At 41.5% G+C, this 144,179-nt stretch overlaps 2 protein-coding genes across 3 annotated transcripts in view; one reads left to right on the top strand and one right to left on the bottom strand.

The window, feature by feature from the left end:
• Positions 1-62,159: 62,159 nt before the first annotated feature.
• SLC9A6 (solute carrier family 9 member A6) lies at positions 62,160-112,003 on the bottom strand. The gene is made up of 16 exons (XM_055393837.2): positions 111,652-112,003; positions 103,373-103,572; positions 101,706-101,783; positions 101,355-101,431; positions 100,938-101,050; positions 98,590-98,695; positions 92,000-92,141; positions 90,067-90,172; positions 89,680-89,768; positions 87,266-87,379; positions 84,333-84,444; positions 83,254-83,407; positions 77,521-77,551; positions 75,222-75,301; positions 69,554-69,659; positions 62,160-64,845 (listed from the first exon to the last, which is right to left on the bottom strand). Exons 1-16 carry the CDS (start codon positions 111,977-111,979, stop codon positions 64,573-64,575), a joined length of 2,109 nt encoding a protein of 702 aa, XP_055249812.1. The 5' UTR covers positions 111,980-112,003; the 3' UTR covers positions 62,160-64,572.
• Positions 112,004-132,158: 20,155 nt separating this feature from the next.
• Positions 132,159-144,179, top strand: part of MMGT1 (membrane magnesium transporter 1) — a 12,907-nt gene continuing 886 nt past the window's right edge. The window contains exons 1-5 of one of the 2 annotated variants that reach the window (XM_055393836.2): positions 132,159-132,514; positions 133,930-134,031; positions 137,292-137,344; positions 140,385-140,488; positions 142,104-144,179. The exon at positions 142,104-144,179 is cut by the window's right edge and continues 886 nt beyond it. In XM_055393836.2, the coding sequence (XP_055249811.1) occupies positions 132,436-132,514; positions 133,930-134,031; positions 137,292-137,344; positions 140,385-140,488; positions 142,104-142,263 (498 nt within the window). In that variant the 5' untranslated portion in view covers positions 132,159-132,435 and the 3' untranslated portion in view covers positions 142,264-144,179. The remainder of the gene's footprint in view (positions 132,515-133,929; positions 134,032-137,291; positions 137,345-140,384; positions 140,489-142,103) is intronic. The other variant, XM_055393835.2, reaches the window with a different exon arrangement.

Below are 144,179 nucleotides of genomic sequence, written 5' to 3'. Positions count from 1 at the left end.
ACGATGGAATACTATTTGTCAATAAAAAGGAATGAAGTACTGATACATGTTACAGTATGGATGAACCTTGAAAACATGCTAAGCAAAATAAACCAGTCACAAAACCCCACATATTTATGGTTCCAGTCATATGAAATGTCCAGAATTAGAGACAGAAAGCAGGTAAGTGTTTGCCTAGGGCAGGGTTTTGGGGGTGGGGAGTGTCTGCTGATGGCTCCAGGCTTTTGTTTTGTAATATTTGTTTGTTTATTTATTTGACTGTGCCAGATCTCAGTTGTGGCACATGGGATCTCTGTGACATGAGAACTCCCAGATGCAGCATGTTGGATGGAACCCTGGGCCCCTGCATCGGGAGCATGGAGCCCCAGCCATTGGACCACCAGGGATGTCCCCAGGGTTTTGCTTTGAGGTGATGAGAATGTTCTAAAACTGTTTGTGGTGACGGTTGCATAAGTCTATGAATATACTAAAAACCATAGAACTATGTACATTTTAAATGGATGAATTGTCTGGTATGTCAATTATATCCCCATAAAACTGTTAAAATGTGATGGTATTCTTCCACATTTACAAAAATTGTTTGTTCTCACAAACTTTGTTCACTGTAGTATATTATCATCTAGCATGGTGATGGCACTTGTAGAAATTTGATAAATATTTGTTCAATGAGTATTCAATCTTGACACATTTTAGCAAAGCCAAATTGCATTCCTTCTGATTCCTAAGGTGTTGCTTATTTATAAAACAAATGCTTCCTTAGGTGGCAACAAAACTTAGGTGGCTACATCACTCTTGTCTCTCCTGTCCCAAGAAAAGACAGAATGGAGTGAGACCCAGTTAACCTTATGGAAAGCAGAGTGACAGCTCTCTACAGGAGCACAGGCAAGCTCTGGAACACTGTAGCCCCAGGTGAACGGTTAGTGGGGATGGTGGGTCGGGCTCGTTCTTACAGGACCTAAGAGCTTCAGGGTTTCCAAGATTCCATTCTCTTCATCTTTAGCAAACAGACCAGGATCAAATACAGGGTTGAAAAACCATGATCCAGGTATTTTCCAACAAGGTATTTTAACAGAATTTTGTACAGAATCCCTATAGACTTTATTGGAATTTGAGAAAACAATAGCTCAAGACACTCAACACCTGAGAAGTATCATATCAAGCTATACAACAGTCTATAAATAATGACAATGGTGTTTTGCATCAATGTATTATTACATAAAATAAGAAAGACTTGTTGGGATTTTTAGCTGAAAACAACTGAGGGTACATTTAGTCTGCAAACCTGCCTACTTCCTGAATCTTCTTGGAACTCTGAAGATTTAATAACTTTACCAGTGGTAAAGGACACAAGCAAGGCAAGGTTCTATAGAAATCCCACCATCTCAGCAATTGCTATGCAAGTTATAGTCTAAATCAATTAACCCATGTGAAGTATCTGCAACTACATAGACATGCCTAGAGTCTTACTATTTGAGTATGACATAATTTTGTGTCTGTATAATAAAAAAAAATCTGTTAACCTCATGAAGACTAGTTACCAAGGCAAGAAGTCAGATACAGGGGTGGAAGACAAAAGAATCATGTTATTGCTGTGAGGGGCAAGGTGGGGAGCTGGGTCCACCCCACCGCAACTCTCAGCAGGTGCTCCACCTCAAAAAAAAGTCTCCGTCAAAATTTGGAACTCTCCCTATTTGCTGCAACTTATAGCAGTTAACTCCATTAATCTCTAGAATGTCTCAGTTCGTCAATGTAGCTTGTATTATCTGGTTTTGTTTCATGGCTACTTTCATAATATGAAAAAGATTTTAAAAATTAAGAGCTGGAAGAACACTCAGAAATGAAACATTGTATTTTTACAGTGAACACAAGACATAAAATATGTTTCTCAACATTACAGCTGCTAAGTAACACAAATGATTTTCCAATTTCCTAAACATTTGTTTATGCACTTCTGCTTTACAATGATAGCATTCAGAAGTCATGCTTAAGTCTTCCACAATTTAGGTGTACAACAGGCACAGGAAAGGTCATTTCTTGGTTACTCTTATTTCTTTTGCAAGAATGAATTGTATGCCCCACCCCACTCCCAAATTCATATGTTGAAATCCTCTTAATGTGAACTATGGACGGAGGTTCATAATATTGTACAGAAGGCAGTGATCAAAATCATCCCCCAAAAGAGGAAATGCAAAAAGGCAAAATGGTTGTCTCAGGAGGCCTTACAAATAGCTGAGAAAGAAGAGAAGCAAAAGGCAAAGGAAAAACGGAAAGATACATCCATCTAAATGCAGTTTCAAAGAAGAACAAGCAAAGAGATAAGAAAGACTTTCTAAGTGATCAATGCAAAGAAATAGAGGCAAATAATAGAATGGGAAAGACTGGAGTTCTCTTCAAGAGAATTAGAGATACCAAGGGAATATTTCATGCAAAGATGGGCACAATAAAGGACAGAAATGGTATGGACTTAGGAGAAGCAGAAGAGATTAAGAAGAGGTGGCAAGAATACACAGAAGAACTACACAAAAAAAAGATGTTAATGACCCAGATAACCATGATGGTGTGATCACTCACCTAGAGTCCAGACATCCTGGAGTGCGAAGTCAAATGGGCCTTAGGAAGCATCACTACGAACAAAGCTAGTGGAAGTGATGGAATTTCAGCTGAGCTATTTCAAATCCCCAAAAATGATGCTGTGAAAGTGCTGCACTCAATATGCCAGCAAATTTGGAAAACTCAGCAGTGGCACAGGACTGGAAAAGGTCTGTTTTCATTCCAATCCAAAAGAAAGGCAATGCCAAACAATGTTCAAACTACTGCACTATTGCACTCATCTCACACGCTTGCAAAGTAATGCTCAAAATTCTCCAAGCTAGGCTTCAACAGTACATGAACCAAGAACTTCCAGATGTTCAAGCTGGATTTATAAAAGGCGGAGGAACCAGAGATCAAATTGCCAACATCTGTTGGATCATCGAAAAATCAAGAGAGTTCCAGAAAAACATCTACTTCTGCTTCATTGACTACACTAAAGCCTTTGCCTGTGTAGATCACAACAAAATGTGGAAAATTCCTCAAGAGATGGGAATACCAGACCAACTTACCTGCCTCCTGAGAAATCTGCATGCAGGTCAAGAAGCAACAGTTAGAACTGGACATGGAACAACAAACTGGTTTCAAATTGGGAAAGGAATACGTCAAGGGTGTTAATTGTCACCTTGCTTATTTAACCTATATGCAGAGTACATCATGTGAAATGCCAGGCTGAATGAAGCACAAGCTGGAATCAAGATTGCAGGGAGAAATATCAATAACCCTAGATATGCAGATGACACCAGCCTTATGGCAGAAAACGAAAAGGAACTAAAGAGCCTCTTGATGAAAGTGAAAGAGGAGAGTGAAAAAGTTGGCTTAAAACTCAACATTCTGAAAACCAAGATCATGGCATCTGGTCCCATCACTTCATGGCAAATAGATGGGAAAACAATGGAAACAGTGACAGATTTTATTTTCTTGGGCTCCAAAATCACTGCACATGGTGACTGCAGCCATGAAATTAAAAGACGCTTGCTCCTTGGAAGAAAAGCTGTGACCAACCTAGACAGCATATTAAAAAGCAGAGACATTACTTTGCCGACAAAGGTCCATCTAGTCAAAGCTATGGTGTTTCCAGTAGTCATGTATGGATGTGAGAGTTGGACCATAAAGAAAGCTGAGTGCCAAAGAATTGATGCTTTTGAACTGTGGTGTTGGAGAAGACTCTTGAGAGTCCCTTGGACTGCAAGGAGATCAAACCAGTGAATCCTAGAGGAGATCAGTCCTGAATATTCATTGGAAGAACTGATGTTGAAGCTGAAGTTCCAATACTTTGGCCACCTGATGTGAAGAACTGAGTCATCAGAAAAGACCCTCACAATGGGAAAGATTGAAGGCAGGAGGAGAAGAGGATGACAGTGGATGAGATGGTTGGATGGCATCACTGACTCGATGGGCAAGAGTTTGAGCAAACTCTGGGAGATTTGTTTGTTCCAGGAGTTGGTTACGGACAGGGAAGCCTGGCATGCTGCAGTCCATGGGGTCACAAAGATTCGGACATGAATGAGCAACTGAACTGAACTGATTCAGTTCCATTGATCTCTTTGTCCATCTTTATGTACCACACAGTAGTTTTAGAGTTGTTGTTTAGTTGATAAGTCATGTTCAACTTTTTTGTGACCCCATGGACTATAGCCCACCAGGCTTCTCTATCCATGGGATTATCCAGGCAAGAATACTGGCGTGGATTGCCATTTCTTTCTCCAGAGGATCTTCCCAATCCGGGGACTGAACCCCGATCTCCTGGGTTGTCAGGCGATTCTTTACCTGAGCCACCTGGGAAACCCAGATTTAGCGTATGTATGTATTAATTCAGATAGTGTGCATCACCCAAAGTTTTTATTTTTCAAGATCGTTTTGGCTAAGACCTTTGCATTATCATATAAATTTTAGAATCAATATGCCAATTTCAACAAGATAAATTTCTTGGGCTTATAAATGTAACTTCATTAAATCCATAGGTTATTCCTGGGAGAACGAACATCCTAACTATATTGATTCTACCAATCCACAAACATGAGGTATCTCTCCATTTATTTAGGTCTTCTTTAATTTCTTTCAGTAACATGTTTTTTTTTTCCAATCTTGAGAGCTTAAATGTCTTTTATGAGATTTTTTTCTTGATGTTTGAAGTTTTTTGATGATATCATAAATAATAATGTTTTAAAATTTTAATTTCCAAATTTTTCACTACTATTATTTATATATAGAAATACAATTAATTTTGTATATCAGCCTTGTATCTTGTGACCTTGCTTATTAGCTCTAGTGACTTTTTTAGATTTCTTACATTTTTATACACAATTATGTTATCTGAATTAAAAGTTTTACTTCTTTCTTTCTAATTTATGTGCTTCTTATTTCTTTTTCTTGACTTATTGAACTGGCTAGAACCTCCAGTATGCCAGTATGATAACGAATAAAAGTGATAAGGATAGACATACTTGCCTTATTACTAATCTTAGGGGAAAGTGCTCAATATTTCAGCTGTAAATATGATGATATGTAAGTCTCAAAAAGAATACTCTGCCTACTGTTTGAAAAAAGGGCTCAGTGGATATAAAAGATAGAAATTTGTGACTCATAATTATGGAGTCATAATTATATAAATCATAAGTCCTGCAGAGTAATGAAATTTAGAGATTGGGTAATAAATTAAAAATAAATCAATAGCAAAACTGGTAAAATAAAAAAGATGCCATCAGAAGACCTGACATAATAATAAATATTATTTATTAAGTGCTTACTATTTATCATAAACTATTATAAACACTTTTCATGTGTTCTTATTTACTCTCTGTACAAACAGAGAGAGAGATCCAGCAAAAGACATTGAAGGAGAAGCTTGAAGAAACTCAAGATGTGGGGTGTCACAGGAACCAAGAAAAGAGATTGTGCTAAGAAACAATGACTGACTTCTGGATACTACTGAGAGGCAAGATAGAAAGACATTCCTTCGATTTGCCAACAAGGATGTTGGCTGCCTCAGCAAGAGCATTTTCAATAAAGTACAGTCTGGAAGATAGATCAAAGTGGGCTGAGGAGTGGACTGGGAGCTGAGGAGGAAGAGGCAGTGTTAAGGAGATGGTTCTTTGGAGAAGTTGGGCTGTAAGAGGGCAGGAAAAAAGAGTATCAGATGGAGAGGGCTTTGGGGTCAACAGAAGAATGTTCATGCTCCAGGGCTCCTGCATTGCTGTCCTTCTCAGGTTTCTTCCCAAGTTGCCTTTGTCCATACTCTGTCTAAGTGCAAAGTTCTGTCTCCACTCTTCTCTATCTGACAAGCTCTTATTCTTTAATATCCATAACAAATGTCTCTCTCCTCTGTGAGGACTTCATTAAGTTGTGGTAAAATGAGCCACTTTCTCCACCAAGTCCCTAGGTACTATGGACACAATTCTATTAGACCATTCAGTATGTGGATTATAATGTAACCATTTTGTCATCTGTCTCCCCTGTTGTCATCTGTCTCACCTCCTTCAGTGCAAAGAGCATGTCTGACTCATTTTTGCTTATTCCTTTGTTAAAAATCCTCCATTGGATGGAATATTACTCAGCCATAAAAAAACCATTTGCAGCAACATAGATGGGCCTAGAGACTATCATACTAAGTGAAGTAAGTCAAAGATAAATATATGATGTCATTTACATGTAGACTCTTTAAAAATGATACAAATGAACCTGTTTACAAAACAGAAAAATACAGAACATAGAAAACAAACATGGTTACCAAAGGGGAATGGCGTGGGGAGGGATAAATTAGGAATTTGGGTTTACAGATATCAGTTCAGTTCAGTTCAGTCGTTCAGTCATGTCCAACTCTTTGCGACCCCATGGACTGAAGCACACTAGGCCTCCCTGTCCATCACCAACTCCCGGAGTTTACCCAAACTCATATCCATTGAGTCGGTGATGCCATTCAACCATTTCATCCTCTGTTGTCTCCTTCTCCTCCTGCCCCCAATCCCTCCCAGCATCAGGGTCTTTTCAAATGAGTCAGCTCTTTGCATCAGGTGGCCAAAGTATTGGAGTTTCAGCTTCAACATCAGTCCTTCCAAAGAGTATTCAGGATTGATTTCTTTTAGGATGGACTATACTATACTATGTGGCTTCCTTAGTGGCTCAGAGAGTAAAGCGTCTGCCTGTAATGTAGGAGACCCGGGTTCGATCCCTGGGTCGGGAAGATCCCCTGGAGAAGGAAATGGCACCCCACTCCAATACTCTTGCTGGGAAAATCCCATGGACAGAGGAGCCTGGTAGGCGACAGTCCATGGGGTCGCAAAGAGTCGGACATGACTGAGCAACTTCACTTCACTTCATATTATACTACAATTTAAAAAATGAAGAATAAAAATTTTAAAATTAAAAAAAGATGTGATATTAAAAATATCTGGTTATACAAGTGTGGTTAGCTTGTGAGAATTCACCAACCTCTACACTTACATTCAACAAAAGGGTTTTTTGGTTAATGCACAAACAATAAGAAAATAAAATACTGTTTCCCCTCCCCATTGTCTTCAGGTTAAAATCCAATTACTGAGCACCTACTTCATTCCCAGCACTGTGCTAGGTTCTCAGGTGATCCCAGCAGTTGATCTCCCTGTCCCTCTCCAACTCTTAGATAATGCTGACTGGAGTCTAAAGAGACCATACACATGTCCTGCTCTGGGACTTTGGGTTTCAGAGTGGTAAAATCCTCGCTTGGCTCTGTATGATACTTTATAAGGAGCTCAAAACTGCTGGATAAACAAACAGGATGAATTTACAAATGTTTTGGACTGAATGTTATACTTCTGTTAATATATTCTGGAAAATACTAAGGTTTTTTGCAATAATATCTTCATATTTCACATTCTGCATGTGAGCAATTATCTATACATTCCTGTTGGGCTACATGCCATTAACCAAAGTTCTGAGAAACTGATTTCAGGACCAGTGTGATGGAATGTTCTACCTACTTTTTAAAGGATCAACATAAACTTTCATATATTACTCCAAAAACAAAGAGGCAAACATCTTATTTCTTCATTTATAGCATTGGAGTGTATTACTCACACTTAATCTGTGTTTAGCAATCTGAAACGGGGCCTTAAGGTTGTTTGAATTCCTGGAGCCATTTCACATTTCCGGACTTCAATTGAGTGAGATGAACACACAACAAGAGTAGCCATCTGTAAACAGGGAAAACCAACCCATATTAAGCAATTAGAATCAGAATATGGCTTGTGTAACAGTTCAGTTTTGAAGTCTAGCTCTGGCTAAATGTCTGACTTCAGCTAAATTGTTTAATTTCCCTGCTCCTTAGGCTCTCTGTTTTATAAGATGGAACAAATACTGGAATCTTTAAGATGACTAGTTTGAAGGAATATGCTAGCAATTATAGAGCTGTTTGCTCAGAGAGTATGATTACCCATATGAATCCCTTTATTTGAAGGAAAAATAAAGCTTCTGTCCTCTGCTTACAAATCTCCTTAGTTCTCATATAGATGTCTTTAAGAAAACATAGGGACACAGAGAATTATACACATAAAATGGGTGAATTTTACGTATGTAATTGATACCTTGGGCTCCCCTGGTGGCTCAGTTGTAAAGAATCTGCCTGCCAATGCAGGAGACAAGGGTTCAATCCCTGAGTGGGGAAGATCCCCTGGACAAGGAATTGGCAACCCTCTACAGTATTCTTGCCTGGGAAATCCCATGGACAGAGGAGCCTGGAAGGCTACAGTACATGGGGTTGCAAAAGAGTTGGACACAACTGAGCGACTGAACAACAACAAGTTTATTCTCCTTTCAGACTTTTCATATTTCTCACTGACAACCTGTACCCATCTGTCCAGTGAAAGTTTACTGAGAAAGACCAGTCTGTACCAAAAGGCCAAGGAACAGCAGACTGCAAGCAACTGTTTTCTTCTCTCTGTGCATTTATAATAAGAATCCTGCTCCTCACCCTGGCCCTTGTGGATCTCACCAACCTCATTTCCTTCCAAACTGCCTTTTGTTCACTAGGCCACACTGGCCTCCTTTCTGGAAATGACCAGCTTTTCCCCATCCTGGAGACTGGATTTTCTGTTCCCACTGCTTGGAATGTTTTTACCCAGCTCTGGGGTTAGCTTGTTCCTTTTCACCCACGGGGTCTCAGCTGAAATAGCACCTCCCGGGAGAGACTTTCTCTGACCATCCTTTGATTCTTTGCTTGTTTCTTTTATCATAACCCACAATTAGGTTAATTCTTTTGTCTACTTGTTTGTAGTCTGGCTCCCTCATTAGAATGAAAACTTCTCAAAGCAAGCTTGTCTTATTTCTATGAAAAATGCTGACCCTTCATAGTGGTCCCCCTCCCCCCATGACTCTCCCCATACCTCCCTCTCTATTCCCATCATAGCTCTCCTTACAACCTGAAGTGTTCTTTCTTTGTTTTCTTCTTAATGGTCTGGCTTTCTCTACTAGACTATGAGCTTCACAATCACAGAGAATGGGTCTGTCTTATTCATTTCTGTATCCCCCATACCCAGCACAGGCCCTCACACTGGATGAATATCAGAACATTAGTGTTTGTGTTTAGGACAAAACACCATGGTCACCTCTTCCTGAGTAAACACTGCTTGCTTTTGGCCTAGAATTGCGGAGGTGTTGCTGTTGAGTCCAAACCCATTTCAGTCTAGGCTGCTATAACAAAATTACCACAGACTGGGTAGCTTATGAATCACAGAAGTTTATTTCTAACAGTTCAGGGGGCTGACAGTCCAAGATTAAGGTGCTGAGAGATTTGGTGTCTGGTAAGAGAACTGTGGTGTTGGAGAAGACTCTTGAGAGTCCCTTATACTGCAAGGAGATCCAACCAGTCCATTCTAAAGGAGATCAATCCTGGATGTTCATTGGAGGGACTGATGCTGAAGCTGAAACTGCAATACTTTGGCCACCTCGTGCGACGGGTTGACTCACTGGAAAAGACTCTGATGCTGGGAAAGGTTGGGGGCGGGAGGAGAAGGGGACAACCGAGAATGAGATGGCTGGATGGCATCACCGACTCTGTGGACATGAGTTTGAGTGAACTCCGGGAGTTGGTGATGGACAGGGAGGCCTGGCGTGCTGTGATTCACGGGGTCACGGAGAGTCGGACAGGACTGAGCGACTGAACTGAACTGAGCTGAACTGAAGAGCACTTTTTCTGGTTCACAGATGGCCATCATCTCTCTGTGTCATCACATGATGGGGCGATAAAGAGAGAATTTTCTGGTGTCTGTTTGGACAGGGAGGCCTGGCGTGCTGTGATTCACGGGGTCGCAAAGAGTCGGACATGACTGAGCGACTGAACTGAACTGACTGAACTGAACCCATTGATGAGGGCTTCACCCCCATGACCTAGCCACCTCCAAAAGACCTACCTCCTAATATCATCACATTCACTTCACTACAGTCCAGTAGCTCAGGCATATCTGACTCTTTGCGACCCCATGGACTGGAGCATGCCAGGTTTCCCTGTCCTTCACTGTCTACCAGAGTTTGCTAAAACTCACATTCATTGAGTTGGTGATGCCATCCAACCATCTCATCCTTTGTCACCCCCTTCTCCTCCTGCCTTCAATCTTGCCCAGCATCAGGGTCTTTTCCAATGAATCAGTTCTTCACATCAGGTAACCAAAGTATTGGAGTTTCAGCTTCAACATCAGTCCTTCCAATGAATATTCAGGACTGATTTCTTTTAGAATTGATTGGTTGTATCTCCTTGCAGTCCAAGGGATTCTCAAGAGTCTTCTCCAACACCACAGTTCAAAAGCATCAATCCTTTGGCACTCAGTTTTCTTTATGGTCTAACTCTCACATCCATACATGACCAATGGAAACACCATAGCTTTGACTAGACAGAACTTGTTGGCAAAGTAATGCCTCTGCTTTTTATTATTCTGTCTAGGTTGGTCATAGCTTTTCTTCCAAAGAGCAAACGTCTTTTAATTTCATGACTGCAGTTGCCATCCACAGTGATTTTGGAGCCCCCAAAATAAAGTCTGTTTCCATTGTTTTCCCATCTATTTGCCATGAAGTGATGGGACCAGATGCCATGATCTTGGTTTTCAGAATGTTGAGTTTTAAGCTAACTTCTTCACTCTCCTCTTTCACTTTCATCAAGAGGCTCTTTAGTTCCTCTTCGCTTTCTGCCATAAGGCTGGTGTCATCTGCATATCTGAAGTTATTGAAATTTCTTCCTGCAATCTTGATTCCAGCTTGTGCTTCATCCAGCCTGGCATTTTGCATGATGTACTCTGCATATAGGTTAAATAAGCAAGGTGACAATTAACACCCTTGACATACTCCTTTCCCAATTTGGAATCAGTCCATTGTTCTATGTCCGGTTCTAACTGTTGCTTCTTGACCTGCATGCAGATTTCTCAGGAGGCAGGTAAGGTGGTCTGGTATTCCCATCTCTTTAAGAATTTTCCAGTTTGTTGTGATCTACATAGTCTTAGGATTTAGTGTAGTCAATGAAGCAGAAGTAGATGCTCTTCTGGAACTCTCTTGCTTTTTCAGTGATCCAACGGATGCTAGCAGTTTGGTCTCTAGTTCCTCTGCCTTTTCTAAATCCAGCTTGAACATCTGGAAGTTCTTGGTTCACATACTGTTGAATCCTAGCTTGGAGAATTTTGAGCATTACTTTGCAAGCGTGTGAGATGAGTGCAATTGTGAGGCAGTTTGAACATTCTTTGGCACTGCTTTTCTTTGGGATTGGAATGAAAACTGACTTTTTCCAGTCCTGTGGCCACTGCTGAGTTTTCCAAATTTGCTGGCATATTGATTGCAACACTTTCACAGCATCATCTTTTAAGATTTGAAATAGCTCAGCTGAAACTCCATCACTTCCACTAGCTTTGTTTGTAGTGATGCTTCCTAAGGCCCACTTGACTTTGCACTCCAGGATGTCTGGTTGTAAGTGAGTGATCATACCATCGTGATTATCTGGGTCATTAACATCTTTTTTGTATAGTTCTGTGTATTCTTGCCACCCCTTCTTAATCTTTTCTGCTTCTTTTAGGGCCATATCATTTCTGTCCTTTATTGTGCCCATCCTTTCATGAAATGTTCCTGAATAGAGAGACTGTAAAAAACATAATAAATATTATATGTATATATACATATATACATACATATGGCATACATATATGTATATATACAATGGCATATATACATACTTTTTATTACTGTAAAAATATAATAAATATTGTATGCATAGATGCGTGTATATATACATATGGCATATATATATGTATGTATACATATGCCATATGTATATATACACATATATGTGTATATATATATACATACAGTTGATTTTCAATGAAGGTGCAAAGGCAATTATACAAGGAAAGGATAGTCTTTTCACAAATGGTACTGAGAATAGATAGACAGATATTTTTAAATTTATTTTTATTTATTTATTTGTCTTCACTGGGTCTTAGTTGCAGCATGCAGGATCTTTAGTTTTAGCATGTGGGATCTAGTTCCCTAACCAGGGATCAAATGGGGGCCCCTGTGTTGGGAGAACAGAGTCTTAGCCACTGGACCACCAGGGTAGCCCCATAGCCAAATATTCTTAATAAAAATAAAAATGAACCTTGAACCCCTACATCACTGTTTACTTAAAAATTAATTTGAGATGCATCACATACCTAAATTCAGTTAAATATAATTAAAACTATAATGCTTCTAGAAGAATATGTAGGAGAATATTTTCATGACCTAGGGATAGGCAACAGGTTTTTTACAAGACATACAAAGCACTGACATAGAAAAAAAAAAAAAAGGATAAATGAAACTTCCTCAACATAAAAAATTTCTCACCAAAAGGCACCAGTAAGAAAATGAACAGTCATGCCACAGATTGGAGAAAGTGGTCATAACACACATAACGGACAAAAGACCAAAAACATAATAAAAAATGGGCAAAAGTCACTTTACAAAAGAAGGTAGATGAAGGGCCACTAAACACATGAAAATATTCTCAATGTTATTAGTCATCTGGGAAATGCAATGAAAAATCATTTCACACCCTCTAGAATAACTAAAATAAAAATAATTGACAGCATAAAATGTCAGCAAAGATGCGGAGCAATGGAAAATCTCATGAATTGTTGGTGGAAATGGTAAACTACTTTAGAAAACTGTTTACCAGATTATTCTAAAATTAAACATACATCTTCCCTGTGACCTAACAATTTCACTCCCTATGTGTTTATCCAAAAGAAACATAATCATAGGTCCACAAAAAGACTCGTATAAAGAATGCTTACATCAGCCTTATTCATATATTAAAAAACTGGCTGTTGTTGTTTTTCAGTTCCTAAGTTGTGTCCAACTCTTTGTGACACCAAGGACTACAGCACGCCAGGCTTCCCTGTCCTCCACTGTCTACCAGAGTTTGCTCAAATTCACGTTCATTGAATTGGTGATGCCACCCAACCATCTCATCCTCTGTTGACCCCTTCTCCTCCTGCCTTCAATCTTTCCCAACATCAGGGTCTTTTCCAATGAGTCAGTTCTTCATATCAGCTGGCCAAAATATTGGAACTTTAGCTTCAACATCAGTCCTTCCAATGAACACCCAGGACTGATCTCTTTTAGGATGGACTGATTGGATCTCCTTGCAGTCCAAGGGACTCTCAAGAGACTTCTCCAACACCACAGTTCAAAAGCATCAATTCTTCGGCCTCATCTCTCTTTATAGTCCAACTCTCATATCCATACATGATCACTTGAAAAACCATACCATCACTATTGACTATTAGTAGGTGTGATCTACTCACCTACAGTCAAAAATCCTGGAGTGCAAAGTCAAGTGGGCTTTAGGAAGCATCACTGCAAACAAAGCTAGTGGAGGTGATAGATTTCCAGCTGAGCTATTTCAAATCCTAAAAGATGATGCTGTGAATGTGCTGCACTCAGTACGCTAGTAAATTTGGAAAACTCAGCAGTGGCCACAGGACTGGAAAAGGTCAGTTTTCATTCCAATCCAAAAGAAAGGCAATGCCAAAGAATGTTCAAACTACCTCACAATTGCACTCATCTCACATGCTTGCAAAGTAATGCTCAAAATTCTCCAAGCTAGGATTCAACAGTATGTGAACCAAGAACTTCCAGATGTTCAAGCTGGATTTAGAAAAAGCAGAGAAATCAGAGATAAATTTTCCAGCATCTGCTGGATCATAGAAAAAGCAGGAGAATTTCAGAAAAGCATCTACTTCTGCTTTATTGACTACATTGAAGCTTTTGACTGTGTAGATCACAACAAACTGTGGAAAGTTCCTCAAGAGATGGGAATACCAGACAACCTTACCTGTCTCCTGAGAAATCTGCATGCAGGTCAAGAAGCAACAGTTAGAACCGGACATGGAACAATGGACTGATTCCAAATTGGGAAAGGAGTATGTCAAGGGTGTTTATTGTCACCTTGCTAATAACTTACATGCAGAATACATCATGCAAAATGCCGGGCTGGATGAAGCACAAGTTGGAATCAAGATTGCAGGGAGAAATTTCAATAACCTCAGATATGCAGATGACACCAGCCTTATGGCAGAAAGTGAAGAGGAACTAAAGAGCCTCTTGATGAAAGTGAAAGAGGAAAGTGAAAAAGCTGGCTTAAAACTCATTCTGAAAACAAAGATCATGGCATCTGGTCCCATCACTTCGTGGTAAATAGATGGGGAAACAATGGAAACAGTGACAGACTTTATTTTTTGGGCTCCAAAATCACTGCAGATGCTGATTGCAGCCATGAAACTAAAAGACGCTTGCTCCTTGGAAGGAAAGTTATGACCAACCTAGAGAGCATATTAAAAAGCAGAGACATTACTTTTCCAACAAAGGTCCATCTAGTCAAGGCTATGGTTTTTCCAGTGGTCATGCATGGATGTGAGATTTGGACTATAATGAAAGCTGAGCACTGAAGAATTGATGCTTTTGAACTGTGGTGGTGGAGAAGACTCTTGAGAGTCCCTTGGACTGCAAGGAGATCCAACCAGTCCATTCTAAAGGCGATCAGTCCTGGGTGTTCATTGGAAGGACTGATGCTAAAGCTGAAACTCCAATACTTTGGCCAGCTGATGTGAAGTACTGACTGACTCATCAGAAAAAACCCTCAAGCTGGGCAAGATTGAAGGCAGGAGGAGAAAGGGGTGACAAAGGATGAGATGGTTGGATGGCATTACCGACCTGATGGACATGAGTTTGAGCAAGCTCTGGGAGTTGGTTATGGACAGCGTAGCCTGGCGTGCTGCAGTCCATGGGGTCGCAAAGAATCAGACACGACTGAGTGACTGAACTGAATGGTTTACACATAATGGTTTATAGTGATAATATATAAAGCAATAATAATATATACAGAATTATAGTTAATAATCATTATATTCTTTTCAGTTAATCTCTTTTGAGTGTGCCATCTGCTTCCACTTTTGCCTTGTATGGCACAGGTGACTGTTACAGGCAAAAAGATGCTGATGGCTTGAGCTCCAATAATAGTGCTGAAGAAGTTGAGAAGAAGGCTGATTTGAGATATATTTTGGAGGTAGAAATCAGAGGACATCCTTAGCTATTGGTGGGAAATCCTTAAGGACTGGTTGTGGAGGATGGGATAAAGAGAGAAATGGAGGGAAATTCCTGGGATTGGAGCTGATTGGTGGTGCTGTTCATTGAGGTAAGACTGTCTGAGGAAGATGGAGGCTTGTAGGAGCAGAGATGAGGAATCAAGAATTTCTTATCTGCCATGAAAAGTTTGAGTTGCTAATTAGATATCCAAATGGAGATGTCATGAAGGCCTGTAGACATATGAGTCTGAAGCTCAGTAGAGATGTTGGCTGGAGAAAGAAACATGGGTCCCATGAGTATGTTGTTGTATTTGAATGCAAGGGACAGGATGAAAACACTTCGGGAGAGATTATGTTAGGGAATTCCATTGTATGAATTGTGACGGGAGGCAGGGCCCGCCTTCCACTGCGAAAATTGAAAATGCCAGACATTCACTCCCCCTGACCCCTGGCAGTCTAGCCATGGGCAATGACCTAGGCTCAGTCAACCAAGGCCTCCTGTCCAGGACTTTGAATCTGAAGCCAGTGTTGCAAAGAAGCAAGAGACACTTCCGAATTCCTTCTGATGGCAGCAGCTGTAGCATCCAAGTTGTCGTTGGCAGTGGTTGGTGGTAGCAGTGTTAGTAGGCAGTGTCCAGTCTGTTCCTGGGTGTGAGCTTGGTTGGGATGCTGACCCCTGAACTTCCCTCAGTTTCAGAACGTTTCCAAGCCTGGCTTATCGGCCTTCCTGTCAACTCTGTTTGCTACCTGATTTCCTGCCAGTGAATTCCTTTTCTCCTTAGGTTAACCAGAGTCGGTTCCTGTTGATTGAGACTAAGAACCCTTTTAGCACAATGCCTTGAACTTGGTAGGCATCCAGCAAATATGTGCTGAACAAATGTCTGAATAAGTTTCCTCCTAACTTGAAATTAGAAGGGAGTCTCAAGCTTTTCCACCATGGCTGCCATGATCTAATGGAGAGTATCCTTTTTTGTTAATCGACAACTTTCCTTGGAGTTTTCAGAGGACAGAGAAACAAGAGGTCAGCAGCTGAAGTAACTGTCATCCTAATCTAATAGGAATAAACATGGTGACTCATGGGTGAAGTCAGTTTCCTTCTAAAAATGGCATATGGGAATTATTATTCATGGGGAATAATTCTTCTCTGGATCCTCTGGTATTTAAGGATGCTCCAGAGCAACCCACCCACCATTCCCCATATTTTGAACAGCAGTTATAGAAACCCTGTGAACTCTTGATTTTAAGATATGTAGCCACAATGAAGGGCTTCCTTGGTGGCTCAGATGGTAAATAATCTGCCTGTAATGCAGGAGACCTGGATTTGATCCCTGAGCTGGGAGGATCCCCTGGAGAAGGAAATGGCTACCCACTACTGTATTCTTGCCTGGAGAATCCCATGGACAGAGGAGCCTGATGGGCCACAGTCCATGGGGTCGCAAAGAGTCAGACATGACTTAGCGACTAACACACACAGGTACACAGACACATGTAGTCACAGTGAAAGCAAGGAAACCTTTTGTCCTTTGCAACTAGAATAAAGAGGTCACATTTTACTTCTCCAAACTTCTCAAGGTAATTCAATTCCTCCCTCTCCTCCAGTGTTTTTAAATGAAAGTCAGCTGCTGTCTTTGAAAAGACTTAAAGAAATTATTGAAACTGCTGTAGTCCAAATCTGCTGTGGTAAAAACAAACAAACAAAAAAGCATGGAATTATCCTATACTGTTCTATTTTATATTTTATCTATTTTGAGCTGCATCAGGGGCCATCTGCAAGGGCTTCTGTAAAAAAACCAACTTTCTGTTTTACATATAGCTCTGAACCCACAGAGAGGCCAGCTCCTCCGCTGTGGTGTGAACATACTCCAGGGGAGTGTATTGTCATTCAGAGCTCTTGCTGATGAAAAATGGAAATGTCAGTAGCTGGAAAAATAAGTTAATTTTGAAAGAATAACTACATCTGATACCAGATCCTGTCAATTCCACCTTAATAGCTCTCTCATGTCTATATCCTCCTCTCCACCCCACTGAGTCTTGGCCAATGCTTCTCTAATTTTCATATGGACACCTGGGGATCTTGTTATACTGCAGATTCTGATTCCACAGGTGGGGAATGGAGCCTGAGATTCTACACGTGTGACAAGTACCTAGGTGACATACACACTGCTGATCTTGGACCACACTTTGAATAACCAGGGTCTAGGCCACCATAACACATCTTATGTGGGTATTTACAGCGGCTTTCTACCCGGTCTCCTGGCTCCAGGCTTGATCTTATTTTCAACTTATTATTCCTACAGGAGATAGAAATGATTGGTTTAGAAGTTAATCCTGCTCTCACCTCCCTCCTCCCTTTATCCTCCCTCTGGGTCATCCCCGCGGAGGTGAGAGGGGGGTTCAGGAGGGGGAACTCATGTACACCTGGGGCGAATTCATGTCAATGTATGGCAAAACCAACCAATATAATATTGTAAAATAAAAAAAAATAAATTAAAAAAAAAAAGAAGAAGTTAATCCTGGATCTGTACCATTCTCATTTCTCTCCACTTAAATTCCCCCAATGGCTTCCAGTATTCTTAGAATACCACCCGGACCCCTTCCTATGGCACCAAAGGTCTCTGTGCCCGTGAGCCTCCAAATCCCACACTCCTCCACAGCACTGAGCACTCTGGTCCTCCCACATCGCTGGTGTTTTCTCATATCTCCTTGTCTTCGCAAGTCTTGCTGGTACTTCTTCAGCTGGAGCTGCTTCCATCTGTTTGCCTAGTGAATTACTCTGCTAAGGCTTTTCTTTTCCTCCACAGCTCCTGCCTCTTTCACAGAGTGGGGACCTCTCCCTATGGGTACCCTGAAAATATCTCTACCACCAATTTTATCAAACTGCATTTTAATTGTTTATATGCTTATCCCTAGTACTACTAACCTGTGAGCTTATTGAAAGCAGAGACTTCCTTTCTTCCTTCCTTCCTGCCTCCCTCCTCTTCCTCCTTCCCTCTCTCCCTTCCTTGTTTCTTCTTCTTCTCCCTCCTCTTCCCCCCTCCCTCTCTTTCTGCCTCTCTTTTCTTTCTCCCTCCTTCCCTCCCTCTCTCCCTCCATCCTTCTTCTCTGTCATACTGGAGTCCATGCCCTGCTTAGAATACCATATGGCATTATGTTCTTGGTGATTCTTTTTTTTAAAGTATTTATTTTATTTTCGGCTGTGCTTCAGGCATAGCCAAAGGCTCTAGGGGAGAATCCTCCCTTGTTGCCCCCAGGTTCTGTTAGCTTTAGATGTTCCCTAGCTTGTGGCTGCACCACTCTATTCTCTACCTCCATCCTCAAACAGCTTTCTCCTCTTCTCCTTGTTATCTGTGTCATGTTTGTCTTATATTAGGGCACATCATTAGATTTAGGTTCCAACCAGATAATCCAGATGATCTCTGAACCCTTAACCTAATTACATCTGTGAAGATCTTTTTTCCAAATAAGATTACACTCATGGGTTCAAAGGTTAGATAGTAGACATATCTTTTGAGGGTCACCGGTCAGCCTACTACAGTTGGTGACATAACATTAACAGGTCCTGCCATGACCATCTCAACTGCATTTGAGTCCCCACACTTCTGAATACTAGTCCTTTTCAAATGTGTCAGTCCTTACACAGGAAAAAGAAAAACAAAGTCAAATTGCTGCTGTTACTGCTACTGCTACTGCTGCTGCTAAGTCGCTTCAGTAGTGTCCGACTCTGTGTGACCCCATAGACGGAAGCCCACCAGGCTCCCCCGTCCCTGGGATTCTCCAGGCAAGAACACTGGAGTGGGTTGCCATTTCCTTCTCCAATGCATGAAAGTGAAAAGTGAAAGTGAAGGCGCTCAGTCGTGTCCGACTCTTCGCGACCCCACGGACTGCAGCCCACCAGGCTCCTCCGTCCATGGGATTTTCCAGGCAAGAGTACTGGAGTGGGGCACTTCTATGCTTGTGTCTATTGGCAACAAAGCAGCTGTAACTAATTCCTCACATTTAGGTAGTCACTTGGTTTTCAGTGATTTTTCATACTATTGATACTATTTGGTTTCCACAATGGCACTGTGAAGATACTGGGGCATGTTATTTCACAGATAAGTGAACAAAATCAGAGGAGTTGTCTGACTCACCTTGGATTGCTCAGTGATGTGAGGCAGATGCCAACCTGGAGCCCTTTTAATTCCTAGTCCAGGACTGACTTTCCTTCACCAGGTGGGGCCTGCTAGCATAGACTTAATTTTCTTTGCGATGAAGATAACATCCATAGAAGATGAGGGCCAGACATCTCTTTAGGAAATTAATGGACGAGCCAGGCCAATGGCTAAAACCCAAAATACCTTCAGGAGCTGGCAGATAAACTGAGTGCAGCCACCCACGTAAGGCAGACAGAGAGCATGGTGGAGCATGTGCTCATCTGGAAAGCACATGTCCCTCCTAAAGGTGTTTAAAATCAGATTTTTAGTAACTCTGATGTAGCCAGAGTTATAAACAAAACAACTCTGTTGGCCTTATTAAACCCGTAGGATACCTGTGTGTACCCTCTGACATACCAACCATCTCAATGACAGATGACAGAATGGAGGTGCAGACAGGCCAAGTAATTCACCCAAAGTCAAATCACTTGTTACTGACTGCTGAGATTAAAGAACAAACTAGTGATGACCAGTGGGGAGAGGGGAGGAGCAAGATAGGGGTAGGGGATTAAGAAGTACAAACTAATATGTATAAAATAAATAAGCTATAAGATATATTGTACAGTAGAGGGAATTGAGCCAATATTTTATAATAACTTTAATTGGAGTATAATCTATCAAAATTTGAAATCAGTATGTTGTATACCTGAAACTAATATAATACTGTGAATCAATAATACCTCAATAAAAATACATTTTAAAAATATTCGTTCCGTTCCGTCGCTCAGTCGTGTCCGACTCTATGCGACCCCGTGGACTGTAGCCTACCAGGCTTCTCCGTCCATGGGATTCTCCAAGCAAGAATACTGGAGTGGGTTACCGTTTCCTTCTCCAAGGGATCTTCCCGACCCAGGGATCGAACCCGGGTCTCCCACATTGGAGGCAGACGCTTTAACCTCTGAGCCACCAGGGGAATATTACAATGTTTTAAAAAATGAGCTCTTCTCACTCTCTGCCCAGTCCTCCTCCCATCCTTACCTGTGAGTGGCACTTCCCTCTCCACTGCCCTGATAGGCCTACCACCCTGGGATTGTGGCTCATAATCCAGGTTTTTACTATCCCTCATGGCTCAATTGGTAAAGAATCTGCCTGCAATGCAGGAGACCCAGGCTTGATTCCTGGATTGGAAAGATCCCCTGGAGATGGAAATGGCAACCCACTCCAGTATTCTTGCCTGGAGAATCCCATGGGCAGAGGAGCCTGGCAGGATATAGTCCACAGGGTCGCAAGAGTTGGACATGACTTAACGACTAAACCACCACCACTATCCCTGTGGTGCCATACTCCCTTGCTTCTCCTAATCAAAATTCCCCAAACCTTCTCCCTGTTCTTCATAGCCCTGCTCCACATTTGGTTGAAGCTGAAAAAGAAATTCATGCTAAGGCAGCAATGAGATGCAAGAGCTTAAGGTGAATTAGTGTAGCCAGTTGGGTCAGCTGTTATGCCAAGTCAAGGATTCAGTCTGTTTATTGCAAAGCCATTAAGGAAAGCAATATATCATCATGAGGAAGAGTTTGGGATCTCTAGTTATAGAGACCTGCATTCAAATCCTGACTGTGTGACTTTGGGATAGTTACTCACCCTCTCGGTGCCTTAGGTGCATTCTCTGAAAAATGGTTATTATACTCATTTCTTTTTCCTAGCACTACTGCGAGGATTAGAGAGAGTATATGCAAAGCTCTTAACACAGTGTTTGGCATTTGGTAATTCATCGGAAATGATAGATTTTGAAAATAAAATCTTAGATCATAAGAAAAGATTTATCTCATATGAGCATTCCTTGGCAGTCTAGAAGCTTCTGTGCTCCAGGCCTGACTGAGGTTCAGAAGAGAAGGGTGAGGAGGGAGAAAAAGTCCTCTTGGTCAAATGGTGTTCCCACATGCTAATGTATATAGAGAGTTACCACCATCACATCATCTTTTTGTAAGCAAGAGGTTTTTCATGTATTTTAACCATAAATGGGAGTTCCTTGGCAGGGCTATTTTGTGATGGACCAAGAATAAATTCATAGGAAGAGAGTAATCATGGAATAGACAAATTGGAGCCAATAGGCAGAATTTGGGATGTGAGCCAGAAAATACTAAGAGGCCAGAGATAGACAATAAATAAAGCACAAGTGAAAGAAAAGAAGGACAGACTCCATAACTCTGTGTTCTGCTCAAGATTTCTTATCAATAACTGAAATAAAGACCAGAGGACAAATTCATTGAATTTGGGAGGGGCATATAACTTGGAAGGGATGGTTAAATAGCTTATATGACAGAATTAGGTTTCAAAAAGACCCAGAAAGAAATCTGACTTCCTGGTCTAATCAACATGGAAAAATCCCTCTAACGACTAAAAAAAAAAAACCTGACATAAAAAATTATATATAAAGACTTTAAAAGGTCTAAAGAAGAAGATGGACTTGATTAGGGACCCCAGTACGTCAGGAAGGACAAAGCCGTGAGTTCTCTGGGTTTCCCCTTGCCTCTGATGTATCCAGAACAGAGAGTCAGGAAAGTCTGCAACCTGGAACCATCAACAGGCACAAACAAGAAAAGTTCCTTGAGGGGCTTTCTCTCCCTACCCAAAGGACTAGAAAAAGGGTGGCCTAATGGAGATCCAACCAGTCCATCCTAAAGGAGATCAGTCCTGGGTGATCATTGGAAGGACTGATGCTGAAGCTGAAGCTCCAGTACTTTGGCCACCTCATGCAAAGAGTTGACTCACTGGAAAAGACTCTGGTGCTGGGAGGGATTGGGGGAGGGAGAAGAAGGGGACGACAGAGAATGAGATGGCTGGATGGCACCACCGACTCCATGGACATGAGTTTGAGTGAATTTTGGGGGTTGGTGATGGACAGGGAGGCCTGGTGTGCTGTGATTCATGGAGTCGCAAAGAGTTGGACACGACTGAGAGACTGAACTGAACTGAATGCAACAGAAAACCTTTTTGACAACACCTGCCCCATCCCAGCTAAACACCAGTCTGTGTGTCTACACCTCCACCTATACCACACTGAATGGATTACTGAAGCTATATAGTAAGGCTTCCATGGGATGGTAGCATTATCTCTCCCAGTTCATGCTTCTTTTTCAAAACTGGTTTAAGCTCAAGTTCTTGCCTTTCCATTTCAAGTGGGTGCTTATATTATTGATTTGCTTTATTTCTTCTTGTCTAATGTAGTGCTATAAATTCTAATGTAGAATTTAGTGCTGTAAATTTCCCTTCAGTACTACTGTAGTTGTGTCCCACAAATTTTAATGTGTTATTCTTTCATTGTCATTTTGTACAATGTTTTGTTTGATTTCCCTTGAGCCTCCTTCTTTGACCCATGGATTATTTAGAACTATGTTGCTTAGTTCCCAAGTGTTTGGAGATTTTTTATTATCTTTGTGTTAGTTTCTAGTTTCTAGTTGGTTTATAGTTTGATTCCACTGGGGCTAGAGAGCACACTCTGTGTGATTGGAACTCTTTTAAATTTGTTGGGGTTTGTTTTATGGCCAAAGATAGAGTCTATCTTGATGAAAGTTCCATGGGCACTTCAAAAGTATGTGTATTCTGCTATTATTGGCCAGACGGTTCTATAAATGTCCATTAGATACTGTTGGTTAATGATACTGTTGACTTCTTCTGTACCCTTGCTGATTTTCTATCTAATTTTTCTATCAATTGCTTAGCATATGGCACTGAAGTCTCCAACTATAATTGTGGATCTCCTGTCCCTCCTTTCAGCTGTATTAGTGTTTGCTTCATGTAGATGAAACTCTGTTGTTTGATGAATACATGTTTAGCATCACTGTCTTCTTCATGGATTGATCCTTTTATCCATAAGTACATTTCCTCTTTTAGGTGATGTTTCTGTTTTCATTTGAAGTTTACTCTATATGACATTAATACAGCCACTCCTACTTTTACAGAAAATTAATCAGTGTGCAATATATCTTTTCCTACCCATTTACTTTCAACCTACTTATGCTGTTATGATTGAAGTGGGTTTCTTGGAGAGAGCATTAAGTTGGGTCATGCTTTTTAATTTACTCTACCATTCTCCTTTAAATTAACAGATTTAAACCAACTAAATCTAATACAATTATTGATGTTAGGATTTAAATCTGTTAGTTTATTGTTTTCTCTTTGTTCTGTTTTTTCTTGCCTACTTATGGATCACTTGAACATTTTCTAGAATGACATTTTGACTTATCTGTATTTGATGCTTTTGAACTGTGGTGCTAGAGAGGACTCTTGAGAGTCCCTTGGACAGCAAGGAGATTAAGCTAGTCAATCCTAAAGGAAATGAGCCCTGAATATTCATTGGAAGGACTGGTGCTGAAGGTGAAGCTCTAATATTTTGGCCACCTGATGTGAAGAGACAGCTCATTGGAAAAGACCCTAATGTTGGGAAAGATAGAAGGCAGAAGGAGAAAGGGATGACAGAGGATGAGATGGTTGGATGGCATCACCGACTCAATGGACATGAGTTTGAACGAACTCTAGGAGATGGTGAAAGACAGGGAGCAGTCCATGGAGTGGCAAACAATCAGACATGATTCAGTGACTGAACAACAACAATATTTGAAAAATGAAGAGGATAAATTATCCTACCAACATTCTCTTTATGATGACATATAAATTCTCTAAGATGATACAGGCTTTCTCTCCAATGCTAATCTTTAACATTGTTATTTCTATCAACAGGCTGTCCAGGCCAATATAGGATTTTTCTATCATGCTTTCCAAAAATTTTCCAGCCTCCACTCATTACCCACTTACAAAGTCACTTCCACGTATTTAGTCATTTGTTACAGCAGCACTTCCCTGATAGAAAATCTATATCACTAAGGTTTCAGAGAAACAGAACCAATGTAAAATATATTTTGAGATTTATTGCAGGAAATTGGCTTATGCGATTGTGGGGGCTGACTAGACAAGTCTGAATTCCACAGAGTAGACCAACAGGAAGGGAATTCTTGGGACTCTCAGTCATGAGTTGAAGCTGCTGTCCAGAGGCAGAATTTCTTCTTCAGGGAAACCTTAACTCTACTGTCAAAAGCTTTCACCTGATTGAACTAGGCCCACCCAGATTATCTAGGATAACGTCCCTTACTCAAAGTCATCTGATTATACACATTTACCACATCTACAAAATATTTTCATAGCAACATCTAGATTAGTATTTGATTGAATAATTGGGGTCTGTAGCCTAGCCAAGGACACATGAAACTGGCCATCATAGACTGTAAATCGCCACATTCATCTTTTAAAACTGTTTGATGGCATATACTAAAGTTAAACCTATATGTCCTTTATGACCCAGCAAGTATCCTTCTAGGTTTAGACCTAAAATAAACCCATATATTCACCAAAAGTCACGTAAAAGAATGTTCATGACAGCATTTATTTGTATTAGCTTGAAATTGGAAACAACCCAATTCTCCATCAATGGGAGAATGAATTAACAAAGTGTGGCAATACATTCAATGAACTACTACTTAGCAACAAAAAAGGACTCTCACAGACATAATGGATGAGTCATTCATCAATATGAATGACTTTGAAAGAAAGTCATTCAAAGTTGAGTACATTCTGTATGAGTCCATTTATATCAAGTTCAAAACCAGGCAAAACTCATCTACAGTGTTAGAAATCAGAATAGTAGTTATTTGAGGTGGGAGTTACTGACTGGAAAGAGGCACAGGGGAGCCTTTTGGGCGCTGGTAATGTTCTGTTTCTTGATCTGAATGGTGGTCACAGTGATGTGTGTGTGTGAATGTGTGTATGCCATGAGTGAAGATCAATCAAGCTGTATAATTAAAACCTATGTGCTTAAATTATAGCTTAAGAAAAAATTAAAATAGTAAAAACATCCAGACAAGCTAGGAAAATGAGTTTAAACTAATAAAAACAGTCTTTAATGTCTAACAATTTTAAAGTAGAGCCTGAAGAAGACCTGATTTGGCAGCATGGGGAAAGACTTGGGGGCTTCAACTGATCACAAGTTCTGTGAGTAAGCAATATGACGTGGCAGTTTTAAAAGTGCAAGTAATTTAATTCACTTTAACAGATACAAAGTCGCTCTTATATTTCATCTTGTTGGTTCCAGCCCATCATTTTCAAATCTCTTTGGATCTTAATTCTGTTATGTAGGACAAAATGGGGTTGTAGAAAGAACACTTGGAAAATAAAGTCTTGGAATAATCTTTCTAACTAAGACAACAATCTAAAGTTGAGCAAAAGTCCAATGAGTTGTTTTCTTTGTAACTGGACTTAGATTTAGAGACCAGATGCAACACATTTCAAAAGTTGTTGACAAATTTAAGAGGAACCAGAGGCCAAGAGTTAGGATGTTAATGAGAAGTAACCCTGCCATATATGGAAGCGCTTGAGACAAACAACTAAGGAAGGATGTGGAAGAGTTTTTATTCTGAATATTGGAAGGGCTGGCATATGAAAAAGGGCATATCTGTTCACCACTAAGGATGGAGCTAAAGCTGCAGTAAGTGTAACCATGAAACTGACCTGGTTCCACTATATTAAGAAGGAAGCTTAAAAATCAACATTCAGAAAACTAAGATCATGCATCTGGTCCCATCACTTCAAAGTAAATAGATGGGGAAACAGTGAGAGACTTTATTTTTGGGGGTTCCAAAATCACTGCAGATGGTGATGGCAGCCATGAAATTAAAAGACAATTGCTCCTTGGAAGAAAAGCTATGACCAACCTAAACAGCATATTAAAAAGCAGAGGCATTACTTTGCAAACAAAGGTCTGTCTAGTCAAAGCCATGGTTTTTCCAATATGTATGGATGTGAGAGTTGGACTATAGAGAAAGCTGAATGCCGAAGAATTGTTGCTTTTGAACTGTGGTGTTGGAGAAGACGTTTGAGAGTCCCTTGGACTGCAAGGAGATCAACCCAGTCAATCCTAAAGGAAATCAGTCCTGAATATTCATTGGAAGGACTGATGCTGAAGTTGAAGCTCCAAATACTTTGGCCACCTGATATGAAGAACTGACTCATTGGAAAAGACCGTGATGCTGGGAAAGATTGAAGATGGGAGGAGAAGGGGATGACAGAGGATGAGATGGTTGGAAGGCATCACCGACTCAATGGACATGAGTTTGAGTAAGCTCTGGGAGTTGGTGATGGACAGGGAAGCCTGATGTGTTGCAGTCCATGGGGTCACAAAGAATTGGACATGACTGAGTGACTGAACTGAACTTTCATGCTAGGGTCTTTGTGAAAGAAGGAGAGCTGGGGACTTCCCTGGTGGTCCAGTGGCTAAGACTCCGTGCTGTCAATGCAGGGGACCCAGATTCAATCCCTGGTCAGGGAATTAGATCCTGCATACCACAACTAAGGCCCAGTGTAGCGAAATAAACATTAAAATAAAAGAGAGTTGGCCATCATTCAAGAGTTTAACCAGTTGCTGAATGACCTTGGGCTAGGCGGTTTTCAGAGGAGTCCAGGTGCATTGTGCTTCTTTCCAGATATGCAGAAGCAAAGAATATCACTGAGGGGAAGGAAGGTGAAGTCTCAAAGAAAGGAAAATGTTGACACCTATGTTCAATCATTGGGCTTCCCAGGCTGCGCTAGTGGTAAAGAACCCAACTGACAATGCAGGAGATATCAGAGATGAGGGTTCAATCCCTGGGTTGGGAAGATCCCCCAGGGGAGGGCATGGCAACTCACTCCAGTATTCTTGCCTGGAGAATCCCATGGACACATGAGCCTGGCAGTCTATGGTTCATAGGGTCACAAAGAGTTGGACACGACTGAAGTAACTTAGCACGAACATATGGTTAATCATTACTCTCCATTTGCAATCTCTTAAATGTGGTCATTTGGGATGCCTGTAAAGGTAAAGCATCATATATTTTTAACTAGAAATGGATCAGAAATAGAAAGTAAGGTTGTTGTAACTTCCCTGAGGTGCTTCTGTAAAATGGAGCCAATATCAACCTTCAGCATTATGTTTCCAGAAAAGAGAGATCACTTTCAAATGCTGTCTAAACCCTCCAGTTTATTTATAGGACCACGCATTTAAAAATCTTGCCTCTGTGAAGCAGCATAGAAAACACCTTATTGTGACTATTTTTGAGAATGTTCGCTTTAACTACAATCCTCTTGTCCCTCCCAAACTAAAGTCCAGCTATGTAGAGAATCCACCAGATCTTTATGCTCATGATAAAGTGACCTTGCTTTCACTGTGTTTAATTTAGCAGTTTTGTTTAGTTGCTAAGTCATGTCCTATTCTTTCATCACCCCATGGACTGTATTCCGCCAGGCTCCTCTGTCCATGGGATTGTCCAGGCAAGAATACAGAAATGAGGTGCCATTCCCTTCTCCAGGGGATCTTCCTGACCCAGCGATCAAGCCCGGGTCTCCTACATTGCAGGCAGATTCTTTACCGCTGAGCCACCAGGGAAGCTTATTTAATTTAGTAAAGTTGGCATCAAATATAAAGGATTATGCCAGCAATTGTTGGTCAATCTGACCCTGTCCAGAATACAATGCTTATTTTATTATATGGCTGCAAAAATATTGTCACAAGTATCTGTGACTATCTGTAAAGTACATAAAGTTATTAAAACACATTCTTTTACTGAAGCAGTACAAAACATTACATAAACAAATCAAGCTAGAAGCAAGCATATTTCATTTGCTTAACTAGCACTAAGGAAGTCACCGAAGCAAAGCATCTGATGGGCTGGCAGGCAGAAGGGAGACAATTTCAGGGATGGTAGGACATGATAAATTGCTGTACATAATTTTCACTCCAGAAAATAATTAATCTCCCACTCTCATCACATTGTTCTTTCGATGCATATGTCAGTTCCATCATCTCCAGTGCCTCAGCAAGACCAAGTTTGTCCTTTATGGCTGGAATTCCAAAGATGAAAAATCATGAAAATAAAATAAACTCACAAAGCACAGCCTAATTTTGGACATCTTCTAAAATGTAAATGTCATTATTTGGGTCCCTTTTACTTGTTTTCATGGAGAGTCTAGAGCGCCCCATAGAATAATACCGTTTTGAGACAAGGCAGCTTGAGAGGAGGTATAAGCATCCACACCGTGACCCAGTGGAGGCTTGGTTTAGAGTTCTAGCACTTATCAGATGTGTGAGTTTGAACAGTTCACTTAACTCTTCCTCATCTGCAAAATATGGATATAATATGACTGATTTCTTAGGGTCGTTAAGAAAAGGGTGTGCCATCATGTAAGGTGTCTATACACCATTTGTGTCTGTTGTTAGTAAATGGTACTTGGTATTAGGATTCAGTGGTTTAACGAATATTTATTGAGCACCTATTTGCCTAGCACTGTTCTAGGTGCTTGGAACACAGTAGTGAATAAAGAAACCAAAGTCCCTTCATTGTTCTAATTCTCTGAAAAATACCATTGGTAGCTTGATAGGGATTGCATTGAATCTTAATAGATTTTAAATCAACTGAAAGGAAACAAATACAAAAAAAGAAAGTAAAAAGTGTAGCTTGTCAGAAAGTGATAATGACTATGGAAAAGTCGTGGCAGGGAAATTGAAGATGGAGAGCTGGGGTTCAGAGTGGGGTTGCAGGCTTTGATGGGTGGTCACCTACGATGGTGACATGTAAGCAAAGATCTGAAAGAGGTGAATGAGTGAGCCAGGAGCCAGGAGGCTATCTTCAAGAAGTATGTTTCAGGCAGAGGGAACAGCAACTCGAAAATCCTGAAAGAGAAATGTATGTGGGGTGTTTAGAATAGCAGGGAGGTCAGTGTAGAGTGGTATGAATGATGGGGAGAGGAGGAGGAAATAAGGTCAGAAAAGTAATGCAGACAAGATCATGTAAGGCCACATATTGTCTGGCATGTTGTAGCAGGTGCTATGTATGTAAAAAAGTATACTTATATAAGATCAGCATCATTACCAGACACAAATATTTAAAGAAGCACCTTTTTCTGAGTTAAAAGCTATAGAAGGCACAGGGTGAGAGCAGAGAGATTTTTAAAATAACCAGATGAGAGACGATAGCAGCTGAGACAAGAGAAACTGCAGTGGAGGTTGTGAGACATGGTCAGATTCTGGCTATAGTTTGAAGTTAGAGTCAACAGAACTTTCTGATTTAGTAAACATGGGGTGTGAGTGAAAGAGAGGAGTCAAAGATGAATGCAAGGTTTTTGTGCCCCAGTAACTGGAAGGTTGGGCCTGTTGTAATCTGACCTGAAGACCATACAGGTGGAGCAGATTCTAGGAGATCGGCAACTTCTTTTGACCATGTTAAAGTCTGTGATGTCTGTTAGACACCCAAGCGGACAGGTTAAGTAGGAAGTTGGATAACCAAGTCTAGCATTTGGGGCAGAGGTCCATGCTGGTATTATCAGTGTATGAATTGTGTTAAAAGTCATGGAACTGGATCACTAAGGAGTAAGGACAAAGAGGAAGAGGAGCTGAGCCCTGGAACACTCCAATGTTAAGAAGTCAGGGAGAAGAATAGGCAAAGTCATGGAGATGGAAAGTAGATATATGGTTGTCAGGGGCTGAAGGTAGGGATGGAGACTGACTGTTGATGGTTAAGGGGTTACTTTGGGGGGAGATGAAAATATTCTGGAACTGGATCATTGTGATGATTGCCAACTCCGTGACTATCCTGTAAACCACTATAAAAGGGTAAATCTTATGGTATATGAATTAAATCTCACTTTCAAAAAAAGAAGTTGGAGAGAAGAGGAGGATTCAACAAAGGAGACTGAGGAGTGGTCAGTGAGGTGGAAAGAAAACCAAGACAGTGGACTGTCCTGGAAAGAAAGAGGAAAAAATGTTTCAATAGAAGCATATCAAATGCTGTGGAGACCTTGCCTACATTGCAGCTACATCATTGTATTTAACATCACGAAGGTCACTGATGATCCTGAGAAGAGCCATTTAGCTGGAACAGTGGGATTGAAGCCTTGACTGGAGTGAGATAGGGGAAAAAATCCATTGGTCACTGTTGGAGGATGATGGGGATCCAACTCATTATTTTGAAAACTGGAAAATAGAAAGAATCAACCCCCTCTCCTGCCTTTCGAGGAAAATGGTACCACTATAAAATCATACAGCAGATGAGGGGGCATTTTTCTCTATAGAAGTATTTCTAGCTAAAAAATGAAGATAGGATGATGGAATTCTAATAATGCCATGTTGCAATCCTCAGTGAAAATCTATGCATTAGATTAGCAATATTAGCAATAACTGCTAACATCAACCAGGAGGCATTATCATACTCCTGTACCTCTTAAAGGAAGCACATGCAACCATCAATGAAGCAGTCTTTCTTTAAAAAATATCAAACTAAATCTGATTAAACCTCTAGATTTGACTACCAATGTACAGAAAACACAAGAGACAAAGGAGTATGTTAAATAAAACTACAGGGCTGCAGTCAGTAAGCTAGAGGACGTGGAGGATTTTAAAGGATAAACAAGTTCTTTCCAATCAATGAATTCTAGGGGCAAAAAGAGAGATAGAAGTGGAATACTGATGACACTAAATGCTGGCAAGGATTTAGAGAAGCAGGAACTCTCATTCATTGCTGGTGGGAGTGTAAAATGGTACAGTCACTTTTGAAGACAGTTTGGTGATATCTTACAAAATGAAACATACTCTTACCATATGATCCAATAATCATGCTCCTTGGTATTTATCCGAAGGAGCTAATTTATATCACATGGATATTTATAGCAGCCTTATTCATAATTGTCAAAACTTGGAAGCAAGCAACCAAGATGTCCTTCAATAGGGGAGTGGATAAATAAACTGTGGTACATCCAGAAAATGGAATATTATTCAGCATTTGAAAAGAAATGAGCTATAAAACCATGAAAAGACTTGAAGGAACCTTAAATGCATATTACTACATGAAAGAATCCTATCTTTTAAAGCTATATACTGTCTGATTCCAACTATATGATATTCTGGAAAAAGCAAAACTCTGGAGACTGAAAAGATGAGTGGTTGCCAGGGGCAGGGTATGATGAATAGACAGAACACAGGAAAATTTTAGGGCGGTGAAAATACTCCACATGATATTATAATGATAGATACATGTCATACATTTGCTCAGATCCATAGAATGCACCACACAAAAAACAAACCCTAATGTAAACTATAAACTGTGGTTGATAATGATGTGTCAATATACATTCATCAATTGTAACAAATGTCCCACTCTGGTGGGGGATGTTAATAGGGGAGCTCTGCATGTGTGGGGGTGGGGGTACATGAGAAATCTCTTTATCTTCCTCTTATTTAACTATGGACCTAAACCTGCTGTAAAAAATAGTCTTAAAAAAATCCATCATGCCATGTGTCAACTTGACTGGGGAACAGTGCCCAAGGGTTCAGTCAAACATTGTTCTCGATGTTTCTGTGAGGGTATTTTCGGATAAGATTTCCATTTAAATGGGTGGCCTTTGACTAAAGCAGATTGTCCTCCATAACATGGGTGGGCAGCATCCAATCAGTTGAAGGCCCTAAGAGAACAAATGGCTCACCTCCCATGAGCAGAAGGGAGTTCTGCCAGCTTACTGCCTTTGGACTTCCTCTGCAGCACTCATCCTTCCTGGCTGGTCAGCAGACTGCCTTTGGATTTTAACTGCAACTCTTTCCTGAGTCCTCACCTAGCCAGTCTCTCCCACCAGATTTGGGATTCACCACCCTTATGGCAGAAAGTGAAGAGGAACTAAAAAGCCTCTGGATGAAAGTGAAAGAGGAGAGTGGAAAAGTTGGCTTAAAGCTCAACATTCAGAAAACTAAGATCATGGCATCTGGTCCCATCACTTCATGGCAAATAGATAGGGAAACAGTGGAAACAGTGTCAGACTTTATTTTTGGGGCTCCAAAATCACTGCAGATGGTGATTGCAGCCATGAAATTAAAAGACGTTTACTCCTTGGAAGGAAAGTTATGACCAACCTAGATAGCATATTAAAAAGCAGAGATATTACTTTGCCAACAAAGGTCTGTCTAGTCAAGGCTATGGTTTTTCCCGTGGTCATGTATGGGTGTGAGAGTTGGACTGTGAAGAAAGCTGAGTGCCAAAGAATTGATGCTTTTGAACTGTGGTGCTGGAGAAGACTCTTGAACGTCCCTTGGACTGCAAGGAGATCCAACCAGACCATCCTAAAGGAGGTCAGTCCTGGGTGTTCATTGGAAGAACTGATGCTGAGGCTGAAACTCCAATACTTTGGCCACCTCATGCGACGAGCTGACTCACTGGAAAAGACCCTGATGCTGGGAGGGATTGAGGAAGGAGGAGAAGGGGACGACAGAGGATGAGATGGTTGATGGCATCACCAACTCGATGCACATGAGTTTGGGTGAACTCCGGGAGTTGGTGATGGACAGGGAGGCCTGGAGTGCTGAATTCATGGGGTCACAAAGAATGGGACACGACTGAGCCATTGAAGTGAACTGAACTGAAGCCTCTGTAATCCTGTAAGCCAACTCCTTAAGATAAATCTCTTTATATAGTCACATCCTATTGGTTCTGTTTCTCTGGAGAACACTGACTAACAGAGCATCTAATGCTGTATCCTTTGGTCTGCACCTGATTCTTTTTTGTTTAATAAATATCAATAAGGTTTTTAAAAAATCCAACAGAGGAATTTCAATATATTGCTTTACACTTTTCTGGATCTATGGTATCTAGAAATCTTTGATGGTACAATTGGAATTTGCTTTCATGGAATTACATTTGTAAGGAATTCTCAAGATTAGATTTTTATTACAAAGTTTTTATGTTCCTCTTGGACATTAGAACTCAGCCATTGTTCAAGGCAACACTCCTTTAGTCTTAACTTTGTACAGTTTCCATTTTCACTGCCCTTTTGAACTTTATGCCTTCCTTGCTAACATCTTTCTGCATCTTTTCCATATATGTATTATAAATTAATGAGAAAGAGACACAGAGAAAGAGAGAGACAGAGAGATGTGATATGAATGGGAGGAGGGAATTTGGAGGCAATGAGTATAGACAATTCTTTTAAGGCACTTTAGCATGAAAGGGAAGAGAAAAATGAAAAATGGTGCAGTTGTTAGAGAAGAAAATGAGTCAAGAGACATGTTTGTCAGAAATATAGATCAATGGAACAAAATAGAAAGCCTGGAGATAAATCCATGCACCTATGGGCACCTTATCTTTGACAAAAGAGGCAAAAATATACAATGGAGAAAAGACAGTCTCTTCAACAAGTGGTGCTGGTCAACTACATGTAAAAGAATGAAACTAGAACACTTTTTAACACCATACACAAAGATAAACTCAAAATGGATTAAAGACCTAAATGTAAGACCAGAAACTATAAAGTTCTTAGAGGAAAACAGAGGCAGAACACTCTGTGACATAAATCACAGCAAGATCCTCTATGACCCACTTCATAGAGTAATGGACATAAAACCAAAAATAAACAAATGGGACCTAATTAAACTTAAAAGTTTTTGCACAACAAAGGAAACTATAAGCAAGGTGAAAAGAAAACTCTCAGAATGGCAGAAAATAACAGCAAACAAAACAACTGACAAAGAATTAATCTCCAAAATATACAAGTAGCTCAATACCAGAAAACAAACAATCCAATCAAAAAGTGAGCAGAAGACCTAAACAGACGTTTCTCCAAAGAAGACATACAAATGGCTAATAAACACATGAAAAGATGATCAGCATTGCTCATTGTTAGAGAAATGCAAATCAAAACCACAATGAGTTATCATCTCACACCAGTCAGAATGGCCATTATAAAAAACTGTACAAACAATAAATGTTGGAGAGGGTGTGGAGAAAAGGGAACCCTCTTACAGTGTTGATGGGAGTGCAAACTGATACAACCACTTTGGACAATAGTCTGGAGCTTCCTTAAAAAACTAGGAATAAAACTACCATACAGGGACTTCCCTGCTGGTCCAGTGGTTAACACTTCGCCTTCCAACGCAGAGGGTGCGGGTTCAATCACTGGTCGGGGAGCTAAGATCCTATATGCCCTATAGCCAAGAAACCAGAACATAAGCAACAGAAGCAATATTGTAACAAATTCAATAAGGACTTAAAATTAAAAACAAACAAACAAACTACCATACAACCCAGCAATCCTACTACTGGGCATATGCCCTGAGGAAACCAGAGTTGAAAAAGATGTATGTACCCCAGTGTTCATTGCAGCACTACTTACAATAGCTAGGATATGGAAATAACCTATATGTCCATCAGCAGATGAATGGATAAAGAAGTTGTGGTACATATACACAATGAAATATTACTCAGATATAAAAAGGAATGCACTTGAGTCAGTTCTAATGAGGTGGATGAACCTGGAGTCTATTATACAGTATGAAAAAAGTCAGAAAGAGAAAGACAAATACTGTATTTTAACACATACATATGGAATTTAGAAAGATGGTACCGACAATCCAGTATGCAGGGCAGTGAAGGAGACACAGACATCAAGAACATACTTTTGGACTCTGTGGGAGAAGGAGAGGGTGGGATGATTTGAGAGAACAGCCTTGAAACATATACATTACCATATGTAAAACAGATAGCTGTTGGGAGTTTGATGTATGATGCAGAGCACCCAAAGCTGGTACTCAGTGACAACCTGGAGGCATGGGGTGGGGAGGGAGCTGGGAGCGGTGTTCAGGAGGGAGGGGAGACATTTAGACCTATGGCCGATTCATGTCAATGTATGTCAAAAAATTACAACATTGTGCAGTAATTATCTGCCCATTAAAATTTTAAAAAGATATTAAAAAGAGACATGTTTGTTCACTGAACAGAATGATGTGGTAGAGCAGGAAAAATGACTTGCTTGGAAGAGAGATAGGGGATTGTTATAGCTAAGCCCTTCAGTAGGTAACAGAGGGTAGGGATCTAGTGAGGAATTGGAATGGCTGCCCTTAGAGAGAACACATACATTTTCCAAAGTAACAGATTTGGTTGTGGGAGCTTTAGGAAGTTCTTTTTCTCTTCGGCTCACTTCTGTTTTCTCAATAAAATAGGACACTGGATCACTAGCTGAGAGTGAAAATGGGAGAAGAGGTGTTGGAGGCTTAAGGAGAGAGGAATAGATGTGACATGGTCTTCCACAGTGGGCTTCCCCAGTGGCTCAGAGGTTAAAGTGTCTGCCTCCAATGCGGGAGACCCGGGTTCGATCCCTGGGTCGGGATGATCCCCCGGAGAAGGAAATGGTAACCCACTCCAGTATTCTTGCCTGGAGAATCCCATGGATGGAGAAGCCTGGTAGGCTACAGTCCACGGGGTCGCAAAGAGTCGTTCACGACTGAGCGACTGAACGGAACGGAACGGTCTTCCACAGCAGTTGGAGAGTGAATCTGTAGGAAAATAGTTTGGTTGCCAGACAACTCCAAGGATCCACTTGTGGCTAGCGGCCATGAATTTAAAGTGAGATCAGATAACGTGGTTTTGCATTTTCCTTCAGCCACAGTTCAGCTGCAGGTGCAGAGCAGGTAGAGAGGTGCACTTAACCAGGTTTGGGTTTTGCCAAGTAAGTCTGCAGATATGAGAAGGGCATTAAGCTGGAGTGTACGCAAGAGAATGATTACAATGATCGAGACTGGAGTGCAGGTTCAGTAAGGAGGGGACAGAAGACATCGAGAAGATACAGGACAGGGAAAAGGTAGCGGGATCAATGGATGGGAAGTTTCATGGGGGCAAAAGATAGTTGGGAGTGAGCTGGACAGACAGGAGATGCTAGACTCCTATCTAGGCTTGCAATGAAACATTGTAAAATTGGGTAGAAAAATTGGTAATGACCAGGTCTAGGATATGGTCATGGAATTGAGAGGCTGGGGTGGGGCTGAGGGCAAACAAGATCACTGGAGGAAAGGAGATCAAGGAACTGAGAGGCTAGGGTGGATACCAAACTGGCTATGATGGTGTTAGTGGAAGAGGCTATGGTTGCGGTGGCAGCTCCATACGGAGTTCAAATGTCTCCCCATCTGAGAATTCTGCTTTGACTCCTGAGATTCAATGAGCCTCTCCCACACCTGTCTCTTCCCCTTCCCATCACTGTGCATCCTATTACTTTATTTTGCTTTCTTTAATGCACTCATCATTGTCTGGAAAGATCATGCTTCTTCAGTTACTTTCTGTCTCCTTATTTTCTGCCTTTTAAGCCAGAATCCAATGAATTTGTCTTCTCCAATGCTTCCTCCATGTGCTGTGCTTAGTTGCTGAGTCATGTCTGACTCTTTGCGACCCCATGGGCTGTAGCCTGCCAGGCTCCTCTGTCCATGGACTGCTCCAGGCAAGAATACTGGAGTGGGTTGCCATGCCCTCCTCCAGGGGATCTTCACAACCCAGGGATCAAACCCAGGTCTCCCGCATTGCAGGCAGACTCTTTTATTGTCTGAGCCACTTTTCTCCATATACTGTACTTAATAACTGGCCATTAGAAAATAATGAAAAAAGCTTGAATGAGTTTGATCATGCATATGCTGCCTCCTCAGCCTACAGGAGGGGCCTTAATGAAGCCTTTGCAAAGTTGGGTGAACAGGATTCATTTAGGGTAGGTTGAGCCTGTGTCAGCTGGTGAGGGTTTCTGGGAAGGGGGTTTTTGCAAAAAGCAGAGGACTAGTGATGAGTCCTCAATTTCTGTAAAGTGTGGCTAGTATTTTTTGCATTCAGGGGAGTGTTGACTGTTACATGTTGAATGAATACAGAATTCCCCCCAAGGGGCTCCTTGTGCACATCCTATGGAAGGTTCAAGCTTAGTTTCCAGCCAGCAGAGGAGTAATGCGACCTTGGGCTGACCTCCAGCTGCAAAATGTTGCCTTTCCTCTGGGGCTCTATCTTCACCTTTCCACATCCCATTCTTTTTTATCTCCACTGACTCCAATCAGGCTTCACCTCCCCTTCCTCTACTGAAATAGGTCCAGTCAAGGACACCAGAGACTTCCTGCATCCAGTCATTCTACTGTCTCTGCCTCAATGCTCAGTGGCAGCCTGAGACACATAGACAGCTCTCCCCTCCCTGAAACATTTTCTTCTCTCAGCTGCTGTGAGATACCTAGGTTTTACCCCACCCACCCATCTCGGGAGCTACTCCTTCTCCTCTGCTTGACCTCTAAATGTGGTGTGAGGGCCTCAGGGCTCAGTCTCTGGTGTTCTTTTCTCTGCCTTCATCCTGCTTCTGACTATTTCCCTCGGCTTTGCCTCTCTACTCCTATGGTCTCCACTGCCACCACCTCCATCCACCTCCTGACAGCTCTTACAACTCCAAGACTCTTCTCTGGGCTCCAGACTTCAGTATTTCTGTCTGCCTACTAGACATCACCTCAAATTCAAACATCCAGAACAAAGCTATGCATCTTCCCTCCACCCCTCACCAAATCTCCTCCTCTGCGTTGCTCATCTCTTTAAATGGCACCAATATAGCTCCAATAGCTCTGGCCACAAACCTAGCAGCAGCATCAATTCCTCTTTCTCCTCCCCCACCTCAATTTACAAATCCATCATCAAGCCCCATCAGTCTTACCTTCTAAATAGCTCAGGATTCCATCTACTTGTCTACATCTCCACTCATTACCCCAGCCAAGCCAGCATCCTCTCTCACTTGCATGGCATGTCCTAACTGATCTTCCTGCCTCCGCTCTTGCTCCCCCACTGCAACCAGATCAATGGTGGTTTCAAAACATAAATTGGATTGTATCTCTCTCCCACTCAATACTGTTTAATGGTTCTTCCATTGTCATCAGAATACAAATCCCAAATCCATGACATGCCCAAGTTACCTCTCTCTGGTATCCCCTGCATGACTCCTTCCTCTTTCTCAAACTTTGTGAACTTTTCTTTGTCCCTCAGTTTTGCACAGTGAGCCCAGGCCCTTCACATGTGTTGCCCGTCTTCTCCCGTATTCAGCTTCACCTTCTTGACCTAGCTAACTTCTCCTCATCCTTTATGTCACAGCTCAAATGCCACTTCCTCTGGGAATCCACACTGACCCTCACATTCAGCCTTCAGGGTCCTTGCTCTATCTTTCTAGAGCACACTACATGTCCTCCTTGTCATAGCAATGATCTGGCTGCATTGTAACTGCCAATTTTCCATCTCTCCATCTAGACTAGAAGCTCTGGAGGGCAAGAAATTCTAGTCTTTTGTTCCCCTCTGGATGCCATGTGTCTAGCTCATAGTAGGCTCTTTGCATCAGTTATCTTTATACTGGAATATTCCTCACACTCATCTTTAAAAGTCTGCCTGCTCATCCTTCAGATCTCAGGCTAAAGGTCATCTCCTCACAGATGCTGGCCCTGACCACCGATCAGAGCTACAGTCACATCATCTTTCTTCTTTTCTCTGCATTGTACTTGCCATTCTTGGATATTTTCCTTGCCTGTGTGCTTCTTTTTTTATATCTGTTCATGGCCTATCTTCCCCAGCAGGAACATACACTCCATGGGAACAGGAACCTTGTCCAGTTGTGCCCCACATTATAGCATAGCAGCTAAGTTAAAGTTTAGCTTGTGGTAAGATGAATGTTGGATGAACACCCTTTGGATGAATTGAATGAGTGAACCAAAGAATGAGTCAATCAATCATTCAAATGTAAGCCTCAGAGGAGAGTTGAACATTCTCAAGTGGAAGCTGTAAATTAAGTGAGGAGCTTGTAAAACCGCCTTCACAAGTTGAGGCCTAAGATGGGTGATCGTTGGATCCTGAAGGACCATGGCCAACATTCACCTAGCATGAGTTGTCTCTGGGACTCATGAGAGAAGGATACTAAGGAAGGTTCTTTTTTCAAATTTCCAAATGGGGCAGACCCTTGGTATGGAGAGAAGAAAAGTAGCCCCTTGTGGCCTCCTATGGCTTGCTAATGGAAGGCACTGGCAGGGAGTGGCTTCTCAGAACTTTTGATGGGTGCTGAAGGTTGATCAACCGGTGACAAGTAAGGCCTGGGACACAGATGTCACATGAGCACTCATGAAAATGAGTGGACCATTGTCTACACCCAGGGCAGGACTGGGATTTTGAACAGTCTCAGCTTTGCTGGAGGGCAGTGAAGAAGCATACTGGCCAAAAGTCCCCACATTCCACTGCTGCCCTGCCTCTCCCCACCCCCGACCCTAACATCCTCCGCTCCCAGACCGCCAACAGCCAGAACAGAAAGTCATCACTCCACCTCCAGAAGCTCTGGCCACAGGAACTTGTCCAACTTACTAAATCAAGCTCTTCACTTCTATGAATACTAAGAAGCAAACCTAAATGGAGCCCTTGCCAACAAAACTTCTCACTTGCTCAGCATTGAAGTCGAGCTTCTGAGCTTTCCAACTAACCTTTCTGAAGCCACCCCCTTTCTTTTTTAAAACTGCAAACTATAGAGCTCTCTTGCAGAGTCCTCCTCCCCACTACCCCCTTGATGGTGAGCCATGCCAGTTTGGACACCTCCCAAGGGCCAGACTTTTTATAAGTTCCTTCAAATGCTGCCTGATTGATGGAAGTCCTGTGGGATTCGACCCTTAGAGGATTCACATTCAAAGTCTCCTTGATTGTTAAGTACCACCAGAATAGACACTAAGCCCCCCAGTATAAAACCAAATGCCCTAAAGTTCCATTGGCTTGTTGTTGCACACACTGTTGTAGGCATTTCAGAGCATTATGTGCTCTCTGGTCCAAGGCACCATGTGTGGTGCTGCTTAAACAATAGAAGACATAATTCTACCCTTAAAAGGGTCCAGTGGGGCCAGATCATCATACGTGCCCAGGACATACATGTTAATGAAGACACTTGTAGTATAGACACAAGGAGTGAGCAGTATTCTCTCTCTATGCCACCTCTGGTGAGTGGGCTGAGCTCTCAGGTATCCTTTGGGCCCCATGACACAGAAGACCCAACTCCAGAACATCACGAGCAGGCCGCATCCCTCACCCAGGACTAGTGATAACAGCTCAAGTTTAAATTCTGGTCCCTGGGACAAGAAAATCTTAGAAGAGCTAAAGAGCCTCGCAACCCAAGTGAGTTGCTCAGTTGTGTCCAACTCTTTGCAACCCATGGACTATACAGTCCATGGAATTCTCCAGGCCAGAATACTGGAGTGGGTAGCTGTTCCCTTCACCAGGGGATCTTCTCAACCCAGGGATCGAACCCAGGTCTCCCACATTGCAGGTGGATTCTTTACCAGCTGAGCTACCAGGAAAGCCCAATCAAACTACCCCCCTAATGGAATGTCTGTTAACTGAGTTGACTGGAAATGACTAGCCCTGCCCACAAGGCCGGGTTGGCATGTGAATCTTGGAGCACCAGGGAGGAATTTACACTTGTGGCTCCGGCCTCATCTTTCTTGCTTCTTTTTTAAAAATTTTATTTTATTGAAGTCTAGTTGATTTACAATGTTGTGTTGATTTCTGCTATACAGCAAAGTGACTCAGTTATATATATATATATATATATACTTTTTCACATAATTTTCCATTATGGTTTATTACAGAATATTGAATATAGTTCCCTGTGCTTATCCATCCTACATGTGATAGTTTGCATCTGCTAATCCCAGACTCCCATCCCTTCATTGCCCTCCCTTCCCCTTGACAACCACAAGTCTGTTCTCTATGTCTGTGAGTCTGTTTCTGTTTCATAGATAAGTTCTTTGTGTCTAATTTTAGATTCCACATATAAATGATATCATACAGCATTTGTGTTTCTCTGTCTGACTTATTTCACTTAGCATAATGCCCTCCTAGTTCATCAATACTGCTGCAAATGGCATTGCTTCATTCTTTTTATGGCTGAGCAGTATTCTATTGTGTATATGTACCACATCTTCTTTATTCATTCATCTGTCGATAGACACTTATGGTATTGCATATCTTGGCAACTGTAAATACTGCTGCCATGAACACTGGGGTGCATGTAATTTCAAAGCAGTGTTTTTGGTTTTTTTGGATATATACCCAGGAGGGCAATTGCTGGGTCATGTTAGTTCTATTTTTAGTTTTTTGAGAAACTTCCATACTGTTTTTCATAGTGGTTGCACCAGCTTACATTCCCACCAACAGTACACCTCTTTGCTCCTTAGTAATCCACTTGATAACACTCCATCACCCAAGCACATTTACTTTAATGGGAGGCAGAAGTACAAACATGGAGCTGAGCAGTTCCTCTCAGAGGCCTGCACCTGAGGCTGCAGGAGCACAGAAATCAGTGAAGCCACAGTGAACTCAGGAAAGGTAGACATTTTGTGTGGGAGGCAATGGCTCTTAGGGGAAAAAAGAAAGAACAACCACAGAAAAAGCAACTTGCTTAACTGGTTATCTTTTTACTTCAAGGCTGACAATAACCCTGTCACAGGATGAGTTTAAAGGAAAATGAGACAGCATTTCATGGTTTGCATAAATCACCACACTCTAGCCCAGCTCTGACACAGCAGTCTAGGGCACACAGTGCTCTGGGAGACAAGAGGGATCACCAGAGTGTGACATGCTCACTGTCTGCACTCTCTCCCCACCATCAGGGGCCCACCCACAGCATACCACATCCCGGCCCCCAGGGGATTCTTTGCCATCTAGACTTGGCTGTGAGAAATGGAACTGGGCAAAGGACTCCCTGAGCCCTCAGCCTGGGCTGTTTTTAGCCGAATGGGTCCAATCCACCAAACCACAGCAAAATCTACTGTTAGCAGCTGTAAAGAGGTGCAGAAACGCGGGACAGATGGGAAAGGCCTTTGAAGTAGAGAAGCAGTCCCTAAACGGAGGAGAAAGCCTCATGCTGAGTAGTCATTTTTTTGAGAAATCAAATGGCCCAAGTGCAGGAAACATGCAGCAAAATCCCCAAAGGTGTTTACAGAATACAACCTTGACTTTCAATTCCTTGGGTGAGGCAAAGTAGACTGTGAAGTATTCATTTGTGGAGTACCTTTTAGGAAAACTACTTTCAGACCCTGCAGCCAATTTCTTGGGATAATCTCATCATTAGATGGAATTTTTTCAACAATTGGTCAACATCTGATCCATGCCTATGAGGCAGATGTTCCAATAAGGCCAGGCTACTGTGGCTCCCCAAAAAGCAGGTGAAGAGGGTTTTCTCAGGTGTCATATAACTTGGCTGGGAAGAGCAGCCCTGACTATGTCACGCATGCTGGCAGCAGAACTGGAAGCAGTGTGCAGTCTCCCAAGAGAGGACTTCTTGGAAGGGCAACACTCACTTAATGAAGGTAGAATTTCTGAAGTCATTGAAGAAATATGAAAGCTCTGATATGCTTGTTAAAAATCCATCTCTACTTTTTTGTGGTGCCAGGTGTTTGGGGAGGAGGGGCGGGGGTGGGGGAGGCCACCAATGTCACATGTTCTTGTCCTGAGTGGGAGGGGATTGCTGAGGGCTTCAGGGCAGGGCCAGATAGTGGATATCTTCAGCTCTGTGGGCCTTGTGGGCTCTGTCCCACAGGCTCAATCCTGCCTTTGTGGCTCTAGCAGCCGGAGACAAAATACAAACCAATGAGCGTGGCTAAATGCCAATAAAACTTTATTTGCCAAAACAGCCTAAGCCTGACTGGCTCTGTGGGCTGGATTTGGCCTATAGTCCGTAGCTGGTGACCCTTTCCCTCTGCAAGGCGAAGGCTCATTTGCAGACTTCTTCTGGTTCAGCATCTCCAAACTTGCTGAAAGGTAAAAGGACAAGCTGAGGTCCCTAGACACCCATAATCACTTCTCTTCAACGGTTCTCAGTTGAATCCCATGATGTCATTCTGAAATGCAGTGGGTCACTGACAGGGTCACATTACTCAGAGAAAAACAGGATGTTCGACACCTAAAATATTCAGAACAGGCCCAGATCTCATTGCTGCAAAAATGCTCTTATATAATGGGAAGTAAGGGAAGGGAAGGGAGCCATGGGCAGCTGAGCAGGGTCAGTCCCTCACAGAGGAGGTGCAGGAGCCAGCTCAGATGGTGGGCCTGCTGCCTCTCCCTCCCCCCATCACATCTCCCCTTGCAGCTGTCATCCAGTGGCCAGATGACTTCATTTCAGCTACCCACCCCCCAAATAAAGGGGGTAATAATCTCTCACTTGGGAGAAATACCATATGGTAGATGCTTTGAAAAGTTGTAAGAAAAGTAGAAATTACTTAGGGGGAGAAAGCTACTTCCAAAAGCATGAAATTTGTCTAGAAAAGGATCAGGCAATTTCTTTGAAATACCATAGCTTCCTAAAAACTCGAGTCTAAACCAACAGATTAGGCAACAAGAGGGACATTATCAAGGCAAATAGACAGGGAGATCTGTTTCTTTTGTTTACATACCTTTCATTCATTCATTCATTCCTTCGCTCAGTCGTGTCCGACTCTTTGCGACCCCATGGATTGTAGCCTACCAGGCTTCTCCGTCCGTGGGATTCTCCAGGCAAGAATACTGGAGTGGGTTACCGTTTCCTTCTCCAGGGGATCTTCCCGACCCAAGGATTGAACCCGGGTCTCCCGCATTGGAGGCAGATGCTTTAACCTCTGAGCCACCAGGATACCTTTAGTGCAGTTCAAATCCCCGACACTTATTCGCAAAGCCCTCCCATTACCTGCTCCTGCTAGAATCTCCAACCTCAAGGCCACCACTCTCTATCTCATACTCCAAGCTCAAAAATACATGACACAACAACTTCTAATTCCCAAAGGTCCAGGGCTATGTGGTTTCATGCCTCTAGGCCTTTGCTCATGGGGTTCCTTGTTCTAGAAGGCACATCTTGCCCTTCAAAATTTAGCCTCCTTATATGCATAAGATAAGTTACAAGGATATATTGTACAGCACAGGGAATATAGTCAATGTTTCATAGTAACTTTAAATGGAGTATAATCTATAAAAATATTAAATCACTATGTTGTACACCTGAAACAAATATTGTAAATCAACTATACTTCAATGAAAAAAGTCAAATTTCCACCTCCTTTGTCTGTTCCCTGACCCTCCTAAATGTGTTCGGCACCCTCTCTTCTGTGCTACCTACAGGTCTTTTGTACATATTTCTTCTACGGTATTTACCATACTGTTGAGTTATTTGTTTGATTATATGACTGATTTATTCAAGCAGACCATGAACTCCTTGCTGTCTGATACATCTTTGGATCTCCAGAGCCTAGACAGTGCTGGGTTCATGGGAAGAGCTCCATAGCATTTGTGGAATTAGGATGTCCAATAGTGGGGGCACCATATTGCCAGGTGTTTTCTTTTGAACCAGAGCTATGTTTTCCAGAGTTTGCCTAAGTTAGGGCTCCACGTTAAGGTCTCTAGACCACAACAATCTGTAGCCCTGGGTTCCTCAGGGTGAGGTTCCAGTCAAATGGGTCATTGGCATAACTCTTTCATGAACTTCAGTTTATACACCAAGCCTCCCAGTCCAATTACTGATAGTCTTCCAGATGGCTCCTTCTTATCCTTCAGGTCTCTTTTAAATGTCTTCTCTTCAGAGAGGCTTTCTATGGCACCCCAGTCCTTGGGTAGGTCTTCTCATTACTCTATCTTGGCACACTATTATTTTGCTTTATGTCATTCATCACAGTCTATAATGATCTGTGCTATTTCTTTACTTGTTTATTGTCTGCCTCTCCCACTAGAGGGTTAGCTCCACGAGGGACTAGCTTATTTGCTATTGTAGCCCTGGCTTAGAACAGGACTTGGCATTTAGTTAGCATTTAATAAATATCTGTTGAATGAATGAACACCGTGAAGTCTGAGTAACATAATACACCTGGAATGCTCCACACAGTAACCATTGCCTATGGGTGTGCTGTAAACGTTTTTGTATTGACATCTCTTCAAACACACTAATCCCAGGAAACAGCTAGGATAATGAAGTCACATTTTCCCGGCTCCCACGCTTGCAAAAATGGTTCCTTTCATCTACAGACAAATGAGAAGGGAGATGAAAGCCAAAAAGGAGGCAGTTGTCATCTTTCATGGACAAAGAAGATGTATGCAGAAGTTGACAACATTCATCTTCCCTTCAAGGGAAGCAAAAGTTAAATTCCCCACAGCTTGAGCAACCAGGAAAACCAGAAATGTTCGCACATAACCTTAAAAGTGGATCTGACCATACTGCAGAGGAAGACAAGCCCGGGTTAGGAGATTATGCCCATATAAGGCCCTGCAGACCGCTCCCAGTGGAGACCAAGATAATTTGGCACCTCTCAGCAAAGACCAGCAGGACTGCGCTCAGGGCTTTGTTCACCAATAACCCCAGATCTGCTGTCTACATTTTCATCTAAACACTTGAGGAAAACTCTAATACCACCCTAAACATTTCAGGCTTCATAAACCCTTGAAAGAAGTGCAGAAAATAACTCAAAAGTGGTCATCATGGACATGCTTCCTGGAGATCTCCCTGATCTGCTAAGAGGGTGGGATGGGAGGCCAGGGATCTGGAACAAGGGCTGAGATCTGCTTCTTTTTCTGCCAGTGACCTATAAGGCCAGAGAATTGGAAAACTCTTCTTGTAAAGAGCTAGGTACCGTTTTCAACTTTGTAGGCTGTAAGGCCTCTGTCACCACTCTTCAACTCTGGTATTGGAAGGGAAAAGCCTTAGCCCACAGGTAAAAGAATGGGCGTGGCTGTGTCTCAATACAACTTTACAGATGGAAACTGAAATTTGAATCATATAACTTTTGCATGTCGTGAAATAGTTTTATTTTGATTTTTTCCAACCATTTAAAAATGTAAATGCCACTTTTAGTTCTCAGGTAATATAAAAACAGGCAGGTGGTGAGTCTGAATTGGACTGTGGGCTGCAGCGGACCTCCCCCAGCAGCAAGCAGCCACACACAAGGAGTAGAGCCTCAGGTGTTAGACCTCACTTGGATTTTTCAAACTTACTTTCTGGCGAGGTGACCTGGAACAAGTTGGTGGAGTCTGAATCTCAGTGTTCCTCATCTGTTCAGACTTCTCTGTCAGCTCTAGAATGAGGTTTCAAAGAGGTAAGTCATGGGAAGCACTCAGTATAGTTCTTGGCACACAGTGTAAGTGTGTGATAAGTATTAGCTACTGTTATCTGAAATGTCCTTTGCTGAGAGCCAGGTCTTCCCTTCGGATAATCCAAGTGTCTTGCACAGTATCTGATACACAGTAGATGCTCAGGAATTGTTTGCCAAATGAATGACAGAAAGAAAGGAAGTAAAGAAGAATAAATGGAACCCCACTGAAATCTAGCAACTGATGCCTCCACTCACTAGCCGCACAGGCTGTTGGGTTGCAGCCTGTCTCACTTCCAGACATTTAGTTTTGGCCCAATGTCCTTGTTGAGTCCTCATTGTGAACGAAGGGTTGCGGTGGACTTTGTGTGATGTCACGATGTATCTGTGGTAGCTGATCAATAATCACTTGACGAATGAATGCATGAATGAATGAAGAGGTGTTGCCTAAACCAAGCACTATGGTGTCCAAGAAAAGAGATTCTTTTCTCCCCTCCCCTGACCATCCCTGGGGCTCCCGATGCTGGGAAGAGTCACGAGGGTGAAAGGGACCCCTCTGAAAGTCTAGGTGAAAGGAGTCAGAAGGTCCTTGTGGGGTGCTACCTGTTCCCTTCTCTTGCCTCCCTCATTTGGCACCACCCGGGGCTACTGGTCTGTCCACCACCTGCCTCACTAGGAGACGTGGCTCCCACACAGACAAACTGGGGCTTTTTCAAGCCAAATTTCTCTCCACATCCACATCCTCATCCATAGGGCCCTTGCTCCAGCTGCTAAGGTAAAAGAGGGGTTAGCCAGTGATTCAGGCCCATGTGTTTCATGGGGGTATGCCATTTATTTTTCTATAAACAGCATATGGTGCTCATCTACGCCTCCCAAGGAGGCTGTGGGGATTCCTGGCACGAGGGTGATTTTGTTTCAAAGACTCTCCTGGGTCCCAGGGAGGGGAAAAAGCTGCTGAAAAGACAGAAAAGGAAATGATCTTGAGCCATCCGCAGCAGTCCCTAAACCACAAAGAGCAGCACGGGCGTATCCAAGGCTCCAGTGCAGGCCTCCCTGGAGGCAGGAAGGCCCCAGTGAGGCCCAGCCAGGCTGATATCGCTCAGGCAGAGAAGCGGCGCGGGGATCAATGAGCGCTCTGTGCTTGGCCTCGGGCGCCACCGAGCAGGGGCCTGTGGGCTATGTGCGCGCTGACAAGACCCTTAAAGGATTCCAGCTTTCCTCCAGAAGAAGGCTTGACTTGGCTCCGGCTACAAATACTGTCAACCACATCATAGCTGTTTCACAAAAGCGCTCAGAAAATGGAAAATGTGAAGGGCATTTGTGGCAACCAAGAAGAAGCCAAACACAAGCACAGCATAACTTTTACCACCACCCAAGGAGCTACCTTCCTGAGTCTCGAGTCTTGAAGAGACAGAAAGGGGAGTCGGGGCGCCCACCCCATTGAGCTGGCCCCCGTGAGCTCGGTGAGGCTCATGGGAATCGGCATCTCAGAGCCTGCTTTGGGCCTTTGAGTCTATGGTATCAGTCATCTCTTTTAATTAAGAATAGTGATAACAGGGCCTTTCCTGGGGGTCCAGTGGTTACGAATCCTGCCAATGCAGGGGACACAGGTTCTATCCCTGGGCAGGGAACTAAGATCCCACATGCCAAAGAGCAACTAAGCCCCCCATGCCACAACTAGAGAAGCTTGTGGTGTCACAACTAAGACTCAACGCAACCAAAAATTAATAAACATTTTTAAAAGACTAGTGATAATATCTGTAACAGCCACAACGGATAGAGTGGTCACTGTCACCAAGGCAGTGAAACCAAACAGCTGTGTGAACTGGGACATTCACTGAACCTCTCTGAGCCTGAATCTCTTGCTTCTCTGTAAAAGAAACACAATAATAGTGCTTACTTCAGAGGACGCTTGTGATGATTCAGCAAAGCAATGTGTATAAAGGGCTTACCCTGCCCCTGGCCCATTTGAGGTACTCAGTCAGCAGCAACTTATTATTACTATTCCACATGAAAAGTATCAAGTGATTAAGATCAAAAGGGGACACAAGAACAGTCTGAACTCTGCCTTCTGCATCTCCTTACCCTCACTCTGCTCACCTTACCTTGGCTCTTCAATACACACTCTTTCAATTTTTTCCCAATACTCAGGGGCAGCCAGGATGAGGGCTGACCTGGCCGTCCAAAAAGCATAAGCTAATCCCTCAGGGGTCCGTATGCTCATCAACTGCAACTCTGAGCATACTGCCTCTTTCTTCCTCCCCACCAGGTCCATTTTCTGCAGTTTACATCTCCTTGGTAGTGTCACTTTGGCCTGGTTCCACAGGGCAAATGCACGAGGCATGGCCCTAGCCAAGTTGTGCATTGGCTATCTTGCCAGGTGACCAAACTGTGAGTCAGAAATACTCAGGCATTTGAAAGCAAAAGCACCCTTTCTGTGATGGCCACCAAAAATAATGCCTCCAAAGGTATTTTTTTCCCTTGTTCTTCTGAGTGTAAATCAGATGAGAAGCAGAGGATGGGATAAATGAGGAGAGTAGCATTGACATATATAAACTACCATGTGTAAAACAGACAGCTAGTGGGAAGCTGTTGTATAATACAGGGAGTTCAGCTTGGTGCTCTGGGATGACCAGGAGGGATGAGATGGGGGTGAGGGTGGGAGGGAGGTTCGAGAAGGAGGGGATGTATGCGTACCTATAGCTGATTCACTTCAGTGTACAGCAGAAACTAACACAACATTGTAAAGCAATTATACTCCAATTAAAAAATAAAAAATAAACAACAACAACAAAAAAACTCCAAACAAAACAAAAAAGCAGAAGAGAAAAAAAAGTGAGTGGCAGCAACCAGTCCTGTGAAGAAAATGTTTCATCTTGGTTTGTGTACTTGTTCACTCACAGCATTCTTAGTAAGTAGCTCCTCTTGGCTGAGTAATACACCACAGGCCTGGGGGGAAACGAGTAAGACAAGGGTGCCTGAGCCTAAGGGGCACACTATCCACTGGTGGAGATGGACACAGCAAATAAGCAATTGTGATGTGGTGTGAAAAGTTCTCTGTGGGAGAGGAGCCTGAGGTGCTGCTGGGCCCCAGAGGAGCAGACACTGAACTCATCCTGGGAGTGTGTTTGTGACAACAACAGAAAACAGGCTTTGATGAAAATAAATGGAACTGAGCAGCCCAGGAAACCACATGCAAAGCACCCAGTGCCTGCCAAGGCAGTTCTAGATCTTGTTTCTCTGGGTCGTGGTGACTCTACTGCTATTTCTTGTCTGTTCCTGAGCCTGCTGATTGAGCTCTTGCCTCCAACCCTCAAGGAAGAGTTAATCCTTAATAGAATACTCACAATATTTTTTTAATTCAAGTATAGTTGATTTACAATGTTTCTGGTAGGCAGAAAAGTGATTCAGTTATACATATACATATATATGTCTTCAGATTATTTTCCATTATAAGTTATCATAGAATATTTAATATAGTTCCCTGTGCTATACAGTAGGACCTTGCTGCTTCTCTGTTTTATGAATAGTGATGTGTATATGCTAATCCCAAACTCTTAATTTATCCATCCCCACCTCCTTTCCCTTTTGATAACCATAAGTTTTCTATGTCTGTGAGCCTCTTTCTGTTTTGTAAAAAAGTTCATTTGTATGAATTTTTTAAGATTCTACATATAAGTGATAACATATATTTGTCTTTGCCTGACTTACTTCACTTAGTATGATAATCTCTAAGTCCATCCATATTGCTGTAAGTGGCATTATTTCATTCTTTTTATGGCTTAGTAGTATTCCATCGTGTGTGTATGTATGTGTGTATGTACCACATCTCTTTTATCTATTCATCTGTCGATTGACATTTAGGTTGCTTCCATCTCTTGGTTCATAGTGTTGCTATGAACACTGGACTTCATGTATCTTTAAAAATCATATTTATTTTAATTGACTGATGATTGCTTTATAATATTGGTTTGATTTCTGTCATATATCAACATGAATTAGCCATAGGTATACATGTATCCACTCCCTCTTGAACCTTCCACCCACTTCCCACCCTTTCCTACCCCTCTAGTTTGTTACAGAACCCCAGTTTGAGTTCCCTGAGTCATACAGCAAATTTCCATTGGCTATCTATTTTACATATGGTAGTGTATATTCTGGAGAAGGCAATGGCAAGCCACTCCAGTACTCTTGCCTGGAAAATCCCATGGATGGAGGAGCCTGGTAGGCTGCAGTCTGTGGGGTCGCTAAGGGTCGGACACGACGGAGCAACTTCACTTTCACACATTGGAGAAGGAAATGGCAACCCACTCCAGTGTTCTTGCCTGGAGAATCCCAGGGACGGGGGAGCCTGGCGGGCTTCTGTCTATGGGGTCACACAGAGTCGGACACGACTGAAGTGATTTAGCAGCAGCAGCAGCAGCGTATATTCTTCCATGCTCCTCTCGCCATTCATCTTATCCTTTCCTTCCTCTCCACTGCCCTTATCCGTGTTTGTTCTCTACGTCTGCATCTCCGTTGCTGCCCTGAAAATAGGTTCATCAGTAACATCTTTCTAGATTTCATATATATGTATTAATATACGATATTTGTTTTCTGACTTACTTCACTCTGCATAATAGGCTCTAGGTTCATCAAGCTCATTAGAACTGACTCGAATGTGTTCCTTTCAATGGTTGATTAGTATTTCATTGCATATATGTAACACAGGCTTCCCTCGTGGCTCAGCTGGTAAAGAATCTGCCTGCAACACGGGAGACCTGGGTTCGACCTCTGGGTTGGGAAGATCCCCTGGAGGAGGGCATGGTAACCCACTCCAGTATTCTGGCCTAGGGAATTCCATGGACTGTATAGTTAATGGGTCACAAAGAGTCGGACACATTGAGTGACTTTCACTTTCACCACAGTTTTCTTTATCCATTCATCTGTCAGTGGATATCTATGTTGCTTCCATGTCCTAACTCTAGCAAACTGTGCTGCAAAGAATATTGGGGTACATGTGCCTTTTTCAGTTTTGGTTTCCTCAGGGCATATGCCAGAAGTAGCATTGCTGGGTCCTATGGTGGCTTGATTCCTAGTTTTTTAAGGAATCAATACCATACTGTATTGTAATACAGGCTTCCCTTGTGGCTCAGCTGGTAAAGAATCTGCCTGCAATGTGGGAGATCTGGGTTCAATCCCTGGGTTGGGAAGATCCCCTGGAGAAGGGAAAGGCTACCCACTCCAGTATTCTGGCCTGGTCCCAAAGAATTAGACACAACTGAGCAACTTTCACTTTCACTGTATTGTGTTCCATAGTGGCTGTATCAATTTACATTCCTACCAGCAGTGCAAGAGGGTTCCCTTTTCTACACACCCTCTTTAGAACTTGCTGTTTGTGGATTTTTTGATGATAGCCTTCATTTATCTTTTTTGAATTAAGAGTTTTCATCTTTTCTGGGTATGTGCCCAGGAGTGGCACTGCTGAATCAGCTCACAATATTGTTACAAAATCCAACATAAAAATCCCAAATCCTGTATACATTAGGATTCCAATTTTGTACTTGTCTGTTTCTGTATGTGGGAATTCATAATGCACATGCAGAAAAAAGACTGGAAGGAAACACATCAAAACATTAAAAGTGGCTCTCTTTGGGAAGCATTCTTATATCTTCTTGTTAAATATTTTTGTTTTCCCACAATGAACATGTATTCATCTTTATTATCTGAAAAATACTGTTAATTTTAAAAACAAAGAGCCTGCAAAAGGCTGCATTGCTATGTGATTCTGTTTATATGACATTCTGGAAAAGGCAAAACTATAGGGACAGAAAACAGGTCTGTGGTTGCCGGGAGCCTAGGGTGGGGAAGGGACTAACTACAAATGGACACAGGGATTTTTGGAGTGATGACAATGTTCTGTATCTTGATTGTGGTGATAGTTACGTGATTGTGTGTGGTTTTTAAAATTCACAGAACTGAACACTTAGGGCAAATTTTATTGTATATAAAAATTTCCTCAGTAAATCAGAGATTTCTTTTTGGTTAGAGTCTGGATCATTTCTCAGCTTGAAGAATCAAACAAGAAGGAAGATTAAAGAAAGAGATAAAGAAAAGTTTCATATTCCTGTCAGTCTCTTCAAGTTCAGCCTTAAGTGACTGGGGTTTGAGTTTGCTCCTTTTTTTAAAGTCACTTGAGACCAGGATATATATGAAAGATATAGTTTTTCTTGGTATTTAATGAGGTGACTTGAGTATGAATTCAAGCATATGATTTACAACTGGAGTGATATCTTTATGAAACATTTACACCTGTGACAACACCTAATAAAACTTTTTGTTATTATTAGAAACATTGCTTTTATGGTTAGAACAGACTCAAAATAATGCCCTTGGACCAGACACATCACACATTGATCATTTATCCTATTGCTCTTGTCAGTATCTTATCTAAACTCAATCTGATGGAGAACTGAGAAAAGGGCAAGCCAGTCACATCATTTTCTTTAAGAAGACTGGGGTTTTAATTTACCGCATGGGACATGACATAAAGACATGTTAGAGTAGGGAACTACATGAGCCAGAAGCTGGCAAGAACTCAAGATTATCTGTAGAAGGAAAGAGCGATGCCTAGACACAGACTCTCCTTCACATAAAAGGACTTGAGGGCCCTCTGTGTCTGGCATAGGGGTAGGTGCTACAATTTCTGTCCTGAGTGACCAAGGTAGACACTAGTGTTCAAATTCAGTCATATCATTTAAATATTTATCCTTTGTCCTTTATTTAATATCAAATCAGATCATTGTCCATAAATATTGACATTAGATGTTGTTATAATCGAGATAGATTCAAAGCTACTCTTTCGTTGCCTCCTTAGAATAAATGTTATGGAAGACAGGTGGGCAACTGGCTCAATGCAGAGAGAAGAGCTATTCTAGTTACTTTTTATGAAGCTGTAAATTCTTCTGTTACTCCTTAGAAGTGGCTTCAAATGCAAGGTGCAGAAACTGTATGTACAGATGCTCCTGGTTCAAATAAAACCAGTTGAGAAATCACAGAGAAATACTGAAAATTTAAAAATAGTTAAGTAATGAATCCTGGTTAAGGGCATGATGAAAAAATGGCATGGAGTTCTTTCTCTACAGGAAAAAAAAATAACCTTGTTAGTCCATTTTATTCACAAACTAGGAAATTCAAGCTCTAGACCCATAAAGTCGATGGCCCACTGGATGTCTCCACTTGGATATCACATAGGTACATCATGCTTAGTATGTCCAAACCTGAACTTTTTCCCTTTCCCTCTCCCCAGCATATGCTCTTCCTGGGTTCCCCATCCTGGTGAATGGAGCCACTACCTACCAGTCACTCAGTCCAGAGAAACCTGGCAGTCATCCTTAACACCCTACCCTTCCTCACCTCCAGATGTAAGCATTCAATAGGTTTCCCCCAAATGTGCTTTGCCATTCCCTTACTGTTACTATTGGTCTCCACATTCCTGGATCCAGTGGATGCTCTTCTATCTTTGTATGACTTTGACCTCTTTACTGATTCTGATGTTGTTGGCAATCCCTTCCTAATGAAAAAGTCTTTTTCTCCTTTGATATCTGTAACACCTTTGATATCTTCTTTTCTACTAGCCTCTCTAATTCCTTTAAACATGACTGGTTTTGCTTGTCTGTTTATTGTTGTTTTGTATTTTTTTCTAGGACTCTTTCTATTATATACTTTCTCTTGGTGATCTCATCTACTCCCAAAGTCTAAATCTCTCTCTTGTGCTTCGGGCTTATATAATTAATTTATCCTTTAAGACTCAATTCAATGCCACCTTCCTCAGGAGTCATAGAATAGTACTTCATCTTATGACAGGTCTGTCTTCACTACTAGACTGTGAGCTCCTTGAAGGCAGGAACTGTGCCATATTCACTGCTGAATTCCCAGTACCCTGGGTAGGCACTCAGATAAAAGTTTGCTGAATGAGTGAATGAATGATTAGTACAATCAAGTAATTGGTCTCCTATGGACGGTAGAGGTTTGAACCCCGCTACTGACATACCTGGGCTTCCCAGGTGGCTCAGTGGTAAAGAATCCACCTGCCAATACAGGAGAAGCAGGAGATGCAGGGTTCAATTCCTGTGTCAGGAAGATCCACTGGAGGAGGAAATGGCAACCCACTCCAGTATTCTTGCCTGGCAAAACCCATGGTCAGAGGAGCCTGACAGGCTACAGTCCATGCGGTTGCAAGGAGTTGAACATGACCTAGCAACTGAGCACGAACACACTGACTTCCCTACCAATGGGTCAAAAAAAGTAGAGCTCAGCTGGATAGAGTATAGTGTAATGAGAGCAAAGTTGATGGTTGCAGTATTACCCAGACCAGCCAGATTTGTCCTGGATGGTAACTCGAGACCAGCTGTGAACTCTGACCAGCTGTCTTGAAAATGTAATGTTAGTCATCAAAGAGAAATGGGTGAGAGCACAGCATCACTAACCCAGATGGTGGTAGGGTCTCACCCCAGCAAGTAATCTTATTCTTTCATTGATGTCTCCCTTTGGAGGTGGGATTAGTGTCGGCTGAAGAAAACCTTGGGGAGAGGGAGAGGAGACTTTTCACCTTCCTAGTGTCCCCGGGGGCTGTACATCTATAACCCCACTCTCTACAGGGAAAGACTCAGGTGAGTCAACTAAGTGTTCTCAATAGCTTAAGGGCATATATCATGAGGTTTAATACACAGTTTTAGATCAGCACATCAGTCCTACAGTTTCTAGATGGGGGAATAAAATCCTGCTGAGGAAGGAAAGCAGTCATGAGTTAACACAGAAGCAACTTTAGGAAATACCTAACAGGATCAACATTACATTTTTTTTTTTTTTATGACAGCTCTCTGTGGATCATCTTTCTTTCAAGGTATTTCTGAAGTGACTTTCCCAACGACTCTGGAGGCAACGAAGACTTCATTTTGGAAACATTGGCTGGGTGAGCTGGTGAGTCACACCTCAGATGAATTAATAAAAGTTAAGAAAACAAAAACCAGATGTTTCCTTCATCTTAATATAGGCCTCTGTGCTTTCTTTTGTCAGTTCTACTGTCAATTGCTGATTTCCTTCTCTTGAGGCAAAAATCAATCTTTAAAAAGTTAGAATATCTGCATTTTTTATGAACTTTGTCCCATAGTGGCTGTTTGGCTCAAATGTCCACACAGACTGTAGCCCCGGCACTGACGCTTTCAGCAAGTGAATGACACACAGTGTTTGAGGACAGCATACCAGAGGGCTTTGGATGCTCCACTGGGTTCGCTGGAGAACTCTTGCAACAGCCTTTGGGAGAAGCACAAAGTGAAGCCGTCTCCTTGCTTGCACGTAAACCTCCCCAGAACCAGAAAGGGTCTGGCCAACTAGCAGTGGCTTCCTTTCCAGATCCAGGATTCATTTCTTGGCCCTTGACCCTCCCAGAAAATGCTAAGAACTGCCTTTTAGAGTGCCCGCAACATGTATTTTCATTCTTCTGCCCAGACCAGTGGAGGGTACACTGAAATCCAGAGTGACACACTTTTTAAAGTTTCCTAATAACACCACACATCATTCCCTGAGAACTTCGGAAGTATTCTGTTTTTTTGTAAGAAGGGAAAATAATTTATTTTTTCCTCCATCTATTGTACTTTGGTTAAAGCAATTATTTTCCCCAGACGCCAGCCCAAGCAGAAAGCTCCAGATGTTCTTAGGTCATAATGGGAGAATAGATTGCAAGTCCTAGTGTTTTCCAAGCTTGTATCCTATCCCAGCTTTTTCATCTGGGGCCCTGAGTTCTTTTCTCTTACTCTGCTTTTCCTGATTGGGTTCCATCTTCTCTTACCTTCCAGAGACAAAATTGGATTCGTATCTTTACTGCCTACATCTCTGAACATCTTTGTCATAAAAGGTATTTGACATAGATGAACTTATTTGCAAAGCAGAAATAGAGACACAGGTGTAGAGAACAAACATACAGACACCAAAGAGAGAAGGCAAGGTTGGATAAATTGGGAGACTGGGATTGACATATACACACTAATGTGTATAAAATAGAAAACTAATGAGAACCTACTGTATAGCACAGGGAACCCTACTCAATGCTTTGTTGTGACCTAAATGGGAAGGAAATCCAAAAAAGAGGGGATATATGTATATGTACAGCTGATTCACTTTGCTGTACAGTAGAAACTGACACAGCAGTGTAAAGCAACTGTATTCCAATGAAATTTTAAAAATAAATAAAATTATAGTACTACCATTCCACCCACTCACTTGCCTAACCCTGATCACTGGGAATCATTGTACCACTCCCCACCCTCAACTCAATCACCATGTTTAGTCTCCAAGTCCTATTGAATCTATGGACCACCTGTGCATGTCTCCTGCATTTGTTCCCTCCTCTCCACTCCTTCTGACATTTGCACAGTCCAGGCCACGCCCTCTTTCACTAGGCTAAGCCATCATCTCTGTGTCCACTCTTACTCTGTCCAGATGATCCATCATTCCCACTGCAGCCACAATGAGAGCGAGCTTTCTAGAACCCAAATATGGTCATGTCTTCCACACACTGCAACTCCCTGGTCAGCGCGTGGGCATGGTGGCTTGGGAAAATTCCTTAAAACAGTGAGTAACGTAGAAGCATTTGTTAAAGATAGGCTAAAGTCACAGAAATGGCAGGGCCTCCTTCCCCAGCCTCCTGACCTCTCTCAGGGCTGGGCATTTATCATCTGGACATTCCTCCGTCCCAGTGCCATGCTGGTCTGTATACCTGCTAGTCTACCCCACTGGACTGTGGACTCTGGATCTTGTGCAGTTCTGTACTCGTAGCATCGTGCACAATGCCTGACACAGAGCAGACATTCAAAACTAAATAAAAACAACCCCCTCTCCCTCAGAGGTAATGTGTTAGTTGCCTATTGTTGCCATAACAAATTACTGCAAACATGAAGTGAACGTGTTAGTCTCTGTCGTGTCTGCCTCTTTGTGATCCTATGGACTATAGCCTGCCAGGTTACTCTGTCTGTGGGATTCTCCAGGCAAGAATACTGGAGTGGGTCGCCACGCCCTCCTCCAGAGGATCTTCCTGCACCAAGGATCAAACCCGTGTCTCTTACGTCTCCTGCATTGGCAGGCGTACCCTTTACTACTGAGGTACCTGGGAAGCCCCACCACAAACACAGTGCCTTAAAACAACCTTGTCACCTTACGGTTCTGGAGGCCAGAAGTCTGACAGTTTCACTGGGTTAAAATCAAGGTGTCAGCAGGGCTGCCCTCCTTCCAGAAAATCTGGGGGAAACTGTTTCCTTCCCTTTTCCAACTTTTAGAGACTGCTTTCCTCTCTCTTTCAAATCAGCACTGAAGCATCTGTCTACCCCTGCTTCTGGTGTCACATGTGTTTTTCTGAACACAGTCAGGAGTGTTCTTTAATTCTGTGGGCCTATGGGATTGGACTGGGCCCAACTGGACAATCCAGGATAACCTCCCCATCTCCAGGTTGGCTGATTCAGTTCAGTTCAGTTCAGTTCAGTCGCTCAGTCGTGTCCGACTCTCCGCGACCCCATGAATCACAGCACGCCAGGCCTCCCTGTCCATCACCAACTCCCGGAGTTCACTCAAACTCATGTCCACAGAGTCAGTGATGCCATCCAGCCATCTCATTCTCGGTCGTCCCCTTCTCCTCCCGCCCCCAACCTTTCCCAGCATCAGAGTCTGCAATCTTAATTTCATCTACAACTGTAATTCTTTTTGTCATATTACTATTCACAGGTTCCAGGCATTAGGGTGTGGGCATCTTTAGGGATCATTACTCTGCCCACCATAAGCAGTAATGGGTAAGGGTCCTGGATCCCATACAGTGGCCTCTTTCTCATGCTTTTCACAGGATTGCAATGCTTTTACCTAATTGACTGCAACTGCCTTTAGATCAAAACCATGATTTAAGTCACCTCTGTGTCCCTAGTGCCTGGTTCAGGACTCAGAGCCTGTGAGGCACTCAGTGTAGTGTTTTCTGACTGGAAGTTAGGAAGTGAAATATTAGTGGGCTCAAACGTTTAAATATCAGCTTCTTGGTTCCCCTTAGAAAATGGAGCTCTGATTGTTGGTCTCAAGAAAGTGTTAAAAAACAATTGTGTAGTGCAGACAGGGGGTCTGATCACCATTATCTCACTTTCTCACACCAAACAAGCTCTCAGATGGGAAAAACAGGCAGTTTTCATTATCTGACAGAAGTCCTCCAGATTTTTCAGATGCAAAAGCAGCTCACATGCTTTTTGCCTAGTGTACATGGGAACACAGCTGTATAGGAGATTCAAATGAAGAAAAGAAATCATGTAATAAAGCCTTGTGACTCCCCAAGCAACCAAGAGTTGAATACTTCTCAAGCAATTTTGCTAGGATTAGTATTTAAACACATAGCGAACCACTTCAGTTCCAACAAATCTGGAGAAATTAAGCCTTGTTTCCAAGAAGTGCTCACAGAGCTTTCAAAGTGTTTTTCCATCACTACAAAAAGGAAGAACTTGCACTGTTAAGCTGTCTCTTGAGTGGGACTCACATCCATCAGACAGCAGCAAGTGGAAAATGAGCAGGACACCAGGGGCAGGGCTCCTGGGCTGCAATGGCAGGATGGTGCCTGCTCAAGGAGAGGGGCTCTTTCACTCAGTAGACAGAACTGTCCAGAAACTGTCAGGTCTCACGGCAGTCAGGCTCCAGCCATGACAGCCCCAGCTAAGCCAGTTCTCAGAGTTCAGCCTTCACCGTGGCAACCGCTTGGGAAACCTCCAACTTGCTGAACTGGAGATTCTGAAGGAAAGTCACTCACAGTAGAAGCATGGCCTGCAGAGAGTTTTCCCTATTTTATTCATGTAGCACCTCATCACAACACCTGGCAGAATACTCAAGCTCAGTGTCAAGAGCCTTCTGAATCCTGGTCAAAACGTTTCCATGTACATCACTTCATCTGATCCCCCAATCAGATCTGGCAGCTACTTGGGCCTGGAATAATAACTCAGTACCTACCACAGTGCTGGCACATGACAGTAGCTCAATAAATGTTCACTGGATCCATGACCTGTCATATTTTATAAAGGAAGAAACAGGCTCAGAGAGGTTTAAGTAGCTTCCTCAGTGTGCCCAGTGGCAGGCAGGGCTGAAACCTGGCCAATCTGTTCTCCCACTCCACCATGCTGGCCTTCCAAAGCCAACTCAGTAAAGGCTATGAGGATGTTTTGCTCCTTTTCAGCAAACGTTAGTTGAGCATCTACCCTATACCAGAACTTCCCATTACTCTTCCCCTGTCCTCTGCCTGGCCAGTTCCTTCAAGCCTTGGTTTTAGTATCAGCTCCTGAGAGAGGCCTCCTCGACGAGCCCTACCACAGCCACCCAGCCCCTGCCTCCTCACCCAGTACCCTCTCAGCTGATTCCTGTTTGGTATTTATCCCAACCTCTAATTACTTATTTGTTTATTTATGGTTGGCCTTCCCCAACTGGAAGTTCCATGCAGGCAGGAAGCCAGTTCAGACTTTCTGGTGACACTTAAGATGAGGGAGACGATGCCACTAAAACAAAAAGCCAACATGGTCTCAGGTGAATCAACAAATATGTCTAAAACAATGGACTCCTAGTGCGAGCATCTGAAATACAGGAAGGGTAATGAGATTGTCAGTCTAGGGGCAGAAAGACTCAGGGAAGACACAGCAGTTTTTCTTTTCCAATAATTGAAGGCTGTGACCCTGAAGAGGACCATGGACTTGCCTCAGAGGGGTGGTGGGAGAGGGCTGAAGGGGAGGAAGTTTCAGGGACAGGTTTGGGTTCAAGGTGCTTCTCGTTGTGAGTGCTGGGTACTTCCTGTCTTGCACACTCAGGTGTGAGTATAAGAGGGTAGCCTGCATCTATTTTATTCCTCACTATATGTAGATAGCACAGTACCTGGTATGGTTTCACTCAATATCTATTTGATTGGGTGAATTTGTGTGGAAGTTATAGGTAGAGGCTGTAATTATTCACTTTGCCTGGAATATTCCTCATCCTCACCTTGTCATCTGCTTGACCCTCTGCTTACTCTGTGGTCTAACCTTAAATATCTCATCATCAGGAAAAGCTTCCCTATCCCCCATGACCAATGACAGTCCCGCTTAGAGCCTCCTGTACTTTTCCATCCTGTGATGACTGTATTTGGTGTTGTCTGCTATTTGAGGTACATATTCCCCTACCAGAAGGCATTAGGTATTTCTTGCCTGAATGATTCCCAGCAACACCATGAGATGGTCACTGGCATCCCCTGCTGTGAAGGCAGGGACCATTGTTGTTTGCTGCTATAGCCACCGTGTGGGGCACAGTAAATACACAAATATTTCTTAAATGAATTAACTTTACAGCTAAGAAATTGCAAAAGCTTGGCAACATGTAAGTGGTCAATGTTACACTATAAGCAAGCAGCAGAGTCTGGATTTGAACTCAGGTCTGTGTAACTCTAGAGCCTGGGCTTTTTCTATCAATATTATACCAAACTCTGTGTGGGTTCACAGCCATTGTTTAGGACCTCATGCTCTGCCATCAAAGGTGGGCTCCTTAGTGAAAATATTGGCAGGCACAGTGTGAAGGCATTGTGTTAGCCATGTTGCCTTGTCCACGGACTCAGAGATACAAGAGGGCACTTCACTAAGAATTCAAGAAATTTCCCAACCAGGGGAACGTGTGCCTGGCAGCCAACAGTGCATCAAATGGAGGAACAGAGCTGAGACTTCATGCTCTACCCTGGCCTGATAACAAGCAAGTGGTGGGTGGGCAGCAGGACAGACATCTGTAATTCCCTTCATCATCCTTCTACTAATACTCAAGATGGAGTAGCCTGTAACCTGGCACTGGAGCTACTAGAGTAGCAGGAAAGAAATCTAGACTTTGGAGTCAAGACTGGATTTGAGTTCTGGCTCTGTCACTTACTAGCAGCGTATCAACTTCCCTCCACCTAGGTTCCCTCATCAGTGAAAAGAGAGTAATGGAATATACCCTCCCGGCATTATGAAGATTAAGTTAAAATGGAAATGAAAAAAATACCTCCCATACACATTGCCTAGACCTAAGGGGGCTCAAAAAATGCAAACTACTTAGTAACTGAACGACTATTTTTATCATTCCCAGTTTATTTCAAGCCTCACACATCAACACTGCATCATTTGTGTGAAGTACTTCCTATCAAGGGCTTTCTGATTAAGTCAAGGCATCTACACTTTCATCTCCAAATACTTGTGCATTGAGTCAGGTAAACAAATACGCTTTCTCAAACCTAATGTTAAGGTTTTATTTGTGAATTAGAAAACATGAGTTTGTTCAAGAAATAAGCCTTTGCTGTGGAGGCCACCACCTGGGCCTCTCAAGGACCATAAGCAAGGAAGCTGGAGTGGGTGGCACCAAAACACAATCATGGTGTGCATGGTGCCATTACCAGACTAGGCGAAGTGACTGTCAGCAAAGCCGAACCTACAGAACTTCTTACACACAATAAAAAAGACCTACCTTTAACTTGGAAAAGGACTGTTTGTGTGATTGTACTCTCAACCCAACTTGGAACTACCTTACCTAACTTTTTACAGAATTTACTCTCCCCACATAATGGAAGTTAACATGTTCATGACATTATCCATTACTGAGCTAACAAGCTACAAATCAGTATAACAGAATCCAACTGCTTTGAATCATATTTCTTAAATGGTTCAACTGTGCCCATGAGCAAACACATCCAGCCTTACACATAAGCACCAAAAATTTGCCACCCCATAAGTAATGTTCTGTTTGCTGCTTTTTTAAAAAAACATCAGTCTCCCCCCATTCCCAGTAGGTATATAGGTAGAAAAATAAATGAAGTCAGCACTCTTTACCTCTTACTAGAATAAACTGTGACTCAAACACCGTGAATAGTTATTTGCAAGGCTATAATTTTTTTAATGACAGATTTTCCTAAAAGAAACCACTATAACGTCTGTCCAAGTCCTCCAAGGGAAAACAAAAAAATAGATAAAGATTAAAAGTCTATTACTTTAACAGCACATTGCCAAACACGGACAACTAGGATACAATGCCAAGGAACCTTAAAAAATAACTTGAAAAGACACAACGTTCAAGTCATTCACACGTGTAGGGTCCACAAAGAACAGGAAAACAAGTCCGAGAACAGTTCTACTTGTGCATGATGAGAATTCTGACTGTACCTCATCCAAGTTCATTCAGGTGTCTTAAACCAACAGATGGATGAGCAGAGTTTGTTTTTTTCTTCTTTGCTTGGAGATGCACACATAGATTACAGGAGAGGAGAATCTTCCAGATGCTGATTTAAGCACAGCAGGCTTGGTTCCCCTTTGATAAAGTACGAAGGCAGATTCAGTTGACTCAAGCTTTATCAGTTTCCCTAAGAAAAAGTCTTATGCATGCTGAAACAGACAAGTTACTGAATTTGTCATGCTAAGTATTTACAGTCATTTTCATAAAGTGAGCTCAGTAACTTGACAGGATAAAAAAGGTAGTTGTGAATTTCTTGTATAACCTTTTACAGCGTGAATGACTTTGTGGGTAAATGATGCTGAAGTTCAAAGCCCCTCAAACATGTTAACAAGAAATTATTGACTGCATGAAGAGGCACACATTATAGAAAATGCACACTTCACAGGTTCCTGCATAGCAGGAAAGTCGCTACCACTACATAACAAATGGCTATGCCAACAGTTAGAGCTGCCACTCAAGGGTTCAACAGTAGAATTCCCTTAAAACCGCAAGGAGTGTTTGCATTACAGCAAGAAAACCTTTGGGAAAAATAAGTATATTTTGTTTGGAAAGATATTTTGCATTGGACAATTTGAACATCACATAAACAAAACCGTTTTTTAAACTGGGTAAGATTTAAGGCAATGCTACTCAGACCTGAGGGGGAAAAAACCTACAGAAGATTGTTTTTCTTCCAAAACGTTGACAGGTCAGAATCAACATTGGAAAGGATCCCCCCTGCTAAGCATTCAACACACTGTTAGGTATTTGCAGCATTACAAAATAGAATCCACTTTCATACTCTGAATATGAAATGGGCAATTGTTATACACTCTTCCTTGAAAACTGTAAGAAACAAAACAAACATGGCAGCTTAGGTATTTCATATTACAAAGTCACATGAACATGAAGACAACTACACCTGGTACACACAAAGGCAGAACCGTCCTCACAACAAGCTCTGGAGCGCTGTATTCTCTCATGACTGGCTGTGGTGTACTGTGGAACGGTCATGGATTCATAAATTAACATCAACTACAGACTAACAAATGACAAGTAGACACAGTAAATTCAAAAATTTTTACATTTTGCTCCTGTTCGGCTGCTAAAGAGCAGCGATTTAAATTGATATAAAAACTTCTGACCACAAAGCTTGCTATACAGATAAAGTACATAATCAAAAAGTAAGCAGCAATTGAACTTCTCATTTAAACTTATCTGGTATAGAGTATTTACAGATTTGGGGGGAGAGCTCTCTGAAACCACTACGCTCCTTACTCCTCCTGGCCTCTGCCCACCCCAGCCCCTCCAAATCGAAATCAAGTGTTCTGAACTATATACAACTATACTTTGGCTAAGTGGGCTGGATGGTGCAAGTCTTTCCAAGGTCTTGGTCTGGAAAAAAGAAACAAAGTCTTGGAAGTCATGCACAGCCTTCTTTTCTGAGTAGCAGTGTACTGGAGCCAAAAAATATCTTTTTTCACACCAAAGGGCAAAAGGGGCCTCAGCACTTCACTCCCCAACCTGAATGGGCAAGATCTGAAGCCATTGGCCTCATGCACCATAACAGGCCACCAGACAAAAAGGAAAGAAAAAGGTCACGACAAAGGCAGCAGCAATCAACACAACTTTCCAACAAAGGAACTTCTCCTGCCTGGGCTCCCCCAGAAAGAGTGCTCCCTCCTTCCTCTCCCTCCCTTCCCACAAGACAAAATTAATTCACATCACAAGAACTTGGTACTCTGGTTAAGTGGCAGGTAAATATAAGAAAGAGTAAATCTGTCACCTTGTATACCTGAACTGAGACATAAAGCTAACAGAACACAAGACATCACTGTGAAATTAACTTTCTAAAACAGATCCAGTCTACATAGTGCGGCCGATAAAAAGTAAAAAGAAGAATTTGTTCACAATCTGCCTTGTACAGGGTATTTATAGTCTTTCAATGCCATATAAATAGCATTTATATAGCTTAAACATTCAGAGACATGCACTGGGACTTTTTAGGTAGTACGGATTTCTTCACAATCACATGTGCAAATTTTACAGATCACTAGGTGAGTAACTAGTAAGCTTAGGCTGGACCATGTCTCGTATTATCTAACAAATTTAAGGGGGGTTCAGAATCATCCATAGGTAGAACCAGGCGTGTTCCCCGAATGACCAGTTCATGGTCCCCAAAGGCAAGTTCCCGATCAAAGGCATCTTCAGAACTGTTTCCCATAAGTCTCCTAGGGGCACCGGATGATGCTGACTCAGTGTTCACAGTAGAATCGCCATATGTCAAACTAATATCACCATCATTGAGGATGAGATCGGAGTCATCATCTTTCAACTGTTCCTGGTTCTAAATGCAAGGAAAACAAATTTGAGAATTATTATGAAAAATTAAAGAAACATTTCCAATAGCTGAATTTTCAAGGATGCTGTATTTTCTGACCCCACTCGCCCCACTGTGTGCCTGCAGACTGAAGTGCTTGACAGCTGCCAAAATCTCTAGTGCTTTCTCTTACCTCCTGTCTCCTTTCCCCTCCTTCAGATAACTAGCTCCTACTTATCACTGAAGTTTTCGTTTAAAAGTCACTTTCTCCCAGAAGTCTTCTTTGATCGTCCAAGGCTAGCTTAGGTGCCCTCCTGTGTTCTTCCCTAGCAGCCTGCACTTAGCCCTCTCCCTACAGTGGCACTTACCCCTTTTCATAGCTGCACATGCAGGGGTCTGCATCACATCTCCCCCTGCTGCTGCTGCGTCACTTCAGTCGTGTCCGACTCTGTGTGACCCCATAGACGGAAGCCCACCAGGCTCCCCCGTCCCTGGGATTCTCCAGGCAAGAACACTGGAGTGGGTTGCCATTTCCTTCTCCAATGTGTGAAAGTGAAGAGTGAAAGTGAAGTCGCTCAGTCATGTCCGACCCTTAGCGACCCCATGGACTGCAGCCTACCAGGCTCCTCCATCCACGGGATTTTCTAGGCAAGAGTACTGGAGTGGCTTGCCAGTGCCTTCTCTGCATCTCCCCCTACTAGACTCTAAATCCCTTGTACGCTGTAGTTCAATCACCTAACAATTTGGGGCACACAGAAAGTATTCACTAAATGTAAGTGCAATTCATTGCTGAACAGCTTTAAATAAATAAAGTGCTGACTTTCGTGTCGACAATGCCTAGAAATATTGAACCCTCACTACCCTCATTACATACTTGTCAAGCAGCTCAATAACCTTTTGTTCTAATGGAAATTTGGGGGCCAAAAAGAATATAATTACATAAAGTTCCAGAAGAGGGAAAAGTGTCCGGGATATATAGTGCCATTTTTAATTAAAAAATGTACATGTGCATAGTAAGAAAGGGTCCGGAAGATCCCCTGGAGAAGGAAATGGCAACCCACTCCAGTATTCTTGCCTGAAGAATCCCATGGAAAGAGGAGCCTGGTGGGCTACAGCCCACAGGGTCATAAAGAGTCAGACACAACTGAGCAACTAAACCACCACCACATATCAGTAAACAATGATGTCACAGTCAGCAAGAGATGGCAACCCTCCAACGTGAGCTGCTGATCCTGAAAAAACTCAGGAAGGAAAGAATACCTGCCATCCAGCAGCCATCAAACTGCAGCCACAGCCCACAGTGAGCCCCAAGGGAGCTCCGGTGTGAAAAACACAGGATACCAGCCCCACACAGCTGAGCTGCATATCAAAGAAATGCTTTCAGCGAGCTCAGACTCTGCCATCTTCCCACATGTAGAAAAGCTCTAGATTCCTTAACTTGGGATATCTGGTTTTCTTTAATTTACAAAAACTTTTGACATTCCAACTTCCCACCCTTTGTTGCAAAATTTCTGTATAACCTGGTTCCACCCACCCTACACCTCAGCTCCAATCCACCCCACTCCCCCCACCCCCACCTCCAGGGAGCAGTTTTCTCAGGGTTACTTGAGATGCTGCCTGCCAGACTTGAAGTCCCCAAAATTCCAACTTTTAGGTTGTGATTATGTTTTCAGTCAACAATAGAAAAGTCTAGAAGGGTATTCAACAAATGACGATAGCGAGCTCTGCATGATAGGATTGCTAATGGTTTTTATTGTTTTATGTTTCTGTACTATCTGAAATTCTATTATAATGAGTACTTATTACTTTTAAAAATCAGAAAGTCACTTTATTTAAATGTAGAGTAAGAATCATTGTAAATACTCATGTTGATACAGCAAAAAAAGTCTGTGACTAATACTCCTTGAGGGAAGTAGATAGAAACCTCCTACACCCAACTCTCCTATCCTGTGCATTTAAAAATGTTAAGTTTGTCTAAGATAGTCAAATAGACTGATGACACTGTTAGACTAAAATTTCACATATGCTGTTGCTAGAAATTTTTAAATTCTTTGTTGTTGCTAGAGATTTGCCTCAACACTCAAAGACAAAGACCTGTAAATTAAAAACCAAAGAAACCCGCTCCACCAACCAGCCATAATCCCTTCCAAGCCAATCCAGCTGTAAGTCTAAGGAGCCTGTCTATCACTTAATTCAGCAATGCCCACAACAAAGCTCGGAGGCGCCTTCACACATCAGCAGGGGCTCTTCAGCACCTTTGATTGCCTTTATTAAGTTTGAAGTTTGGGGCAATAGCTACCAAATTTTAAAATGCATATGCCTTTTGACCCAACAATTTAACCTTTAAAATCTATTCTTTATAACTTTATATTATTGGGTAAACATATATACATGGATATTCACTGTAAACGTTGTTTGTAATAACAAAACCACAAAAGGAATGAGGCTGACTAGATCAACCTTAGTAAAGTTACACTATGTAGCCACCAATAGAGAGAAGGTTCTCGTGGACTCTTACAAAGGTATCCATGCTGTGGATCATTAGGTGAAAAAAAGCAAGTAGCAGGACAATACTATTATGATCCCATTGTGAAAAACAATAACAGACAGTTATATACACACATAGAAGTTTGTATAGATAAAATATATCTGGGACTATCCACAATAAACTCTTAAAAAGACTGTCTCTAGGGGATGTGGTGGGAGAAAGAGAGTGACTTTCATTTTTCACTTTGTACATTCTATACTGTTTGAATATCTGGCTATAAGTATGCTACTTTTGTAATTTAATGAGTCAGCATAACAAAAAATTAAAAATGCAGTTTTATGGTTATTCTGGGTTACACTGCATCCCCCTCACCCTCTAGAAATATGAAATCCTAACTCCCAGTATCTGTGAATGTGACCTTATCTGGAAGTATAGACTTTGCAAGTGATCATGTTAAGATGAGGTCTTTAGTGTGGGTCCTGATCAAGTATGGCTGCAGAGTGTCCTTATTAAAAGGGGAAATTTGGAGACACAGACCTGCATACACATACACATACACACACACACACAGGGAAAATGCCAGGTGAAGATGAAGACAGAGATCGCAGTGATGCATCTTCAAGCCAAGGAATGCCAAAGATGGCCTGAAGCCACCAGAAGCTAGAGAGAGGTCTGGAACAGACTCTCAGAGCCCTCAGGACCCAACCCTGCTGGCACCTGGACCTCAGACTTCCAGCTTCCAGACTGTGAGACAGTAAATTTCTGCTGTTAAGTTTGGGGTACTCTGTTATGACAGCCCAAGGAAACAAATAGAACAATGTTGTATTCTGCTATATTCCACAGAACACACAGGCATCATGGAACTCTTCTGGCTTTTCATGATGGTGAGTGGGTCTCTGGAATCCGAGAGCCAGGCCTCACTGACTTAGCTGACAAAGCTGGCTGACCCCTCAGCAGACAGTCATGTGGGCTAACAGGGTAAACAGGGAATGAGCACTGCACTTGTTACGGGAGCCTGGGTAAAGTGGGAGGGAGGGACAAGACAACATGGGGTGTTCCCCCCACCCCACCAGCAGTCAGTATATGGATTCAACATAACATAGTGCTGCAGGGTACTCCTCCCTGACCCAGGTGCCACCCCAGCCAAGTCTCCCCTTCCCTGTCCATTCTCCATGAGATCTACTCTAAAACACCACAGAGGAGGTCATAAGGAAGTGTGTGTGTGTCTGTGTGTGTGTGTGTGCATGCGCACACACATCTACACTGTTTTACCACACCCTTGCCTCTCAAGGTGTTACATCAGAGTAGTCAAAACCAGTGGGTTTTGTTAACATGGGCACTTTATTTGATGTCACAGATTATTTCTGAAGGATTGGGTTAGAAGTAAAGTTTTTAAAGAAAGAACTTGAAAAACTAAATTCTCATATTTTAAAACAAAAACTGCTTAGCATTTGTCATTTCTTTCTTTGTTGTTGCTGCTGCTGCTGCTAAGTTGCTTCAGTTGTGTCCAACTTTGTGCAACCCCATAGATGGCAGGCCACCAGGCTCCCCTGTCCCTGGGATTCTCCAGGCAAGAACACTGGAGTGGGTTGCCATTTCCTTCTCCAATGCATGAAAGTGAAAAGCGAAAGTGAAGTTGCTCAGTCAGTACCTGCCAAATCACCAATCTTACATTGGCAGTTAAGAAAAAATATGGAATCTTAGGTAGAGATATAGAATACAGGTAGATAAACTTGCCCTTATATCTAAAATAAAAGACCATCTGTTGCACTTTAGAAGCATCAAAAAATGTTTTAGTAATCCTCTCAACATGACTGTGACAATCCAAATTTATAGATTAAAATATATAAAGTTAGTACCAAGCTCAGACCACATGCTGCAAATAAATGAAAACCAGCACAGAAATAGAATTTTTTTTACTAGAATTACTGATAGCAAAATGCTATTCCATATCTGTTTTCAAATGATGTTTCAAACACTGTGAATTATAATAAATTTTGAGATAAATTATATCTATTCCACATACAATTTATATATAAATTATTATATATATATAATAAATTTAGAGATTTCAGTGTACTTTCTAGCTGAGCAACATATGTTTATATTCCTGCTTGTGCATTTTATATCATAAAAGCAAGCAAAGCAAAGCAAAACAAAACAAAAAAAGCAATCACCCATCCACAGAGCAGATACATTTAAATTTAACTTAATGAAGAACTGAGGTTCTGGATGAAACCAACTTACCTCATAGGCCTGGGGACTGGTCAGGCATCTTGCAATGGGGCCGCAGCAGGCAGGCAGGGTGGTGGTAAGAGGAGGCCCGCTGTGCGTCAACAGAGGCTTCAGATAGCTGTGCTGGTTAAGGAAGAGCTGTGTTCCTTTCTTTATAAATTTAAAAAGAACAACCTGCTTGATTACAATCACTGTCACAGTATACCTACCACTTCAGATAGAAAATGTCCCATTTCATGACCCTGTTATGTCAGTGAGATAGTAACATTTTAAAAATTTTGTAATATTATCTCCATACAGAAGTCAATGATCTGCCTAAAGTCACACAAGTAAATGGAGGACCAATACTCAAACCCAGACCAGTCTGATTCCAGATCCTATGATCTTTTGACCACTACATCATATTGCCTTTGTGATTTTACTAAAGCCAAATTCACACTCGATTTAGCACTGAAGGAGATACAGAAGAAAGAATACTAAAGAGCCTGAAAAGCGATTAAACATTTCAGTAGTAGAATATAGTAATAAAAAATGGGTTTCATTATTTACTATGGATTCAGCTGGCCTCTTCAATGAGTTGAAACTTCAGTACCAAAGGAAATGCAATTCTAGAAACATTTTTAAAAATTATGCATCATGAGTTCCTCTGTCACAGACTCTCATTTTAGCATTCATCTATTCTCCAAAAATAAAAATAAAAACAGATGCAATAATATATTTGATACTTGAAAGGAAAAAAGAGAGAATCACAAGAAAAAGCAGAGAAAGGGAGAAAGACACATATACATATTCCCTATTTTCTAAAATTACAACCTAAGATTGTTCTCAATTAAAAATGAGGAGGCCAAAGAAATTTACATAAATTCCCATATACTCTAAGATTAAAGTACTTTGTATAAACACACTTACATAGTTCATAAAACATCTTGCCACAGAAAATCACTGAAAATCTGGAATGATGAATTGTACTAGTGCATCAAGTACAGAAACTACCAGATCTTAGTTCAGTGGTACTTAACAGGGTACTTAGTACTGAGGCTAAGTCTTGGTGTTTAACTCTAAAAGAACAAATTCCCTAAAAACTAAAACTTATCAAATATTGACCAAAAAATCTGAATGATCCAGTACCTATTAAACAAACTAAAACATTGCTCATACAAAAAACTCCAGGCCCAGAAAGCTTCACTGGTTAAAATCTTCCAGGCACTTAAGAAACAACACCAAGCTTACCTAAAGTCCTCCACAAAACAGAAAAAGAGAAAAATTCTTCCCTACTTGTATAAAATTAGTACAGTCTTATTATAGAAACTTGATAAGGATATTACAAGAAAAAAATCATAAGCCAATACTTCTCATGAAAATAGACACAAAATATTAGCAACTAAATCCAGTGTCACACAATGAATAACATATCATGATCAAATGGGATTTGTTCCACCAATCTAAGATTGGCTTAACATTTAAACAATTGATGAAAATCAGCAAGATAAAGCACTAAAGGAGAAAAAAATAAACGTGATCATTTCAATTGATGCAGGAAAAGGGTCTGATAATATTCAATATCTATTTATGATAAGAACTCTCAGCAAACTAGAAGAAAAGGGAATTTTCTTAAATTGATCAAAGATATCTCAAAAACTTACAGCTAATATCATACTTAATGGTGAAATATTGAAAAATATCCCCTGAGGTCAGGAATAAGATAAGAATGCCCACTATCATCACTTATATTTAACACTGTATTGGGAAAGTCGAGCCACTATCAGTTCAGTTCACTCGCTCAGTTAGGTCCAACTCTGTGACCCCAAGGACTGCAGCATTCCAGGCTTCCCGTCCATCACCAATTCCCAGAGCTTGCTCAAACTCATGTCCATCGAGGTGGAGATGCCATCCAACCATCTCTTCCTCTGTCACCCCCTTCTTCTCCTGCCTTCAATTTTTCCAAGCATCAGGTTCTTTTCCAATGAGTCAGTATTTTGCATCAGGTGGTAAAAGTATTGGAGCTTCAGCTTCAACATCAGTCCTTCCAGTGAATATTCAGGACTAATTCCCTTTACCATTGACTAGTTTGATTTCCTTGCAGTCCAAGGGATTCTCAAGAGTCTTCTCCAATAACACAATTCAAAAACATCAATTCTTCAGCACTCAGCTTTCTTTATGGTCCAACTCTCATATCCATACATGACTACTGGAAACACCGTAGCTTTGACTAGATGGACCTTTGTCGGCAAAGTAATGTCTCTGCTTTTTAATATGTGTCTAGGTTAGTCATAGCTTTTCTTCCAAGGAGCAAGCGTCTTTTCATTTCATGGCGGCAGTCACCATATGCACCATTTTGGAGTTCAAGAAAATAAAGTCTGTCACTGTTTCCCCATCTATTTGCCATGAAGTGATGGGACCAGATGCCATGATCTTCGCTTCCGGAATGTTAGGTTTTAAGCCAGCTTTTTCACTCTCTTCTTTCCTTTCACTTTCATCAAGAGACTCTTTAGTTCTTCGCTTTCTGCCATAAGAGTGGTGTCATCTGCGTATCTGAAGTTATTGATATTTCTCCTGGCAATCTTGAGTCCTGCTTGTGCTTCCTCAAGTCCGGCATTTTGCATGATGTACTCTGCATAAAGTTAAATAAGCAGGGTGACAATATACAGCCTTGACGTACTCCTTTCCCAATTTGGAACCAGTCTGTTGTCCATGTCCAGTGCTAACGGTTGCTTCTTGGCCTACAAACAGATTTCTCAGGAGGCAGGTAAGGTGATCTTGTATTCCCACCTCTTAAAGAATTTTCCACAATTTGTTGTGATCCACAGAGTTAAAGGCTTTGGTGTAGTGAATAAATCAGAAGTAGATGCTTTTCTGGAACTCTCTTGCTTTTTTTATGATTCAACAAATGTTGGCAATTTGATCTCTGTTTCCTCTGCCTTTTCTAAATCCAGCTTGAACATCTGGAAGTTCTCGGTTCACATACTGTTGAAGCCTGGCCTGGAGAATTTTGAGCATTAGTTTGCTAGCGTGTGAGATGAGTGCAATTGTGCGGTAGTTTGAACATTCTTTGGCATTGCCTTTCTTTGGGATTGGAATGAAAACTGGCTTTTCCAGTCCTGTGGTCACTGCTGAGTTTTCCAAATTTGTTGGCTTATTGCGTGCAGCATTTTCACAGCATCATCTTTTAGGATTTGAAACAGCTCAACTGGAATTTCATCACCTCCACTAGCTTTGTTCATAGTGATGCTTCCTAAGGCCCACACAACTTGGCATTCCAGGATGTCTGGCTCTAGGTTAGTGATCACACCATCATGATTATCTGCATCATTAAGATCTTTTTTGTATAGTTCTTCTGTGTATTCTTGCCACCTCTTCTTAATATCTTCTGCTTCTGTTAGGTCCATACCATTTCTGTCCTTTACTGTGTCCATCTTTGCATGAAATGTTCCCTCAATATCTCTAATTTACTTGAAGAGATCTCTAGTCTTTCCCATTCTATTGTTTGCCTCTATTTCTTTGCATTGATCACTGAGGAAGGATTTCTTATCTCTCCTTGCTATTCTTTGGAACTCTGCATTCAAATGGGTATATCTTTCCTTTTCTCCTTTGCCTTCAGCTTCTCTTCTTTTCTCAGCTATTTGTAAGCCCTCCTCAGACAACCATTTTGCCTTTTTGCATTTCTTTTTATTGGGGATGGTCTTGATCACTGCCTCCTGTACAAAGTCACAAACCTCCATCCATAGTTCTTCAGGTACTCTGTCTATCAGATCTAAGCCCTTGAATCTATTTGTCATTTCCACTATATAATCGTAAGGGATTTGATTTAAGTCATACCTGAATGGTCTAGTGGTTTTCCTTTCTTCAATTTAAGTCTGAATTTTGCAATAAGGCGTTCATGATCTGAACTCCAGTCCCATCACTTTATGGAAAATAGAGGGGAAAATGTAGAAGCAGTGACAGATTTTTTGGAGGCTCGAAAATCACTGTGGATGATGACTGCAGCCATTAAATTAAAAGACACTTGCTCCTTGGAAGGAAATCTATGACAAACCTAGACAGCATAATAAAAAAGCAAGGACATCACTCTGCTGACAGTAGTCCAAATAGTCAAAGCTATTGTTTTTCCAGTAGTCATGTACAGATGTATGACAGCTGGATCATAAAGAAGGCTGAGCACCAAAGAACTGATGCTTTCAAATTGTGGTGCTGGAGAAGAATCTTGAGAGTCCCTTGGACAGCAAGGAGATCAAACCAGTCAATCCTAAAGGAAATCAGTCCTGAATATTCACTGGAAGGACTGATGCTGAAGCTCCAATACTTTGGCCACCTGATACGCAGAGCTGACTCATTGGAAAAGACCCTGATGCTAGGAAAAGTTGAAGGCAAAAGGAGAAGGGGGAAGCAGTGGATGAGATGGTTAGATAGCAACACTGACTCAACAAACATGAGTTTGAGACAACTCCAGGAGATAGTGAAGGACAGGGAAGCCTGGCATTCTGTAGTCCATGGGGTTGCAAAGAGTTGAACACAAGTTAGCAACTGAACAACAATACCATAGTTATGCATTCATTCGTGTTTCCATATATTAGAGTCCTTCCAGAAAGTGAATGTAAAAATCCAGCAAACAGAATATAGTAAGTAGTAGCTTCTAATGATAAGTGTCAGGTGAATTTTTCTTAAACATAGTAGGTTTTGATCAGAAAGTCAAAAGCAAGGAAACAGGATTTTACATAGTTGTCCCAAATTCACTTCAATGGAACATAAACTAGGTTTTGATTCACTTAAAGTCTCAGCCAGAAAGAACTCCATAGTCCCTTTATCTAGTTCAATTTTCAAATAAGAAATTAATGTTAATAAATAGTGAGTGATACAATTTTTTAAAAGGCATGATTTAGGGACTTCCCTGGTGCGCCAGTGATTAAGACTTCGCCTTCCAATGCAGGGAGGTTGGGTTTGCTCTGGTCCAGGAGCTAAAATCCCACATGCTTCTTGGCCAAAAAACCAGAAACAGAAGCAGTATTGTCACAAATTTAATAAAGACTTCAAAAATGGTTAACATAAAAAGTATCTTTTTAAAAAATTTTTAAAAAGCATGATTTAAACGGGTTATTATATATAACCTGACTTAAAGTATAGCTATGAAGAAGACTGTTACAATAGGACAAGAAAGAAATCTGGTAAATAATGAAGCACTGGCATTCTGAATGGAGAGGAGGAATCTTCCAGTCTTTGGAAAGGTCAGAGAAAAGACATCAGTGACTACTGCGGTATCCAGCATCGCTGAGTTGCTCATTCCCATGTTTCTTCCTAAGCCTGCCTTTCCTCTTTTACCCTAGCAAGCACACTGACAAACACCAACAACTTCCTTTTGTGGCATTCTCTCAATTAGCTAAAAGACAATAAATATTACAGTTTACTCCATAAATAAACCTATATATCAAAGCAAGTCTATCATAAAGGCTCTTGAGTCCCTGCACACAGCCAGCTTTTGCAATAACCAGTCCCTACTAGCTTCATGGGTTTTCAGAGGAATTCATCCGTGTGTGTGGGTAACCTTCTCCACTACACTGAAGGGGAAAAGGAAGACCAAAGGTATGTTTTATATTCCAGTTCAGGAAGAGAGCAGTCAGTCAAAACAGTTGTTCCATTAAATTGTTATCATTCATATTCATACTGTCTTTTTCTCAATTAAGGATACTTGTGATCAAAGTTATACCACATCCGGAAGAGCCACGCGCTCTCTGCTTTGGTAGTTCTTCTTTCACTTTCAGGAATACCCTGAAAACAGACAATAAATAAGTCAATCTATACATAAAGACAAAAAACACATTCATTTAAGAGTCATTGCTTTGTAGAATTACAAATATGGCCTAAGTTAAGAGCTTGTATATTGCAGCTTAGGAATAAGAAACTGAAGTGTTTTTCTGAACACTTCTATTACTCAGGCTGCTTCCTGATTTATGAGTCGACTGGCATTTAGAAAAATTAATGTGGGATAATCCACCCCCTAAATCTGAAAGCCTTACACCCACAATGTGAACTGCACCTTAAGTGGAAAACATCCCATCAACATTCTGATCTTTGGGAGTTGTCATGGGTCCCAAAACTAACTGGTATTTTCAAAGATGCTACTATGTTGTTAGAACACTAGCAAACTTTAAGTAAGTAGGGAAATTCCATGGTAAGCCAGGCTGGGTAGGAGGGAAAACTAACAGCAAGCAGATCTCTTCAAAAACAGCTCCCCCCAAAACATAAACTGCATCCTCATGTATAACACGGAACAGTCAGCAGTGGCACTGTGAGGTCATCTGGTTCATCTCGGCTCTGATGTGAACTAGTTGGGCAAGTCCCTTCCCCTCCCAGCCTGAGTTTTTTCATGAATACAATGCGAACCTTACTCAAAGGCTCTTTCCAGCGTGAATGTTCTGTTTCCATGATTTTCGAAGAGTACAATTTAGTTTCTGGGTTTTGGTTCCTGTTTTTCCTGATCCTCAAAATAAGTGAATCTTCCTCTCAATAGGTATCAAAACACACAATACAAAAAGTCTGAGAACACTGCACAGGCTTACAGTGTTTCCTTTCACATCAGGAAGCATTAGTTTGTATAGCTCCACTTTTTGAAGAGCAACAAATCTACAAATCTCACGATCCCCTCACCACATGAACACCTGTAAACCTAACCCCTACATGCTCCATAGTTACTAAAATCTTACTCTGTGCTTCCCAGTGGACACTTGAAATATTGAGTAAACAATATACAAGCCAAGGCATCCACAGTTTTGAGGGCAAAGTAAAAATGACATCTTTTTCTGGATGTCACAGTAGGTACTCACCTACCTGGCTCTCTCCCTGTCACTCCATTTCCATTTGTCCTTTGTGGTGACACAGGGGACATAACAGGTAGAGGCATACACAGATGGTGATCAAGCATTTGTTTGGGGAGCTGTCTGATCACTACTCTTGTTTTGACATGGGGGTGGAGGCACTGAGGGGCTATTACCCTTTGGAAACTACCCCAGGAACTCAGCATTATGGGAATTCATCCAGCCTGGTTTGTACAATTATTTCAAGCCCATGAAATTATACTTTAAGGTTCTGAACACAAAAGAGGCAGGTGTGTCCTAGGTCACATACAAACTCATCACTCGATAGCTAGCAAAATTAGCATTCAGGAAATGAATCTGACAAAAAAAATTTTTTTTAATTACACTCTGAAGACAAGTAGACCAGGGCCTGTTTCAGACAAGAAAAAGAACTGTTGTTTTTAAAGAGATGCTTTCCATTTTCAAAAACCTCATTTCTGTGATTTCCCATCTCATGTCTAGGGCAGAGGCACCTATTCAGCTGTGCTCACAAAGCATTAAAAGGTGGAAGGAAAATACCAGAAAAAGGTGGTCAGTCTAGAGAAAGCACTGAGTTACAATGAACTAGTCTACCAAGTTCTGGTTCAAGGAAACAATAGAGAAAGTGACACAGGAGTGTAGTAAACATAGGCAAGGCTGAGGCAGAGTATAAGAAAGCACATTCTCCTGAACAGGCAGGGAAGCCTGGCTGAAGAGCCCAAGGCTTCCAGGCAGTTCTCAAGGGCAGCTGCTGGTCATCCAATTTGAAAGTTGCACAGGAAAAGCAGCTGGAGTAGGCCTTACATCAGAGACAAGACCTCATGCACAAACCAAAATGGAAAAAGGCTCCCCGTGCCAGAACAGTCACTTGAAAACCCAGGAGTGCTTAAGGGACTACTCTTGTCTGTGGCCAAAGACCAGCCTTGCCCACAGATAGGGGAGCTGTCACCCTTGATAACCACACACGCCCTAAAATTCAGTTTTGTCTCTATTGAGCAATGAGAAAAGCCAGGAATGATATGATGTCAGTTAAAAGCTGATGCAAATAGGACAGTATCTAAATAACAGTGGCATGAAGTCTACAGTAGATTTGTTTTCTTTCCAAGCAACAACACAATCGACAGAAATGCCAGGACAACACAAATGCATATTTACCAAGTGTTCTTGGTCTGAATCAACACCAACCCTAAAAGAAAAACACAAAAGGCAAATGAGATCTTGAAGCCAAAAAAAAAAAAAGCCTATTCACATACAAGCACTCTTAGGCAACTACTTTTCTCAACACAGAAGCTATGAAATGACTAATATTTTTGTGCTTCTCAAAGGCTGCTGCTGTAGACTTTTGGCTCCTGCCACTTTCCTTAGCAACAGCCTGACTCCTAAGGCAAGCAGGGTCTACTAACCTTCTCTTCCTGCAAGCCAATCCCACTTACCAGTTTCAGAAAAAATAACTTTTTCTTTTGTGACCAAGTCCACAATAAGCAGGAGTCAGGGCAATCAGTGCTGCCCCAGTGGCTGAATAAGAACTCTAGGGCAGTTACACAAACAAGGCTGGCCCAGTGCAGTTCTGGGAGGAAGCTGCATGTTTTCAGACCTCTCAGCTCTCCTGGCAACATTCTGTTATGATGACTGAAGAGAAGGTCCAATTCCAGGGTGTTTTTCCATAGGCGAATGGATAGCCATTAGCCTTGGTTCTTCATGATTCTTTTTAATCTGCTTTCCATATCTCAGGGAACAGCTTCATTATGAGAAGCTCTCTTTGACTCCTCTATCTCCTCGATCTGAGCACTCACCACCTCTGTTCATTCTCCCTCTAAACTGTCTCTCAGATCCTCTCTCCTTTCCATTTCAACTGCTCAAGCTGGGACCTCATTCTGACTCACAGCATCTGGAGCAACTGGCTGTAAGGGTCCCCTGCTGCCAGGCTCTCCCTGAGAGTTAGCCATCTCAAGCAGAGAGCTCACTGGCTTACTACCTTTACAAAAGTCTCTGAGAGCAGCTTATAACCCAGAGGGTCAGATCTAAATTCCTTTATGTGGCATTCAAGACTCTTCAAATTAACCACCCTTGCCCAAACACCCACTGGTAGCGAGACCCGACTGCTCCTCGCCCCAGACCCTGTCCTCTCCTGAGCTTCCATGCCTCTGCTTGTGCTGGTCCCTCTATCTGAACTGTACTGTCCCTTATTTTGTTCTCCTTCTTTGAGTTCCAAAGGAACCATTCTATGACCCCTTCAGTCAGGATCATTTTTCCTCTGGGCTTTTACAGTACTTTCTAATTCCTTTATTATAATACTTAGTACAGTATAGTTATTTACTTGTCAGTCTCCCCAGATAAGACTGTGAGCTCCTTGAGGGTAAAGGTCATGTCCCAATTAATCTCTGTATCCCCAGAGTCTAGCACATGCTAGTTAGTTAGTTAGTCTAGTCAAATATTTATCGATTAAGGCTATTACTACAGACAACACAGAAAAAACAGCAGTGTGAGAAGCTGCGGCAGGAGCAGCCTAGTAACACCAAAGGGAGGAAAATGATGCACGACCTTATCTGGAAGGCAAGAGAATCAGGGCCAAATAGCTGAAAAACAGATGGTCATAACCAGATTCAGAATTCCAAGAAATGCTCATTTCTTCTTTGTTAAGATGGCCAGAAGCTATTTAATACCTCCTTCGCCATATTAAACTCTAACCACATTTGTGTATCTCAAGTGACATCTAGTGGTCTTGACAACACAAGTTTAATTCTCGGATGGAAGAGTATTGGAGGCCAAGTTAACATAATAAACATTTATCAGAGCAGTTATTACCTGCCAGGCATTGTGCTAAGCACAGGGCATAGACATGATTTACACACAGTCCTGCCCTCAGGAGTTCACAGACTGGTGGGAAAGACAGACATAACTAGAGCACAACCCCCAAGGGCTCTGCAGTCCAGGAAAGCTGGGTTCCAATCTGACCTCAGTTCCTTTCTAGCTGTTTGAATTTAGTCAAGTCATGCGGTCCTATGAACCACAGTTCTATCACCTGAGAAATGGGGGCGATGGCCCCCAGGCAGAGCTGATGCAAAGATTAAACAAGAAAATGTGTCTAAAGATTTTAAAAGAGTGATACATCATTGTTGTTGTTCAGTCGCTCAGTTGTGTCCGACTCTTTCTGACCCCGTGGACTGCAGCATGCCAGACTTCCCTGTTCTTCATCATTAACACTTACTAAATGGTAGGTCTTATAATAACATCGCCATTACAAGGCTGACTGAAAACAGTGCTATAACAGAGGTACTCTACAGTAAGCAGATGGAAGAGTGGTTCTGAGAGAAAAGAAGAGGGTGCAAGGAGGAGGTGTTTGAGGTATGTCGTTTCCTAGGAGTGGAAGAGCATTCCAGGCAGAGCCAACAGTGTGAGCAAAGGCTCAGGGATGGAGAAGTGCAAACTATGTGTGGTACACAACAAGGAGGCAAAGGTGACTGTCAAAAACTATGCAAAAGGACAAAGGAAGAGTTGGCTGGCTCTCACTCACTGAGGAGCCACTGTCCACACAACAGGAGAGATGACATCACGTTCTTGCTTTGAAATCCTACAAGACTGCCAACTGGATTTTATTTATTTTTAAACAGAAAAGTTTATTTTTAAGATATTCTTATTTTATTTATACTACATTTTCTTTTTAATGGCTATTCTGGGTCTTCGTTGCTGTGTGACGGTTTTCTCTAGTTGTGGCGAGTGGGGGCAGTATACGGGCTCCTCATGCAGTGGCTTCTCCTGTTGCGGAGCACAAGCTCTAGGGCACCCAGGCTCAGTAGCTGTGGTGCACAGGCTTAGCTGCTCCAACGCATGTGGAATCTTGCTGGACCAGGGATCGAACCCATGTCTCCTGCATTGGCAGGCGGATTCTTTATCACTGGACCACCAGGGAAGTTCCAAGAGGATTTTAAAATCCAAACTCCTTACTGTGTCCTACTAGAACCAATAGCCGAGGTCCACCAACCACGCAAGTTGGTGCACCTCCTGCTTTTGTGAATAAAGTCTTGTGGGAGCATGGCCATGGCGACTGATTCATGTATTGTCTTATGGGGCTTCCATGCTGGAGTTGAGTAGTTGAGACAGAGACCATATGGCCTTCAAAGCCTAAAATATTATTCTCTGGCCCCTGACAGGACACATTTGCCAAGCCCTGCCCCTAAAGGATCTTGCCCACCTTGTTTCCTACCTCCCTTTTGGTTACTATATTCCAGCTAGGTAGGCTTTTTCCTTTTCATTCAACAGGCTGTTTGTTCCTGCCTCAGGACCTTTGTACTTGCTCTCCCCTCTGCCTGGACCACTATTCTTCCTGCTCACTGCTTAACTGGCATTATCTTGTCATTCAGGTATCCTAAGCTCAAATGTAACCTCAGGGACACCTTTCTTGAGCTCCATCTATAAAATACACTCTATGCCCACCTACTATCATAGCACCGTGTTTGCCATCAGAGGATTTATCATCTAAAATAGTCTTCATTTAGTTACTTGCTAGTTTACTATCTGTCTTCTCCCACTACAGTACAGACTTTATGAGACCAGAGACCTTTTCTGTCTTGTTACTACCACTGTACCTCTCCAGATCAGGGTCTCTTAACCTTTGCAGTACCAACATTTTGGCTCGGACTATTCTTTGTTGTGGGGGCTGCTCTGTGTACTTGTGGGATGTTCAGCAGTATCCTTGGCTTCTACCAACAAGATGCCAGTAGCAGCCCCCTCTCTTTGATCGTGACAATCAGAAATGTCTCCAGGCATTGCCAAATGCCCCTGTGGGGAATCGCTGCCAGTTGACAGCCACTAAATTTTACCTTAAAACACTGGGAACACGGTTGGTGCTAAATTAGTATTCATCAAATAAATGGATAAAAGGCACATCTGAAGTACTGTACTAAGAGCTTTACAGACATGAGCTCAGGAATCCTTACAACAACCCTGGAGGAAAGTACTGTCACACATGTTACCGACAGGGAAGCTGAGGCTTAGAAAGGATAAAGAACTTGCTCAAGATCACAGAACTACTAAACAAAGGGGCAAGAACTCAAAGTCAAGCCTAATCCTGCATATATGTTAAAACTGAAGGACTTTTTAGTATTCTCACAATTATACTCAACAAATTTTGGGGGAGGTAAGAGAAATTTAAATTCCAGTCTCTGCAAAGAGGACAAAAAAACCCCAAACAACAATAATAATAGTTAACCTAAGACTGTAAGATAATGTATACAACTGAATGCCAAACTATGCTACAGGACAGGCAAGATGGGGCCAAAAAGCTTGCAAAGCTGGTGAGGTGGATTCAGCTTTATGTGAGTAGGTAGGTTTTTGAGGAGCTTTTTCTGGGGGTGGGGTAAACATGGGTATTTGGTTTAGTACGTGTCAAAGGCAGTTAGGGAAGAGAACTGATTCTACTTGAACACTGAGATTCCAATTATCTTACATTTAGCTTTGGCTTTGATTTCCGTAGTAGAGTAAGGAAGAACCTTCGTTTTAAAACTCTTGAGGGAAAAAAAGGGGCTTAATCCTTCCAAAATGGACCATCCTCGTTTCTTGATGCAGAGGTCTAGGACAAATCAAGTGAGACTGGAGGCTCCTCTGTCCACCATTAATAGTATTTATGAGCTTGAACAACTAGAAACTTTTAAAGCCTCTATTTCCCCACTTATAAAATGGAGTGATTGTGATTAGATAAATATATAAAATGCACTTAGCACAATGCCCAGCACATAGAAGGTGTTCAACAAATGCCAGGTCCTCCCTGAAGTAATAATCAGGGTTACAAGAACATTATTTTGATGTATTTTCAATTATCCACAATAACAGCACAGGAATTGTAATAAAAGGATTTGAACAGTAAAGAGAGAGAAAGACAATCATAACAACATTCAAAGCCTGATCTATGGCTGGTTGCTATTAGAGTATTAAAAGAAAGGCGTAAAATGGAGAATGGACTCTATAAGATGTGAAAGAAATACTGTTTTCTCTAATGAACCTTACACATTCTGGAAGCTCAGCAGCTCTCAGATCTATGAAGTTACAGCAAACAAAGAAGAAGTAAAACCTACAACGCCTTTAACTATAGACTGCTGTACCCATGGAAACAAACGCAGAACTCCTGAGATACAAGGGAGCTTTTTCCAATTGAATACAGTAACTAGTATGCATTCAAGACTAAGATCTTACAACCTTGGCCTTGGATTGTCAGGTCAGAAACGGTGCTGATCATGAAGATAAGAAAGAATGATAATATCTAGTTGTTGATTTGGGCTGGGATAAATCAGACTGTCTCATATGCTGCAGATACAAGAACATTTTTGATCCAGTTTGGAGATACAAATAATAAGCCTTAAATATATGCATATCCCTTGACCAAGCAATTCAACTTTGAGGAATGCATCCTAAGGAAATAGCCAATAGCATTTCCAGACATTCACACTGTTAATCATAATAGTAAGAGCAAAATTCTCAGTTAGTCATAATCACAAAAACCTAAAAACAACACAAAAGTCCAATGGTAGAGACTTGGTTAATAAATTATAATATAAGCAGCCATTAAAATAATGATATTTACTAACATAAATGTCTATGCTATATTATATTTAAAAATCAGTTTATAAGAGTACCTATAGTGTTGCCTCTTTTTGTTAAAAAAATACATAGAGCAGAGCAAGAGGTCTGGAAAGATCCCTCCAAGTGTTAACAATAGTTTTTATTCTTCCTTCGAATATTTTCAATTTTTTCTGTGCTACATGTTATATGCTTATTATAAGGAAGAAATGAAATATTTGGGACTTATCTAAGCTTAAAATTCTCTCATGGTTAAAAGAAAAATAACCCAAATAACATTTTAATACTAAAATGAGGTCCCCAGTCAATACATACCTTATATGCAAACATGACAGCATGGCAGTGGTGCCACCACCAAATACCCACACAGTAAAAAACACAATCAGAAGTGTGGTGCTGAACATCATCTGCCGGGCATAAGTGGCCGTATCTCGAATGGCCAAGGCAAACGCCATTGCACCACGAAGGCCTACAAAGGAATAGGAGGAGGACAACATGAACTTCATAAATTCAAACACATAAGGTACATTCTGAGACCTTAGAATAGCATGAACAAATACATATTTCAACATACGTAGGTATATACAACCAAATACAAAAAGAATTAGTAGATGATACTCACAAGTATTGATCATTTAATAATTTTTTAAACTCTATTTTAAAATGTACTTACACTAAAGTTCACTCTTTTGGGGGTACAGTTCCATAAGTTTTGACAAATGTATAGAGGTGTGTGACCACTACCACAACCGAGACACAGCGGTTTCATCACCTCTCTCCCAAATTCCTTCGTGCTACCTTCTTTTTGGTCTAACCTCTCATAATCCTACCAAACTCTTGGTAACTACTGATTTTCTCTGCATTGCTGGGTTTTTGTCTTTTTGAGGATGTCGTGTAAATGGAACATACAGAATGAAACCATTTGAGCCCGGCTTCTTTCACTCAGCACAATGCCTCTGAAGTTCATATATGTTCTATGTATCACTAGTTTGTTCTTTTTAGCACTGAGGAATATTCCATGACATGGAGGTGCCATTATTTTGCACACTCCTTCACTCACTGGAAGACAGACAATTGGGCTGTGGTTTTGGCAATTATGAACAGAACTGCCATAAACATGCACATACAGATTTTTGTGTGAAAATGTGTTCATCTTTACCTCCTCCACTACACTTAACATAGTTCTGAACTGGGAATTTGGAAATAGAACATGAGAAAACTCCCATAGAAAAGACTGGGGCACTTTTAAAAAGGATGTTTTATTGGAGGCTGCAATTTCAATGTTTAAGGGAGTCTAATATATTATCGGCATATTATTTCCATCTAAAATCAGACTGGTATATGCACTGTGAGTTGTTCCTGGAGGAGGCAAGAAAGAGAGAGTTAAAACTTACCAGCAAACATCATCATGTGTTGAAAATTTGATCCAATCTTACTTCTTCTACCCAAATTAAGTAAGAGGGACAAGGGGTAAATATTGGCAGCTCTTCCCAAGAAAATAGCAATCTAAAATTATTAATAGGTTAAGGATAATTATTTTTATTGTTAACATTATTTAGACCATACATTCCTATCACTGGACTTTTGTACTGTTTCTAGGATTTTGCTACTATGGCTAACGATTGAGGCGGGAGCCACCTCGGTCCCTAAGAACAAGGACAACTCCTTAAGGATGGTTACAAGGCTGTGAGGGTCCCCGGTGACTTTGTGGAGCAGAGCCTGCTATACCAGTACAGACTTTTACATGAGAGAGAAATACATTTCTATCTTTTTTAAACCTCAGTTAACTCTGGGAATTGCCACATGAAACCAAACCTATATCCTAACAAATACAGCCAGAAAGAGAATAAGTATCTCCTGGTAAGAGTCAATTTCCATGGTAGGATTCTGTTTTGAGGAATTTCAACTCCTAACAGACTCGAAAACCTACAGAAAATATTTAGCCTTGGTTCTGGGTAAGTACTGTGGATTCAAGCCACTTGACTACTTAAAAATTTCTCAAAGACTAGCAGGATATGAAGTTACTGATCTCATGGGAGTCTTCCAGTTAAGGTTCTTCTCTTATGAAGAAGGCTTTATCTTTTTCTGCCTGAAGTTCATTCTCAGAAGACTAAGACTCGGTAGAACGGTACTTCAGTAATACTTCAGTTTCTAACACAGATCCTACTTAGAGTTTTAATTAAGAAAATATTTCTGACAATCTCTTTTGGCAAAATCTTCATTCTGAGGTGGTTTCTTAAAATACTACTTCTTTTGAAAATCACTAATTCAAACATCCCGCTCTCTGACCACAATTTCTCTTTCCATGTTTTACATCCATCTATTGCAGATAATTCTTCCATCTCACTGAGACCTCCAGTCCAAAGACCCCTCTGCTTTTCTATCAGTAAGTCCTCTCCCCTCTTCATTTCCTTTTCTAGCCGTATCTTAATAAAACTCTTTCCAATACTCAGCGATCCCTTTCCCCTGTTTTCACTGCACCAACTTGACAAAACTCCAAACTCAGATGGACTCAGCTATCTGTTTTCTCCATGCTTATAGCTAAACAGTCCTGGATAAAGTCATACAACAGGGCAGACTGACTCGACTGTTAAGATTTATTCCTCAAACTCAGTTCAGTTCAGTTCAGTCGCTCAGTCGTGTCCGACTCTCCATGAATCACAGCACGCCAGGCCTCCCTGTCCATCACCAAATCCCGGAGTTCACTCAAACTCATGTCCACAGAGTCGGTGATGCTATCCAGCCATCTCATTCTCTGTCATCCCCTTCTCCTCCCGCCCCCAACCTTTCCCAGCATCAGAGTTTTTTCCAGTGAGTCAACTCGTCGCATGAGGTGGCCAAAGTATTGCAGTTTCAGCTTCAGCATCAGTCCTTCCAATGAACACCCAGGATTGATCTCCTTTAGAATGGACTGGTTGGATCTCCTTGCAGTACAAGGGACTCTCAAGAGTCTTCTCCAGCACCACAGTTCAAAAGCATCAATTCTTCGGCGATCCTCAAACTCAAATGGGTCCCTAACACTGCTCAGCGATTCTACTGCATTTCTTTGGTCAATGCACTTTTCCACGCTCTGCAACAACTATTTCCTCAAAACTCCTATCATCTATGGGAGCCAGCCTCCTAGAGGGTTCCCTAGTGTTCACACCCTTGTGTAGTCTCAGCTCACACTTTACCAGGGTTTGTGTGTGTCCAATAGAAAACAGGAGAAGGGAGATGGTACATTGTCTCTAAGATTAGGTCTTAAAAGGCCCTTTGCACTCCATCTTGGTGCTCTCTCATCTCACTCTGTCCCCCTGGGGAATCTACCCTGTGAGTTGCCCCATGGAGAGGTCCACGTGGAGAACTGAAGCCTCCAGCTAATAGCCATGTCAGTGAGCTTGGGGTGACTCCTCCATCCCCAGTCAAGTCTTGAGAGAGTACAGTCCCAGCTCAGAGCATGATTATAACCTCATGAGGGATACTGGAGCCTGCCAACTTAACCTGCCAGTTAAGTTGCTTCTGGATTCCAGACTCTCAGAAACTGCAAAATAACACGTTTGTTGTTTTAAGTTGCTAAATTTTAGGGTAATTTGTTACATAATAGATAACTGATAGGCCACCTGCTCCTATCTCACTTTCAGCAGATGATCTCACCTCCCACTTTACAGATAAAAATAGAAGTAATCAGAGAAATGCCATCCTGCAAATGTACCTTCATCTCTACATACTCTACCCTCTCTTGGAACAATGGCAGAGCTGTGCTTCCTCCCACTGGAGGCCCATCCCTCCCACTGCTTTGGATTCCATCTCTTCCTGCCTTCTGTGAGGCTGGCACTATTGCTTGCTCTCTTTCATGTAATCAGCGTCTCCTTTTCAACTAGGTTTTAAAAACTCAATGAGAGAGAGAAAGAGAAGGGTAGCGGAGAGGGAGAGAGTGGGCAACCCTCCTTCCATCTTTCAACCCTGTGGCACAGACTGCAAACTGCTCTCCATCATCCAATCTCTCTTTCTTCCCTTCAGTAACAGAGGACAAATAGTTTAATCCTTTGGAGTTGGCAGAATGGTAGGAAACTTTTTCTTGTCATTTCAATCTGTCAGTATTATTTGTGCAATAAACAAAAACGTAAATAGAATAGACTAGATAAAAGAGTTGAAATTCTTATTTACTTTACTCAGAGGAAAATATTATATATATTATTATTATACATATTATTTATAAAAATATATGTATCCTTATCAATTCTTACCAATCTTATAAATTCTTATCAATCATCCCACCCCCAAGAAAACACGTGCAAATCTCAATTTAAAAAGAAGTTTCCAAAACAGAATACATAATAAAGGATACAAATGCTCCTACTACAAATGTTGGGTTAAAGACATGGTTCTGGAAGGTGAACAGTGTCAGTCCCATGTAGGAGAAGATGAAATTCTCTGCCAAGAAATTGAGAAGCTCAAACAACTGAAACAAAATTTCAAAAGGTTAGTCCAGTAAAAATCTACATAATTTGAAAACATGAGTTTTACTAAAATATTGAAACAGATACTTCAAATATGTAATGTTCATGTATATCCTCCAATACATGTAATTCAGAGGGAAGCAAATGTAGAGATGACATTTCTGGTCCCACAGAAAAAGCTATAAATGTTTTCCCTTCACTTGCCCATTCAACTTCCCTTCTTCAATTCCCATATTCAGTCATTCTCACCCTCATCCTCCAAACCCTGACAATTTCTCTTTTGGAATGTTCTTGGCTGTCTCGGCCACTGCATTAGTCTAACTTTCATCACTTCCCATCCATAATGCTGGGGAAGGACCCTAAGTGGTATCCCGCCACCCTCGTCTTCTACACCCCCACTCAATTAATCCCTAAATATGGCAGGTCCCAGATACTTCTCTCTTTACAGGCTCTAAGACCCAGCTCAAATCATTTTATCCTGACAAAGAGTGCTTCATGACAACTCTCATACCACCTGCCAGGTGATTTCACTTTTTACATGGGTCTCAGCACTCACTAAGAGAGTGAGGGCTTACACATTATAGTCCTGTGCTCTGTTCCCTGCCCTGCTACCTGCCCACCTCCACCTGTTTACATCACTGTGATGAAAAGGCCACAACTAGAAGCATGAAAATTATAAAAGGAAAAAATCTCATTTGTAAAGGCAAATAAACAGTAAAGGTAATAAATCAACCATATATAATCCTAGTAGGAAGGTTAAAAGACAAAGATAGTAAAATAATCTATATCTGCAATAAGAGATAAACAAAAAAAATGATGTAAAATATGATGTCAAAAACAGTAAACATGGCAAGGGGGGGAAATGCATTTGAACTTAAGAGATCAGCAAATATATGCACCCCAATGTTCACGGCAGTATTATTAACAATAGCCAAGATATAGAAGCAACCTGACTGCCTATTAACAAATGAATGGATAAGATGCGGTGTACACACACACACACACACACACACACACAATGGAATATTACCCAACCATGAAAAGGAATTAAAATTTGCCATTTGCAACAATATGGATGGACCTAGTGGGTACTATGCTAAGTGAAATAACTCAGAGAATGGCAAATACTATGTGACCTCACTTATATATGAATTCTAAAAAAAAGAAAAAAAACCAGAAACAGAGTTATAGATACAGAGAACAAACAGATGGTGGCCAGAGGGGACAGAGTTGGGAGAAGAAAAGAAATAGGTGATGGAGATTAAGAGGTACAAATTTTAAGTTGCCAAATAAATGAGTCATGGGATGAAAGGCACAGTTTGGGGAATACAGTCAATAATAAGGTATTATCTTTTATCATGGTGATTATTTTGAAATGTATATAAAAACCAAATTGCTATGCTGTATAATAGGAACCAACATAGTGTTACAGGCCTCCCCAGTGGCTCAGCAGTAAAGAATCACCAGCAATGCAGGAGCCACAGGAGATGTGGGATCAATCTGTGGGTCAAGAACATCCCCTAGAGGAGGCATGGCAATACACTCCAGTATTCTTGCCTAGAGAATCCCATGGACAAAGGAGCCTGATGGGCTATAGTCTACAGGGTCACAAAGAGTCAGACATGATTGAAGTGACTGAGCATACCCAGACAACACAGTGTCACAGGTCAATTATACTTCAAAAATAAACTAACTCATAGAAAAAAGACATCAGATGTGTGGTTAACAAACGCAAGTTGTAGGGAGAGGGGAACTGGATAGAGGAAGTAAAAAGGTACAAACTTTCAGTTATGAGATAAACAAGTACTAGGAATGTAATGCACAATATGATAAATATATTTAACACTGTGATATATTATATATGAAAGTTAAGAGTAAATCCTAAGAGTTCTCATCACAAGAAAAAAATTTTCCTATTTCTTTAATTTTGTATCTATATGACATGATGTGGTCACTATTTCATCAAGCCATTACTCTGTACATTTTAACCTTAAGACAGTGCTGTATGCCAATTATAGCTCAATAAAACTAGAAGAAAAAAAGTCATTAGAGAAAAACAAGGAAAAGAAGCTAACGGACCATTGGAATCACAACAGTAACAGCCCCTGGCTACTCTGCTGATCCATCTCTACCCTAAAAGCTGTCACCCTTCAATCTGCCAGTCTCATCTATTTCTGGAGCCAACAGAAGAGGAACTGAAATGAGCAGAATCACTTTGAACAGAACAAAATTTATTTTTCAATTAAAAAAATTGTTTTGCTGCAAAAAAAAGTTTATTGACAAACTATAAAGTTTCTCTTACCTGTTTAGTTCTATGCTGAGACTCTGTGGACAAGTTATTGTATGTATAATGGGCCTGTGTGATGCCACAAAACAACACTGCAACCACACCTATAAAGACAATGAGTTTCAAGTTCACATCAAAGGCATGTTCCCAACTTTTATACTAAGGATCTTATTCATAGAAGTAAATTAGATGTTTAGAGTTAAATTTTTCAGCTGTGACTTACTTTGTTGAGAGGAACCGCTTCCACTGAAAATCTTTTACATTCTAAAATGACAGCATAAATGCCAACCCTAACAAGAGTGCTCAAACACTAGAGGAGTCGGTCCACACATAGAAAAAAAAAAATCCCTGGCTAAGTCACTCCCTATAAGGGTTTACAATTAAAAGAAGAAAGTAACCTACCTGTGAAACCCCATGCTTCAGCTAAGAGGAAGGTACTCCAGGACATCAAGAAGAACAGGCCTGTCTCCAACAGCTGGAACTCTCGTAATTTAGTGAACTTTGTCACGTAAGACTGTCAAGGTTGATAACAAAATCTCATAATACAGAAGTGTTACTAGAAAAAATAATAGTCAAAGCAAGGCAAGCCTGAAAGCAAAAGTCACAGAATAAAGAGGCACCAAAGTGAAGAAATTCTGAACACAAGCACTGTACTAAGGAGTCAGCAGTCCTCCCTTCCATGAGGAAGCTCTACAGCTTAGTCCATCCAGTTGTTTTCTGGGTATCACATGCTTTGTTAGAAACCATGCAGTAAGGAACAGTGTGTGTGTGTGCTCAGTCATGTCTGACTCTTCTGAGACCCATGGACTATAGCCCACCAGGCTCCTCTGTCAATGGAATTTTCCATGCAAGAATACTGGAGTGGGTTGCCTTCCTAATCCAAGTAAAGAACAGACATGACAGTAAAGGACAGGAGTGACAGATCAGATACACAACGTGCCAACTCTATTATTTAAGACCCAAAGCAAGACAGCTTCCATAATAATAGCAATTTATACCTAGTAAAAATGTCATTTTCATGAGATTTGATGTTTAATCCTCCCTGTGATGTAGAGTATCCCATGAGGAAACTGAGGTATGTCACTCACTCATACTAGTCTAACAAGTATTTGATAGTTGCCAGTGGAAGGGCCTGTATCAAGCTGTGGCAAATCTGAGCCTGGAGTCTACATTTCCTTCAACAAATGTGTACTACAACACAATGATAAAGTTCCTCAAGGAACTTACGCTAGGAAAGAGATACGTGCTGGCCTGGTCCTTCTTCAGAACTGTTTTCACTGTCCCTTTAGGGCTCAGTTTGCCTGAGAAAAAGCCCTAAGACAAGCTTCTTCCAGCACAAAACTGAAGTATAGAAAATGAATATATTCTTGGAAAAGTATTTGTTTTCTATGAAAGTACCTTGAAAGTTCTGGATCTGGAAGCTCTTTAGAAATCAAATCCTACTCATCTTCCCTGCTCTCCTCACCCTCCACATTCCTACACTGAGGTCCCATGAAGTGCGGTGCCAGCAATTCTTCTACATTACGAGTTCCAAAAGGCAGAGGCCACAAGAGGTCTTGTTTATCTGTGATACACAGGGCATAGCATGTGGTATATAACAGGTAATCAAGAAATTTTTTTGAAGAATGAAAAGTTTGATATAAAACAGAAAATTGAAGTTCCAGAAGTTTAGGTATACTTGCACTTAAAGAATCCAATAAGAGAAAATTTAGATCCATTTATTAAACTGTCATTTTCTATTATATTTTAACTTATGAACATGAAACTGCAATGACTAAGAAAAAAAGTAAATTTTTTGATTGAATACAAGAATGACTAGCTCAATTGTTTCTAAAAGCAAACTAGTGGTAATGTGTAGGACTTGAGAGCATAAGGTTAAAATTGGTGAGAGCTAAGATGAACTCCCATCTATCCTAACCCGGGAACTTTATTTTATTCAATTGGTATCAAGATCATACATTCTTATTCGTCCTATTAAATGAAGAGTAAAAGGATGCCAGGCTGAACAGCCATACAGAACACCCAAGAGGCTCTTTGGAAAATACCTACTTTTATATCAATTCAGTCTACAACCTTAAAATTCACCCCCAAAGGGTCACTATGCCTAAATAAAATTCTGTAGTGAGTGTTTAAGGGCATGAAGCCCTACACAAAGCAATGAAATTCTTTTATTTATTTATTGGTAAAGATGATTGCCTAATTCAAACCAAGTACTTGGTTATAAAGTTAATAATTATAACATGATGTCAATTGCGGAAATAGGGGAGACCACAGAACACAGTATTACATTACTCTGTAAAGTTAATAAGAAAAGATAAATATAATAAAAGGATATTAAAGCTGTCACCACTCCAGTAGCAGCACCCATCGCAAAAGAGCCACTGAATATTCCAAGGAAAATCCCAATAGACTTGAACATGGCCGTGACATCAAAGGTGTGGCTGTTGTCTCCAGCTGGCTGGTATGCTACTATTGAGCTACAAAAGAGAAAGAAATGGCTCTTTCTTTGAGAAGCAACTTTTACTTTTAGAACATTATCTAAAAATTAATAAAATAAAATTTTAAAAATTACCTAGTGTTGAGCTTGATGATGAAATAAGAGGGGGTAAAAACCCAAAACTTTGGATTTGAATTGCCAAAATAAGGACCAAAGGTTACCTTACCAAAACACACTGCGGTGGATCAGCTAACAAGAAAACTCAGTTTTTGTTAAGTGACAATTTCAGAAGGTAGAACATTTTATTCAGTAAGATCCTCTTTATGAAAGTTGAACCAAGCCTTTTCCTCCAGTCTCAAGATACCATGCAGCACTATTCTTTTGAGACTGTTTACTTACTGGTACTGAGTGCCTGAAAGCCCTAACATACTAATAATGTGAACAAACTAATGAAAAATTCCCCACGTTTCCAACAGAGTATGCATAAAAATATAAAGAACACTGTTCAATACTCAACCCGGTCACATTTTGTTTTTCCTACAGGAAAAATTAAAAAGATGACTAAAGAACCCTTTCAACTTTTAGAATACCAGATGGGCCCAGAACCTCCGATATATTCACTCACTGAAATGGACTTTTATAGATAGAAGGGCTTGAAAGGCCTTCTAAGGAGTTAAGAGTCCACTCAACAGTACTTTTAGCATACCCAGCTGAATCCTTCACCTAAACTTCTGAAAGAAAGTCACTCTGTAAGAGGCCAAGACAGGTAATTAGAAGGGATACTCCATCTTGAACTCACAGTCCAAACTTGATCTAAAAATACTTCTTTTGAAACAGTCGCCCCAGGAAGTAAACACAGCTGAGAAAATCACTTTTGCTAGTGGGTCTCTGGCAAAAGCACCTACCATTACTAAGTCAGTTTTCATCACAGTTAATTGAGTACCAGTGTTTGTATAATAAATCCAGACTCAAAGACATCACACAAGTCATGTCAAAGAAAAGAAGCAGAAAAAACACATTCCTAAGAATATAATGAATTCTCCCTGTGGTTATTGCAATGTTTTTTTCTGATTAGAGGCTAAAAAATGACACTGCTATACCATGTACACTAAGTTCTCTTCACACCTCCCTGCTGCTGCTGCTGCTAAGTCACTTCAGTCGTGTCCGACTCTGTGCAACCCCATAGACAGCAGCCCACCAGGCTTCCCCGTCCCCGGGATTCTCCAGGCAAGAACACTGGAGTGGGTTGCTATTTCCTTCTCCAGTGCGTGAAAGTGAAAAGTGAAAAAGTGAAGTTGTTCAGTCGTGTCCGACTCTTCGCGACCCCATGGACTGAAGCCCACTAGGCTCCTCAGTCCATGGGATTTTCCAGGCAAAAGTTCTGGAGTGGGTTGCCATTGCTTTCTCCTCAAACCTCCCTAGTTAAGTTAAAAAACAAAACAAAATCTAAGACCAAGCTAACATTTCCTAATTTTACCTATCTTATTGAAGTATAACTTCAATATGAATTTCTGGTAATGGCATATAGAAATTTCTGAGACTCAATCTGAATTGAAAACTTTAAACATCTGCATTTAAATCTTCAAAGTGACCAGATCATTTTGTGACTGGTAGATCTGATACTGTTTTAGTGAATATAAAATGGCTTTTCATGTCATACTATCTTACCTAAACATAAAGGACCCTATGACTGTAAATGAGAGTTGACTATATTATAGCATGAAAATATAGCAGCTGTCTGGAGAAAAGAAATACTGCTACAACAACCTTCTTTCTCTCTGGCCATAGTTTTCAAAATGCTTATAGGAACAAAATATCAATCCAATGCCTTCTGAGATCGCTTGCCCTGGAGTAGTTCATGGAAATTCAAGATTCACATTAATCATTATTTTATTCTTTAATCATTAAAATGTACAGGAAAAGCATGGTGGGCTGAGAACAGATGAGAGGTTTGTCTTCTTCCTTTTCAAATGCTGGCCTCTGGATTGAAATCTTAACTCATCTTTTCTACATCAGTCAACATTTTAACTTGAGGCAGCAGCATTTTTATGAATACTTAAAAAAATCCTGAGAGTAATACAATGTACAGTTTAGGGGGGTAAATCACCCCGTCATTCCACTACCCTGACAGATCTCTTATTTTCCTTCTGTATTTTTTCCCCCTCATTTTGTTTTTGTTCAGTCACTCAGTTATGTCGAACTCTTTGCGACCCCATGGACTGTAGCACACCAGGCTTCCCTGTCCTTCACTATCTCCCAGAGTTTGCTCAAACTCATGTCCATCGAGTCAATGATGCCATCCAACCATCTCATCCTCTGCCATCCCCTTCTCCTTATGTCCTCAATCTTTTTGTTACATGCATACTAGTTCATGTTTAGTTGTAATCACAGTGAACATACAGTTCTGAATTCTGCTTCTTCAACTGACAATGACATAAGAATGACCAGTCTCTAGTTGTGGTTTTTTAAGACATCAAAATGGCCCAAATGGATATAACATAATTTATTTAACCATTTCCTCACTATTGGACATTTTAAAGTTGCTTCTAATATTTTTGCTACTATAAATAACAGTGTGAAAGAACATATTTGTGCTTTTTACAAATTTTGGACTGTTTTCCCATTCTACATTCTTAGAAACAAGGTATTAACTAAACCTATAGCTGCTTTTACATGTTGAGCAATAGCTTTCAACTAAATCTGTATTACATTTTAAGAGGGGAAATATGACTATATCTCTCAATTTTTTAGTAATGATATCCAATGGCCTAGAAATTCTACTTTCAAAAAATATCCTACAGAAATACTCTCAAGGATTCACAAAGATTTATATATAAATATATTCACTGCAGTGCTATTCACAATAATACAATATTAGAAAACACTAAATATTAATCAACAGGGGAACTGCAGAGGTACATTGGTAGTGTATCCATACAATGAGATAAAGGAGGTTTTAATGTAGTACAATGTCCAAGTGAAAGAAGGAAGTTACAGAAAAGTATGTACAGTGCTATGCCTTTTTGTTTAAAAATTAGTATTATTTATATATACGCTAACATCTTAATGGAAAAAATCTGGATGAAAACCTTAATAAGTGGTTATTTCTGAGAGCTGAAATTTCAGGAATTTTCTATTAAGTCAAATACTTTACATTTTTGTTAAAAACATGTATTAATTTATTATCATAAAATGACAAAAGATAAAAAACAAAAGAGCAGGTAATACCAATTTCAACGTCAACAACAATGTACAGTTTTAAAACGACATCAGGGTTTCTCAATCCTGGCATTAGCGACATTCAGGGCCAGGTAATCATTTGTTGGGTAGCAGGTGCTGTCCTGTGCATTGAAGGATTATTTAACAGCACCCTTGGCTTCTACTCACTAGATGCCAACAGCAACATCCTCCTATTCTTGATAACCAAAATGTCCCTAGACATTGCCAAGTATCCCCTGGTTGGGAGGTGGTAATGGTGCAAAACTGTCCCCAGTTAAGAATGACTATAGTAGACCATTACCAGCAGTAACTATTTTTCATTAACAATTTTGTTCTTGTTAACTGAATAGGTAAAAATGGCCACTAATTTAACATATATATCTCTGGTAACTAGTAAAGCTAAACAGTTTGTCTGTCATGTTTGTTAACTCATACGTACATTTTATAAAGTGTAAATGACCCCCAAAACATATTTTAAATTAGTATGAACTTAGGTCTCTAGGGTAATCATGGTATACCCATTCAGAAGAATACTATTCAACGTAGACCATCTCTAGGTATACACAACACTATATCAGTACATACAGCTCTACCTCACACAGAAATGAGGGAATCAGTTTCACTCCACCCTCACCAGATTAAAGTACTGACATTAACAAAAAAAAAGTTACTGTCAATCTAACAGATCAAAAAACAAACAAAAACAACTTCCAACATAAATTTCAAGAATGGATATCTTAACCTGTTAACTGCCAAAGAGAAGTCCTTCAGGAAGGGGTCCCCCTCTTTTCACAAGGCTGTTTCTATAGAATATACACATTAGAAAATCACCAAACAGAAGTCAACACAAAGTAGACTATTTACATCTAGTGAAAGTTGCTCAGTCGTGTCTGACTCTTTGAGACCCCATGGACTATACAATCCATGAAATTCTCCAGGCCAGAATACTCGGGTGGGTAGCCGTTCCCTTCTCCAGGGGACCTTCCCGACCCAGGAATTGAACCAGGGTCTCCTGAATTGCAGGCGAATTCTTCACCAGCTGAGCTATCAAACGTACTTTTAAAGGCAAACGAAAGATGATGAAAAACATAATGCCAAGCACTTCAGTTAGTAACCTCCTACGAAAGTGAAAGTGTTAGTCGCTCACTTATGCTTGACTCTTTGAGACCCCATGGTCTGAAGCCCACCAGGCTCCTCTGTCCATGGAATTTTCCAGGCAAGGATTCTACAGTGGTTTGCCATTTCCTTCTCCAAGGGATCTTCCCTACTCAGGGATCAAACCCAGGTCTCCTGCACTGCAGGCAGATGCTTTACCATCTGAGCCACCACAATCGCAAAAAATTCTGGCAATAAATATGTTAGAGGGGGTAGAATTTATATGCACTACATTCACAAAAGAAGATCTGATCTTTTGCACATCTTCATACACAACATTTAAGGAATTAGTGTTACATCTCAAAAAGGGTAATTTTCCACTTTGCAGTTAGACAATGGGGGAAATCAAGTTGTGTAAACCAGAGTCAGTGACTGACTGCTCTTTTATGGTTAATGGAAGTGGAAATTAAGGAGAGAAATAAAAGTAAGGAGGAAAGGTGAGGGAGTTTTACTTTTCTCTTGTAGAAAGTTCTGGTGCAGAGTAAAGGCAATTGTCTATAGGGTTAGATATTTGCTTAGTAGAAGTGAGTTGGCAGGCCACAGCTCCTCAAAGGTTCACATCCATTCTTTCACCAGCAAGTATCTTCTAGTAGCATATGTAGTGATTTCTATACTTAGATTAAAATATTGCTCATTCTCATTGTCTTCAAAAAGTATCCGACTCTTCGAGACCCTGTGATAGTCCATGGGGATTCTCCAGGCCAAAATACTGGAGTGGGTAGCCATTCCCTTCTCCAGGGAATCTTCCCAACCCATGGATTGAACCCAGCTCTCCCGCATTGCAGGCGGATTAGAATCTTTACCAAAATTCTGTAAAACAATTATCCTTTAATTAAAAAATAAATTTAAAAAGTATACTACTTAGTACTTTTAAAAATTAAGTTTCTGGAATGATTATGTTAAATAAGAGAAATATGAATTAAAGTATGAAGTATTTCTTAATCATCAAATTGGCAAAAATAGCGAAGTCTGACAAATACTCTGTTGGTGAAGTTATGAGGAAACAGGCACTCTCATAATTTGGTGTCTAAAATGCAAAACAGCTAATTGACAGGCAATTAGCAATTTAACAAAACTACAAATGTATTTACCCTTTAACCCACTAATCTCACTTCTGAGAATTTATCCTACCAATAACCAATATACTAATGTACATATAAAACAGTCAAGTTCAAAGTTAATCACAGTAACATTTTTGAGATAGCGAAGAATTGTAAACCCTTTATGTTTCCAGCAATAGAAGACTGATTAAGTAAACTATAGTACAATTCATAATTTTGTACACAGAATACTATGTGCCTATAAATGAAGAATGAGAAATTCCTTGCTTTGATACAGAAAGGATCTCCAGAATGTAGTTATGTGAGAGGAAGTCAGGTATAGAACATATACAGAATGCTACTTTTAAAATAAGAAATGAGGCAAATTAAGAATATTTATTCATACACGAGCTTGCATTTGAAGAAACACTAGGATACACAAGAAACTAATAAAAATGCTTACCTATAAGGCACTGAGGGGATAGGTAGATGAGGACAGGAGTGAGAATGTGACTTTTCAATGTATACCTTTCTATATAGTTTGATTTTTGAACCATGTGAATATATAGCTATGCCAAAAAATTCAATTTGAAGAAAAAACGTCCATGTTAAAACAGAATGTCCATGTTAAAACAGAATGCAAAATTATACATACACAACAATCACAATTATGTAAAAATATTATGCATAGAAGAAAAGAATTTTTTAAAATGTCCTAGAATGCTTACAGCAATTGTCTTTAGGTGTCAGGGATACATGTCACTTTTCCTTCCTTTTCTTCTGTGCATTTTTTAAAAAAATTTATTGGAGTACAACTGCTTCACAACGTTGTCTTATTTTCTGCTGTACTGCAAACTGAATCAGCCATGAATATACATATATTCCCCTCTTTTTGTGGTTTTATGAATTTTCCATGTTATCTACAAGTACATATTTATTCACGGGGGAAAAATGCTTCAGTTTTTCAAATGTTTCTATTCATAATGTACTCTACTCAGTAAGTGACTTCTGGTTCTTAGAATCCTAATGTTCAACATACAGAATAAAATAAGGAAAAAAAGAAAAAACACTTACGAAGACAGCACTATGGCAACAGCATCATTGAGGACACTTTCACCAAAAAGAAGTGCATAGAGTTCAACATCAACTTGAAGCTCGTGGAATATGGCAAGGACAGTCACTAGCAAGTAGAAAGAATCACAGGAATATTAAGACATTACAAATATAACATATTTCCCTCCATAGATGGTCATACTAGTTATTCGGAAATTCCTTTCTTCTTCTCAGAATTCAATCCTAATAAACATTCGTACCATAGTAAAGATTCAGTAATTTTATGTCAATATTTTTCTTTTCCCTAACTGTGTACCTATAATATCTCCTTCCTTTCTCTAACAGTCGAAAATAACCTTGGAGGACTGAGTTGGTGAGTTGGCCTACATTCTTTATGCAAATGCTAATAATCTTGCCTTGTACATTTCTTTCCCATAAAAAATACATTCAGAATTTCTTACAGACCAGGTGATCATTAATCTTTGATAAAGAAGACTATTACAAAAAGCATTTCCTGCTGCAAACTTCATTTTTTCCTTGGAGCCTTATAACTCACTTCTATTTGACTTGCAAATTTCAAACATACCAGCTTAGCAAAGACAGTGGGAAATGAAAACACGAGTTTGGTTTCCGGTTGGCATAAAATTTATGACCAGAATTACAGCTGCTATATTTAACTTAATAAGAAGACAACTATCAGGCTATTTCAGCTTGAGAGGAAAAAAAAAACCCTTCTCTTAGAAAACCATTACATGAGAATTCTTAGAAAATCAGAGGAGATTGAAGTTGCATTGTAACTTTAATTGCTGAGTCACGTACAGCTCACTTGCTAAATAAACTCAAGCAGATATGAAAGATGATTACACCCAGAGTTGGGAGAACCTCTTCAAATGCCAACTAAAAAACAGAAAGCTTGTACTTTAAAAGATAAAGTGTCCACTGCAAAGCATTTCATTTGGAATATCCTGATACCAAGCTAACCAAGAGAAGGCAAAAAGGAGGGCAGGAACAATGTTATAAAATTTTAAAAAGAACCTATGGCTCCCCCTTCTATCAACTGAACAACTGCAAAGTAATAGAATTATTATAGGGGTAAATACCTATATAACTCAGAAGAAATATAATCATTCAGCTTTATATAAGCAAAACAGTTCTGCTTGAGCCATCCAGGGTCCCACTAAAACAAAACCAGAAGTTTTAAGTAATGTAGCCAGTTCAACTGACTGAGATTTCTCCTAGACTTTGAAAAGTTGAGGACTTTGCTTCCAGTAAGAGAACATGGAGAACAGAGACCACTAGCTTCTTGCAAAAACCATCCCATCTTCATACTGATAATGGGAATAGCTACAAACAATAAGGGGGCAGCCTCAACTGTCTTTAAGGAGGTGATTTGCTTCTCAGTTTTAAAAATGCTTCTCTAAAATGTCCTCTGAGCTTTTAAAATCATTTCTTACAGAGTATAGAGCATATTTTCCTACTTTCTATAATGCCCTGTGTTATCAGAGTTAACACAGGAATTCAGAGATAAACTTTGATTATGCTGGATGATAATTAAAGATTATTAACTTACAAGGTCAAAGGGTAAAATGAAACAAACCTCTACCAAGAATCCAAAATCTAGTAAAAGAAAACTTGCGTCCTTAGTTCAAAAAATGCAGTCTCTGCTCTTATCCCTACATCTTCAGCCTAAATATGCTCTAAATTCTTAATTTGAATGTAGCTGTGAAGATCACCAATATTATATTAGGAAAACTACAGTCTAACTCATCTAACTCAATACAACAAAATTCACTGTCAAGTCATGATAATATCAAAACTACTCCATAATCAGAAAACCAATTTTATAAAAATAGCTCTTTAATATATATTACAACCCATCAATGGCCCCAAATCACACTTGTTCTAGTATAATGACCTTCTAACAGTCATTTTAAAACAATTTTTCTTACTCTTAAATGCAGATTAGCTAAATGTCAACAGATTTTTAGGGATCTGTTTTCTAAAAGCTTGAAAGGAAATGTATCATCATTGCCCATTCTTAACTAATACAGTTCGTCTTCTATACCCTGTCACCTGGGATAGAGACCAACCTAAAATTCTTGAAGGATATGCTTTATGGTCCTCGTCTAAAAAGCATCAAATTGTGGACCAGTAATAGGACATATAATAAAGAGGAAAAAAATTGTGTGTGCTTAAGCCAAAAGGATCCATGAACTTTGTTTTTTCCTTCCACAATTGGAATGTATAGCAAGGTGGGGAATACCTAATCCTGAATTCTACACCTCAATGCAAGAAATACATGCATGTGTGTTTTTGGAAAAACACTGTACACCTTAAGCACTCAAGCTCCACATTCATGTAAAACATACCTGGATCAGTTGCCGATACAATGGCACCAAACAGCAGGCAATCTGTAAAGTAGAAATCTCCGGCAAGTTGTCCAGTTACTTTCATCAGTGTAACGCAGCCATACATTATTGATCTGTTCAATAAACATATGTCTACTTTAGAAAAAACATCAACTGCGAAAGAAGTTAGAATACAATAAGAATAAGACAGGTCTACTGTTAGTACTTTGTGACTAATCCCAAATTTACTGCATGTCATTTAAATATCGTAATGCCTTAGCCTTAAGGAAAATTCAAAGAACTTATTACCTATATGAATACATTTTACTGCAAAAGTCCTTAGACACATTCAAGAATACAATACTGCAGAAGTCAAATATGCATTATTTTAAAATTATAATTTGAAGGCTAAAAGTGTTTTAAGCTTCAAGTACTCACCCAATTACAAAACAAGAAATTGCGGTTCCAAGAAAAGCGTATGCTAGGATTGACCCAAGGTTTCGAAAGAAATGTCTCTGATAGGAAAAAAGTTTTACTCTGTTAGAATATTCACCAATTATTTTTAAAAGAAAAGGTTTTTTATTCTAGTGTACTATGCTAATATTAAATGCATTATCCATTCAAAGAAATAACTAAGAGAGAATTTTTGTATAGGCATTAAATTCAGCATCTCAAAAGGATCAGGAGAGGGAGAAGTGCAGGATGAACTCCCTGTCTCTGAGTGTCAGCGATGGTCAAGTCCATGGAGTATAAGGTTGTTCAAAGCAAATGAAATACAAAAGCACTTACTCTTTTCAGACTATATCCTGCATAAAATATGATAGGAGGAAGTAATATGTTGAAAAATACTTCTGGATCAAAAGTAACCTGTTAAAACAAAGAGTTCTTTTAGATGAATTCCCTCAGAAAATTTTTTATTACATTATGAAATGAGCAAAAAGAAAAAAAGATTAAATGTTAAACTGGTGAAAGGCAAGAATAGTACCACTGTGGTAACTAAAAAAATTTTATACAGGATAGCTGGTGTTCCACTTCTCAACCAAATGACAAGGAGAAAGGATTGGAACAATCAGTTACATCCTATCTATGCAAAGTAGGTTGAAATGATAGTAAAAATCTTCAAAATAAGAGAAAGTATGAACATGTCTTTGCTTTAAATAAAATAGGCCCCAAACTGGTAACATAAAATTTGGGAGTACAGAATTATTGTTGGCAAGAGGAAACAGACTTCTTGCATAGGTAACATCTCTAAAGGTATAAAACACAATATAAAAAGTTTCTGTACAAATCAGATTTCTAGCCCTGACAGCCCATTCCTTTTAATATCTATTCGCTATAATAATACAGATGTTCCCTTCTGTTCATAAGGCTGCAGTAGCATTTGACATGAACACAGGGAAGCTACACACATAGCCATGATAAAATTTCATTTCCTAGAGCTTTTAAGGAACTAGAATTTTCCACAGGTAGAAAAAAACTCTAGCTGCAAAGTAAAATTTAGGTTTGTGTGAAATTTTGAAAAGCATTGAAGATGGTCAAAAACATAACCAAGTAGCTGTAAAAGCCAAGTCCTGCCAATGTAGAAAGTAGACGTGGAGGCAAATGGTCAAGGGTGGATGAAAACAGAGACGTGAGGCCCTGAGACACGTCAGGATGAGAACTATGAATGGGTCAGGAGAAAGCAGCTCCAGGAATGAATGGAAGCCAGTAAGACTGAAACCCAACCTACATCAAGTTTCATGCACACCATGGTACAGTACCTGATACTCAGGTTGAGGCCCTTATGAATCAAAGAAAGATTAAATTGTGCTCAGTATACAACACAAGGGCATCCCTCATGGCTCAGTGGGTAAAGAATTCGCCTGCAACGCAGGACACACAGGAGATGCAGGTTCAATCCCTGAGTCGGGAAGGTCCCTGGAGGAGGAAATGGCAACCCACTCCAGTATTCTTGCCTGAAAAATCCCATGGACAGAGGAGCCTGGCAGGTTACAGTCCTACTGGTTGCAAACAGTCAGATGGGACTGAGTAACTAAGCATTCTACAACACAATCAAGGCAAGAAAGAATTCAAAAAAATATTCATGGAATATTTTAGGTATTATCATATAAATGCTATGTGCTAAAGTACTATAAAACTCCAAGGACCATAAGCAAATTGAAAGAAACATTTATAAATTCTGCTTAACTCAATACTGGTTACCACTTATTACAACTGAAAACATTACAGAGTGAAACAAAAACAGTTACAGTACTTAGCTTCAATTAGAAAATCAAACTGTAGACATGACAATTTCCTTAGCACGGCATTACATTCATTAATTGAGGTTTTACTGCATTTGAAAATACTGATTATTCTAAATATCATTAAAAATTCATTATTTTTCTCCTGAATCACTTTGCTGCTATTATATACTGTTTAAAAAATCCAAAGGTTCTGTTTAATGAAGAACTTACCTTTCTAAGCATTTCATTATCTTGAACATTATTGAGTTCATGTGAACTAATCTCTCCTTTCAGCGTATACTCATAAAATTTTCCACTAACATTTACCAATAAGGTAGTTGGGCTTGACTGCACTTCACAACTCAGGGTCACGTTATTCACATCGCTTGGAACATGAATGCCATATCGAAGCACAAGGCCCACCAAAAGACCTGGAAATAATAAAAGAATAATATAAGCTCTTCTTTTATACAGAGACTACTTCTTGTGTACCCCACACATACCTCTGGATTAATAACAGAAAATCTCTTATGATAGTTTCCTGTAGTTCAAAATTCATTTTTAGACCAAGTGCAGTTATATTTTAAAGTGCTACTAAATTCACAAATCTAAGAGCCCAATATAACTCCAGTGACAGGAGGGGAAAACATCCCCGGCAGTAACAATGCATATTGCATTCCTAGATCAAGATATAAATAAGTGATTAGGAAAGTAACAAAATGAGGAAATACCTTCAGACCATCTGTACACAGTACACGCTCCAAGACGTCCCAACCTGACAGTGTAATCATGTTAGAAATGTGTTTACCACCTCCATCTGTTAATACCAATTCACAAGTCCTAACTTCTTGTTATTTTCTTAAGTTATTCCTCAAGCTCACGGCTGGCCAAATAATACAACTTTTACAAACTGAAAAGTCAATGTTTGTAGATTGAGTTCTTCTAATACTAAAGGTTCAGATTATAATTTTAAAGTATGTTTCAAAATGAAAACATGGACAGAAGAACTGGCTTTGACACTATGATATCAATGTATTATTAGAATTTTACCTGGATCAACATATTGATATTCAATTATGCACAATATTCTAGGTACTATAAACCTAGATTGATCAAAAATGTTTAAAAATGACTTTATTGTGATATAACTCAAGTATCACAAAGTTTATCCTTTTAAACTGTACAATTCAGTGGCTTCTTAGTATATTCAAAAGTTTGTATACTGATCACTACTTTCCAATTCCAAAACATTTTCATTGCTCCAAAAAGAAACCCTAGACCTATTAGCAGTCACCATTTCCCCCACCCCAATTGCCATCCCCTGACAGCCACTAGTCTACTTTTTCTCTAGATAAATCTGCCTATTCTGGATATTTCATATCAATGGAATCCTACAGTATGCGACCTTTTATGCCTGGCTAATTTTCCTTAGCATAATGTTTTCAGGGTTTATCCATGTTGTAGCATGTATCAGTGCTTCATTTCTTTTTATGGTCAAATAATGCTTCAGTGTATAGATATACCTCAACTGCAAATTGAACTCAAACATCTGGAACTTTCCTTAACTCTGCTTTAATAGCATTTTACCTTCCCGTCTCCTTCCACTCTAACCGGTCAGTCTTTCTTTTAATATATGTGAATGGACTATTATGCTAAGTAGGCCCACAGGGTTCACAAATGAAAACGAGGTCCCTCCTTCAAGTAGCTCTCAGTCCACTTGGCAAAAACAGACTGAATAAACAATTATAACACAATATACATGTATACAAGGTATTATAAAAACAGAAAAGATGTACCTAAGCAACCCTGAGGGAGTGGGACATTAGGAAAGTCTTTCCAGAAGTGTCATCTAAGCAAGTAACAAAGTAAGAGAAAATGGTTTCCCAGGTATGAGGACTAGCAGTACATATCCAATCAAGGAAAAGTGAGAAAACACAGTCCATTCAGGGAATCATAAATAGTTCAGGATGGTTGGGATATCAAGTGCCAAGAGTTGAGGTGTGAAAGACTGGCAGGAGCTGAATCATGAAAGACCTTGCACGTTGGGAAGGGAGTTTAGACTTTATCCTGAAAGCAAAATGAAGCCATATAGAAAGCCTATAAGCAGGGGCTTGACATCAGATTTCTATTTTAGCATGACTGGTCTAGACTACAGAGGTTCGGGAAGGTCAGATAAGAAGGCCACTGAGGTTATTCAGGCACTAAGAATGCAGGGCCTAATCTAAGACAGCAGAGATAGGGAGAAAGGGAGATTTTTTAGGAAGTATTATCTTGTAAAAGAATTTGGTGACTGAGAAGACTGGGAGCAAGGGAGATGAAAAACGAAGAGGAACCTAAAGTGACTTGGCAACTAGGTGGATAAGCTGGGCCAGTGAGTGAGGCAGGGGACAGATTTCTAGACGAAATGCGCAGTTTCATTTTGGACATGTTGAGTTTGATGTACCTGTGATACATGCACAGTTGAGTATGTGGGATCTGGACCTCAAGGAAGGGGGAGGGTCTGGACTGGCAATATACACTTGGCAGTCATAAGATGGTTGAAGTCAAGTGCAGAAGGGATTACCTAGGAAGCAAACAAAGTGAGAAGAGGACTATGGATATATGCCCAGAGTTTTATGCCAAGATTAAGGGGCTGGTAGAGGAGGAGAAGATGATGGAGGAGTCTAAGAAAGAAAAGCCACAGACATAGGAAGAACAGAGGAGGAAGTGACGAAAACTAGTAAATGCTGCAGCAAAGTCAAAGAAGACAAGCATTAAGAAGTGTCAATTGGGTTTGGCAACAAGGAGGTCACAGGTGACCTTGGTAAGAGCAATTTCAGTGAAGTAGTGGAGGCAGAAGCTAGGCCAGAGTGGGAAGTGATAAAGCAGAAATGGGGAGTGTCAGAGCAGTAGTTGGCTGGGAATGGAGGAGGAAGCAGCAGAGATGAAGGATCCTTCTCATCAACTTAGTCACATGTAATTTTTTTTAAATGAGCAGCAATGAGTAACTGGTAACCAGTACAATGACATCGACTCTAAAAAACATTTTAACAAAGATTCAGATATTTGAAACAACATGATGGACATTGAGGGCATTATGCTAAGTGAAATAAGTTGGACAGAGAAAGACAAATATTGTATTCTCTTTTATGTGGAATCTTAAAAAGAATAAAACAAAAAACAAGCTCAATGGATACAAGCTCTGGTGGTTGCCAGAGGCAGGTGGAAAGGGATGGGAGAAATGGGTAAAGGGGTATAAATTTATTTAAAATTTAATAAATAATAAATGAAAAATCTGATCTTGTTGTTTAGTCACTAAGTCGTGTCCAACTGTTTCGTGATCCCATAGACTGCAGTCCACCAGGCTCCTCTGTCCATGGGATTTCCCAGGCAAGAATACTGAAGTGGGTTGCCACTTCCTTCTCCAGGGGATCTTCCAACCCAGGGATCAAACCCATGTTTCCTGCACTGGAAGGCAGATTCTTTACCACTAAGCTACCAGGAAAAGATACACTTTGAAAATATCTCACCTCCAAAAAACAAAATTAAAAAGTGATGGCTGGATATCAACTGTGTTTGATAAACATAACCTGGGAGAGAAAAGGTGATCACTTCAGTCATCCTGTCTATATGATACAGAAATAGCTCTTTTTTCCACTGTCTCACAAGACCTCCTAATTAAGAGGCTCGGTAGTACTAAGTTGTCCCCTTACATTGATGTGCAAAAATCACAGTTAAGCCATTACAAGCAGCAATAATATCACCATAAATTTTTTCCTTATCCCCAAGCCTAACTGTGTAAGGAAGAGTACCCACAGGTTCTACTGCACCCCAACCCAATGCTGAAATGTCACTGTGTGTCCTGAGGAGGGCTCAGCACTTGGACAAATCTTATACCCTGGCAGTTAAAACACCAGCAAGGAGAATAATTACTTAGGTTGCAAAAAAAACAGATCTTTTTATTATAGCATCAGACAGCTGGAAAATTAGAATTTCTCTGAATAAAGTTGACAGATCAAGTTAACTTGGGCTCTGTGAAAGGTCAAATAGTAATCATGGAGTTAAGGAGTTAATTCTCAGTAAAGAGAAAGTAAACAAAAGGAGTGCTTTGTTAAGGGGATAAGGCAGAAAATTCTCGCTTCCTACACAGAGGCACAAAAAATATTGATATCATGACATTTAAAATTACCACCGTCAGGCAACAAACTGTACAACCACAAAGAAATATCTTTCACAAGAGACAAGTCCCTCCCCTCCTACACATTCCTGACCCTCTTGGGCTGGAGACCCTCCCAAGGACTGAGAACTCAGGCCCTCTGGACCCAAGGCCCAACCACTGTATGAATCCCATAGTGGAAACTGGTTTTTTAATGGATTTCAGCACATCCTTCCAGCTTATCATACTAGAAGCCTCTGATGGTCAAAAATATGGAAGGAACATCACTGGGGTATTAAGTATGGCCAAAATTGATAAAGATTTCTACAGATTAAAAAAATATATGCATATTTGTAAATGTGTGTGTGTGTATACATAAATAACATTTATCTGCTTCTTGGAAGAATGCTGTTAGATTCTGTCTTAAAAGCTAATCCAACTATTATGAATCTCAGTTATTATTTTCTCATCTATAAAATGGGGATAAATGACTTTCCCAACATTATTTGGCATTGACAAAACCAGAATTAAAAATCTGCATTTTCTATTTCCAAAGTCTCTATAATTTTCTTATCACCTCCTGGCTCTCATGTCACTAACTTGTTCTCTGGTGGTTATGCCTCCATTCTCTCACATGTTTTCCTCACAACTCACTTTAAAACTCCTATAACTTTAACTCCCTTTATATCTGATCTTATGAAATTTAATATAACATAGTGAAGGAGAAAAAGCACAAGTTTGGAGGGCAGATAGAAGTACCAATTCTGGCTCCATCAAGTTCTAGTCTGTAATTCTAGGGTAGATAATCTCTCATTGAACCTCAGTTTCCTCATATGTAGTGATGATAATACTAACATAGTTCATTTTCATAAATAAGTTTTACCTCTTCAACATGTGGTAGTATGGTTTAAGGGGCTAAGAGAATGGGGCTCTGAGGCTGACTGACTGAACTTTATACTTACAAGCTATGTGACTTCAGGCAGGTCACTGAACCTCCCTGTGCCCCAATTTCCTCATCCGTAAAATGGGAAAGATAATAGTAGCCATCTTACAGGGTCGTTATGAGGTTTAAATGAGATATCTGGAGACCATCTAGCAGTGTCTAACATTATAACGCTCAGTAAATATTTCCTATTCAGTCACTAGATTGTAAGTGCTTTGTGGACAGGAATGATGACTCATCTGTATTTCCCATCATGTCTCATACATCAAAGACAATAAATATTTATTGATGAATCACATCAGTTAAACTGAGGACTCTGGATGCTGTAGTTTAAGGCATAATAAGTACTGCTTCCTTGCTTTTTATACCATCTAAAAGCACACTGCAGTTTTCAGACTTACTAACGGTGACTCACTTTGAAGCTTCTTAAGCAAACTAGCCCAATGAACAGAACACTTGGGTGCTTCAACATTGTGTTTGTAACTAGGCTATAATACAATCTAGAAAGTGACCACGATGGCAATTTAATCTCGCTTTCTTTTTTTACCCTTGCTTCTCAAAAAGATAAAGGAGAGGCTTATTTTAAGTAGCATTTTCCCAGGATTTAGGTAGCTAAATCATCAGTGGATTGAATCTTGGCGATCTGGACATTCCCAGAGTAAGAAGTCTTTTCATCTGGAAGTAAAGCTAAAAAATAAAGGTCTTAAAGTACTTTATTAACATAATAGTTATAATGGTACAAGCTATAAGAAAAGGTAATTATGACTAGAAAATGTTCTAATTTTCATGGCACTGAAAGTACTTTGACTGAGCCCCACCTATTCTCAAACTGGATTTGGGAGTTGGTCAGGAGGCTGTTCATCCACAGCCCCCAATTGCCCATATTGAGAAAATGGGACAGGCTAAAGAATGCCAAGTCATGGCAAATCAACCCGATTTGACACCCAGGTAAATCTCTTTTGCTTTATATTCCACAAGAGACACCCTTGTTTTTCCTTCACAAAACACCAAGACTAAGGTACTCCATCACTTTTCATTAACTTAGAAACATCAGGGAAGGAAATCAGTAATCCCACTTTTCTCCTTTAGCACAAGAATTAGAGGAGGTTAATGATGTCAACTACCAAAGAACAAATATTGTCAGGGCAATTCTAAGTCCCTATTTAACTTTTGTAAAAAATACTATGTCTGCCTCTTAACTTACAAGACTGAGTCAATTAAAAGAATCATTCTGAGCTTAACCTGAGAAAATGCAGTTATAACAGCAATAATAATGCAGTTGAAACTCTCATTTAATGAGCATTTACTTAGGGGTCAGATACTGAGCTAAAAACATTTCTTCCTCACAATAATGCTACTATCATTGTTCCTAATTTATTGATGACAGTATAAGAAGGTGAACTTGCCAAAGATCACAGAGATATTGGCATAGTGAGATAGGAACCCAAGTCTGACTCTAAAGCATGGGCTGGAAATCACAGTGATGGTCTGTTTTTGTATGGTACAAGAGCTAAGAATGGCTTTTGAATTTTTAAAGGTTTACAAAAAGAAAAAAAAACATTTTCACAACACAGAAATTGATGTGATCCACAAAGCTGACAATATTTACTTTACGGCCCCTTACAGAAACAATTTGCAGACCTGTGATCTAACCATCGTGAACCACTTTATCATATTCTTTCTCTACAGGAAAGAGGTTACAGTGATCAGTTCCTTATTTTAACACCATAATACTCGTTTGCCATTTAATGGAATTTAAGATCCTTTATTTTCTTTATATGACTTATCTACCCAAGAAGGGTAAGCTCTTTTAAGGTAGGGATCATATATTTCTTTGTATTTTCTGTGCATAACGTAGTAAGCTGAGTAGCAAATGTTTGTTGAGGATAGTAAATAAATCACACACTGCTATACAGAGAAATTAAACAGAGATATACAGTTTATCTGACTAACTCAGCTTAAGGAGTGCTGCAAATAGAATACAAAAACATGAAATAAGAAAACCAGCATCCAATATGTCTAAAATCTAAGAATCTTAGGAAGAGAGATATTTTGCACACAGGCTTAGAATTTTATTACCCTACAAATGAAAAATAAGTCTGAGTTCCTTCATTTTCCTGATACACACAGCTACCTTTCCTTGCTATGCTACCCTTGAGCTGCACATTCCAGAAGTCTGTATTTACTGGAAAGGGATGGGGGTGGGGGGTGCGTGCAGAAATGTCTTTTTATGCCAAGGCTTCTCCCACCTATCTGCAAGACTGAGACACAAAGCTCAACAAGCTCATCAGTTTAAGCCTGTTTCAAATGAAGATAACCTTCACTCATGAACTGCACAGAAAGGACTGTTTATCTGCCCTCATCTCTCCAGCCATATATGCCCTCCTGGTCATCCTAGATTAAGACAGCAATATGCATCTTTTCCTCTCATGAGGCCCCAGCAGAGGCCAAAATGCCTCTGAGTCTGTGGTTTGATTTGCCCTTCTCCCCTTATGATCAAAAAATGAAGATAAATAAGAAATCTCAAAAAGAAAGCACACTAAAACACAAGAGCTGAATCTGTCAATAACCTTATGCCACCAGCAAGTCACCCATCGCACTGCATATGCGTGGTGTTCCTAATTACTGTTTGGCGGAACTGTTCTGACCATCCCATAGTACAACACGCTGCTGGAAGATCTTTATCTCTTGCCCTTACCTCGGCACGGCCTGAATTAGAAGAGTCAACCATATGTATTCACATCAGATATCACAAGCCTAGTACAATACATCAGGATGTCATCAAAATTGCCCTAAGCCGCCTTCGGCTTCTTTCTTATTCAGGTTTTTACTTGGGCTACACGGGAGTCAGCTTTTCATTCTCAACCTCTAAAAGACAGGGCGTAGCAAGAGCTGGTTGATGGGGAAAGGTGGACTCTGGCTCCAAGAGCACGCCAGATGCTGAGCAGCTGAGATACTGCTGCAGCTTCAATGGCCCTTAAACGAACTGACATCCCAGAGAAATGGATAGCTGGGCTGGCTTCCCCTCCCCCAGTCCTCAACCCAATCCGAGACACCGCACCCACTCCCTTTCCATCCTCAGTCCTGGGTCCCGAGCTCGGTAGGCAGAGGCGGAGAGGAGGGGTGCGGAAGAAGAAGGAGGTGGGGTCGGAGGGAAAATGGTGTGGACTGGCAGAAGAAAGCGGGGCGCGAGGCCGAGAAAACGGGGGACGAGGCTTAGGAATGGGGTGAGGCAGAGAAACGAGGGGTGAAGCAGGAATAAAAGGGGGCGACGGAGAGAAACGGAGATCCGGGAGAAAGGCGAGGCGGAAAATGGAAGCAATGGGAAGGGGAGCCGTACGTAGGCCGAGCAGAGCCAGGAGAGGAGCTGAGGCAGCCGGCGGACAGAGAAAGGGGGAGCGCCCGGGGCAGACGCGGGGTTGAGACACTTGCCATAAATCATAGCCAGGCCGGTTTCGTGCAGGAAGCGGACCCGGCGGTGCTTGAAGAGCCAGATCGTGAGAATGGTAAGCGTGAGCAGCAGGATGAAGATGAGCAGGTTGGCGCTGTCCTGCCGGTGGCTCTCCTCAGCCTGCTTCTCTGACACGATTTCCTCGTCCATGGCTCTCGCTTCTCCGCCAGCGCCGTCCGAAGCCCCGGCCCAGCCAAAGACGCCCACTGCGAGAAGTAAGCAGAGCGGCCGCGTGAGCCGGCGGGCCCAGGGGCCGCCGCCGTCGCCGCCGCGGCGCAGGGGCGCCCGCAGCCAGCTGCGTCGAGCCATGACTCCCCCCAGCGCCCGCCCCGCTCCTCACCCGCAGCCGCCCGCGGTCGGACCACTCCCCGAGGGCTCACGGGAAAGGGGCGGGGCCCCAGGGAAGCCGTCGGAGCGCGCGCCGCCGCCGCCGCCGCCGCCGCCGCTGCCGCTCTTAAAGCGGACGCGCCACTCCCAGCTCGCTGGGCCCTATGACTTTGGCCTTCTGTCCCCCGCCACATCAGCTTCCCCCCGGGCTCCGCTGCCAGGGAATGAAAGGCCGTCGAATCTAGTCCACCGCCTTCTGGAAAAGAAGCCTGGGTTCAGCGTAATCAAAGCAGTGGCAGATTGCACTCAGTCTAGTTTGATCCTATTCTTAAAGGTCTCAGAGGAATGATCTTTCATAACCCATCTCAACATTGTCCCCCAGTGTCTCTTAACAGGATAAGAAGTTGTCCTCTTGGGAAGGCCCTAAATCTCCATCTTTAATTTAAGTTGGATTCTCCTTGTTGTGTCCTCAAAGGGGGAAAAATATAGCACAGTAATAGTTCATAGTTGGCTCAAAGGCAAGGATTCTGCGTGTCTTTATGCTCTGTTTTCTTTACACGTAAACACCCGATGTAAGTCATCTCTTACAGATAAACTCCTCAATCTCGCAAAAGGTTTGTGCTCAAATTTCCCTGTGCTCTAGTCTCCTCCCTCCCCAGGAAGAAATCTTTTGTGATGTGATGGGTTTCTCCTTTTCCTCTTGCTCCTTTCCTCTGCCATCTTAAAGGAGATTGCCCCAGCTCACAAGCCACCTTTAACACCATATCTCATCTCTCTTCTTCAAAGAGTATTTCCCCTGTTCTCAGCCTCTCAACCTTGCGCACCAGAATTTTCACAGTCCTCACCATTCTGAGGAGAAGGCAATGGCAAGCCACTCCAGTACTATTGCCTAGAAAATCCCATGGATGGAGGAGCCTGGTAGGCTGCAGTCCGTGGGGTCGCTAAGGGTCGGACACGACTGAGCGACTTCACTTTCACTTTTCACTTTCCACTTTCACACATTGGAGAAGGAAATGGCAACCCACTCCAGTGTTCTTGCCTGGAGAATCCCAGGGACGGGGGAGCCTGGTGGGCTTCTGTCTATGGGGTCACACAGAGTCGGACACGACTGAAGTGACTTAGCAGCAGCAGCAGCAGCACCATTCTGAGGACAGTGGATTTCTATTTTCTCCCTTCCTCTCAGATCACTCATAAGTCTTTGTGGGCTTTTGGTTCTCCCTAGACTTTCTCTCGGAGAAGGCGATGGCACCCCACTCCAGTACTCTTGCCTGGAAAATCCCATGGATGGAGGAGCCTGGTAAGCTGCAGTCCATGGGGTCGCGAAGAGTCGGACACGACTGAGCAACTTCACTTTCCCTTTTCACTTTCATGCATTGGAGAAGGAAATGGCAACCCACTCCAGTGTTCTTGCCTGGAGAATCCCAGGGACGGCGGAGCCTGGTGGGCTGCTGTCTATGGGGTCGCACAGAGTCGGACACGACTGAAGTGACTTAGCAGCAGCAGCAGCAGCAACTTCAGACTTTCTCTAGGAGAAAGCAATGGCAACCCACTCCAGTACTCTTGCCTGGAAAATCCCAGAGACGGGGGAGCCTGGTGGGCTGCCATCTATGGGGTCACACAGAGTCGGACACAACTTAAGAGACCTAGCAGCAGCAGACTTTCTCTAGATGTTTCATTTCTACTTCTGCAGGAATGAACTCCAATTCCAAGACCTGACCTGCCACTCTCCCTTCAGGCTAGAGCATATGCTGGTGAGGCTCCTACCAATTGCCAAAATTAAGAATGCTTTTTAAAAATTATTTATTTATTTAGCTGTGCTGGGTCTTAGTTGTGGCATGTGGGATCTAGTTCCCTGACCAGGGATTGAACACAGGCCCCCTGTGTGGAGTCTTAGCCACTGGACCACCAGGGAAATCTCCTAGAAATGTTTTTGAATGAGCTCATTTCACCGCTACCAACACATGTTCTTTCTCATTTTTTTCATACTGTTGATGATACTAGCTATCCATCCAATTCCTATCAATGCTGCCTAGAAGTCATGACTCTCAAACGCTTTCATCTCATGGCCATATAACCTCTTTACTAACACAAACAATATCCAGGCAACTCCCAGCTGTTCCGATGTGGATTCACTCCCATTAACCAGTTCATTAAGATAGTAAGCTTAAATATAAGAAAGTGCTGGAAGGGTGCTTATCTTGGAGTTCTGGCCCCGTTGGGTCAGAATCTGTGCCAGTGACTGTGAACCCATTCTCTCCTCTTAGTACCTCGGTCTGCCCCTGTCTTCCCAATTTCATGGCTGCCTGTCCCTATACCGTGCCTCCAGCCTAACCACACTGCCCTGTACACACAAGGCTGGACTGTGTAGAGACAAAAAACCCAAGTGAGAATCATTCCCAGTGTCCCCACTGCCTCCCTCCCCAGACCTATCTCTGTCACCCCAGGAGACCTAGCAAATGAGCATCCCAGCTTCTTCAGGCCTAACCACCCAATCCAAGGCTCTTTTTGCCCCAGCACAAAACCATTTTTTATTCTCCTAGTGTTTGGAACTTAAGAAAAAAAAAAGTCGCAGACTGCTCGCCTGACTACAGTCAGGAAATTTTCCAAGCTTCAGACTCTACCTCTGATTGCATGGCCCCAGCAACTTAGTTGTCCTTTTCCTACCCCCTGCCTAGCAACGTCTTTATAGCAGAGTTCCAGAAGGAGTCTTGAGAGGGCAATAACTCTGTCAGGCAGGCCAACCCCTAACAGGGGAGCCCTCGGCTTCCCTCAGAGAATACTTCTCTCTCAACTCAACACTGCCCGGTGTGACTCTCGCCCTCCATTTTCCTCTCACTGCTGCTCCCCCTGCCAGTCCTTGTCATGTGCCTTCTGGAATGCCCTCCGTTAGGAACAAAGTACCCAACGCTCTCAGTTGCTGCATGATGCCCTCTACATCTCCCCCTTTCCCCAGTCCCTGAATCTCGCCCAGCACGTCACATGCTCTGCAGCTGTTTCAAGTGGAGGCTGCTTATTTCCTCACCACCCCACAGCCCTACACACACACACACACCTCACGCCCTGTATCAGGTGGCCTGAAGGAGGAGCTGGCACTCCTCTCACTACCCACTGATTGCATTCCAAGCTCCCTACTGCCCCACCCTGCCCTGAACGCTAACACCCTCTCCTTCCCTGGTCCTCGAACGATTTCCTGATCACTCTCAGACATTCAGCGAGGACTTGGGTATCTGGTTCACAGCTTCCTCTCCCCTCCCTCCCTTCCTCACCACCCCCAAGCCTACGATCCCTTAGCCCTGCCTTCGACGCTCAAACACGTAAGTCACCTGGAATTCGAGCCCTGCCTCCATTTTTACTAGGAAAAGCAAGATCCTCAAAGATACAGGCTTCACCGTCCTCACCCTGCAGTCTCTTTCGGTATGCCACCAGTGCCCATGCCTTCCTCCTCCTCTCCAGCCTCAGTGCAAGTGGTCTTCCCTCCTCCCTTATGAAGCATGCCTCAGTCTACACCTAGCATTCCGCCACCGCTTCCTGCCTCTTTCAGGGTCTACTACTCCAAGAATCATCTTCCTCCACCATCTTCAGCGGCTCCTTCTTCACCAACCTCTCTGTTCTCCAAAACCACTTTCAGGAACTTTTCCAGCAGTCCAGTGGTTAAGACTCTGCCTTCCAACGCAGGGGGTGCAGGGTTCGATCCCTGGTGGGGAACTAAGGTCCCACATGCCAAGGGAATGCAGCCAAAAATTAAACACACACACACACACACTTTCAGGTTTCTCTTCTAGGAAACAGCTTCCCCCACCACCCCCATCCACACTAGCACGTTTCTCTCCTCCCATTCAAACCGAGTTTCTCAAGAGTCCTCTACACTCCCATCCACTAGTCAGCTAGCCAAACTGGCCTGCCCCCTGTTTTGCTATGACCTGCTGTGAAGCATGCTTTTGACATTTTTTAGTGGCTGAAAAAAATCAAAAGACGACCGTTTTCTGATACGTGAAATCCAGTGCAATTCATACTTCAGTGTCCACCAGTAAAAGTTTATTGGACACGGCCAAGCACATTTGTCTACTGATTGTCTGCGGCAGCTTTGCAGACATAATACCAGCTTTGGTATTACTTCTATTCTAGGGGCCAGGTACCATTGTGGATGTGTGCTAAGTCACTTCAGTCATGTCTGGCTCTTTGTAACCCTATGGACAGTAGCCTGCCAGCCTCTTCTGTCCATGGGATTCTCCAGGCAAATATACTGGAGTGGGCTGCTATGCCCTCCTCCAGGGGATCTTCCCGACCCAGGGATCGAACTGGTGTCTTTTAAGTCTCCTGCATTGGCAGGCGGGTTCTTTACCCCTAGTGCCACCTGGGAAGCCCCTGTCTGTGGCAGCTGTGGGACTACAACGCAGAACTGAGTGGTTGAAAAACAGACGGTATATGGTCTGCAAAGCCTCCAGTATTTACTGCTTGGTCCTTTACAGGAAATTCTGCTGACTTTTGCCTTGGCTGCTGCCAATCATTATACTTTTATCAGTGGGATCTTTCTGAAGCACAAGTCTGATTATATATACCACATGTCTGCATGCTGTGTTGTTTCAGTCATGTCCACTCTTTGGGACACTGTGGACCGTAGCCCGCCAGGCTCCTCTATCCATGGGATTCTCCAGGCAAGAATACTGCAATGGGTTGCCATGCCTTCCTCCAGGGGATCTTCCCAACCCAGGGACCGAACCTGTGTCTCTTACGTCTCCAGCATTGGCAGGTGCGTTCTTTACCACTAGTGCCGCCTGGGAAGTCCTATATATACCACAGCCCTGCTCCAAACCCTCCACTGACGCCACGGCTTTCAGTTTTGGCTCCTTAGCTTGGCACACAAAGGTCCGCACATCCCGACTCCAGACAGCTTCTTCACCATATATCCTGCCTTTCTCCCACAAATACACTGTGCTTCAGACTTTCTGAGTTCCTTGCTAGTTTCCTGAAAGTGTCATGTGCTCTCATGTGCCTTGCCCTGTTCTCCCTCTGATTAACGAGTCCTTCAACCCATTCTGCACATAACTAACTTCTCATCTGACAAAACTCAGCTTAACGGTCATCAAACATGGTACTGTCTACTAAAAAAATGTACATTGTGAGGGTTGTGAGTTAAGGTTTGTTTGGGGCAATGTGAGGACTGCAGTCCAGGAGATAGCACCTCAGATAGCTCTGAGAAACTGCTCCAAAGAGGTAGTGGGGACAGACAGTATATATGTGATTTTGGTAAAGGGAGAGTACATGCAATCAAGGACAGATTTTTTGTAAAAACTTTCTGCTGGTCTCTTGAAGTTTCCACTAGTCATGAGAAACAATTGCCACCATGAAGGATTTTAGTGCTTTTCTAGATATGAGTAGATACAAGAATTGGGCTCATAAAATTACCTCCTGAGAAGATCTAGCTGAGGACCTGTCCTGCCAGTTTTCCCAAAGCACAGAGTACCTCATTTCTCCTCTCCACCCTGAATTCCTTTGGGGGTGTTGAAGGTCAGCAGCTGCAGCAGCACATGATTTAATCCTTGATAGAGGTAGATGGCAAGCACCCATGGCAAGTGCCAATTTGTAGTTGACAGTACATATATACTATGAAATATTACTCAGACATAAAAAGGAACAAATTTGAGTCAGTTCTAGTGAGGTAGATGAACCTAGAGGCGATCATACAGAGTGAAGCAAGCCAGAAAGGGAAAAACAAATATTGTATTTTAACACATATATACGAAATCTAGAAAAATAGTACTGATGAACCTCTTTGCAGGGCAGGAATAGAGATGCAGACATAGGGAACAGATTTGTGGATACAATGGTGAAAGGAGTTAGTGTTGGTTGCTCAGTCATGTCCGACTCTTTGTGACCCTGTGGACTGTACCCCCCAGGTTCCTCTCTTCATGGGATTCCCCAGGCAAGAATACTGGAGTGGGTTGCCATTTCCTCCTCCAGGGGATCTTCCTGACCCAGGGATCAAAACCAGAGCTTCTGCTTTGCAGGCAGATTCTTTACAGTCTGAGCCACCAGGGAAGCCCAAGGAGAGAGTGGGACGGAATTGAGAGAGTAGCATTGAAACATATACACTACCGTGTGTAAAATAGATAGCCAGTGGGAAGTTGCTATATAGCATGGGGAGCTCAACCCAGTGCTCTGTGACAACCTAGAGGGGTGGGATGGAGTGAGGGACATGAGGGCAGTTCATGAGGGAGGGAACCTATGTAAACTCATGGCTGACTGTAAGGCACAAATCAATACAACATTGTAATTATCCTCCAATTAAAAAAAAAGGTCATCAAGCTTTCCACGATGCCCTCAGGCTGAGATAGGGGCTCCTTGTATGGTCTTTCAGAGCACCATCCCTTGCCTCCTGCAAATCTCTCTCTTAGCCCTCCTGAAATACTATGTTTGATTTACATGTTGCTTATACTATGTCATGAGTATCTTGAGGGCAGGAAGCAAGTATTACTTATTTCTTTACTGACAGCCACTAGTCCAACACCTAATCAAAATAGATACTCAATTACAGCATATCTGAGCATCACTGTATGTCTCTTCTATTTCCTTGAGTACCAAGGAAATCTCCATGTTTGCAGATGACATTCAATTCCTGTAAGTACCTAGATTCAGTTCAAGGACAAACTGAAAGAGGACTTTATGGTATTGGGTACATAGTAGATGCTCAGGAAGGACTTACTGATTTAAAAGTATACATAGGTTTAGTCCAGTGTTTGTGGCAGTCCTTGGTTCTTTGGAGATGCATGATAAACATTGACTTAATTAATTCACATGTTGAGGGAAAGGCTGAAAAGCTAAGTTGAGGCCATATTGTGGAAGGTCTTAATGCCACAGAAAACTTTAACTCATTCACTCCCCTGCTCAAAACCTCTTCAATATTGATTTGGCAGCAGATAGGGGAATAAGCAAATTGCAGAGAGATGGGCAACAGGGGAGACCAGTGAAAAGGTTGGAAAGGTAGTCTTGCTGAAAAGTAATGAGGCCTTCATTTATAGGATGCAGTAGGAATGGAAATGGAAAGCTGAATGAGAAATCCAGTGCGGAGGTAGGATTACCCTGCTTTAGCAACCTATGGGGTGGATGGATGCAGAGTGCTTAAAGAAGAAGGATGGAAAGTTGACACCGGGGTTTTGAACCTGGATAACTGGAAAGCATAGGACAGCTAATAGCATTAAAATGGGAGTCAGAAGGTAGAGCTCAGCTCTGGACAGGTTAGATTTAAGGCAGCAGTCTCCAACCTTTTTGGCACCAGGAACTGGTTTCATAGAAGACAATTTTTCTACGAACTTGGGTGGGGGGGGAGCATGAGCAGTGGTTGTTTCAGGATGATTCAAGAGCATTACACTTATTGTGCACTTTGTTTACTATTACATCAGCTCCACCTCAGATCATCAGGCATTAGATCTCGGAGGTTGAGGACTCCTGATTTAAGAGACTGGTGGGATTTCCAAGTGGAGTTATCAAAATGGGCAGTTAGAAGCTTGGGTCTAGAATTCAGGAGTGAAGTCAGGACCAGTGACAGATCTGGGAGCTATATGCACAATGTTGAAGCTGTGGGAGTCATGTGTTCTCCGAAGAAGGTAAGGAAGAGAGCCAATCCTGGGCCAGTAGTATAGGGAATGCTATATTCAAAGAGCAGAAGAAAGAATAGGTCACGTATATTGGTTAGGACTCAATATAATTATGCTGGAGTTTTCACTTTATTTCCTGAACAAACCAGCCCAATGTGCTAAAAAAGCAAATAAGATTTTGGTGTCATTTTCAGTGTCAAGGTTATGTGAAATGAATACTCACATTACCCTCAGCCAAGTAACCTAGGATACTTGGTACAGATGTAGTAATGAAACCCCACGAGAAATATTAGTGGATCTGGAAAAAGCCCAGAGAAGAGCAATTAAAATAATCAAAGGGGTGGAGCAACTGATGTTTTACAAAAGACTAAAAGGATAAAGAACCTCTTCAGTCTAGAAAAATAGCTAGAAAAGTCAATAGTAGCATCAACAACAATAACAATGGCTAAAATTTACTGAGTGCTTCCTGTGTGTGAGATTATTTTATAAGCAATTTGTAAGCATCATCTTGCTCAATCCTGACAACAATCTTATCAGGTAAGTACTATTATTATTCCCACTTTACAGATGAGGAAACAGAGGCACAGTGAAGTTAAGTAACTTGTCCAATCTGCCAGTATTTAAACCCAATCGGTTTCAACTATTTATGTGGCAACTATTGATGAGAAAGACCAGAAGGCGAGTAGAAAAGATCTTCTACAACTAAAGATATAAAGAAGGAACCCCAACGAGACAGGTAGGAGGAGCAGAGATGCAGTATAGTCAAGATCCATACTGCTGGGTGGGCAACACACAAACAGAAGGATAATTACAACTGCAAAGTTTCTTCCCAAGAAGCAATGAGTCTGAGCCCCACATCAGGCTCCCCAGCCCGGGGGTCCTGCACCTGGAAGACAAGCTCTCAGAACGTTTGTCTTTGAAGGCTAGCAGGCTTACTTTTCAGAGAAGGTAATGGCACCCCACTCAAGTGCTCTTGCCTGGAAAATCCCATGGACAGAGGAACCTGGTAGGCTGCAGTCCGTGGGGTTGCAAAGAGTCAGACACGACCGAGCGACTTCACTTTCACTTTTCACTTGCATGCATTGGAGAAGGAAATGGCAACCCACTCCAGTGATCCTGCCTGGAGAATCCCAGGGACGGCGGAGCCTGGTGGGCTGCCATCTATGGGGTCACACAGAGTCAGACATGACTGAAGCGACTTAGCAGCAGCAGCAGGCTTACTTTTGAGAGAGCAAGAAGGCTGTGGGAGATAGAGATCCACTCTGAAAGGGTGCATGCAAAATCTCACATACTCTGGCACCCAGGGCAGAAGCATTAATGTATAAAGAGCTTGGGTCAGATCCACCTGCTGATCTTGGAGAGCTTCCCACAGAAGGAGGAGGTAACTGGAGTTCACCCAAGGGACACAGACCCTGGCAGCAGCCATTTTGGGCAGCTTGTTCTACCATGTGAACAGTGGTGCTATCAAGTGCCTTTTGAAACCCTCCATCTAGCTTATTAGCGAGGGGACCTGCCCCCAGCCTGGCTCACCAGGCTCACTGGTACCGGGTACCAGTACTGGGAGACCTTAGGCCAAGCAAGTAGCTGAGAGGAGATACAGTCCCACTCACCAGCAGACCTGCTACCTTAAGACCTCCTGAGCCCACAGCGGCCCCGGGACCTGGCCTTGTTCACCACAGGGCCCAGGGCCTGTCCTTGAACACCAGTGTACTAGCACCATCCCTGGGATTCCCAGGGCCCTGCAGCTAGAGATCCTGGGACCTGGCTCCATCCATCAGTGGACAAGCACTGACCCTGGGAACACCTTCACCCACCAGTGGGTGAGCACCAACCTTGGGATCCCCTGGGCCCTGGTCCCACCCACCAGTAGGATGACACAGCCTCAGGACCACCTGGGTCTCATCCCTGTCCACCAGGAGGCCAACACCAGCTCTGGGACACCCTGGGCCCCATAGCCAGTGGTCCTGAGATCCTTCCCCACCCACCAGTAGGCTGACACCAGCTTTGGGACCTCCAAGGCCCTATAACCAGAGACCCCAGGAATTGGCTCTGCCCACCAGTAAGCTGGCACTAGTCCTAGGGCCCCACAGGCCCCAGCTCTTCCCACCAGCAAGCCAACACAAGCTTTGAGATGTCTTGGATGGCTCAGCCAGTCACCCTGGGATTTGGCCCAACTCATCAGTGGATCAGTGCCACCTTTGGGACACCTCAGAACCCTCAGCCAGCCTTGTTAGGAACCAGCCCCACCCATCAGCAGGATAACAGTAAATCTGGGAAACTTGGCCCTCCAACCACCCACCCAAGAACCTGGTTCTGCCCACCAGTAGGCTAGAACTAGCCCTGGAACCCACTGGGGCTCTTAAGCCAGCAGCCTCATGACCTGATGCCACCCACTAGTAGCCTGCAGCCTCTGCACAAGGCAGAGCCTGGTAACCAATCAGACTGGGTGTCAGCCATGCCTACCACACCACCCACAGTAGTCAGCCCACCACAACAGAAGGGCCCATGCAGCCCACATAGGGGGCACCCCTATAGCACACAGCTCTGGTGACCAGAGTGGGGTGTGCTAGTGGGAATAGGATATTTTCTACAAATGGCCACTTATGCAAGGTCAGAAAATATAACCAACCTACTACATACATAAAAATAAAAACTGCAAATTAGGTAAAACGAAGTGACAAAGAAACATATTCCAAACAAAGGAACAAGATAAAACCCCAGAAGAACTAAGTGAAGTGGAGATAGGCAATCTACCAAAAAGAGTTCAAAGAAATGATTGTAAAGCCATTCAAAGAATTTGGGGGAAGATTGGATGAACAGAGTGAGAAGTTAGAAGTTTTTTAACAGAGTTAGAAAACATAAAGAACTAAACAGAGATGAAGAATACAATAATTAAAATGACAAATCACTAGAAGGAATCAACAGTACTGAACAGATCAAGGAGCTGGAAGACAGAGTAGTGGAAGACGCTGAAGCTCAGCATAAAAATAAAAATGAATAAAAAGCAATGAGGACAGCTTAAGAGACCGCTGGAACAATATCAAATATACTAACATTCACATTAAAGGGGTCCCAGAAAGAGAAGAGAGAGACAAAGGGACTGAGAACATATTTGAAGATAAAATAGCTAAAACTTCCCTGATTTGGAAGACAGGGAAACAGACATCCAGGTCCAGAAAGCACAGAGAATCCCAAACAGGAACCCAAAGAGGACCACACCAAGATATGCTGTAATAAAAATGGCAGAAATTATAGATAAAGACTATTAGCAGCAACAAGGGAAAAGCAACAAGTTATGTACAAAGAAACTTCTGTAAAGTTATCATCTCTCTTTTCAGCAGAAACTCTACAGGCTGCTGCTGCTACTGCTGCTAAGTCACTTGAGTCGTGTCTGACTCTGTGCGACCCCATAGACGGCAGCCCACCAGGCTTCCCCATCCCTGGGAGAACACTGGAGTGGGTTGCCATTTCCTTCTCCAATGCATGAAAGTGAAAAGTGAAAGTGAAGTCGCTCAGTCGTGTCCGACCCTCAGCGACCCCATGGACTATAGCCTTCCAGGCTCTTCTGTCCATGGGATTTTCCAGGCAAGAGTACTGGAGTGGGGTGCAATTGCCTTCTCCGATTCTACAGGCTAGACATATTTAAAGTAATGAAAGGGAAAAACCTACAACCAAGAATACTCTACCCAGTAAGGTCTTAATTCAGGTTTGATGGAGAGATCAAAAGTTTTACACACAAACAAAAGCTAAAAGAGTTCAGCACCACTAAACAAGTTGTACAATAAATGCTAAAGGAACTTGTCAAGGTAGAAAAGAAAAGGCCACAATTAGAAACATGAAAATTACAAAAGGAAAAATCTCATTGGTAAAGGCAAAAATACAGTAAAAGTAGTAAATCAACTATGTATAATGTTAATAGGAAGATTGAAAGATAAAAGTAATAAAATCATCTGTATTTGCAATAATTAGTTAAGGGTACACAAAACAAAAAGATGTAAAATATGATATCAAAACAGTAAATGTGGAAGGACGGGGGCAAAAATGCAGGGTTATTAAAATATCTATATGAAATGACATGTTTACTAAACTTGTGGTCATCATTTCTAGGGAAGGTGAGTTTTGAACCAAGTAGGAAAGGACAAAGTGTGCTAGGTAGGGGGAGAATCTGCATGGGAAATGGATACATGGACATGGTGTGTGAAATTACCCCTTCAGCTGGATGGCTGTTAATCAACTTGAAAACAATTCTGGGACTGCAGTGCTTTCTCTATTCAACCAGCTCTCCTGGGGAAACAATGATGAGCTTTCATAAACATCTCTATCTCAATAGGAAACGCTTTAGAGTTGGCTATCCCCACATTTAATAACATCCTCATCACTTATCCACTACACATGTGAACAACGGCTATTTCTTTGGGAAAACTAAACACACTTCTTGCATCACCCAGGAATTTAAATGCTCTTTCTCATGAGGTTTGACTCTTGTTCTAAGAGCTTATGAAAACATTGCTGCCATTAGCTGTACCTTGCACCTCTGGGAATAACTCTAATGTACAGAACAATGTATGAGTGGACCCAAGTTATTTAGTAACTGTAACTTAGTGAAGTCTTTAATAACTGTGACTATGAATATCTTGGCTTCCTTTCAGATTGGAATCTAAAGGTAAGACAATTAAAGACAATTAAAATCCTACCCCATGAACATGCTGCTAAGTCGCTTCAGTCGTGTCCGACTGTGTGACCCCATAGATGGCAGCCCACCAGGCTCCACCGTCCCTGGGATTCTCCAGGCAAGAACACTGGAGTGGGGTGTCATTTCCTTCTCCGTCCTTATTGTGAGGTTTATACATAGTTAGAACTGGACATGGAACAACAGACTGTTTCCCAATTGGGAAAGGAGTATGTCAAGGCTGTATATTGTCACCCTGCTTATTTAACTTATATACAGAGTACATCATGCAAAACGCCAGGCTGGATGAAGCACAAGCTGGAATCAAGATTGCCGGGAGAAATATCAATAACCTCCGATACACAGCTGACACCACCCTTATGGCAGAAAGCAAAGAAGAACTAAAGAGCCTCTTGATGAAAGTGAAAGAGGAGAGTGAAAAAGTTGGCTTAAAACTCATCAGACCGAAAACGAAGATCATGGCGTCTGGTCCCATCACTTCATGGCAAATAGATGGGGAAACAATGGAGACAGTGACAGACTTCATTTTGGGGGGCTCCAAAATCACTGCGGATGATGACTACAGCCATGAAATTAAAAAACACTTGCTCCTTGGAAGAAAAGCTATGACCAAACTAGACAGCATATTAAAAAGCAGAGACATTACTTTACCAACAAAGGTCCATCTAGTCAAAGCAATGGTTTTTCCAGTAGTCATGTATCGATGTGAGAGTTGGACGATAAAGAAAGCTGAGTGCCGAAGAATTGATGTTTTTAAGCTATGGTGTTGGAGAAGACTCTTGAGAGTCCCTTGGACTGCAAGGAGATCCAACCAGTACCTGCTAAAGGAAATCAGTCCTGAATATTCTTTGAAAGGACTGATGCTGAAGTTGAAACTCCAGTACTTTGGCTACCTGATGCGAAGAACCGACTCACTGGGAAAGACCCTGATGCTGGGAGGGATTGGGGGCAGGAAGAGAAGGGGACGACAGAGGATGAGATGGCTGGATGGCATCACCAAAGCGATGTACATGAGTTTGAGTAGACTCCTGGTGTTGGTGATGGACAGGGAGGCCCAGTGTGCTGCAGTCCGTGGAGCCACAAACAGTTGGACCTGACTGAGCAACTGAACTGAACATTTGTAAGAAATATAATATACCATGCTTGACATTGATGAAGTACTCTGTCAACTCTTGGCTTAGAGGTGAAGAAACTGGTGAGGGCCAGAGAAAAATAATGACTATAATTCAATGTTTTTAAAAAATGTTATCCAGGACAAAAGCTATATAGGTAAATTTGAGGAAATCTGATGACTCCTGGATGCCTTCCTTTATTTTCTATTTTTTTTTTAGCTTTGAAGAAACTCAAGTATATCAGAAAATGCTTATCATCAAAATGTTATCAAAATGTAAGTGTGTGTACAAGTCCAGAGGGATTTCTGAACCCAATTCAAAATAACAGAAGGACGCTCTATAGAGATCCTTTCTAAGGAGGATACACCCCCCCCTCCACTTTCCCACAATTCATTCATTCTTTCATTAAACACTGAATGCCTACCATGTGACAGGCAATGTTCTACGTATAGAAACAAACCTCTGCCCTGACACGATCCTCTACACAGAAAACCCTAAAGACTCTACCAGAAAATTACTAGAGCTAATCAATGAATATAGTAAAGTTGCAGGATATAAAATCAACACACAGAAATCCCTTGCATTCCTATACACTAATAATGAGAAAATAGAGAAATTAAGGAAACAGTTCCATTCACCATTGCAATGAAAAGAATAAAATACTTAGGAATATATCTACCTAAAGAAACCTATATATAGAAAACTATAAAACATTGGTGAAAGAAATCAAAGAGGACACTAATAGATGGAGAAGTATACTGTGCTCGTGGATTGGAAGAATAAATATTGTGAAAATGAATATACTACCCAAAGTAATTTATAGATTCAATGCAATCCCTATCAAGCTACCAACGGTATTTTTCACAGAGCTAGCACAAATAATTTCACAATTTGTATGGAAATACAAAAAACCTCGAATAGCCAAAGCAATCTTGAGAAAGAAGAATAGAACTAGGGGAAACAACCTGCCTGACTTCAGGCTCCACTACAAAGCCACAGTCATCAAGACAATATGGTACTGGCACAAAGACAGAAATATAGATCAATGGAACAAAATAGAAAGCCCAGAGATAAATCCACGCACCCATGGACACCTTATCTTTGACAAAGGAGGCAAGAATATTCAATGGAGAAAAGACAATCTCTTTAACAAGTGGTGCTGGGAAAACTGGTCAACCACTGGTAAAAGAATGAAACTAGAACACTTCCTAACACCATCCACAAAAATAATCTCAAAATGGATTAAAGATCTAAACATAAGACCAAAAACTATAAAACTCCTAGAGGAGAACATAGGCAAAACACTCTCCGACATAAATCACAGCAGGATCCTCCAGGACCCACCTCCCAGAATACTGGAAATAAAAGCAAAAATAAACAAATGGGACCTAATTAAACTTAAAAGCTTCTGCACAGCAAAGGAAACTATAAGCAAGGTGAAAAGACAGCCTTCAGAATGGGAGAAAATAATAGCAAATGAAGCAACTAACAAAGAATTAATCTCAAAAATATACAAGCAACTCCTGCAGCTCACTTCCAGAAAAATAAATGACCCAATCAAAAAATGAGCCAAAGAGCTAAACAGACATTTCTCCAAAGAAGACATGTCTAACAAACACATGAAAAGATGCTCAACATCACTCATAATCAGAGAAATGCAAATCAAAACCATAATGAGGTACCACTTCAGGCCAGTCAGAATGGCTGCTATCCAAAAGTCTACAAGCAATAAATGCTGGAGAGGGTGTGGAGAAAAGGGAACCCTCTTACACTGTTGGTGGGAATGCAAACTAGTACAGCCACTATGGAGAACAATGTGGAGATTCCATAAAAAACTGGAAATAGAGCTAGCTGCCATACGACCCAGCAATCGCACTCCTGGGCATACACACCGAGGAAACCAGAATTGGAAGAAACACATGTACCCCAATGTTCATCGCAGCACTGTTTTTAATAGCCAGGACATGGAAGCAACCTAGATGTCCATCTGCAGATGAATGGATAAGAAAGCTGTGGTACATATACACAATGGAGTGTTACTCAGCAATTAAAAGTAATACATTTGAATCAGTTCTAAAGAGGTGGATGAAACTGGAGCCTATTATACAGAGTGAAGTAAGCCAGAAAGAAAAATACCAATACAGTATATTAACGCATATATATGGAATTTAGAAAGATGGTAACGATAACCCTGTATACGAGACAGCAAAAGAGACACAGATGTATAGAACAGTTTTTTGGACTCTGTGGGAGAGGGCGAGGGTGGGATGAGTTGGCAGAATGGCATTGAAACATGTATATTATCATATGTGAAATGAATCGCCAGTCCAGGTTCGATGTGTGATACAGGATGCTAGGGGCTGGTGCACTGGGATGACCCAGAGGGATGGGGTGGGGAGGGAGGTGGGAGCGGGGTTCAAGATGGGGAACACATGTACACCCGGGGCGGATTCATATAAACGTATGGCAAAACCAATACATTATTGTAAAGTAATTAGCCTCCAGTTAAAATAAATAAATTTTAAAAAAAGTCTCTGCCCTCTTGGAACTTGCATTTCTGGGCAAAGAGAGATGGTAAACAAAATAAACATAATAAATAGGTAAATTATAGTGTATCTTAGAAGGTGACATGAAAATAGAGCAATCGAGGGGCCTCGGGAATGGGAAGAATGCAAATTTAAAAGCGTGGCCAGGATAGGCCTCTAATAGCAAGTGAGGTGAATAAATTGAGTAGATAAAATATAGAATTCTGACAACATTAAGGGGAAAGCATGGTGATCATCATACTTTGCATTTATCCTGTGATATACAGTTTACAACGTTGCGCCAGCCAGTCAGGTGGCACGGCAGGAGTTGATGGGAGTGTGGGAAAAGGAATGAACTCTATTTTGGCCATATTAAATTTTAAGTGATCCACACAGTCAAAGACTTTGGCATAGTCAATAGAGCAGGAATAGATTCTGTGACTCTCCTGCTTTTTCGATGATCCAGCGGATGTTGGAAATTTGATCTCTGGTTCCTCTGCCTTTTCTAAAACCAGCTTGAACATCTGGAAGTTCTCCATTCATGTATTGCTGAAGCCTGGCTTGGAGAATTTTGAGCATTACTTTACTAGTGTATGAAATCAGTGCAATTGTGCGGTAGTTGGAGATTTCTTTGGCATTGCCTTTCTTTGGGATTGGAATGAAAACGGACTTTTTCCTGTCCTGTGTCCACTGCTGAGTTTTCCAAATTTGCTGGCATATTGAGTGCAGCACTTTCACAGCATCATCTTTCAGGATTTGAAATAGCTCAACTGGAATTCCATCACCTCCACCAGCTTTGTAAAAAGTGATGTTTTCTAAGGCCCACTTGAGTTTACATTCCAGGATGTCTGGCTCTAGGTGAGTGATCACACCATCGTGATTATCTGGGTAGTGAAGATCTTTTTGTACAGTTCTTCTGTGTATTCTTGCCACCTCTTCTTAATATCTTCTGCTTCTGTTAGGTCCATACCATTTCTGTCCTTTATCGAGCCCATCTTTGCATGAAATGTTCCCTTGGTATCTCTAATTTTCTTGAAGAGATGTCTAGTCTTTCCCATTCTGTTGTTTTTCTCTATTTCGTTCCACTGATCGCTGAGGAAGGCTTTCTTATCTCTCCTTGCTATTCTTTGGAACTCTGGATTCAGATTCTTATATCTTTCCTTTCCTTCTTTGCTTTTCTTGTTTTCACAGCTATTTGTAAGGCCTCCTCAGACAGTCATTTTGCTTTTTTGTGTTTCTTTTCCATGGGGATGGTCTTGATCCCTGTCTCCTCTACAATGTCATGTACCTCCGTCCATAGCTCATCAGGCACTCTGTCTATCAGATCTAGTCCCTTAAATCTATTTCTCACCTCCACTGTATAATCATAAGGGATTTGATTTAGGTCATACCTGAATGGTCTAGTGATTTTCCCTACTTTCTTCAATTTAAGTCTGAATTTGGCAATAAGGAGTTCATGATCTGAGCCACAGTCAGCTTCCAGAATACCAGACCACCTGATCTGCCTCTTGAGAAACCTGTATGCAGGTCAGGAAGCAACAGTCAGAACTGGACATGGAACAACAGACTGGTTCCAAATAGGAAAAGGAGTACTTCAAGGCTGTATATTGTCACCCTGGTTATTTAACTTCTATGCAGAGTACATCATGAGGAACGCTGGGCTGGAAGAAGCACAAGCTGGAATCAAGATTGCTGGGAGAAATATCAATAACTTCAGATATGCAGATGACACCACCCTTATGGCAGAAAGTGAAGAGGAACGAAAAAGTCTCTTGATGAAAGTGAAAGAGGAGAGTGAAAAAATTGGCTTAAAGCTCCGCATTCAGAAAAGAAAGATCATGGAATCTGGTCCCATCACTTCATGGGAAATAGATGGGGAAACAGTGGAAACAGCGTCAGACTTTATTTTGGGGGGCTCCAAAATCACTGCAGATGCTGACTGCAGCCATGAAATTAAAAGACGCTTACTCCTTGGAAGGAAAGTTATGACCAACCTAGAGAGCATATTAAAAAGCAGAGACATTACTTTGTCAACAAGGTCTGTCTAGTCAAGTCTACAGCTTTTCCAATAGTCATGTATGGATGTGAGAGTTGGTCTGTGAAGAAAGCTGAGCACTGAAGAATTGATGCTTTTGAACAGTGGTGTTGGAGAAGACTCTTGAGAGTCCCTTGGACTGCAAGGAGGTCCAACCAGTCCATCCTAAAGAAGATCAGTCCTGGGTGATCATTGGAAGGACTGATGCTGAAGCTGAAACTCCAATACTTTGGCCACCTCACGTGACGAGTTGACTCACTGAAAAAAACTCTGATGCTGGGAAGGATTGGGGGCAGGAGGAGAAGGGGACAACAGAGAATGAGATGGCTGGATAGCATCACCGACTCGATGGACATGAGTTTGAGTGAACTCTGGGAGTTGGTGATGGACAGGGAGGCCTGGCATGCTGTGATTCTTGGGATCACAGAGTCGGACACGACTGAACTGAACTGAATTTGAAATGTGGGCTTCCCTGGTGGTTCAGATGGTATAGAATCTGCCTACAATGTGGGAGACTTCGGTTTGATCCCTGAGTTGGGAAGATCCCCTGGAGGAGGGCATGGTAACCCACTCTAGTATCCTTGCCTGGAGAATCCCCTTGGACAGAGGACTGAACTTTCTTGGTGGCTCAGACCATAAAGAATTTGCCTGCAATGGGGGAGACTGGGGTTCAATCCCTGGGTCGGTTAGATACCCCAGAAGAGGGCATGGCAACCCACTCCAGTATTCTGACGTGGACAATCCCCATGGACAGAGAAGCCTGGCGGGCTACAGTCCATGGGGTCGCAAAGATTCGGACACGACTGAGCGACTAGGCACACTCAATGTGAAATGGTCCCCTTAGTGACAAAACAATCCAGTGGCGCTACACCCCTTTGGGCGCGAATCTTTCACATAGACCACTTACAAATAAAGAGAAGGGGATTAATTTTTACTGCATGTACCCCGTCACCCTGCTTATTTAACATCATGCAGAGTACATCATGAGGAACGCTGGGCTGGAAGAAGCACAAGCTGGAATCAAGATAGCTGGGAGAAATATCTATAACCTCAGATATGCAGATGACACCACCCTTATGGCAGAACATGAAGAGAAATTCAAAAGCCTCTTGATGAACGTGAGAGAGGAAAGTGAAAAGGTTGGCTTGAAGCTCAACATTCAGAAAACAAAGATCATGGCATCTGGTCCCATCACTTCGTGGGAAATAGATGGGGAAACAGTGTAAACAGTGTCAGACTTTATTTTTTTGGGCTCCAAAATCACTGGGGATGCTGATTGCAGCCATGAAATTAAAAGACGTTTACTCCTTGGAAGGAAAGTTATGACCAACCTAGATAGCATATTAAAAAGCAGAGACGTTACTTAGACAACAAAGGTCCATCTAGTCAAGGCTATGGTTTTTCCCGTGGTCATGTATGGATGTGAGAGTTGGACTGTGAAGAAAGCTGATCGCCGAAGAATTGATGCTTTTGAACTGTGGTGCTGGAGAAGACTCTTGAGAGTCCCTTGGACTGCAAGAGATCCAACCAGTCCATTCTAAAGGAGATCAATCCTGGGTGTTCATTGGAAGCTGAAACTGCAATACTTTGGCCACCTCATGCGACGAGTTGACTCACTAGAAAAGACTCTGATGCTGGGAAAGGTTGGGGGCGGGAGGAGAAGGGGACGACAGAGAATGAGATGGCTGGATGGCATCACCGACTCTGTGGACATGAGTTTGAGTGAACTCCGGGAGTTGGTGATGGACAGGGAGGCCTGGCGTGCTGTGATTCATGGGGTCGCGGAGAGTCGGACACGACTGAGCGACTGAACTGAACTGAACGCCGCTTGCCACGTGTTCGGGGCCTCCAAATCCCCGGTGGTTTTCCTCTACACCCCCACTAGCGCCCTCGCTTTCACACTAGTGCCTCCTTCCGTAGTGCCAGTTCCCAGTACGCTGAAGTACATGAAAGGTCTACAGAAAACAAAGAGCATAGCTTGAGGGAAAAGCAAAACAAACAAAAATCCCCAGCCAAACATACGGATCCGGCACTGACCGCCTCTAACTACCACCTGCTGAGCCCACTGTCCCTCTGCCCCACCCGGAACTCTCCATAGGCCCCGCCCCGGCCTCTCCGCAGGCCACGCCCCCTGCTCCGCGGCCCGCGCTCATTTGCTGGCATCTTGGTCTCCGCTTTCCCATTGATCCGCCTGCGCTGCTTCTTCTACGCTCTCCACGCAGCCCCGCCTCTCCCAGAGCGGCAGCTCGGCGCAGGCCCGGCTCTTCAGCATTCCTGGACCTTTTTCCTTGTCTTTTCCCCCTTCTTCCCAGCATTCCCGTTTCCGCTTTCTCACGGCTCTTCTGTTATTCCACCTCTGAGACGCTTCGCGCCCAGTGGTCCAGTGACGTCATCTTTCTGCGCTGCGCGGACACCCGCCGGTGGAGGAAGGAACGGCTCTGCCGCCCTTCGCTTCTTTTGTTGGGCCGCTCTTTCGGTGTCATGGCGCCATCGCTATGGAAGGGGCTGGTGGGCATCGGCCTCTTTGCCCTCGCCCACGCGGCCTTTTCCGCTGCGCAGCGTAAGTGCCTGGGGGACGGGGACAGCTCACATGCGGGACTCTGCGGGCGGCGTGTGGGCGCACCCAAGGAGTGTCGGACCGAGTTGCCCAGGAACGTTCATTTGAGACCTTAGAGTTTGGGGTGACTGTGAGAAGCGGTGCGGGGCTCCCCGGTGGAAGGCTTGGAGTCTGAATTTGAGGAGAGTGGGGCAACTGGGATCACAGCAGGATTGGAAGGGATTGTTGGGGAGAGGGGATCGGTGGGCTGCGGGGTGGGCAGAAAGGGAACCTTTCCGGAAATCTGGGACAAGTGTTGTCAGATCCATCGTGGGGCTGTCAAAGTGTCAGATCGAGCACCTCGGATGCTCATGGTTCCATGACAACTAGGTGGACAGCGCCTTGGGCACTCCTGGGTTTTCCAGGAGGACTGAGAAGTTAGGTGACCACTTGCCTCTGGGAATCACTGTGATACGGGGCAAAGAGCACCGGACTGGGAGACTGGAGGGCTGGTTCTTAAAAACTTGCTTTACCGCTAAATCTGACCTTGGGCATGTCGTATCCCTTCTCTGATGCTTCATTGAAGTGGATTTTAATTCTTGCCCTTTCTATGTCGAAGAGTGATTGGGCAGTTTAAGAAAAAAGCAAAGTAAAAGTACTTTATCATACACATACAATTGTATTGTCAAGCAGAAACTTAAGACTCCAGCAGAGGATGCAGTGCAGTGAGACGGCTGATCTGTTTTGAGGTCTGCCTTCTCTTCTAGACCAAGGCTTAGCAAACTCTAGCATGTGGGCCAAATGCAGCCTCCCTCTTGTTTTTGCAGTGAGCTAAGAATGTTTTTCTCCCAGCAATCTTGATTCCAGCTTGTGCTTCTTCCAACCCAGCGTTCCTCATGATATACTCTGCATACAAGTTAAATAAGCAGCGTGACAGTATACAACCTTGACGTACTCCTTTTCCAATTTGGAACCAGTCTGTTTTTCCATGTACAGTTCTGAGGGACTGAACTGAACTGAAGAATGTTTTTAGAGCTTTAATTTGTTGGGGCGGGGGAAGCAAAAGAATATCATTTTATGATCCATGACAGTTATATAAAATCCAAGTTTCAGTGTCCATCGGTGAAGTTTTATTGGCACACAGTCATGCCCGTATAGGTATTTTCTGGCTGCTTTCTAAGGGCAAAGTTGAATAGTTGCAACGGAGATAGTAAAGCCTGCAAAGGCTAAAATATTTATTATCTGGCCCTTTACAGGAAAAGTTTGCTGATCTGTTTTGTAACCTATAGAGCCCACGAGGGCAGGGACGATGTATATTTTGGTCATTGCTGTAATCTCAGTGCCCAGCATAATGTTCCCATATTGAGTAACAGTAGTTACTCATTGTGTTGAAGGAAGGGAGGAAATTCAGAGTTGAACTTTTTTCCTTTATTTGCTAGATTACTTTCCATCTTCAGGAATAAAGTGGAAAATGAAATGTGAATTCCTTCAAAGCTCCAGTTTTCAAGATAAAACCTTTCGTTCTATGTATTATGTATACGGTAATTAAAATGATCCAATTATTAAAATTACATTTTTAGATACATGTATTATGACAGCATTTGTCTTGACAGAAATTCAGCTTTAATTTTTTAAAAATTTATTTTGAAATTTTAGATTTACAGAAAGGTTACAAAGATAGTGCAAATAGTTACTGTATTCTCCTCACCCAGTTTCCCTCATTGGTAACATCTTACATTACTGTGGTATGATATCACAACTAGGAAACTGACATTGGTATATTACTATTAAGTACAGTCTAGATTTTATTTGAAGCAGGCAATGGCACCCCTCTCCAGTACTCTTGCCTGGAAAATCCCATGGACAGAGGAGCCTGGTGGGCTGCAGTCCATGGGGTCGCACAGAGTCGGACACGACTGAAGTGACTTAGCAGCAGCAGCTTTTATTTGGATTTCATCAGTTTTCCCATTAATGTCTTCTTTCTATTCCAAGAATCAATCCAGGATATCACATTACATTTAGTCCTCATGTTTTCCTAGTCTCCTTTCTCTGTGACAGTTTCTGCAAAACTCCAGTCTTTAATGATGACAATAATAATAGCTTACCGTGTGCCAGGCACTGAACTAAGCACTTTATGTGTATTGTGTAATTCAATCCTTCCAAAATTCCTGTGAGGTAGATATTATTGTTATTATCACCTTTGAAAGATGAAGAAATTGAGCCACGCTGCTAGGAAACTTGCACAAGATTACAAAGATGATAAATGGGGAGGCTGGGCTTCAAATACAAGCAGTTTGATTCTGGAGCTTGTGTGCTACATTGCTTGGTAAAATTCAGTCTTGAGTAATTGGTTGAAATTTGCCATGTGCTTAGGTGTTAGAAGGTGCAGTGATGTCCCGAGGGAGTTCAGAGTCAAATGGAGAAACAAGTGATTCAAGCAGCAGTCACCATAAAGTGATATAGATGCTAAAGTAAAGATACATGCAGATGGGAGCAGTTGTGTTTTGGAGGTGGGGGAAGGGGTTAAGAGGTACCTAGAGCCTTGCTGATCAAGTGTGGTCAATAGACCAACATCTTGGAAATCATCTGGGACCTTGTCAGAAATGCAGAAACTCAGACCCCACCTCAGATCTGTGGAATCCGAATCTGCATTTTAATAAGATCCCCAGGTGATTGTATGCACATTCATTTGAGAAGTGCTGCCCTAGAGGAGATAAGGATACAGTGGTACTGTGTCATTTTCTACTATAGACTTCAGCTGTAAAATATTACAGTCCTAGAGCAAAGAGACGGATGACAGAAGTCCAAGTCCAACCCTTTCGTTTTACAGATGAGGAAATGTCCTACTAAGGTAGAGTTAGAGTCAGATTCAGTTCAGTCAGTTCAGTTCAGTCGCTCAGTCGTGTCCGACTCTTTGCGACCCCATGAATCACAGCACGCCAGGCCTCCCTGTCCATCACCAATTCCCGGAGTTCACTCAAACTCATGTCCATCGAGTCGGTGATGCCATCCAGCCATCGCATTCTCTGTCGTCCCCTTCTCCTCCTGCCCCCAATCCCTCCCAGCATCAGTCTTTTCCAGTGAGTCAGCTCTTCGCATGAGGTGGCCAAAGTATTGGAGTTTCAGCTTTAGCATCAGTCCTTCCAATGAACACCCAGGATTGATCGCCTTTAGAATGGACTGGTTTGATCTCCTTGCAGTCCAAGGGACTCAAGAGTCTTCTCCAGTCAGATTTAGGCTTCAGGCAAAGAAAGGTAGCTGGGAATTGGACAGTAGGAAGTTAGCCAAAACCTACTTTGGCATTGGTTTAATTTTTCTTTTACACCGGTCCTTGTGATGAAACTTGTGAGGTAAAACTTCAGAACTGTCTCTAAACACATTCTCTTTTAAGAGTCAGTGAGTGCATGCTTACTCACAATTTGAGTTAAGCATGTTATATTAAGTAGAGGGCTTCCTTGGTGGCTCAGTTGGTAAAGAATCCACCTGCAGTGCGGGAGACCTGGCTTCGATCCCTGGGTTGGAAAGGTCCCCTGGAGGAGGGCATGGCAACCCACTCCAGCATTCTTGCCTGGAGAATCCCTAAGGACAGAGGAGCCTGGCGGACTATAGTCCATGGGGTCGCAAAGAGTCTAAGACAACTGAGCGACTAAGCACAGCACATATTAAGTAGAGACTGCTAGGTTCCTTTAGAATTAGGATTTTGTGTTTTTATGTGAGATGAGAATGCCTTGTGGAATTTATCACTGTGGGAGAGGGAAATGGCAACCCATTCCAGTGTTCTTGCCTGGAGAATCCCAGGGACGGGGGAGCCTGGTGGGCTGCCGTCTATGGGGTCACACAGAGTCGGACACGACTGAAGTGACTTAGCAGCAGCAGGACCTCTTTACAATGCTCATGTTGGAAAGAGACCAGTATTACCATTGAGGCTAAGTGTATCTTGTCAGATTGTGGCAGCAGGTAGCACCCTATGGTGCCGTGGCATGCTCATCTTTGCTGTGATAAACTTTGTTTTGGCAGAGCGCCTATCCTGTATCTCCTTTGATTCTCATACTATTCCCATTTTACTGATGCAGAAACCTAGGCAGTGAAACGACACTATATTCTCAGGCACATTCCCCCTCTCCCTCCTACATTTGAACATTCTGAGATACATGTTACAGTCCACGAGAGTGCCTTTCACATTGAATGAGATTATGATAAACTGAAGAGCTGGTATTATGATCCAGGCTTTTCAGCTTCCAAACCTTGATCCTTTTCCTTCATACCCTGCTGCCTCCTGAGGCTAAGGCAGTAGCAGAATTATAATTAAATCATAGAAGCAGAAATTGATGTATATGAATTACTCCTATTCCAACACTGCCCCAGCATATTCTCTTGAGGAAAACATTTCCATAGCAATATTATTTTGTCCATATTATGTAATGGTAGTGCTATTTTAGAGTTGAGCTTTTTCTGTAGACTTAATTTTTAAATAATTGTGATTTCTTTGATCAGTTAGTGAAAAAATTTTAAGAGAATTCTAGTTTTCCTGTGATAATGCAAGAAAAGTTGTTTAGGTATTTCTTCCTTATGTTTGCTCACTTTTCATTCTTCTGTTTTATAAGATGAGAAAGCAGGTCATAATGGGAATAAAATAGTTCAAGATCAGACTGACTGCCTTAGAAGATAGAGGTTTTTGAGGAATCCAGGATTAGCATTGTTTCTTGTAGCATATGTCAATTGCTTCTTTGGTATATTGATTTGCTTGCATTTTAAGAAAAATGGGCTACAGTTTCCTTAATGGTGTGCTTCTGGTTTATAGATCGTTCTTATATGCGATTAACAGAAAAGGAAGATGAATCACTGCCAATAGATGTAAGTTGGTCATTTATATTCCATTAAAATATATATAACCAAATCACTTTGTTGTACACCTGAAACTAGCACGACATTGTGAATCAGCTATACTTCAATAAAAATATATATTTATATATGGTTTAAAAATTAGCCACATAGCTTAAAATGTATTTTTAAAAATTTTTTATTTTTTATTCTCTTAATTTTCCAGACACGAAATAACATCTGTTATATACTTTTTGTCACTCATTATAAAGCCCAAAGATGTGGAAACAAAATATTTCTGTTTGGTTTCTAGAACTTAGTTTATTTAGTTTTTTGGCTGTGCTCTGCAGCCTGTGGGATCTTAGTTTCCCAACCATGGGTGAAACCGGGCCTCTGGAATGGAATTGTGGAGTGCTAAACACTGGACCATGGGGGAAGTCCCTAGAACTTAGTTTAAATAGTCTTTCTAGAAGTTGCTCTGTCCATAGTCTGAGATGAACTTAACAAGTTGATTATTTGACTTTATCTTTTTTGGCTGCACCGTGAGGCATGCAGAATCTTAGTTCCCCGACCAGGGATTGAACCTGTGTCCCCTGCAGTGGAAGCATGGAGTTTTAACCACTGGACTGCCAGGGAAGTCCCCCCCTTTTTAAAAATCTTATTTTTTTTGGAAAAGTTTCTTTTATACATAAAGTTTAAAAACAAGTAAAACTAACAAAACATTGTTTAGGGGCATACACAGAGGTGATAAAAATTTAAAAAATAGGAAGTGCTTCTGTTTTTAAAGCTGCAATAATATGTAAACTTCACTCACTGTTTTTTATCTTTACTGGATTTTTTTTTTTTTGGCCATGCCTTGTGGCTTGCGAGGATCTTAGTTCCCTGACCAGGAATCGAACCCATGCCTTCTGCAGTGGAAGTGCAAAGTCCTAACCACTGTACTGCCAGGGAATCCCTCCCCTCCCGCCTTTTTATCTTTCTTGGATTTTTAACGTACAGAAGTAGTAAGTTCTTTGTAGAATCAAACAGTAAGTGTCAAAAGTAAAATTGACCCCATATATTTTAAAAAATACTGACCCCATTGCTCACAATTCTACTTCTGTTCCCAACAGTTTGGAGTATATCAGTAGTTTAGTTTTCTTCTATGCATAAACAACATTATCTTTGTGTGTATATAGTTTTATGTAACCAAAACACACAATTTTTCTTTTAAAAAAGTTACTGTGTTTATATGTGTGTACTTTTGTATTGATTTATCTTGACATTTTTCATGACAGCTCAGATTACCACATCCTTGTTAATGATGTCTGTGATTGCATTGTATGAAATGGGTCTTGGTACACTGATGATGGGGATGTAAACCAGCATAACATATGACATTAGAGTGTGATTTAGAAAATTAGAGGAATAGCTTGTGGCTAATTTTGACTTTAATTGTCTGTAATTCAAGATATGGTAAACGTGACTATTAACTCATTCTTCTGTTACCTTTGTTTTTGTGATAGATGCATACACACATACATACACATGCGCATGTGTATATGCACTCATTTATATCTGTTTAAAATAACTTTCTTCTGTTTACAAATGGGAAAATTTGAAAAATACAGATAATTACAATCAGGAGAATAAAATATGCCTGTAATCCCATGTTGGTTAATATCAAACACTGCAAATTTTTGCTTACCTGCTTGCACAACCTCTTTGGAAAGCAGTTTGGTATTACCTAATAAAGTTGAATTTGTGTATACTCTCACAGCACTGATTGCATTCCCTTGTGTTAGGAGACATACACAAAGATATCCACCCTGACTTTGTAAAAGTTGCTGCTGCTGCTGCTGCTAAGTCACTTCAGTCGTGTCCGACTCTGTGTGACCCCATAGACAGAAGCCCACCAGGCTCCCCTGTCCCTGGGATTCTCCAGGCAAGAACACTGGAGTGGGTTGCCATTTCCTTCTCCAATGTGTGAAAGTGAAAAGGGAAAGTGAAGTTGCTCAGTCGTGTCCGACCCTTAGCGACCCCACGGACTGCAGCCTCCCAGGCTCCTCCATCCATGGGATTTTCTAGGCAAGAGTACTGGAGTGGCTTGCCATTGCCTTCTCCGTTGTAAAAGTTACAGACAGGAAATAGCCCGCATAGCTATCAACAGTGGATGGATAAATTGTGGGAATTTCATGTAATGAAATACAGTGAAAATGAATGGACTATAATAACTATATACCACAATAGGGAGGAAACTCACCAAAAGAAAAAAACTCAAATGGGAAAAAGTAAGAAATGTATGTTTTAGATGTACACATAGAGCTGGTAAAATAAGTAAAAGCAAGGAACTGATTAATACGTGATTGGGGCCAGTAGTTAACTGGCAGGGAGGGTGAGGGATATAATTGGAGAGGGATACCTGGGCCTTGAAAGGGACTGGTAATGTTCTCTTTTTTAAGCTGGGTAGTGGGTAAGGGTGGAGAAGGCAGTGGCACCCCACTCCAGTATTCTTGCCTGGAAAATCCCACAGACGGAGGAGCCTGGTAGGCTGCAGTCCATGGGGTCGCGAAGAGTCGGACACGACTGAGCGACTTCACTTTCACTTTTCACTTTCACACATTGGAGAAGGAAATGGCAACCCACTCCAGTGTTCTTGCCTGGAGAATCCCAGGGACAGCGGAGCCTGGTGGGCTGCCATCTGTGGGGTCGCACAGTGTCGGATACAACTTAAGTAACTTAGCAGCAGCAGCAGTGGATAAGGGGTGTTTTTTTTTTTTTAATACTCTGTGTTATTTAACACTAATACATTAAAACATTTATAGTTGCTCTTAGAAGTTGGTCATAGTTGATAACTGAGTTCTGAATGGCTCAGTACCTGTTTTGCTATTTGAGCAAAACCCAGACGTATTATTGCAGCTGATCCACAGAACTTATAGAAGATACTATTGTGTTTGAGTCCAAATCATTTAAAGTAAGAATTGACTCCTTGATAGCATCTGGGAGAAATACCTGATAGAGGCTAGAAACGGAGAGAAAATTGTAAATTTTCATAATGTTTGTTGTTGAGTAATCTTAATCTTTATACTCACAGATAGTTCTTCAGACACTTCTGGCCTTTGCAGTTACCTGTTATGGTATAGTTCATATTGCAGGGGAGTTTAAAGACATGGATGCCACCTCAGAACTAAAAAATAAGTAAGTCTTTTCCTTTTCATAGACATTTAATTTCGTGGGGGTTTTGCTTTATTTACACAGTTTAAAATTACGTTTTCTGGTACATAAAAGTTGGTTTTGTTTTTACATTTTGATCATGGAGTTTGTTTGAGTAATGAGGTAAAAAAATTGAGTCAGTGTTTGATTTGACAGGAAAAAATGGAAGTTGAATGACAGACTGTTGACATTAGAATAAGATTTTATATTATGGTTGCTTAAAATTACTTTTTTGTTGGTTGGATAGATGGATGAAAATAGAAATATAAGGAAGATATTCCCTCAGGAATGTTTTCCTTCTTTCCTCTCCTCCTTCCCTCTCCTCTACCCCCCTCCACCCCTCACCACTTTGCTTCCCTGTCTCCTTTCTCTTTTCCTTCCCTTGTCCTCCATCCCTCCCTCCCTTTTTCCGCTTTTTATCCTCTTGTCTCAGCTTAGTCTTTGGAAGATTAAGGGGTTTTCTGTTTCTTCTATCCCTTGAACCTAGTCTGTGACATAAACACTGCTCTCAGGCCCTTTTCTGTCCTCGGACTAAAGTATATTTGTTATTCTGCTTTGTTTTTTCCTCCTATACTACTTCTAAGCTATTTTCATGAGCTTTGCTTGCTTTACTTTTCTGTATTGCTTACTTTCATAGAATCATCCTTTAGTTTTGTTCAGTCTCTGGACTTTACCCACCTTCTTGATCCTAGAAATTTTAACACAGTATTTCCTTAGAAGAATTCACAGTACACATTTATGTGTTACAGGAAATTCACTCCCTTTTTACTTTTACTTTTAAATTTACATTTCATAGAGTCACATGTCAGGCTTCCCTTTTATGTGGCGGTATGCTTGGATTTTTAGGTGGGCTGACTTTGAGATTTGAGTTTTTATCAAAAGGAGAGTTCTCTTTCCTTCCAGGAAATTAATATTTAAAAACAAATCAACACCAAAAGCTGTACACTTCGGTGTTTGTGAACTTTTTTTAGACTACATATATCTCACTGGAAAGAAGAAAAGGATACTCCACTATCACCACCCACTACTGTTCTTACAAAGAGTCTACCAGGAATCACAGGCGAGGGGCCAAGAAAGAAAGAAGTAAAACAGAATGGAATTAAGTAGGTGGTAGCAAAATACATGAATTTAGTACATGGCAGCAAAATATACAGGTTTGGACAACAGCGGGTACAGAAGGGCCAAAAGGAATCTTTCATTGTACTTGATTCTTGGAAGACAGATCAAGTGAGAATAATCAAAGGTACAGTCTATGTACTGTTTTGTTGTTTTTTTTTTAAGGACTATTTGGCATGGGCTAGTGGTAGATTCACAGAGGTGATTAAAGTTGAGTAATTTTTTGTTTTCATAGCTATCCTGGAAGGAATGCCTGAATTAAAAATTTTCAAAGGTTTTATGTTGCTTTTCTGGGTTTTTTATTTTCCTTGTACAGGAAGAAAGTGAGATACAGTATGATTACCAATTATAGTCTAATTTTATGGATTTAAACTTAGTTAAAAATACAGCCCATAGCAAATTCATAATTTATTAGAAGCCTACTTAATTTTCAAATAGGCTTTTATCAAGCTTTATCTAAAATTGATGCTTTTCTTTTTTTAAGGACATTTGACACACTAAGGAATCACCCATCATTTTATGTATTTAATCATCGTGGTCGAGTACTGTTCCGGCCTTCGGATACAACAAATTCTTCAAACCAAGATGCATTGTCCTCTAACACATCATTGAAGTTACGAAAACTTGAATCACTGCGTCGTTAAGATTTTTACAAATTATAATAACAGGACAGGACACAGAGCTGGAATATTGGAGTTTGGGGTACAAAACACTCCCCCATCAGTATTTATATTGATCGCTCAGACCTAATTAAAAAAGTCTACGACCCTTATTTGTACACTGTTAATCAAGTCATTAATGCAATATAAGTTATCTGTGAAATGAGTCTTTGATCTTTCATAGAGAGAATTCTTTTTTCGTTTAAAACAAATTCACATTTTTTGTAAAAGTCACTGTTTTGAGCACATTTCTTTGAAAAATGTTGATGGTTTTATAATTATTTATTTTCTTAGATTTCTTTTGCACTACAGTTTTTAGGATCCTTTTGGAAATAGTGTGACTACTGCATTTTGCAGCATGAATGGTAGTAAATGGTCTTAAGTTCTTAACAACAAATGGACTTCTCTAAAGAGACCAAAATGGTGACTTATCAGTTTTTCTTGTGCCCCCTAAAAAGTGGCTCTGCTTCAGCAGATACTTGCCAGTTTTTAATTTATCCATGACTTCTCACCCTACCCCACTCCCGTATACCTTCTAACATCAGCTGTCTTGTTTCATCACTTCTCTGGGGTTCAGTGTGCAGTGAGCAATTTTTGTGTCGGAAATCCCTGTCATAACACATAGATTTGACAAACTCAACTTACGTAAAGCTACCTGTGTTCTCTTCAAATATCTGTAAAAAGATGTCCCTAATTGATTATGTAGTGTAAGAATAGTTGAAGGTAGACCAGAAAGACCATCCATGAATTAATTATCCTGCCTATGTAAGAGAACAGTAATCACTGAAGAAAACTGGTTAGTTGTTACTAGCCAGTTTAACTTATTCAAAGGCTCTATTATTTTATTGCATACTAAACTAGTGAATTAGTAAGAATAAAGGAAACCTTATTAAAGGTAGATTTCAACAGAATTGGGCCAAATATGTTCTAAATATTTGGAACTAATATCTTTTAATTTAAAACTTAAGGTTGTAGCTTCCAATTTGCAGCAGACTTGGAGTTTTCCATCTTCATTGTATGTTGCTGAAGGTGAGGATGAGGGTACAAACTAGAATTTTTTTTAGAAATAGCAATTTTAGGGAAATTTGGCTAGCTCTTTGATCTGCTGGAAGCTTAACTTTTCTTGGTAGAGAAGGTTGCTTTTGTTGAATTGTAGAGGTGTAAAGGGAATTTAAATTTAAAAAGGAAATGTGCTTTAGGCAAGAATCATAAGATGCCCTTATCCTTGATGGCTTTTTTTCTGCTAGTAGTGAACCTCAGCTCTTCTGCCTGGTAACACAGCCCAAAGTACAAGATTATTTTGTCATTGGGTTTTTAATCGTTGTTTAGTTTTGTTTTGCTAACCCAATCTATCTGTGGAACACTGACTCAGCTCTCTAAGGAGAACAAAGTTAGAAATCTAAAATAATTTAGAAATGAGTTTAAAATGTGAAGTCAGGAGTTAAAGTGGTCATATAAATCAAAGTAGTGTACGAGAAACAAGCTCTTTCCATCATGCCTGTCTACCGTTTCCTGGGGTATGACTTGATTTGCAAAAGCCCCTTGTTTTCTTCTCTTTTGAGGCCTGTCTTCCTTTCCTAGTATGTTTTTATAATAAATTTATAAGATAGAAATCACATACCTTACTATTCACCCGTCTAAAGGGTACAATTCAGTGGTTTTATAATATATTCACAAAGTCGTGCAACCATGATCACAGTCAATTTGAGAATGTTGCTGTCACCCCAGAAAGAAACCCTGTACCTTTTAGTAGTCACCTGTCCTTTCCTCCCAATGCCTCCCAACCATGAGCAACTAATCTTTCTGTCTGTATAGGTTTGTCTCTTCTGGTCATTTAATATAATTGGATTCCCATAGTATCTGATCTTTCGTGGCTGGCTTCCCACATATTGTTTAGTTCT

This window comes from Moschus berezovskii, chromosome X (assembly GCF_049115385.1).
Source record: "Moschus berezovskii isolate FMDL1 chromosome X, NW_MosBer_1.0, whole genome shotgun sequence".
Lineage (NCBI taxonomy): Eukaryota > Metazoa > Chordata > Mammalia > Artiodactyla > Moschidae > Moschus > Moschus berezovskii.
Note: the sequence above shows the minus strand (reverse complement) of the source record. Positions and strands in the feature narration are given on the sequence as shown.

Excerpts from the sequence above, each read along its gene's own strand:
- SLC9A6 (XM_055393837.2), bottom strand. The coding sequence starts at position 111,979 with ATGGCTCGACGCAGCTGGCTGCGGGCGCCCCTGCGCCGCGGCGGCGAC. Across the intron at positions 101,432-101,705 it reads CAGGATATAGTCTGAAAAGA|AGACATTTCTTTCGAAACCT; the intron begins GTAAGTGCTTTT and ends TTTTCCTATCAG. Across the intron at positions 64,846-69,553 it reads CCAGTCCCCAGGCCTATGAG|AACCAGGAACAGTTGAAAGA; the intron begins GTAAGTTGGTTT and ends CCTTGCATTTAG.